At 47.6% G+C, this 144179-nt stretch overlaps 1 protein-coding gene across 1 annotated transcript; it reads right to left on the bottom strand.

Moving 5' to 3' along the window:
* Nucleotides 1–39687: 39687 nt before the first annotated feature.
* Nucleotides 39688–126413, bottom strand: LOC148507858 (actin-binding protein WASF3-like). The gene is made up of 8 exons (XM_088445569.1): nucleotides 126281–126413; nucleotides 124603–124737; nucleotides 105353–105506; nucleotides 95525–95642; nucleotides 60379–60554; nucleotides 59673–59933; nucleotides 41612–41997; nucleotides 39688–40090 (listed from the first exon to the last, which is right to left on the bottom strand). The coding sequence occupies exons 1-8, from the start codon at nucleotides 126411–126413 to the stop codon at nucleotides 39933–39935; spliced, it is 1521 nt and encodes a 506-aa protein (XP_088301695.1). The 3' UTR covers nucleotides 39688–39932.
* Nucleotides 126414–144179: the final 17766 nt, after the last annotated feature.

Raw genomic sequence — 144179 nt, 5'->3', positions numbered from 1 at the left:
GCCCGTGACTACATCTAACTCAGGGTCGGGGGCGAAGTGCTCCGCCCCACTTCACAGACCCCACCCTCTCCACAGGTCCACCCCAACTGGGGCTGTTTCCAGAGAGTTTCCAGGCTGGTTTTCTATCCCAAACCGTCCCTGGATTTCACAGACCAATCTGGACTGTAGATTGCTAGTGAATGGACATAGGGCCTGATTCAGAGCCGTTCGCTATTTGCGGTCGTTCGTTCAAAAACAAGGGGTGGCTATTCAAATGATCAGTTCGCAAATTGTAGTCTGTTCACACCTCTAAGTCTGAATGAGCGAGCAAAACATACGCTCGTTTATTTGTTAAAAACGCCCCCTGGCCGCACGCACCATACGTCATGTCCGCTATTTATTAGATTAATCGAGTACATCGACCAGCGTATGAACTGCTCGCTATTCTTGTGGTTGGTTTTTGCTACCACAATCTTGCGAGCAGTTCTGGCTATAAAATAACCCAGTGACGTGGTCAATGACGCTGCTGTATTAATTATGCACACCCATAAAACGCCCGTTTTGACCTTTAAGCACGCCTGCGTTCGGATCTCCACTCCCCATTTTCAAGCACCTTCCCCTGTTACCACCCACATACGCCTCATTCTGTCACTCAAAATAGCAGGCATTCGCTATATTGCGAGCACATGAATTTCGGCCGCACTGACTGGTTCGCGCATGCGTATAACGATCCGTACGCATGCGCAGATGTGCGAACATCGCTCGGAACGAGCGTACTGCCGCTAGCGAGTGGCTCTGAATGAGGGCCATAATCAGCAGATTTTCAGACCGTTACTAGTAAAATTATGGGCCTTTCAAGATTGACTGATCTGTCTTCCCTGAAAATGATTTGCAAATCACTGAAAAATATCTGTAATGTATGGGTGCAGATTGGAGGTTTGGGGTATCTTTAAATGTGGGCGGGGGGAGGGGGAATCACAGAACCTGTGTATAGTTTTTTTGTGTTTGCTGATGTATGGGCCCATGAGTTGGGAAACATTGGTACAGTACTGTATATTGTATGTATGGTATGAAAATATTAATTCTTATTATTGTTATGAATAGTAATATTATGGAACAGATATTAATAATAAGGGGACAATATGATTATTTTATTTTTAAAGAAAGCTATATTTGTATGTTTAAGCAGTATGTTATATAGAAGTTATATCAATAAATAAGGGAGCAATGTTATCTATTTATTTTTGGAACAAATAACAGTTTATTTAATCCTGGGGCTACATTAAACCTGGTTCTTATTGTCCAGGGGATCTCAGGGTTATCTTGGTGGCTTTCCTTATATCTCACGCTGTATGTTTTGCACAGCATGCAAATTAGGAATTTTTAATTGCTGCATATCAAGGCAAATTTGCAGTTTAACCCTCTAAATAGCAGTTTTAGGGCAGAATGCGGTGATTACATAACTGCTGGTACTGTAATACATCAATTCATAAATTACCACCTAAACTTCTGTTCTCTGGGATTGTAATTGGTTGAAATTAAAAAATTGAAAAGCCATCTCAGTCCCATACCGAGCTACTGTACGGGGACACTAAAAATGCAGAATATGAGGGGGCTCATGAGAAATCATTGATTTCTCTGCAGTAACTCTGTTTTTAAATCGCATGAAGCAGGGATAACACCTTTTTCCTGTGAAAATGCAGGAGAAACAAGTTATCACCTCTTCATAAATAGACCCAAATAGCATATTCTGACAGCTGAAACGTTTGGGTGTTCTGGGCCTGATTAGTCGATCGCAGCTGCGTAATCGCTTGCAGTTGTAATTAGGGGTGTGCACCGGCCACTTTTCGTGTTTTGTGTTTTGGTTTTGGATCTGGATCTTTCTTCGTGTTTTGGATCTGGATTGGTTTTGCCAAAACCACCCTTCCGTGTTTTGGGTTCTGGGTTTTGTGTTTTGGATCTGTATTTTTTTTTAAAAAAGCATAAAAACAGCTAAAATCACAGAATTTGTAGGTTTTTCTGCTCCTATGCTATTATTAACCTCAATAACCTTAATTTCCACTCATTTCCAGTCTATTCTGAACACCTCACACCTCACAATAGTGTTTTTATGTCCAAAACGTTGCACCGAGGTAGCTGGATGACTATGCTAAGCGACACGAGTGGGCGGCACAAACACGTGACCCATCTAGGCGTGAAACTGCAGTGGCAGACAGGATGGCAGTTTGAAAAACTAGGCCCCAAACTGTACATAATGCAAAGAAAAAAAAGAGGTGCAAGATGGAATTGTCCTTGGGCCCTCCCACCCACCCTTATGTTGTATAAACAGGACATGCACACTTTAACAAACCAATCATTTCAGCGCCAGGGTCTGCCACACAACTGTGGCTGAAATGATTGGTTCGTTTGGGCCCCCACAAAACAAGCTGGCAATTAATGTGTCCCTGCACAAACTGGCTCTATGGAGGCAAGATGTCATCCTCATCCTCCTCATCCACCGATTCCTCACCCTCTTCAGTGTGTACATCCTCATCCTCACAAAGTATTAACTCGTCCCCACTTGAATCCACCACCACAGGTCCCTCTGTACCTTCTGGAGGCTGGTCTCCCTGGAAGAGCTGATAATTCATTTTGATGAACATCATCTTCTCCACATTCTGTGGAAGCAACCTCCTACGCCTTTCGCTGACAAGGTTCCCGGCTGCACTAAACACTCTTTCGGAGTACACACTGGAGGGGGGGCAACTCAGGTAAAATAGAGCCAGTTTGTACAGGGGCCTCCAAATTGCCTCTTTTTCCTGCCAGTACAGGTATGGACTGTCTGCCATGCCTACTTGGATGCTGTCACCGATGTAATCCTCCACCATTCTGTCAATGGTGACAGTATCATATGCAGTGACAGTAGACATGTCAGAAATTGTTGCCAGGTCCTTCAGTCCGGACCAGATGTCCAAACTTGGTCCTGCCTGTCCTGCATCACCGCCAGCGGGTTGCTTAGGATACCTAAGTTTTTTCCTGGCAGCCCCAGTTGCAGGAGAAAATGAAGAAGGAGCTGTTGACGTGTCACGTTCCGCTTCAGCTGACAGTGTGTTCACCAGCAGGTCTTTGCACCTCTGCAGGCTTGTGTCGGCCGGAAAGAGAGACACCACATAGGCTTTAAACCTAGGATCGAGCACGGTGGCCAAAATGTAGTGGTCTGATTTCAACAGATTGACCACCCTGGAATCCTGGCAAAGCGAATGAAGGGCTTCATCCACAAGTCCCACATGCCGAGCGGAATCGCTCCGTCTTAGCTCCTCCTTCACTTTCTCCAGCTGCTTCTGCAAAAGCCTGATGAGGGGAATGACCTGACTCAAGCTGGCAGTGTCTGAACTGACTTCACGTGTGGCAAGTTCGAAGGGCTGGAGAACCTTGCACAACACGGAAATCATTCTCCACTGCGCTTGAGTCAGGTGCATACCCCCTCCTTTGCCTATGTCATAGGTGGATGTATAGGCTTGTATGGCCTTTTGCTGCTCCTCCATCCTCTGAAGCATATAGAGGGTTGAGTTCCACCGTGTCACAACCTCTTGCTTCAGGTGATGGCGGGGCAGGTTCAAGAGTGTTTGCTGGCGCTCCAGTCTTCGGCACGCAGTCGCTGAATGGCGAAAGTGGCCAGAAATTTTTCGGGCCACCCAAAGCGTCTCCTGCACGCCCCTGTCGCTTTTCAGAAAATTCTGCACCACCAAGTTTATTGTGTGAGCAAAACATGGGACGTGCTGGAATTTGCCCAGATGTAATGCCCGCACAATATTGGTGGCGTTGTCAGATATCACAAATCCCCAGGAGAGTCTAAGTGGGGTAAGCCACTGGGCGATGATTTCCCTCAGTTTCTCTAAGAGGTTGTCGGCGGTGTGCCTCTTACTGAAACCGGTGATACACAGCGTAGCCTGCCTTGTAACGAGCTGGCGTTTCTGAGATGCTGCTACTGGTGACGCTGCTGCTGTTGCTGCGTAAGGTGATACATCTACCCAGTGGGCTGTCACAGTCATATAGTCCTTAGTCTGCCCTGTTCCACTTGTCCACATGTCCGTGGTTAAGTGGACATTGTGTACAAAGGCATTTTTCAGGACACTGAGGACACTTTTTCTGACGTTTCTGTACAGTCTCGGTATCGCCTGCCTAGTGAAGTGGAATCTAGACGGGATTTGGAACCGGGGACACACTACCTCCATCAATTGTCTAAATCCCACTGCACTAATGGCGGATACCGGACGCACGTCTAACACCAACATAGCAGTCAAGGCCTCAGTTATACGTTTTGCTTCAGGATGACTGCTGTCGTACTTCATCCTCCTCGCTAAGGACTGTTGGAGGGTCAATTGTTTAGTAAAAGTAGTGGTGTTCCTACTTCCTCTCTGGGATGATGAACGACTCCCAGCAGCAGCAACAGCAGCAGCGGCAGCAGTAGGCGTAGCAATGCAGGATCCTCCAGAGGAATCCCGGATAGGAGAGTCAGTCATGCCAGTGACATGGCCTGCAGGACTACTTCCGATCCTGACTAAGGAGGAAATTGACGAGGAGGGAGTTGACGGTGTGGTTTGCAGGCGCTTGGATACAACAGGACAACGGGATTTAGGTGTCCCTGGACTGCTTACGGTCTTAGCCAAAGTTTCTGAACTTGACAGTAACTTTTTATGAACGCGCTGCAGGTGCCGTATAAGGGAGGATGTTCCTAGGTGGTTGACGTCCCTACCCCTACTTATTTCACCTTTACATATGGTACATATGGCAAGACAGTTGTTGTCCGGATTTGGATAGAAATATTGCCAGACCAAAGAGGTGGAATGTTTGGTCTTCTGCCCAGGCATGACCGTGATGGGCTTTTTCATCCCACGGACAACAACTGTCTCCCCCGGAGCCTGATTTAAACAAACCACATCACCATCAGAATCCTCCTCGCCAACTTCCTCCTCAGCGCCAGCTACACCAGTATCCTCATCCTGTTGTACTTCAACAGTGACATCTTCAATTTGCATATCAGCAAGTGGACTGTGGGTGCTCCTTTCAGCACTTGCAGGGGGCATGCAAATGGTGGAAAGAGCCACCTCTTCCCGTCCAGTGCTGGGAAGGTCAGGCATCGCAACCACCACCACACTTGGACTCTCCTTGGGGATTTGTGATATCTTCTTAGAAAGCACAGTTCTTCGCTGTGCTTTTGCCAGCTTAACTCTTTTGATTTTTTTAGTGGGAGGAGGGCTTCCATCGTCATGTGAAGCTGAACCACTAGTCATGAACATACTAGGGATCGACCTTAGCCGTTCCTTGCCACTCCGTGTCGTAAATGGCATATTGGCAAGTTTACATTTCTCTTCAGCTGATTTAAATGTCTTTTTCAAGGTCATTTTCCTGAACTTTGCCATTTGGGATTGTATGTGCCCTCTACTATGACATTGGGCATCGGCCTTGGCAGACGACGTTGATGGCATGTTATCGTCTATGTCATGACTAGTGGCAGCAGCTTCAGCACTAGGAGGAAGTGGTTCTTGATCTTTCTCTATTTTATTTTTATCGGAGAAAGTTTGGTCCTCCATTTATGTTATATCGATTTGATATATACGTGCGGCTAAACACAGAAAATAATTTTTTTTTTGGTTTGGACTGGAGTGTACTTTGTGGGTTACAGCACCCTTTAACGGTCAAGCCAGCCGGCCCTTTACTTATGACACAGGCGCACTCTTGGCACTACTTTGTTGATGCACGTGCGGCTACTGCGCACACAATTCACAAACACAGAAAATAATTTTTTTTTGGTTTGGCCTGGAGTGTACTTTCGGGGGTTACAGCACCCTTTAACGGTCAAGCCAGCCGGCCCTTTACTTATGACACAGGCGCACTCTTGGCACTACTTTGTTGATGCACGTGCGGCTACTGCGCACACAATTCACAAACACAGAAAATAATTTTTTTTTGGTTTGGACTGGAGTGTACTTTCGGGGGTTACAGCACCCTTTAACGGTCAAGCCAGCCGGCCCTTTACTTATGACACAGGCGCACGCTTGGCACTACTTTGTTGATGCACGTGTGGCTACTGCGCACACAATTCACAAACACAGAAAATAATATTTTTTTTGGTTTGGACTGGAGTGTACTTTCGGGGGTTACAGCACCCTTAACGGTCAAGCCAGCCGGCCCTTTACTTATGACACAGGCGCACGCTTGGCACTACTTTGTTGATGCACGTGCGGCTACTGCGCACACAATTCACAAACACAGAAAATAATTTTTTTTTTGGTTTGGACTGGAGTGTACTTTCGGGGGTTACAGCACCCTTAACGGTCAAGCCAGCCGGCCCTTTACTTATGACACAGGCGCACGCTTGGCACTACTTTGTTGATGCACGTGTGGCTACTGCGCACACAATTCACAAACACAGAAAATAATTTTTTTTTTGGTTTGGACTGGAGTGTACTTTCGGGGGTTACAGCACCCTTAACGGTCAAGCCAGCCGGCCCTTTACTTATGACACAGGCGCACGCTTGGCACTACTTTGTTGATGCACGTGCGGCTACTGCGCACACAATTCACAAACACAGAAAATAATTTTTTTTTTGGTTTGGACTGGAGTGTACTTTCGGGGGTTACAGCACCCTTAACGGTCAAGCCAGCCGGCCCTTTACTTATGACACAGGCGCACGCTTGGCACTACTTTGTTGATGCACGTGCGGCTACTGCGCACACAATTCACAAACACAGAAAATAATTTTTTTTTTGGTTTGGACTGGAGTGTACTTTCGGGGGTTACAGCACCCTTAACGGTCAAGCCAGCCGGCCCTTTACTTATGACACAGGCGCACGCTTGGCACTACTTTGTTGATGCACGTGCGGCTACTGCGCACACAATTCACAAACACAGAAAATAATTTTTTTTTTGGTTTGGACTGGAGTGTACTTTCGGGGGTTACAGCACCCTTAACGGTCAAGCCAGCCGGCCCTTTACTTATGACACAGGCGCACGCTTGGCACTACTTTGTTGATGCACGTGTGGCTACTGCGCACACAATTCACAAACACAGAAAATAATTTTTTTTTTGGTTTGGACTGGAGTGTACTTTCGGGGGTTACAGCACCCTTAACGGTCAAGCCAGCCGGCCCTTTACTTATGACACAGGCGCACGCTTGGCACTACTTTGTTGATGCACGTGCGGCTACTGCGCACACAATTCACAAACACAGAAAATAATTTTTTTTTTGGTTTGGACTGGAGTGTACTTTCGGGGGTTACAGCACCCTTAACGGTCAAGCCAGCCGGCCCTTTACTTATGACACAGGCGCACGCTTGGCACTACTTTGTTGATGCACGTGCGGCTACTGCGCACACAATTCACAAACACAGAAAATAATTTTTTTTTTGGTTTGGACTGGAGTGTACTTTCGGGGGTTACAGCACCCTTAACGGTCAAGCCAGCCGGCCCTTTACTTATGACACAGGCGCACGCTTGGCACTACTTTGTTGATGCACGTGCGGCTACTGCGCACACAATTCACAAACACAGAAAATAATTTTTTTTTTGGTTTGGACTGGAGTGTACTTTCGGGGGTTACAGCACCCTTAACGGTCAAGCCAGCCGGCCCTTTACTTATGACACAGGCGCACTCTTGGCACTACTTTGTTGATGCACGTGCGGCTACTGCGCACACAATTCACAAACACAGAAAATAATTTTTTTTTTGGTTTGGACTGGAGTGTACTTTGGGGGTTACAGCACCCTTTAACGGTCAAGCCAGCCGGCCCTTTACTTATGACACAGGCGCACGCTTGGCACTACTTTGTTGATGCACGTGCGACTACTGCGCACACAATTCACAAACACAGAAAATAATATTTTTTTTGGTTTGGACTGGAGTGTACTTTCGGGGGTTACAGCACCCTTAACGGTCAAGCCAGCCGGCCCTTTACTTATGACACAGGCGCACGCTTGGCACTACTTTGTTGATGCACGTGCGGCTACTGCGCACACAATTCACAAACACAGAAAATAATTTTTTTTTTGGTTTGGACTGGAGTGTACTTTCGGGGGTTACAGCACCCTTAACGGTCAAGCCAGCCGGCCCTTTACTTATGACACAGGCGCACGCTTGGCACTACTTTGTTGATGCACGTGCGGCTACTGCGCACACAATTCACAAACACAGAAAATAATTTTTTTTTTGGTTTGGACTGGAGTGTACTTTCGGGGGTTACAGCACCCTTAACGGTCAAGCCAGCCGGCCCTTTACTTATGACACAGGCGCACGCTTGGCACTACTTTGTTGATGCACGTGCGGCTACTGCGCACACAATTCACAAACACAGAAAATATATTATTTTTTTAGCACTTGGGGGGAGCACCCCTGATGGACAGAGCACCCCCTGGACAACACTACAGCACTCCTTTAGGACTGGGACACTGCACAGGACTTTGGAGTGGACACAGCCCCTATGGAGAACTGACTGCACAACACAGTCCAGCCAGCCCCTATGGACTTTGAAGTAGTGGACACAGCCCCTATTAACAACAGCAGCACAGCACAACACAGCCAGCCCCTATGGACTTTGAAGTAGTGGACAACAGCAGCACTACACTACACTACACTACACAGCCCTAACTCCCACCCTCCCTCTTCACTGTCCACAGCCGAGTGAGAAAATGGCGCCGACGTGTGTACCTTATATAGGATCCAAAACCCGCGAGACTCGGAAGGCGGGATGATGACGTTTTGCCTCGATTTCAGATCCGAGTCAGGCGGGAAAAGTCGAGCCTGACTCGGATCGGACTCGGATCGGGGGGGCTCGGGGGGGTTCGGATTTCAGAAATCCGAACCCGCTCACCCCTAGTTGTAATGCGTAAACATGTTAATGTCTGCAACCGCTCAGCCAGCATAGAGACGCCCACTGCCACTTTCTCACATCTGTAAGACCTTGTCGCACGCAGTGAGTACTCAAGCTGCATATGCCGTCGTAGTGGCTAATTTATGCACGCCCATGCAATAACATTCAAACAGACTGGCACGCCTGCATATCTTCGACCAGTCCCCCGTCACCACCCCCAAACGCTGACATCCCGTCACTCACTCTGAGATTCTATCTACGCGCGTGATCGCAGTGCTAACCTGCGCACTGCAGTGCATATGCATGCGCAGTACAAACCATCAGCTGATCTGTGTACGCGGTTGCAGTTGCGATCCATGCTGAATCAGTCCCCCTGTTAATGCCAAACTGTCCTTGTTATCTAGCGGTGTATAGCACTTAACATTTATCTAGCATCTTATAAAAGATAATAGCTAGAATTTGATTGGTTGCTTTGGGCAACATCTCCACTTCTAAAAACCTACACTTTAGTAATATACCCCCTATTCTTGAGGCCAGGAAGCAATTATTTTAGTTTCTGGCCCCATTATACATACCATATTCTTTCAAACTGAATTCTGTATATTAGAAATGCAGAATGGATGCCTTTCCTGCATTAGAAAGGGAAATCTTCACACATTCCTTTATGTCAGGGACTCTAATACCTGCTAGATTTTGTTTTTCTCCACCAAATGGCTGTACATCTTCATTTTTTACATATTGCAAAAATAAATGTATTGGGAGTTTTTGAAGTCCTATAGGGGTAGATTACTAAGCCTTAGGGCCAAATGTAAGAGGGTGTCAGTTTTGGTAAATTGCGAGTTTGGTGCTAAACTCGCAATTTTTCACAACTCTCCAATGTAATAGGGTGTCTGTTCACTAAAACTCACATTTTTCAGAGTTACTAAAACTCTCCATTCTCAAACCCGCATCCAGATGTTTTCACATTGAAAACAATCAACTTGCCCAATGTAATAGGGTGTCTGTTTCAGACTCGCAAAAAAAAGATTACCAAAAGTCCCCAAATATTAGACCTGCTTCAGGATAGCGAGTATATCTTGAGCAAGTCAGATTAACACAGATGAGATACGTGCATGTTTCTGTGTGTACTTATGTAAAAGGTTGCAAATGTAAAAAAAAAATGACGTGCACCCCCTCCCCAAAAGCATAACCAGCCCCGGGCTTTATAAAGCCTGTTCTGGTTTTAAAAATACAGGGGCCAAAATGCGTAGGGGGCCCCTGTATATTAAGAACCAGCACAGGGCTTTGTTGAGCTGGTCCTGGTTCTGGAAAGTCAGGGGACAAAACGAGAAGGGGGCCCCTGAAAATTCCAGAACCAGCACCGAACTCTTTCTAGCCAAAGCATTATCCCTGACCGCGGTGGGAGCCGGGTTGATAGTGTTAGTGTTGTGTGTTAAATTAAGGGTTAAATATTGTCTTTAGTTGTAGAACCACAAGTACCAGCAAGCCTTCTCCGCATGCTGGTATTTGGAGAACCACAAATACCAGCATGCGGGGCATTACGGGCCCGCTGGCACTTGTAGTTCCACAACTAAAGAAATACGTAAATAGAGAAACACACACCGTGATTGTAAAATTTTAATAAAACATACATGCACACTCACACATACTCACCTAGTATCCGAAGTAATCCATAGGGGTACGTGAAAAAAAAAGGGGGCGCCAGCCAATCAGGGAGCATCTCTGTCGGAGCAGCTCCCTGATTGGCTGAATGCGGTCAGCCTGTGTCTCCCATAGACTTCTATGGTGAAAATTCCCCATTGAAGTCTATGCAGGGAGCCGCTACATCGTAACTGCAAGCTTAATTGAGGTTAATCTTGTGGTTACATCAATGATACAATGTCGCGACATTGTATCAGTGATGTAACCGCAAGATTAACCTGAGTTAACCTTGCGGCTACGATGTAGCGGTTCCCACCACAGACTTCAATGGGGATTTCTCTCCATTGAAGTCTATGTGAGACACAGGCTGGCCGCATTCAGCTAATCAGGGAGCTACTCCGACAGAGATGCTCCCTGATTGGCTGGCGGCCCCTTCAATGACGGGGCACACGTGTGCCCCGGTCATTTACGCGGAGCAAAGGTATGTGTACACACATACCTTTGCTCGGTCCAGCATGGCTCATTTTTTTTTGCGTGGATTTTTTTTTTAACCCCTGGAATGCCTACTTGGATAAGTGGACGTGATCTACGCATAGGAGAGGTGAGTATGGATTTTTTTTTCAGGTACACCCCTATGGATTACTTTGGATACTAGGTGAGTATGTGTGAGTGTGCATGTATGCTTTATTAAAATTTTACATTCACGGTGTGTGTTTGTTTATTTACGTATTTCTTTAGTTGTGGAACTACAAGTGCCAGCGGGCCCGTAATGCCCCGCATGCTGGTATTTGTGGATCTCAAAATACCAGCATGCGCCTAAACTCGCAAATGCAGTAGCCTCCAGCAGAAAAGTTCGCAGGCTATTGAATTTGCGAGTTTCAGTACAAACTCGCACTTTTTAAGAGTGCGAGAAAGTGCGAGTTTGTACTGTTACTAAAACTGACACCCTATTACATTTGGCCCTTAGAGAGAGAGAAAGTGGAGAGAGGAGGGGGTGCACCGAATGCAGTAGATTCTGGCTTAGTGCCAGAATCTACTGTGCATCGCAAATCACCAGGAAAATGGCATCTGAAGATAGCGTTAGATGCTGTTGCCTATGGAACTCTGCCCCGGCAATGGCCGCCAGTCACCAGGACTGCGCATGCGCAGCAGCCCCTGCACTGGCCGGCAGCTCTCTGGAGCAATGTCAGGGACGGGCTCTGAAAGGATGTGATCATAAGCGCAACTGACATGCCCTGATCGCATTGCAAATGCTATTATTAATAAATGGGGGCCTTTGTATTACATGTATCACCTAGGAATGCATTTTCCTGTATAGTGTGCCTAAAATGTGCAAAAGGCATCCTGTGGGACTATATTTATAAGTATCTCCCTATTAACGCCACATCTTGAGAAGCCGTACAATTCAAGTCATTTTGTTGGGTCGGCCCCTTGCACAACAGGGCACACTGCTGATAAGCTTTTCCTCCACCCAGGTATCTCATTTGTTCAGTAAAACGGAACCTGTTTCTCTGTATCCTGCTCCCAGCAAGGAAAACTCCCAATCCATCCAGAGCTTGCCATCAGGAAAAGCAAAACAAGTTGCACCTTGGCAGACGGCACAGTCCTGTCCTGCAGACACATATGCTTTCAGGTAAGAAAAAATCAGTTCATCAAATATAGGGCATATGGTATGAATACTGTGGGAGATAGATTTTCATCAGCAACTATTATTGTCCTAAGGTATCAATAAAGATATATCATGTGACCCAGAAATATTCAGCTATATGCCAGCTACACTGCTGTGGTTGGTATATAGTTAATAAAGACTACCTGTGTATTTACCTTGAAAAGCAGAGTGTTGTGTCAGCTTGTGTCTAAATATAACTATACAATGCTTAGCGTGCACAAAAATTGTCCCACAGCTACAGAAACATCCACTGACTGTCACTGGGAGTGTATATCAGTCACTGCACACGTATGATGCTGTAATGCAGATATTTCAGGAGTCATTGTGGAATCTCTGGAGCAGGAGAACAGATAAAATAAAGGAATGGAATATTGTACAAATAAATACATGTATGTACTGAAAGAGGTTCAATGACAGAACAGGAAGGCTCCTAATATAATCACTGTGTTATTATTGCTAGTTATGTTTTTTTCTTAATAAAATCATGGATAAATCCATATAGAGATACAAAAATTGCCATCCTCATTGCACAAGGGGTTGTGACCAGTGGCGGCTCCAGAGGTAGAGGCTGCAGCACAGCCTAAAATTCAAATTGGGGAGCCACCCCAACTGCTGCCAAACATCACCGACCTGGACTCACTGGCAGTTGGTGCGGCTCCCCTATTTGAATTTTGGGCTGCCACTGGTTGTGACTGTCACTGATATCATGCAGATGTTGCAGGAGTATGGGTTGGGGGTAGCAATGGCTACATAGGACCCCCCTAACTTCCCCGAATGATAACGGAATAACACTGTGTTGTGAGAAGAAAATACCAGCAGCCTTTGCTGTGTAACATCTCCAATCACTGCCACAAGGTGCTGGGCGACATGCCCAAATTACATACCATAGATGCCAAGCCTAAGCCATGTACCACGCACTGTTGGGTCCCTGTGCTCACCAAAAGGGATTATATTCCACTATAAAGAGAACCCTTTAGGACTACTGTAAAGTTAGGTCATGCAGATCTCCTTCAATACCCACTGTATACATTCACAAATGAGGATTGCTGACATCATGTGTACAGGACACAACTACCAAGCCCCCTCATCCTTATACTGCCTAAACACTGGCTGTGGAAAAAAAAATGTGCATGCTGAACAAAACATAAATAATAAACATTTGCATAATACAATAACAACAAAAATATTGGGAGTTATGTTAGCACTAAAAATCACTAAGAGCATGCTCTATATAACAGAAGTGTAGGATTCCCTCCACAATGATGCACAGAAAGAGGAGAGGGGTCATGCGCATGCTACTTATGTAACACCGGAAGAAGGGTGTGACGCCACTCTCCTCCCTCACGATCACCACAAGTCAAATTTCCCTCTGGAAATCCCAATCTTGGCAGACAGCAAAGCAGCTATAAGTCCCCTGCTGTGATTGTGATAATAGTAGTTCCCTAAAAGCGGGACCACATTGCATATTAACTGTAAACCCAAGTAGCCAGTAGTTAAATATTAGTTAAACCAAGTGAACATGTAGCAGTGCCTACAGACGAACCAGAAAGAAAATCCTGGACTAGTCACGTTGGTTTCACATCAAATTACATTTCCCTTGGTCTTCAATAATGCCTGCGGTATTAGGGTTAACACCACTGAGCATGATACCTACAGAACAATGTGCTAATATCTATTAGTCACTATCTTTTTCTGACTCAAGATGGGCTAACAGTGCCAGTAAAGACTTAGAGATGGTCTGTCCCAAGCTGTGCAACCTAATACTGAGGGCAGCTGCCCACAAAGTAGCAACAGCATCACTCTCCTGGAATATGTCTTGGAAAATGGCCTCTGCGAATAAAACAGAGAAGGAAAGAAAGCCACAAGCCATGTGCCAATCATTTCACTGTCTGCTGCATTCACCAAATGTGTAGATGAACATATGTGACAGACCCACAAATTCATGGGGTAACTTCTAACTGCATTTGCATTGTTGTTGCCCCAAAATTATTTGAATGTACATAGGGCAAAAAACTTATGCCTGCAGTGCCATTAGCAACCACAGAGATGGGGAGACCTTATACCAATCCACCTGACCTATGAGGTTTGGCTGGTTTCAAGCCACTGAACCTAACCATTCCCTGTGTACAAGTGTCAACAGAGGGAAGCAGCCTGATAGGAGCCATTAAGGACCATTCTCTTAGATACTGACACTAATAACCTGCTTTCAGAGGCTTAAATGTTTGGTATGGTTCATAAATTAGTGGCTGGTCAATTGTGTAGCAAATCCTAAAGACAACTGGGATTTACATAGAACAGAGGGCATATAAACCTCTAGACAGGGATGGATGGGGTTAATAAAGTTAAAGGAGGGGTTATTTTGCATTGACAGTTGTTAAAGTTACAGGGATAGGTTGTTGTTATTAAGGGGGAGTGGTTACTGGGAGTATGGGTAATGTCTGTAAGGATATTCTACCTCTTTGATTCTGATCTGCTGAATGGTTGCAGGTTGAAGAGCTGATTTGTCACTTATAAAGCCTAAATTTCTATATGCTCTTTTCTTTCTAATTCTGTCCCTAACCTTCCTCTTTCTTCTTTCTGTATTCTAACTTCACTTCTTTCTCTCTCTGTGATCCCTTCCTCCCTTACCGCTTCCTCCTGTCTCTCATCTTACTCTCTTCCTATGTCTCACCCCCAGCGCCGACCCTGTACATCCGTCTGATGCAGCCAGGTTTGGGGTGGTGCCTGCCCAGGCCCCCTGCTCTCTTACCTACTATGGTTCCTTCTGGGCGGCTGCGCCTGTCCTCCCAGCGATTCGGTGAGGCAGGCGCGGCTTCTCCTATGTCCCCTGTTAGTGCACCGCTCTTGCGGGCACGCATGTTAGCCGCAGGTTCCAGTGGTGCCCGCTCCCCTTCCCCCGGCTGTGTCCCGCACTGGGGAGGAGCCAGGCTGCTGGTCAGAGCCAGCAATTTTATATACAGGATTTTATATAGCAAAGTGGAGCACTTAATATACACCAAGTGGTAATTAGTAATTCATTCATAACGAATGTAATTTTATTAGTACATGCACATTCAATAATAAAGTCTGAATATGATAAAAATTGTGGTAAAAAGCTCTAATTCATATAAACCTTTCTGGTATTAATTAGGTGTATATTAATAATGTCAGTCGTAAGTTATAGATAGTAAGCCAGCAGCATAAATATATTATTGATAACTGTAAAGAGAAGCAATCTAAAATTAGTTCTCAAGTGCTGCTGTCAGCCGCAACTCCCGGTGTGGAATGTGGGGAAATGTTATGTGCAGCGCTGATAGTCTTCCTTGCTGCTCTGTGACAGGAGAAGGTGGTCTTATGCTCGCTTGTTGTTCCTCTATAGTGCTGGCTCACTTGTTTCTTGGCTATGTGCCGTTTCCTCATAAGCATCCAGCCCTCCTCTCTTACAGCCTTTTATTGGACTATTAACCAATCGGCTAGTTCATTGTCCAAAACCTAGATTTATTAATCAGTACTATTGGTAGAGAACTTATTTCATAAATAAATTAATAAACTATGAATAATCAATAAATACATTTGTTGCACAAGTTATCTTAAGTCAGCATGTCAGAAACCATTGTGGCTTTGTTCTTATGTTCTTATGGCACATTCGCTTATTAAAATATTCTGTATATAAATATATGCATATTACATCCACAAAGTATATGTAGGAAAGTACAATAAAGATATATTGCTTCTATTATTAACATTTTTAATTCTAATGTTAAAAATCAATTCATTATTTAAATCTGAATAAAGACCGTATCGACCATCAAACTAATTTATTACAACAATACACTCATGTGTATAGTCATACTAGTGGTGTAACTTGGGCATGGCACTGGGGCTCGTGCCCTGGGCACCGTGAAACCTCACCCTCTTCTTCCCAAGTCTTACAGCCCTCAAGGCTGCTACACAGCACAGAGGCTGCTTCACAGCCCAAAGTCTGCTACTCCATTCAGTGACTGATAGTTTGGCTCAAAGGCCGCATCAAGCCAAGGTTTTTCCAGCCCTCAAGGCTACTACTCAGCCCATAGGCTACTACCGGCCCAAAGGCCGCATCTCATCTTACTGGTCCTCAGGTTGCAACCAGCCAGGGCTGCTACCTGCCCAAAGGCTGCATCTCATCTTACTGGCTCTCAGGCCACAACCAGCCAGGGCTGCTACTGGCCCAAAGGCCGCATCTCATTTTAGTGGCCCACAGGCCACAGCCAACCAAGTCACTTCCAGCCCTCAAGGTGGCTACACGGCCGCAACAAGCCAAGGTATACCAGCCCTCAAGGCTGTTGCGGGACTAAAACCCTATTGTCTGACCTGAGCCATAACATTATCACCACCGGCCACACATATATATTTATATTCCTTCAGGGTATTGTAATCCTCTCTCATGGACCCCAGTCAGAACCCGGCTCAGATACTGGCTGGCCAGATCCGAATACTGACACAAAAAGTGCAGGAACTTTGTCTCTATGTGGAGGAGACTCGTGGTGCCACTGCTCCCACTAATGTGGAACCAAAATTAAATTTGCCTGACCGGTTCTCCGGAAACTTTTTTTTAACTTTAGAGAGAGCTGTAAGCTCTGCTTCAGACTCCGGCCCAGGTCTTGGGGTCTCAGACCCAACAAGTAGGCATTATTATTTCCTTACTACAGGGCGAGCCACAAACCTGGGATTTGGGCTTCCTTCATCCAGTCCGGCCCTACAGACAGTTGAGGTATTCTTTATTGCTTTAGGGTTGCTCTATGATGAGCCGGATAAGGCGGCCATGGCAGAGGCAAGTCTTAGGTCACTGAAGCAGGAGAATAGAGCTGTGGAAGATTATTGTACGGAGTTCTGCAAGTGGGCTGTCGATGCAGGATGGAACGATCCAGCCTTGCGAAGTCAGTTTCGTTGGGGTTTATCGGACAAAATTAAGGATATCCTGGTCCAGTATCCTGCCCCAAGTTCCCTGGACAACCTCATGAGCTTGGCAATTCGTGTCGACCGACGGCTCCGGGAATGCCAAGTAGAGAAGAAGTTACCTTCTCAATCCCCTCAATGTCCATTGTGGATGGCTCCGTCCGACTCGGATGAACCTATGCAGCTGGGAGCATTTTGTCTTCCGCCCAAAGAGAAGCAAAGGAGATGCTCATTGGGTTTATGTCTCTACTGTGGTGGTAGAGATCATGTGGCCCAGCTTTGTCCTCTGAAGTCGGGAAAAGGCAAGGTCTAGGTGAACTGGGAAGGTACATCTAGGCCTTGCATCCATCTCCCCAGAAAATTCTGTTCTGATTACCGCAGTTATTCATCTTTCCAACACGCAGGTCTCCTTCCCTGCATTTGTCAACAGTGGTGCAGTGGATAATTTCATGGACTTGACCTTCTTCCAAACTTCATTATCCACTCCTGTGCCAGTGATTGGACTGGATGGGGCCAGTCTTTCCGAGGCCCCAGTGCTCTTCCAGACTCCTCCTTTGCAGCTGATGGTTGGTATCCTACATTGTGAGGAACTTTAGTTTCTTCACCTGCAGTGTCCTTTGGCTCCGGTGGTTTTGGGGTTACCCTGGTTGAAGAAGCATAATCCCGTGATCCAGTGGCAGGCCGTGAAATTCTGGAATGGGGTACATCATGCTTCTCTCAATGTCTGTCCTGACCTATTCGTCTGGCTACTGCTGTCACTTCATCTATTCCGGCTCCCATTTCGTGACCTTGCTGAAGTTTTCTCTAAGAAAAATGCTGATGTCCTGCTGCCTCAGCGTCCCTTTGACTGCGCCATCGATTTGTTACATGGTGCCAGGCTTCCCAACGGCCGATTATATGCCTTTTCCATTCCATAGGATAAAGCCATCCAGGATTATATTCAGAAGGCTCTGGATAAAGGTTTCATTCATCCGTCCAAATCCCCAGTGGGAGCGGGGTTCTTCTTCATCAAGAAGAAGGCCAGATCTCTCCGACCTTGCTTTTTGGTTTCTGTGGACTGAACAAAATCACAGTCAAGAATGCATATCCCTTGCCGCTCATCTCGGTGCTCTTTGACCAACTGCGTGAGGCGTCCATCTTCTCTAAGATTGATCTCAGAGGCACATACAACCTCATTCACATCAGAGAAGCGGATGAGTGGAAGACAGCCTTTAACACCCACTCTGGACATTTTGAACACCTGATCATGCCGTTCGGCCTCTCCAACACCCCAGCTGTGTTTCAAGATTTTATTAATGAGGTGTTAAGGGATTTCTTGGGAGTCTTTACAGTGGTGTATTTAGATGACATCCTCATCTATTTTAAGTCCATGGAGGAACATCGGAGACATGTCAGGCAGATCTTGCGAAGGTAACTGGATAATGACCTGTATGCCAAACTGGAGAAATGCGAGTTTGATGTTAAGGAGGTGTCGTTCTTGGGATACAGTATTTCTTTGCAGGGTTTCTCCATGGATATGGGAAAGGTGAAGGCTATTCTGGACTGGGAGCAACCTGCTACGGTGAAGGCCATTCAACAGTTTCTTGGCTTTGCAAATTATTACCGCAGGTTTATCAAGTCCTTTTCCGCCATTGTCTCCCCCATTGTGGAACTAACCAAAAAAGGAGCCTAGGTTGCGAATTGGCCACCTGGGGCCATTCAAGCCTTTGACACTTTGAAGGCGGCTTTTGTGTCTGCTCCTGTCCTCCGGCATCCGAATCCAGAGCTTCCGTTCATCGTAGAGGTCGACGCATCTGAGATTGGAGTGGGTGCTATCCTTTCTCAGAAAGATATCAAGGATGGTAAGCTGTACACGTGTGCTTTCTTCTCCAGGAAATTCAGTTCAGCAGAGAAGAACTATGATGTGGGCAACAAGGAACTGTTGGCCATTAAGTGGGCCTTTGAGGACTGGAGGCATTGATTGGAGGGGGCAAACCATGTCGTGACAGTTCTCACTGATCACAAAAATCTGGCCTACAGTACATTGAGATGGCGAAAAGGTTGAACGCGAGGTAGACATGATGGGCCCTTTTCTTCACCCGCTGGATCCAAGAATATTAAAGCAGAAGCCCTGTCTCGAAGCTTCTCTGTCTGTCAACCTCCCAGAGCTTCGGAAGAGTCCATCATTCCAGCTTCCAGGATCCATTGTGTGGTCACCAGGACCCTAGCAGATTCTCTCAGGGCTTGTGAAGCTGAAGCTCTTCTTAGTATGCCATCAGGTCTGCTGTTTGTCCCTGAGAGACTTCATAAAGTGGTGGTGAAAGACTTTAATTCCTCCAAGACACAGGGTCATCCTGGCATTTCTAGAACTATTGAACTTTCGTCTCGATCTGTGTGGTGGCAGCCCATGTCGAGAGACACTCATGAGTTTGTCCTGGCCTGGGATGTATGTTCTAAAAATAAGACCCTCAGGACTACTCCGTAAGGTCTGTTGTGTCCTCTTCCAACGTCCTCTAAACTATGGACCCACATTGCGATGGATTTTGTCGTTGACCTTCCTGTGTCTTCTCGTTGTACGGTCATCTGTATCACCATAGACTGCTTTTACAAAATTATGCATTCCTCTGGTCAAGTTACCATCTGCCAAGGAGTTGTCTGCACTGTTCTTACAGCATGTCTTCAGGCTCCACGGGCTTCCGGTTGATATTGTCTCAGATCAGGGGACCCAATTTGTTGCTCGGTTCTGGAGGTGCTTTTGTGTGGATCTCGGCATCAATGTCAGCCTGTCATTAGGTTCATTGGCCCATTTTGTATTATTGCTCAAGTGAATTTTGTGGCCTGTTGACTGAGATTACTGGGGAGTCTTAGGATCACTAATAACTTTCATTGCTCCCTCCTGAAACTGGTATTTCTTTATTCCAAGTTTTCTCCTAGATCAGACCTCCACCTGTGCTCATCCAAGGGTGCCAGGAATTTGTTGTGGAGAAGATCTTAGACTCCAGAATTTCCCGGGGATCTCTTCAGTTTCTGGTCCACTGGAAGGGGTATGGACCAGAGGAGCATTCTTGGATCCTGGAAAACTCTTTGCATGCTCCTGCCCTGAAGAGAAGATTCATCATGGACTTTCCAGACAAACTAGGGTTTAGAGGTTCCGTTACCCCTCGTCAAGGGGAGTACTGTCACAAGCCGCCTCACTGCTAATTCTGTGCGAGGTGAGTGCCGGGCCAGCATTCACTGAAGCTCCACCTACCTTCTGTCCATCATTCTGGGATCAGCCCAGATTGGCTCCTGTGTCTATGACCTTCTCCTGTGAACACTGCTTCAATGCCGGTGATAGCGTTTCACATGTTTCCGGTTCTAGCGTGGTCTCCTGTATTTAGTCAAGTTACCTGTATCCAGCCAGCTTCATTGTTCCTGTCGTTTGTGTCATCTAGGCAGCACGGTCTGCAGTTGTACTACCTGCTGCTTGTGTCATCTTGGCGTCACGGTCTGCATTCCTGCCTCCTGCCATTTGTGTCATCCAGGTGACATAGACTGCACTCAGTGTCCAGAGTGCGCAACCCAGTATCCTGTGGCTTGTGTCTACCCGGCGGCACAGGTCGCACGTCAGAGTATGCGATCTTGTGTACTGCCGCTAGTGTCATCCCGGTGGCACCAAGCGCACCTCAGCATCCTGTGTTCGCAATCTTGTGTACTACCACTGGTGTCATCCCGGCAGCACTAAGCATACCTCAGCGTCCTGTGTAGGCAATCTTGTATACAACTGCTAGTGTCATCCCGGTGGCACTAAGCGCACCTCAGCGTCCTGTGTATGCAATCTTGTGTACAACCACTAGTGTCATCCCGGCGGCACAAAGCGCACCTTAGCATCTTCTTCCCAAGTCTTTCAGCCCTCAAGGCTGCTAGACAGCCCAGAGGCTGCTTTACAGCCCAAAGTCTGCTACTCCACTCAGTGACTGATATTTCTGTCCAAAGGCCGCATCAAGCCAAGGTTTTCCAGCCCTCAAGGCTGCTACTCAGCGCAGAGGCTACTACTGGCCCAAAGGCCGCATCTCATCTTACTGGCCCACAGGCCACAACCAACCAAGTCTCTTCCAGCCCTCAAGGCTGTTACACGGCCGCATCAAGCCAAGGTATACCAGCCCTCATGGTTGTTGCGGGACTAATACCCTATTGTCTGACCTGAGCCATAACAGAAAGCTAGGCTACTGTTCCCTGTAATCTGTCCCCATGGATTGGTTTTCTTACTCAGGAGAGTGTGTCTTTCTATACCACAGACTTTTTTGAGAGCTTTGTCTAAAACATTATGGGGATATCAGTGTTCCACAAAGGACTGATACATCTGCTTGGATTGTTGTTCAAACATCTCCTCACTGAAACAGTTCCTCCTCAGACACAGGAACTGGCCTTTGGAAATATAATGACAGCTTTTATAGTTCAAATATGTGTTACAATCTACTTTTTTTTATATATGTGGTTGTCTGTAATTTATTGTCTATCACTGAGAGTTTACTTTCCAAGAAATTTATTCTTCGCTCATGAAAATCACTAGTGAACTTAAGGCCTAAATGCGCATATCCACTACAGTGGTCGTGCAGTGAATATGCCGGCAACGACCGCGATGCGCGCTCCCGCTGGTCGTTGTCGGCATCTGTCACCGCCTGAACATTCTGCCCAACCTGATGATATCGTCAGGTTGTACAGGTTTGGGGATGAGGGAGGGTGCCTGCACAGAATGACATATTGTTCACAGTGGCAAACGCAGGATTTCTAGAGGGGGGTTTCCAAATGCTTCATTTTAGAGCGAGTGTGGCCAGTCCATGAAGAGGGCAGAATTAGTACTTATCCAGCTTTAATACAATGTGTATTGTGTGTCATAAGTCCAGCATATACAGGATCACAGTAAGTGATTTGATGCGGCAGTAACCCATCCTATCTGAGCGGAATGTTTTTATTTTAGATGTGAGCACCATTCCAGAGCATTGCAGCAAGTCCGGGAGCCTGGAGGAGCACTTCCCTGGACATATATGTACATATTGGGCTCTATAGCAGTGAATCCCTAACAGTGCTTGTTTTCCAGATCTCCTAATTGGTGCACAGGTTATTTATTACTGGCTGATACATGTTAAAAGATCCACAGGTGGTACTAATTATTTTATTTGTGATACTGAGAACAACATGTAGCACTAGTAAATTTCTATTATATTACTATTTCTACTGTGGTCATGGTATATGCTGGGGAGGGGGGTTTCCAGGCAACGGAAACACCCCCTGCGTTTGCCTACGGTTCAGTGTGGGCACAACATCCACTGCACAGTATAATGAATGATTGAATGATAACAATGTCATTATCATTCAATCGTTCCTTCATCGTGTAGTGGATATGCACCATAAGTCATTAGAATTTAGGTTATCTACAAAATTTTAAATTTAAGTTTCACCCCGCCCCAAATAAAAAAACCAAATCCTCTATATATCTTGCATACAGAACCAGGTTTGACCCGAGTCCACCACCCCATATGAAACGCTCTTCAAAACACCCCATATCTTAAATACAGCCCTCTGTAATAGCGGGACTTAGCCCTGGCAATGTTTACCCCATGCCAGATGCTGTGGGCTCCTCCAGGCTTGGAGACAGCCTTTTGTAGCAGCTTTAATGCGGGGTTGCCAGTATCGGGGAACACTACGTCCCTGGATACTGGAGCCATAACAGCGCTGCTTGTGTCAGTAGTGGGTGCAGGGCTGACTCTAGGGGTGTTTGACCTGAGCGGTCAGGGGGCACTGTTGCGACAGGAGGTGACCTCATCTGCACCTCTGGCATCTGCCATGCAGATACACTTGGGTCCACTCATTCAGCAGTTAGGTAGGATTTGTGGTCTGTCTCTCTCTTCTTTGCCTGTTGCTCCCTCTGTCTCTTTTGCTCCTTCCACTGCTGTGCCTACACAGCTGGTTCATAGTCTGAATGCAGGGGACCCTGGGAGTTCAGAAGGTACTGCTTCTGTGTCCTTTTTTTTCAGAAATCAGTGTGGTTGAAGCCCCCGCAGTCGCTCCTACCACCACCCCAGGCATCTCTGGTGTTACTCCCATTGCCAGGCCTGGAGTCATCATCGCAGCTGGTACACCTTCCAATTATTGACCCGGCATGGAGAGTCTTGCATGTTGGTCCTTGGTCCCTTGGACCTTGATTGCCTATCAGGCTTCATGGCAGCAGTGGGAGACTTTCTTGCAGAGTCAAAGTCTGGCAGGAGATCCAGGCTCTGTGAAGATGGAAGTCCAACACCTATCGGAGATATATTCGTGTGGAATCATGATGTGTAGTGTTGTTTGTGGACTTGAGTGCTTCAGCCAACTTGCCACCATTCCGGTGGGAATCTCGAGAGATTTTGTCCTATTTTTTGCCCTGCTTAGGACAACGCTAATAAAAATAGCAAAAATTAATACAAAGCAAAGAATAAAATAATGGCTTTACTAACAAAATAAAAAGATCCAGCAGGATTTCTTGTAGGTTTTTACCTTCGGACAAGTCCTCTCCCCCCCCCCTCTCCTTCTGTGATGGTTTCCATAGTTACATGTTCCTCATATATTTGTTTGTGTGTATTGTAGGTGATTTCCTGGATTCTCTTTTATATTTTGGGCTGCACATTCCATTTTTATCCAATTCCCCTATTTTCCCATGGTAGGATAGGGTGCGCTGGTTAGGACATAGGGGTATGTTGTAGGATGCTTTGTTGCCCGGTCTACAGACAGCAGCAGATGGTGGCAGTTTCCTTTGGGTTCCCTTGTGTGTTAGTGATACATCTAGGGGGAATGATCTGTGCCACTGAATGTCTCTAGACTTGCGTCATGCTATCGTTCGTGACTTGGAGGAGGTAGCACGGCTGTGGTCTGATTGTGTGATAGTGTGGTCCAACATAATTGCCAGGCTTTCTTGGTGGTGCAGGTTCAGCGGGGCTGTGATTGACCTGGAAAATGGTGAACAAGTGGGTGGTCATACACGTTTTCGAGTTGGGCGGTATGGTTGTGCATCATCAACTACTCAAAGTCCAGGATGCCCATCTTTTTCGCAGGGATGCGGTTAACCTCATTGGGGAGGGGAATTTCTTGTTCCTTGAGAGCATTTTTTCAGTGTTAGGGGGTTTAGTGAGCTAGGTAGTATGGTGGCGGGCCTGGTTCCTTACTGAGAACCATGTGTGCCGGAAAGACCGTCAATCTGTAAAGCATCCATATTGCTGCAGTAGGAGCGGTGAACTTCCCTTCAATGCACTGGTTAGGCTAATTTCACCCTACTGGGGTCAGCAGCACCTCTCAACTGAATGGTCCGAAATGTTGCATTGGCATGGGTATTAGATACCGCCTCACTTGCTTAGAAAGGGTGAGTTGGCCCTTGTAAGTATGTTATATCTCACTTACCATTAAATTGGGATAATTGGCCTTGGTAAGTTTTGAACATCTATTGAGTCAAGTAGGTGCCGGTGGATTGCTGTTCTTTCCTCTGCCACCATACTCATTATTGTAAAATAAATAAAGCTGACCTATTATTTGAATGGCATAAACTTGGTTTGTGTCTTTATTTAAGCAAATGTGGTTTAAAAAATGTATGGTTATATCCATCATCTGACAATAGAGAGTTTAAGATAACCGAGGTTTGCATAGAACAGAGGGCATATAAACCTCTAGACAGGGATGGATGGGATTATTAAAGTTAAGGGAGAGGTAATTTAGGATTGACAATTGTTAAAGTTACAGGGATAGGTTGTTGTTGTTAAGGGGGAGTGGTTACTGGGAGTGTGGGAAATGTCTGTAAGGATATTCTGCCTCTTTGATTCTGATCTCCCACCCTCCCTTCCCTGTTGTGTCTTGTATCGGCTTTATTTCATAGCAGGGACAGACTGGCAATCTGTAAAGCATCCATCTTGCTGCAGTAGGAGCGGTACACTGGTTAGGCTGATTTCACCCTACTGGGGTTAGTGGCACCTCTCAACAGAGTGGGCCAAAATGGGGCATTGGCATGGGTGTTGGAGACTGCCTCATTTGCTTAGAAAGGGAGAGTTGGCCTTTGCAAGTTTTGGACATCTTTTACCTGAGTCAAGTGGGTGCAGGTGGTTTGCTGTTCTTTCGTCTGCCACCATACTCAATATTGTAAAATAAATAAAGCTGACCTATTATTTGAATGGCATAAACTTGGTCTGTGTCCTTATCTTAGCAAATATGGTTTGAAAAATCTATGGTTACATACATCATCTGACAATAGAGAGTTTATCAATATCATCTGACCACTGTACATCATAATACAACTGTTACTTCTATACAGACATAGAACTCTTCGCATATCCATTATGCCTTGAGCATATGACATGATCGTAGTACAGTTATACAGTATTACACTATATGTAAGTATAGAACCCTATACGTAGCCAAAATGGCATAACCAATGGAATATATCACAATACAATTTTATTGTATAAAACTGCGGCAGCATTTGGTCACAATGGGAATGGACAATGGGCCGGATACCACAAATAAGAGAAAAGTAAAACAACCTCACACGCTCCAACCGTTTTCAACTTCAATTATTAATGGCAGTTTTTCTTCAATGGTAGAACCGCTCACACATGTAAACAAAAACAACAAAAAATTTCACAATAGTGTAATATTGTAAACAATACAAAAGTCCAGTTCTTGTTGTGGTATTTAAATGGAAATGGGTGCATGAAAGGTCCTCTCCAAGAGAATCACACTTCTGAAAGGCTCCAAAAATATCTTCAAATCCCAATCAAATCACCAAACTCGTGAAGAATATAAAGCGTTGTGGATTCTCACATGAACGCTTCCTTCATATAAGTTGGTGCAAAGCACATAATGGTTTCTTTGATCCTCAAATATCCATCAATAAATGACAGGGACAAATGATTTCAAAATAATCTCTGATAAATCAGAAAAAATGCAATTGTAGTATATAATGTAGGAAAATGTATTAATAAAATGTAATAATAAAAACAAAGTTTGTAGGTAGCCGTACCATATAGATGGAATGACACTGCAGATGGAACCCGGGTATTTTTAGTATGATATATATGTACTGGCTATACACCAAACCAATGTGTGACACTCTTTTCTACGCGTTTTGACACACTGCGGCATCTTTTTCAAGTAGAGTGTCAATATAAATAGGCAAAAAAGTGAATAAAATTACATTAAGGAGGGTCAGAATACCCAAAATTCACAATGATATATATCTCAATATGCAATAAAAAGCTTTATAGTCAGGCTTGAGTGTGTTAAATAAAACAAGCTCATATTGAATAATATATTAAACAATAGACCAGAGTAACTTACCACTCCTTATATTGATATTCTTATATTGATATTGGAGAGAATAGGAAATATATAGAAATATAAGCAATACATAAAAGTTTATAGTAAAGTGTAAATATTGAGCAATATCTCATTTTACCAAGTGAAACATTGACATGAGACTTCCTGTGATTTATGGAGCTGTTTCTGTGTCTTGTGAAACATGTACCTAATTATTGTGATCAAAATGAAATAGGTGTCCACTTTGGGATATTCTGCCCCTTTACTTAGCACTCAACCCATGTGCAGCAGAACTGTTTTCCTCCTCCCCTGGCCCCCCCAGCAGTGATTAGCGCCTCTGACAACTGACATCTCTGACAATTTGTGCCCTAGACTGTCGTGCAATCAGTATGCTGGAGCCAGAAACCCCCCCTGCCCGCTAATCAGTGGCAGTTTCAGTAAGTATAATGCGGACCGCAATGAGTGCGGTCCGCACTACACAGTCACAAACACATCTTCGCCGGTAAAACACTCCTACTACCCGGCGGCGGTGTGTTTGTTTTAGTAGCTGCTGCATCCACGGTGGGAGCTCCGCCTTCCCGCTCCCGCAGTAGGTAATGGGAGAGACATCATGACGTCTCTCCCATAGTACTGAGCGCATAGCGGGCTGGGAGTATGGGGGAGCGGACAGCAGCAGGCGCGGCAGGAGCAGGGATTCAGGTATGTATATGTTTTTCTTTTTTTGTGTGTGTCTTTGTCCTATTTATGTAAAGGGCACTGCATGGGGGGGCACCACTGGGGGGACTACTACTGGGGGCTCTATAGGGATGTAGGGCTTCATTCAGAGGCGGCCGTATGGTCTACGACCGCACGGCCGCTTCGATGTTTGTCCAGTGCGCATGCGCACGAGGGAGCCGGCTCCTTCGTGTGCATGCGTGAGACCCGCTATGACCGACAGTGCCGGTCGTAGCGGGTCTCTTTCCAAAGGGGGCGAGCTGTCGATGTTGATTGACAGCTCGCCCCGTTTGGAAGGCGGGCCGGGGGGGTGGCAGCCCAAACGGAGGCGTTCCCATGGGAACGCCTGCCGTTTGGGTGATGTAAGTGGATAGCTTCCGGCTCTGACAGGGCCAGAAGCTCTCCGGGGCTTACGACAAGTGAGACCCTACCCTAGGGTCTCGTCGTAAGCCCCAATGGTCGAGATGGTCTATGACCATCGCGACCATCACCCTAGCAGTCGTTAGAGCTGTGGGTGTAAACCCACAGCCTAACGACTGAAACAGAGGCGGCCGGTCAGGATGCAAGCGGCCGCCCAGTTTCTGAGCGACCACTTGCATCCTCCGACCGCCTCTGAATGAGGGCCGTAGTCATGTGACCGGAACGCCGGCTAGGGAGTTATGATAGGTGTCAAAATACCGACGCCTATCATAATGCCGATGCCAGAATGCTGAGAACGACATCCCGAACGAAGGTAAGTTCGGGGCGCCCTTGGCGTTATCTTCGGGGGGGGATTAGGATTAGGGAGGTTAGCAGGGTTAGGGTTAATTTTTTGGGGGGAGATTAGGGTTAGGCACCCCAGGGAGAGGTTAGGGTTAGGCACCCCCCCAGGAGTGTTAGGTTTAGGGAGCAGTAAGAGGGGGTTAGGCACCCCCGGGGGTAGGTTAGGTTAGGGTTAGGCACTAGGGGGGAGGTTAGGGTTAGGCACCACTAAGGGAGGGTTAAGGGTTAGGGGGGGACAGGTGAGGTTAGGGTACTTACCTGCCTCTGTCGGGATCTTGATCCTGTCGGGCAGCCGCTGTCGGGATTTGAATCAGCATTCCAATCCCAATCAGGCACTATATAAGGGGCACTGCACAGGGGGGACCACTATTGGGGGCACTGCAAAGGAGGACTACTATGGGGGGCACTATATAAGGGGCACTACTGGAGGCACTCCATAGGGGGGACTACTACTGGGGGCATTATATAAGGGGCACTACTGGGGGCACTGTATAGCGGGGACCACTACTAGGGACACTGCATAGAGGGACCACTACTGGGGGCACTGTATAAGGGGCACTACAGGGGGCACTGCATAGGGGGGACCACTAACAGGGGGACTGTATAAGGGGTACTACTGAGGGCACTGTATAAGGGGCACTACTGGGGGCACTATATAAGGGGCACTGCTGGGGGAACTGTATAGGAGGACCACTACTGGGGGCACTGTATAACTACTGGGGGGCAGGGGGTCTTTAATAAATCATGCTGGCTGTATTTATTTGCCTGCTGCAGTCATGTTTTTTAGTGATAGAGGTGTGTGTGCGTTTCTGTGTCTGTCTGTGTCAGTCAGTGTGTGTGTACCCCGTCATAGGCTGAGTGGTATATTTTACTGTAGTGGTCCTAAATCCTATGTAAGCTGTCTTCCAGGGAACCACTGTCCGGCGGTTCAAATGCCGATGCCGCAAGCCCGGCACCAGTGAAGATCCCGACTGCGCTAAAGTTAAGTACTAACTAACCTAACCCCCCCTCTCCCTAACCCTCCTTTAGGGGTGCCTAACCCTAACCTCCCTCTCTAGTGCCTAACCCTAACACCCCTCTAAGTGCCTAAACCTAACCTTCCCTTCCCCTCTGCCTAAGCCTAACCCTCCCGGGGGGGTGCCTGATCCTAACCTCCGCCCCAGGGGTGCCTAATCCTAACCCTCCCGGGGGGGGGGTGCCTCACCCTAAGTCCCCCTGGGAGCCCCTAACCTAACCTGACTGCACCTGTCTTACCTTTGATCGGTATGCCGGGCGTTGGGCTCCTGGGGTAGGTAAAATGAAAGGCGTCAGGATTTCTACGCCTGTCATTAGACCCCTGCCGGGATTAGACAGTCGGGAAGCCAGCGGCATTTCGACCGTCGGCTTCCTGACTTTATCTGACTGAAAAGTCCTTGGTAGGGCTTTTTATAGGTCCTGGTCTGTGTGCATGCACGGACAGGAGAGCCTGCACATTCGCACTTAACTGATACACTTGTCTCCGCACTGGGCATGTGTGAGCCGATATCACGCATAACCTATCAAACCTTCAACTATCATCACTACTACGTGTGTGGGAAATGGAGATCGTGCATAAGCAGTACCACTTTTGCTCAGGATTGCAGACGGTTAAGTACAGCATAAGGCTATCCTCAGATGGCATTATGCTTTCATCTGAAACTGGGTTAAGTGAAGCTTACAGCAATATATTGAATTGTTAGCAGGTTGTTTTCCCCATACTTGTGTATGGTGAAGTGAACTTTGACATAAATCGGGAGACCGCAGAATAAATCTTTATTACTGCTAAAGGGATTTTCACAGTTTTTTATATAGACCGCATAGAGCCATACATGCCAACATTGTGGCTGCCTGCTCCAGGAGGAGCCAGCCAGGTCGGTAGAAGCGGGGAGGGGGGGCATGGTGCAGAAGCAGGGGGCATGGCAGTGGCATGATTCAGCATTGGGGGCAGAGCTGGGATGTGACCGCACAATCGTGGCCCCTCCCCTGCTACACAATGCTAATAGTCCCACCATTGTGGAGCAGGGGTGGGGCCACGATGATGCGATTCAGCACAAATGTATCACTACCCCTCCTGCTGCGGGGATGTGTGTATGGGGTCCGGAGGTATAAGGGCGGGTGGCGGATGGCCGGGAGTATTGACTACTTTTCCAGGCGGTCAGGAGTGCCACTCTATTTGCAAAACAGGATTCCCCATGACCTCATCTGGCTTGGAGATGGTATTTATTATATACTGCACCCTGTACTGTGGAAAACAACGTCAGTAGAAGCAGGACTGGTGGATTGTATTAGACACCCTCTTCTCAGGTTCTCCTGCACCTCAGGCATGATATCAATCATTCAGTGTTTTAAAATGAAATGTTGGCACTGTAGACATCCAAAGTTCATCTGATGGTAGCACCGGCCCTGATTAGAAGTTAGTGAGCTGTTTCGTGACCATATAACATCACCAGGCTGCAGCCCCAAGTGCTTTTATAAAAGTCCTAGAATTCCAAAGATGACTTTTATTATCCTCCTATTTAAGTAAGAAGGTGCTTTATTCCTAAATACACAAGTAGTAGTTATATGACACAGGGGTTGACACATTTTAGTATTTTAATTACCATTGTGTTAAAAGGAATTAAATATTTTTTATGTCTAAAACTTTTTTTTCAATGATAAACAAGAAAGCTGTCAGCCTGTCACGCAGTTGTCATGTATTATAGTGCACTCTTTGGGCCTGATATACAGATGGCCGCAGACTCGGATGGGGCCGTCATACAGTCACAGAAATCCCAGGTGGGCCCCACTGATTGGTAGCCACTCCCTCTATCATGGGAGACTGGGCCATACGGTGATGAGCACTATGGCAGGGTGTAGGCTGCAGTGCAGTTGCATGCCAGGCACTCATTAAGGCTGTTTTCACTGACCCAGCAGCAGCTGCAGTAGGTTGGCGGGTTAATAGGGCCGGCAGATACTAAATCCCATTAAAAACTGCAAAGGGGTCAGAGGAGCATGTGTTGAGCTGTGATTGGAAGAACCCAGGGGTTCAAGTGGGCTGGAACAGGTGGAACTGCGTTCCGTCAGTTCCATTTGGAGGCGGAACTCCGGCCCACCTTACCCGGCCAGTCAGCACTCAGCCTGGCTCCGCAGGGAGGCTCCATTTGCTGGGCGCCCGCTTAGATTTTGTTACTAGCGGGCGCCCAGCTCCTTCCCTGCAGCAGCAGCCAGAGGCTGGAGCTCACTCCTGAGCTCCAGCTCCCCCCACGGGCACTATGGGAGAGACATCATGATGTCTCTTCCATAGTTCCGAGGTGTGGTCGGACCAGACGGCAGCGGACGCAGGATCGTATTGTGTTTGTATTTTTAATTGTACTTTTTTGTGTAAGGGGAACTACCACTGGGGGTACTACTACTGGGGGCATTACTACTGGGGACACTACCACTGGGGTACTACTAATGGGGGCAATACATCTGGGGGCACTACTACTGGGGGCATTACTACAGGGGACATTACTACTGGGGGCACTACTGAAGGAGGCATTACTACTGGGGGCTCTACTAATAGGGGCATTGCATAGGGGGCACTGCATAAGGGTCTCACTACTGCAGCAACTGCATAAGGGGCACCACTACAGGTGGCATTGCATAAGGGACACTACTGCTGTGGGCATTATGTGTAAGGGGCACTACTGCTGTGGGCATTGTATAAGGGGCACTATTACTGTCGGTATAATGTGTATTAGGTTCATTACTACTGTGGGCATTGTGTAAAAGGGACACTACTGTGTGTCATAACATGAATAAGGGATACTACTATGTGGTGTAATGTAAATCAGGGGCATTATGTGCGGTGTAATGTAAATACGATTGTGCTACTGTGTGGCATAATTTGAATTGGGGATACCATTGTACAACCTTTTTTTTTGAGACCACGCTCCTTTTTTCAGTGCGTGCTGTCCTTTTGTTGAAAGAGCGCAGAGGAGGCGGGGTGGGGAGTTTCATCATGTCTCTAGGACCACATTAAGCAGTGGAGGAGCCCATCACATGCTCCTATGACCCGTAGAGATCAGCAGCAGTGCAGCCTCATGGCAGTGAGCAAAACCTGTCTGCAGTTTTGCACATTTATTCATAGCTACTATAGGAAGTTCTTAATTTATTATGTGTGCAGTTTCTTCAGTGCCTATTTATACTACTTCTCCTGTAACTTACCTGCCATAGTATTATGAACTAATCACAAGCCAAGGAAGATCATTTCAAAAAGTTTTCTGTAACCTTAGGAGTGAGTTCACCCAGGACATACACAGTGCAATTAATATGGCTGTGAATACATTTACAATAATATATAATAAAAGGTGGAATGGGGTAGAAAATATATATGAAGAAAGAGTGGAGGAGAGAAATATCACACAAAATCAATAGAAAAAATATGTGTACTGTATGTGGATCGGAGAATATGGGACATGAAAAGTTGAGGGCGGATACCGGTGGTCTCTCCTGCCAGGTTTTAAAATGTTTAGTTACAGCTCTGCTGGTACCGCCGGTGCAGGCATCAGCCAGGTGGGAGGAGGCAGAGCCTGAAGCAAGATAAGAGGTGTAAGGAAGGCAAAAGCCGCATCAAGGTTAGATCTGACCGAATATCTTAGTACATGTGCAGTGGTATAATTTACCCACAACTGGCCAGCATTGCTAGGGTTACTGGACGGCTCATCACTACGTCCCTGACCCCTCCATACTCCCCACTATCTAACTGAACTTCCCCCCTAACCCCTCTACCAAACACTATCTCTCTGTGCTACTTCCCTGACGGGACATAGTGCAGAATGCCAACGGTTGAAATACAGGCTCAGCAAGGTAAGTATCGAGGGTTAAGTTTAGGTACCGGGCAGGGGGAGGTTAGGGTTAGGCACTAAAGGGGGAGGTTAGGGTTAGGCACCGAATGGGGGGAGGTTAGGGTTAGGCACTAAGGGGGGAGGTTAGGGTTAGACTCCGGGGGGGGGGGGGAATTAGGGGTGAGGGTTAATGTTACCTAACTTACCTAAGAGTGTCAGGATTCTGACTGTCAGGATGCCACTGTTGGTATTCTGACCAGCGGCATCCCGACCGCCTGGATCCCATACCCATACCCCCGTTACCCTCCATACTCACCACTACCTATCTGTTCTACCCCTAACCCCTTTTTACTAAACCTAATATCTCTGCACTACCTCCCTGACCCCTCCATACTCACCATTACCTATCTGCACTACCCCCTGACCCCTCCTCAGCAAACACTATCTCTCTGCACTACCTCCCTGACCCCTCCATACTCACCACTACCATTCTGCACTATTCCAATGACCCCTCCTCACCAAACACTATCTCTCACCACTGTCTATCTGCATTACCCCCATGACCTCTCCTCAGCAAACACTAGCTCTCTGCACTACCTCCCTGACCCCTCCATACTCATCACTACCTATCTGCACTACCTCCTTGATCCTTCCATACCAAACACTACCTCTCTGCAGTCTGTACTATACCCATGGCCAGGCTTCCAAGATCCCTTTATGCCCACCACAACCTCCCTTAACTGCATAACTGACTGCCATGCACAGGAGTAGATCACGGACCTCTCCAACTATATATTAATTTGCAACTTGAGTGTTATAGTATCCTATTTTCATAGATTATACCAATACTTTTGCCCGTTTAGTTGGCCACACCTCCTCCAGTGACTGGCCACACCTCCTCCAGTGACTGGCCACACCACTTTGGGCCTTAAATATTGCATTATCCTGTGGGCCCTTCATGCTCCAGTCCGCCACTGTTTGTATGCAATAATATTTTGATTAATTGCAATTGGATGGATATATAAAAGCTTGCCTCCCATGCTAGACTATTATAATGCTTGAATGTATCTGCCCTAAATACATGGGACAGGAAACAGAGACAGTGCTGACCAGTAACATGAAACCGGTTACCACTAAATTCTACTTTCACTTGCATTTTATTTCTACCACAGAGCAAGAAGTCATTTTACCAAATTCTATATTGCACAAATTTCAGTTTGTGAATTATTTTGCTACTGTACTAAACAACAAATTGGAATTCACCACAAAATTGTTTTTTTGTGGTGAATTGTAATTTTTAACAACAAATTCTGTAATAAAAAAATAAATATACTGTAATAAGTTTATGTTGTATGTTGCTTTTTATACCCTTGAGATATTTTTTGTTATATCTTGTTTCATTCAGTAATAGGAAATGTGTTAACCAATATCAATAAAAATGGACAATATAAAATAATCATTACATGAACCGAACCACAGGATATTTGCTCATCTCTAAGATCCATAAATTTATAGTACAGACCATCAACCAATAATCTTTCATCAACCAAGACACAACACGGGTTTTCTTAATACCTTTATTGTCATTAAATACTACATGCATCAAGTGTCATTGGCTCTGTGTTTTAAAACAAATACATCAACCTCTTTAAATCATATAATAACAAGTAGCATGTGAATGTGGTCCTATGGACAACAGTACAGTAGTAAAGCTTATACTGATACCTTACGTGTCCTGGGCAAGTGTGCGCGTACACAAGTCCACTACACAGAGCACGTACTACAGTTAACAGCTGTGTACAGTCAGATATAAATACAGGCAGTAACATATATACCAAGATCACAGGTTAAAAGAGCCACCAGACAGTGAATATATTAACCCTCTCACTGGTGGAGGAGATGACTCCCACTTTGGCTTTATCCACTTGCGGTTTGAGGTAACTCTATTTCATAATCCAGCTATTGAAAAACTTCAGCTCCCATGATGCTTTGTCAAATACAGAAAAAGTTCAATGAGCATCCTGGGAAATGTAGGTCAACAAGAGCTGAGGGGCTCTATTTACAAAGCAGCGGCTTTTGTAAGCTGCTGCTGCTATTCGGCAGGTTGTAGGTGAAAATTTAAAAGGGCACTCGCAGTCAATGTGAAGCCCGGCGTGCTGTACACTGATTGCGAGTGGCGTTTTACATTTTCACCTACAAAAGCCGCTCCTTCGTAAATAAAGCTCAAAGTGTTGAAGATAACCCTTCTACAGTATACTCTGTTCACCTGTTTATGATTTTATAATGTCAGCAATTGTACTGGAACAGTGTTTTTGTTTTAAGCTTATTTTGCAAAAGGTTGCAATATTCTCTGATTCCCCACTTTCAATAGCATCCCTACAGTATTAAGAAACTGTAAATACAGAATTTTCTAACCCATATCTCATTGCTGTAAAAAAAAAAAAGACTCACTGTACTCCTGCAGCTTGATAGCTAAAAACACATTAATGGTTCAGAATTAACATTAGGGAAACTTTGGCCCTTACTAGGGCCACCAGTGTGTCAGCGATGCTTCATTCTTTCTAGTGTGTTAGTGACTCCATAGCTGTACCTCAAACAACTGAGTCAATAGCTGAACATATGTCCCCTTTATATACATATTCATTATTGTGCCCATCCACCGGGCATCAAAATGCTTTGCTAAGAGCTGCGGAAGAGATACAATTAACCATGTTCAGACGTGAAGTGGGCATACTCGCCCTATGTTGCTACTCTAGTATAAAACTGTTTTTATTATATTCCAATAATCTTTGCATTTGTATTAAAATCCCAATCACTAGACTTAAAACTTTCAAAATATTATTTTCACAAAATACATATATTATATCTATATATATCTGTATTGTTCACTTCAGTGCCAAAATGACAGAAACTGTAAATGTTATCACCTAAAAGTGCAGCAGTGTTGTGCAATATGATTTAAGAAACAAAAAGCCTACACTCAGTAGTTGTGGTTATATATGCCTTCTGTATACATGAGTCAGAACTCAGAAGGCCTAGGCCTATTCCAGGTTCATTGCAGAAATATTACACAAACTTCACAACCAAATGCTGATGTTTTCAAAGCATGCGTGGCTTACATTATAATAAAATGTAATGGATCAATGTGTATTTTTCACATCTCATAACAGTTCATGATATTTTCTCTCCATCCACAAGATGGCAGTATTTTGTCTAGGGAGTTATTGTCATCTTCCTACCCAAGATATTTGACTATACCTTACAAATTGACCATAGACAACATAGAAAACAAATAGGTCTAATTGATAAAGAAAACATTTGATAATTGATGCAGCTGATGCAGAATCTGGGGCATTTATTTTGTAGCGTAGGCCCACCTGAGCAGAGGCGCCTTACACAGCAGGTGGCTTATCATATATTTGCAAATGTGTGTGACTGAGGGCCTCATTCATTACCGATCGCAACTGCTATTACGTACGCAATCGGCCAATTGTTGAATTCTGCGAAAGTACCACAGTGCGTGTGCGTGAACCGGCCATTGCGATTGGGACTGCGATTGCAGTGACTACGCAGACCCATCACAGAGTGATTGACAGGAAGTGCCGTCTGTGGGAGGCGTCAGGGGGTAGCCGGCAAAACGCAGGCATGCCAGTGCCGTTGGAGGGGTGTGCATAAATTAGCCACTGCGATGCCATACGCAGCCTAATGCCTCATAGCGTGCGATGGAGTTAGCAATTTCTAAGTAAGGTCAGACCTTGTGCAAGTATGCGTTAGGCTGTGATGGTACTCGATTGTACTGATGGTTGCGCAGTCTTGCTAAACATTACAAATTTGTGTAAGTTAAAGCGGGCGTCCTTGTGTAGTGCTGCGGTGGCATAGCGATCACAATGATCGGAATGAATTAGCATTCTATCACAGTTGAACTGCGTACGTAATCGCTATTGCAATCGCATTTGCGATTGTTAGTGAATCAGGCCCTGTGTCCTTTGCATGTTATTATGTAGGATACATTTCTCTTTTGCTGACCCATTGCAGTGTGCTGGGGGAATCTGTGTATTTTTCCTTGTCTAGATTAACCTCCCTTACATGCACATGTCCAATAAATTGTTTATGAGCAACTTCCATTGTGTGTGGAAGCAGAATCTGCAGTTACCATTTTGTTTTTGTTTATGGGTCTATTTGGTAAACAAAATAAAGGCTTTCCTCCAGCATTTTTACAAGAGAAAGCCTTTGTTTGTCACTATTTACAAAAAATCATTGATTTCTCCGCCTTTTCCTTTCTCTAATAACAGTGCTGCAGTCCCCATAGGATTCAATGGGGACTGCACACAAGCTCTATTTAATAAATGCTCAGGATGGCATTATGTACATCCTCAGGGGAGATAAGCAGGAAGAGACTGTTCTCTTTCCTGCTCTCCCCCATACTGCTATGTTTTCCCTGGCCCCTTCGGCCAGGAGGTACTCGCGCACAGGGCACATGCTGTATTTCGCTAAGGCAAAAGACGGCATTGGGCTCTCTCCTTGCTGGGACAGACCTTTACCACTAGGTGTGTCCCGGCACCCATAAAAATATAAATATGGAGATAAAAGGAAAGTGAAAAACGGCAATGTTTTTGTTTTCCTTTTTAAATAGAGTTCCATATATTGTAAGATATAAAGTAATTTCAAACATTGGTAAAGTTGGAACAATCTTACAGGAGAGGTATTAATTCAGAGATTCCTGCTAGATACAAGCTCCGGCTCAGTACAGGAATTATACAATAAAGTTGGTGAGCTGAATTTTTTGATTACTAGCTCAACTGTAAGATAAACTACAATGTATTACAATCATATGTAATAATCTCTGTCTCACCAGCTACTGTAGTCTTAAAATTCACTTCCCAGATGGCCAGTTGAATATTTGGGAGAATTTCTTAGAAACTGTAGTTTAAAAACAGCTGAAGAACCCAACAACTTAAACCTAATGGACACCGAGTATATATAAAATTATCAGCCAAAAAAGTGCTCCAACAACTGCTAAAAGAAGATCAATTGTGCTTGTCTGTTTGAAAAACATATTAATGTTTTAAAGACACGGAATGAGAATTCAATGTGAAAGAGGAAAATAAAAATAACTAGCACAGCGCTTGCTATTTAAAGTTTCACTGTATGATTTGTCAACAAGATGCAAAGAGGGAAGCAGCGAGACGCTTTGATGCTGCTGCTCAAATATCGTTTCCTAGGAGACTGGATGAACTGTACTGTTTGAGGGAGTGGAGTTAGCCCTGCAGACTCTGAAGTGGGTGATACAGAAAAAAGAATTGTCTGATTAGCAACAGAGACTGTACTTACGTTGCACACAGGGATCTATTTCCCACTTATTTTGCGTGGTTGAGGCACAATGAGATAAGGTATTTCTTTGACCACATCATGAACTTGCCATTATTTTATGATTTACAACTGTTTTTCTTACTGGGCAAATTAAATTATAAATAATTCACTGGAACAGAAAAGAAGGATAGTATGCAGCCAAACACTGTATGCAGTGGGGATATACTGTAATTAGTATAGCAATGCATACATAAGATTCAAGTAACACCTGAAGCAAAAGGTAAAGAAGAGTCTGCTTTAGAGGGGGAAAGGGACCCAATTTATGGGTTCTGTGAGAGGCATTCTGGTGAAAGCATGTTCATTTAAAAAAACACTGGAGATTATGTAAGTACAAGGAGAAATTAAGGCTAATAGGAATTTGGAAAGGGTAAGTTTACAGTTGGTCATCAACCATCTATGATTAAGACCACTTGATTGTTTGATGGCGAAGGCAAATAGTTTTGCCATCAGTGGGGGATTGCCAATGGTGTACATCGGCAGCGGGAGGTCCACTGGTGGATGGTGGCTTCAGTCTTTGCAAGTGTGACCATGGTCTGATGCACATGCAAGAGTGAAGCATTGATGGTTCAACCATCAATGGTTTTTCATTGATGGTTATAAAACATTGATGGTAGAACCATTGACAGACAACCCCAGTTTATAGTGACTATTTCAAGCCGCATCACCAGCTACTACAGAAATGTATTATGAATGGAGCTGTGTGGTGACCAGGAGGTGTGTGGTGACCAGGAGGACCAATCAGAGGTTGCAATCAAGCGAATGCAGCTTATAATTGGTGAATTTGCTCCCCTGTGACACAATTTTAATTGGTGAGCAAAATAGATTTGCTGGTTCTTTATGAGAGAATTGATGGAGTCCCAGGAAAAACAGCTGTAATGAGCTATACCTGTGGCTCTTACTAAGGGATCACCAGGTTCCAACAACTGAAGCTGTAGGTGGTAGTGTTGGAAGAATGGCAAAATGGTTCATCATTAACATTGCAATTAGGTGAAACTTTAGCAACTAATCTGTTAAATATCTGTAATCTCTCTACTGCAAGTTAAGAAATTAAAGGTCTGATTTGATGCTAGGTTCAACCCTAGAGACACTTACAGATAATAAGAGAGGTGTTAAGTAACATTCCCATCACAAGTGTAGCATGTGTTTGGGAGAATACTTACATGTGTAATGTCGGATGGACATGTGAATTCTTTGAGAGGTTAAACAGTGTTTTGAATGTTTTCCTAAAAGGAAGGAGCTAATGCAAGGACTGGCATAGCACTTATAACCTACTGACGGAGGAACATGAGGAGATAGTATGCCAAGATTTTTGTGGCATTTTAGATGAGAAAAAAAAATTAGCTCAGACGTACGATTCTAGTGACAATTATAAGATTTGGTCAGTGACTAGACAGAAGTATTGGAAAAGAAATGAGAGAAAAAAATGAAATAAGATACTATAGACATTACTGTTTTCTTACATATATATTATTTTGTCCTTTCCCCTGTTAAATGCTACATTTATGGCACATGTGCTCTTCATACGCATAACATGTTTCTGTTGCTCATCACATTTTCCAGAGGTTTTTTTTTTACCACATACGGAAAAAGGAAACAAAGAAAGAAAGAAACAAAACTGCAGCTGAATTATCCTTAGTCCGGCTGCAATATATATATTTGCGTATATTTGAATGTGTTACTATGGCTCACAAGTAACGGGCACATTGATTGACCATATTCATACAAGATGATGAATTGAGTGGAGATTGTCAGCCAGATAAATATACACAAACATGAACAGACAGGGCTAAGTGATACCAGCAGCTCACCAGCAAGCTACAGTTAGTTATGAGTTATAATGTATGCATTGCAAAAGTCTAGTGAGAATCGGCAACAATGTGTTATAAGCTCTGTATATGGAGACTCCAATTGGTTAATCAGACCACTCATTCTCTTCCAGTTCTGAGTCATCATCCGACTCACTGTATTCCACAGCGATTCTACGCGACAAGATTGTGGCGACGTCATTCCCAACAGGTTCCTTCTTTGCTTCCTGTTCTCTCTGTTCTTGAACTTTTCGAAGCTGGATACCTGAATAACAACAATATGTCAGAATTGTTAATCTGATAGTAGTAGTGCTGTTGACAGTTTATATAATATCTCTCAAAGGCTGGAAGGGGCTGTAGTTACCAGAAGCCCAACATGGGAAATTCTGACGCCTACCTTAATCCTGTCACCGGAATACAGACAAGACGCCAGCCCGAACGAGTACAGCCAGCCGGAGGCACCTTAGCTGTTAGCCGCGCGGTGTGGGGGGGGGGGATTAGTGTTAGGTTTAGGCAGCATAGCGGGGTGAGAGGTTAGGCACCCCTAGGGGGGTGGGTTAGGGTTATGCATCACTGGGGGGGGTTAGGCACTAAGGGGAGAGGGTTGGGTTTAGGCATGACGGAGTGAAATTTAGGATTAGGTACTAACGGGGAGGGTTAGGCTACAAGAAGGGAGGGTTAGGGGGAGAAGGTGGGAGGGTAAGTATACTTACCCGACCCCTGTCGGTATACTAACCATCGAGATGCCGCTGTTGATATTTTTACAGGAGGCATCCCGACTGCCGGTATTACATACCGATTCCGCTGGAAGTGCACCTATAGTCTACATACAGAAGAGGAAGCCATTTTGTAGGCTGAGCCAATACTCAGGAAAACAGAGCACGTAAGTCCATAACTAAAGGGCCCTACACACGACATGATATCTTTAACGATTTAGCCGATTCCGACACATCGGAACGACAAACCATTTAAAATGTGTAGTGTGTATGCACTACATCGAGCAGTGTGTGCTCCCATGGGGTCGTCAGCCTCATTGCGTGATCTTATGTACTGCATTTAAGATCAGGCGATAAGGCTGACGATCCTTTGCAGCGTTATGCGGGGAGGGTGGCATATCGGGGACCAGATTGCCCAGTGTGCATGGACCGCCCGATATGTTGGCCCGTCGGTGCTGGGATTGTAGGCAACATCGCTGGGTACACACATCGTTTAGTGTGTACCCAGCTTAAGAGTAACTGAGTGATATCACTGGTTCCTAGTGAATTGATAGATTGCAATCTAATGAATGCACACACAGCGCCTGTCTGCACAAAGTGCATCAGTAATACCACTGGCTGTTACTAAATTGCCAGTTACCTTGCTTATGAATGCACACAAAGTACCTGTCTGCAAAAATGCCTCAGTTATACCTCTGACTGCTCCTGAATTGCCAGTTACCATTCTCGTGTGTGAAGGTGGCTCCAGAGGTGGGGCTGCAGTACAGTCCAACATTCAGAGCCACACCAACTGCCAGTGAGTCCCAGCCGGTGATGTTTGGCAGCGGTTGGAAGGACAGTTGGTGTGGCTTCATTATTTGAATTTTGGACTGCGCTGCAGCCTCACCTCTGGAGTCTCCATTACGTGTGATACAAAAGGTCAACAATAAAAAGGTTATCCACAGCATGACAAAAGTTAGACAGTACAGAAGGTCGACAGATTCAAAAGGTCCCTGCTGCTTATCTGCTATTCTATAATGAGGTTTAAATTTAAACAGCAAATTACGATTCAGAGTAGCGTCCTCACTTACCTCTACGGATTGCAGCTAGGAGATCGCTCCTGGCATCACTCATAGGGATGAGCGGGATCTGAGATTTCCTTGTTTCTACAGTGACAGTGGGAGGGGAAGCTGAGTGAGCAGGTGAAGCTTTGATAGTTGGAGGACCTGGTGGAGGTGGTGGTGGAGCGACTGGTGGTCCCAAAGGACCAGTTTGAGGAGGGGAACCAGAATATGGGCAGGGTGGTGCTGGAGGAGGGGCAGGGGTATAGGATGACATAGAGGCAGCTGCATTGGGAGCTGCAGGAGTGGGGGCTGAAATTGGGCTGCCAAAGGCTGTTTGTGCAGAAGGAATGACAGGTGGTGGTGGTGGAGGAGCGGGAGGCACATAATATTCAGTCATCGGCACTTGTTGACCACTGCAAGAAGAAACAAAATGAGTTAAAGTGGAAATTCAATCTCTGTGATGCAATTCATGAATGCAATGCTTCCTGCTAGTAATTGCTTGATGCACAAGGCACTGTTACTACGTGCTTGTGACAAAGCACGGTATGCCTCCATACACTATACACAATGGGCGTCCAGAGATGGACTCATGCTTGATGTCAGGCGCCTTCATCTTACAGCTGCTCTGTACTCCAAAGTCAGCAATAACAGGAACAACATCAAGGTCCTCTTTAACTTTCCAAGAAATCTAGCATTTAACTTTAAAATGTATTTTATTGGAGAAAAATGCACTATTTATTGTTCTAACATATTTTTAGTCACTAACAAAATTAATTGAAAAGTTTAATTTTTATAAATCTTAATGAAATTGGTCAAACTTAATTTTGTGCACATTGTAAGCTTTTTATTGGGGGCATTCTACATATTTGTGCTGCCCAAGACGTCAGCTAAAATAGAAGCCTCTGATGCTCCAGTCGCTGGCTGGCCACTTTATACAATAATGGTTGCAGGAGGAATCTCAGTGACACACGTCACCTGCTCTCCTTCCTGCAATCAGTGTACTGAGGGCCTGATTCACTATGGATCTCTATTCGGCTTATACGCACACAACACAGTTGCTAATATCAGCAGAGATATGTAAATGTTTGCAATCGCATTGCGATTTCAGCCTAACATTAGGACGCCCACTTCCCCTTACCCACATCCGTATGCTTTGTCAACATAGAGAAACCATTGGTACAATTGAGTACCATCGGACCCATACGCACACTTGCTCAACCCCTGACCTTACTCACGAATTGCTAACAGCCACGCATGCTATGAGGCCTCAGGTTGCACATGGTATTGCAGTGGATAATTTATGCACTCCCCTGCAACGCCGTTGAAACGCACTGGGATGCCTGCGTTCAGCCGACCACCCCCCCCTCACCACCGACAAACGGCACTTCCTGTCAATCACTATACTATGGATCTGTGTAGCATCTGCAATCGCAGTCCCAATCACAGTGGCTGGTTCGCGCACGCGCGTTGCCTTGCATACGCATGCGCAGTACGCAACAATCGGCCAATTGCGTGTGTATAAGCAACTGCGTTCCTTGTGGAATCAGGTCCTGAGAAAATGGTGACTAGTAGTCAGGAGATCTCTGGGTGGTAGTGAAGCATTAAGATGACATTGTATGGTGGTCAGCATTTTTGACTCACTTTGCTGGTACCTTGGGTTTAAATCTAGGGTTTATGGGCCGCATTCAATCGCTGGCGAAAAGCCATTTTTGACAAAAAAATGTTTCGCCGGTAACGTCAATTCACCAGGCGACAACTTATGCCCGTATTCAATTCCAAAGACTTTTTGCTGGTGTGAAAAGTCTGCGCCTTGTAACCAGCGGAAAAGATTCACCTATCAATGGAGGCAAAAAAAAGAGCAGAATTGGGTTTTTGGGGCGCAAAGTTGCGGGAACACCCCTGCAGCCATGGGACAGTTCCTCAAAGGTAAAGTGCGTCAAATTGTAAATTGTAAAAAAAAAAATACTTTAGATCCCCCCAAAAAAGTACTTTGTTTTGGGGGCGAAAAAGTTAAAAGTTGGGGGACAAACTTAAAAACTAGTGTAATAGACTCCAGGGGGTCCCCCAAGTATGCCGCAGGTGTTTTTTTTATTGCAGGTGTTTGGTGACGGTGCGTTTCTTAAGTTTTTTAATATATCACTTTAGCGAATTTTAACCATGCTTGCACCCATTTTCATGTACCCCAAATTTGCTGGGACTACTTATTTTAGCCCAAAAAACTGCTAAATGCTATTCTTCACCACTTGTGCAAATACGCTAAATAACAGCAATTGAGAGCATTTAAGCACCCCAAATACCTTCAGCAGGGCTATTCGGGGGTATCCATAGTGATCCCCAATGTCAGTGCATCTTTTGGGGGGTGTCAGGGTGATTTCTCCAAATCTGACAGCACTTTTCGCCTGTTTGAGTTTCGCCTTTGGAATTGAAAAGGGGAAAAGCGGTGACGAGCTTGATACTTTTCTGGAGGCAAAACCAGTGATGACGGCGGAAAGTGCACCATACGAATAGTCTCGGACTTTTCGCCGCCAATTGAATTCGGCCCTATGTGTTGGGGAATTAAATTGTAAGCTCTACTGATAAAGAGACTGCTATGAATAAATAAACATTCTCTATTTGGTAAGCACTGTATAGTATCTCGGAGCTATATAAATAAAAGTTAATTATAAAAACAATATATTAATATTCATTGCAGCACATTGCAGTACAACTTGAAGCATTAACACGTACAAAAATATATCTTTTTTTTCCCTTATTTAGATCTTCTATTTGTTATATTTCCAGTTTAAATATGAAACGTACTTACTGCAGTTACCAGTGTATAAAATAAATATAGTTCTGTTCCTGTAAAATTATAACAAGGAAGAGTCATTGGGCTCTAATTACTACAATCCGCATATTGAATGCAGATTGTAGTGTGATATTATCGACTGATTTCACATTGCGAATTCAGGCAATATCACAGGGATTGACTACAAATCCCTTGCAGGGACAGAGCTTGCGAGAAAGCTGTCCCTGCGAATCCCCTCCGCACACTAGTCACGATATTTTCGCAAGAAAAATACAGTGACCAGTGCCCCTCGCATGTGCTGACCGATAATTGCTGCTTCCCCCCCTGGGCGCTAAGCCGCGCTCCCCGTGATCACGGACCACTGCGATCCCCCTCCCCCCGCATTTCCCCCCTCCCTTAATAGCACTTACCTACATGATCCGGGCCTCCGGTGATGTACTCCATGCGTCCGGTCAGGTGATATCCCATACTGCACTGGGACCCGATCACCTGATGACTGGGCAGCAGTGCAGTATGGGAGACCAGCTGACCGGAGGGGAGACATCACCGGAGGCCCGATCACCGGTCCCTGGAGTCAGGTAAGTAAAAATATTTTTGAGACAATTTTTTTTTCTTTTTTTACAGTAATCAGCTTGCTGTCTGTTTAGACCACACAGCTGATTACTGGGACCGACTCCCGGCTCTGCTCTCCCCGTTAGAGCGGAGCAGGAGTCCGGAACCGGGGGAGACCCTGGATAACGCCACCTCCAGATGGTGTTATTATCACAGGGCCTCCCTAGGTATTTTCTTCACAATTAATTTTTAGTAACTTTGGCCAGATCACATTTCCTATTACAATTATGGGAAATGTGATCTGATTACTAAAAATAAGTGATACTTAGGGGTTGGAGTAGAATTTTACGAATTCTACTCCAATTGCCCTGTAATAACTATAGGTGATACTAAAATAAGGTGAAAAGGATGTGAAAACACCCTTTTTCACTTTATTTTAGTAAAAATAATGTTAATAAATAGAGCCCATTGTGTTTTACAAAATACAATTATTTAATTCATAAAGTGACTAACAAAATCTGACAGAAGTTAGAACACTAAGAGCGGGATTTAATGAGCCCCTTTAACTGAACGAATGAACATATCACGGATCCTCTGCATTTACGCCCGATAATCCGTGTAAACGTACATGTTTAACGTGTGTTAACGATGCTATTGGGCGAATACAGGAGGCTAATTAAATAGCCGTGGTCATTAAAGCCTGAGACTACCTCCTGGTATTACCCACAGTAATTAAATTTCCCCCTAAATATTATACAGAAACAGATAGAAAAAATACAGGGGTATTATAGCGCCCACTGGCACTGGATATTTTAATCACACTGTAAATTGTATTATTATCATGAATGTACACTAAGGGGCATATTCAATAAGATGCGAAAAGTCCTGTACTTTTCGCATGCCGGATTTTTCGCTGACATTGCTGGTTTTCCATGCAAAAAAGTATCGCGCTTGTCCCCGCTAATCCCCGTATTCAATTAGAAATCGACGAAAACGGATTAGAAATCGTCGAAAATGGTACCCGGCGAATTCAGACCTGGCAAAAAGTACTGTTAGATTTGGGGAAATCAGCCTGACAGCCCCCAAAAGATGCACTGACAATGGGGATCACTATAGATACCCCCGAATAGGTCTGTTGAAGGTATTTGGGGTACTTAAATGCTCTCAATAGCTGCTAATTAGCATCTTTGCAGAAGTGGTGAAGCAGTTTTTTTTTGCAGAAAATAAATAGTCCCAACAATTTGGGGTACATGAAAATGGGTGCTAGCATATTTTGAAGTTGCTAAAGTGAAATTTTAAAAAACTTTAAAAATCCACCTGCCGCAAACACCTGCAATAACACCTGGGGAATACTTAGGGACCCCCCTGGAGTCTATTTTGCTAGTTTTTAAGTTTGTCCCCCAACTTTGTACTTTTTTTCAAAGTAATTTTTTGGGGTGTTCTTAAGTATCAGTGAAACTTTTTTGACACAGTTTACCTTTGGGGTGAATCTGCCCCTGTGACAGCTGAGTGATACTTAGCTGCCACAAGGAAAATTATCCACAGCAATAGGATTTACTTATCTCTATGAAGCCTCCATTCTACTCAACTGAGCATGAGTGGAGAGCTGACACACACAGGGAACTGGAAGCCCTGTATGAGCTTCCAGATTTAGTGCTAAAAAAGGTAAAAAAGCAAAAAAAGAATTGTCCTATTTAGTGGCAGATATATAAGATATTATATATCTACAGTCCACTCCCATCCCAAAATAAAATAATAATAATAATAATAATAAAGACCCACTTAATTCAAATAGACCTGTGATAATTTAGTATTTTATTTTGTAGCCTTCTCTTACTGTTAGAACCACTGTGGGATAATTGATATGTATAATCTTCCATGCAAAATCTTTTAACACCCTTCATGCACACAGTAGGAAGCAGCATAATAATGACTGGCAAAAACACACAGGGGTTTATTTATCAAGCAGTGAAAAGTGTGGAGAAGTGGAGCAGTGGAGAAGTTGCCCACAGCAACCAATCAGCTCTCACCTATTATTTTATAGACTGTACTTGACAAATGCTACTTCAAAGCTGATTGGTTGCTATGGGCAACTTCTCCACTGGTTCACTTCTCCACACTTTTCACTGCTTGATAAATAGACCACACAATCTCCTCTGCAAAAGGGCTTTTTACCACCAACAAGTTGGCCCCTTAATTAGAAAGATGCTATGAACTCTCCAAGGTACTGAAGATTCCTTTCCAAATAACTCCAACAATTAAGATTTATTTGTTACGCAAAATATAGAGTCTGGAGTGTGCAGGTCATAGTGTGTTCCTTTAAATCACAGGTTCTCAAACTCGGTCCCAAGGACCCCAAACAGTGCATGTTTTCCAGGTCTCCTCACAAAATCACAAGTGAAATAATTAGCTCCACCTGTGGATCTCTTAAAATGTGTCAGTGAGTAATTAATACACCTGTGGACCTGCCAGGAGACCGTGAATTGTGTGGGGTCCTGAGGACCTAGGGCCTGATTCAGACGCATTCGCTATCTGCGTACGCTCGCTAGATGTGTATGCAAATTTTTCAATGTGACGCCATGGGAAGCAATCGCTCGCCAAGGCATAAGCACGCCCACCATGTCTTAGCGAGCGGACACTTTGTGTATGCGTACGCCCAGTCGCACAGTCAGAGCCACCCACCAGCATACGTCATCTCCAGGAAGTGTATTAAAACATTGGTACATCGAGCACCATCGTATGTGAACGCAGTGCTTGAGGTAGCTTTACCCTACCGCAAGCATTGCGAGGAAATCAGTGTAAAAAAATGGCTAGTGACGTGCACTATGCCGCTGTCTGTTAATTATGCACGCCTCTAATATGGCGTTAAAACACCCAGGCACGCCTGCGTTCGCATCTCCAACCCCACGTTATTAGTGTCCTGCCCCTGTTACCACCCACAAACGGCCTCTCCTGTCACTCATTACCCTGGGCTTCCTTTGCTGGGTGAGCGAGAGGGTTGCGATCGCAGTGTGTAGTTCGCACACACGCAGAATGAAGTGTGCGCATACGCAGAACATCGGGCCGCTTGCGAACGCACAGTGCGAGCGGCTCTGAATCAGGCCCCTAGTTTGAGAACCACTGCTCTACATACAGTAATAGAGGTTATTAAAAGTCACAATTTTTTGGTGATTCAGCCACGGTAAAAAAAAATCCCCACATAATTTGCACCCTATTACATTCTGCCTGTTGTGTCTTTAAAAAGTTAAAGTTTGTTGTCACATTTGACAGTGACTTTTTTTTTCAGAAGTTGTGATTTCTGCTATTGTGTGATTTCTAATTGCTTAATGATGTAAGTCTGCAACCTAAAGACACCTGCTTACTATAACCCCTACTGAGAGAGCTGTGACAGCAGACTGGAGAAGTTATCCATGAACGTCTTTGCAAGCAACTGAAATTAAATCTCTGTAGTTTAGTTCCCAAACCAAAATGCTCTGTTTTAGCTGCCAAATTCATTTCTAAAACACATTTTTGCTACAAAACATGAATTGGTAGAACATTATTTTCTCTATAGAGGGACAAATGAAATACTTAGGACCTGAGGGTAAGCAGTGAGGGTTCAAGGTGCGGCCTAATAGGGCTGTCGCCCGGAGCGCCGACACCTAGAGGGCGCCACTGAGTCCCCCCCCCCGAAAAAATAACCTAGAAGGAAGAAACCCCCCCCCCCGCTAGCCGCCGCAGGGAGGCTGCATTTGCCGGGCGCCCGCAGATATTTGTTATCAGCAGGCACCCGGCTCCCTCCCTGCAGCGGCAGCCGAAAGCCGGAGCTCACTCCTGAGCTTCAGCTTCCGGCAGAGAGAGCACTATGGGAGGGATGTCATGACGTATCTCCCATAGATCCGCTCCTGCTTCTGCTGCCGCTCCCGTGGTCGGACCGGACGGCAGCGGCAGCGGAAGCAGGAGCGGGGCTAAAGGTAAGTATTGTGTATTTTTTTTTCAGTCGGAAGCACCAGCACTGGGGGCACGATTATAGGGGCATTACTACTGGGGGCCGACTATAGGGGGCATTATACTAGTGGGCACAACTACAGGGGGCATTACTAATGGGGGCAGTACTACTCGGGAGCATTACGAATGGAGGCACTACAATAGGGGGGATTACCACTGGGGAGCATTACTAATGGGAGCTCTACTAATGGGGGCACTACTATAGGGGGCATTACTAATGGGGGGATTACTACTGGGGAGCATTATTAATGGGGGCATTACTAATGGGGGACATTACTACTGTGGGCACTACTAATGGGGGCATTACTACTGGGGAGCATTACTAGTGGGGGGCATTACTACTGGGGGAACTACTATAAGGGACATTACTACTGTGGGCATTACTACTGTGGGCACTACTAATGGGGGCATTACTACTGGGGAGCATTACAAATGGGGAGCATTACTAATTGGGGGATTACTACTGTGGAGCTTTACTACTGGGGGAACTACTATAGGTGGCATTACTACTGGGACCATTACCACTGGGGGTACTACTAATGCGGGCACTGCATGGGGGGCTCCACTAATGGGGCCATTGTGTAAGGGGCACCACTGCTGTGGGCATTGTATAAGGGGCACTACTACTGTGGGCAATGTATTAGGGGCACTACTACTGTGGGCCTTGTGTATAAGGGACACTAATTTTGGCATTATGTAAAAGGGGCACCACTGTGTGTCATAACATAAGGGACTACTGTGTGGTGTAATTTGAATTGGGGATAATGTATTATAAAGGTAATTACTGTGTGTGGCACAATGTATTATACAGGGCATTACTGCATGTGGCATAATGTGTTATAAAGGGCATTACTGCATGTGGCATAATGTGTTATTACTGCGTGTGGTATAATGTGTTATAAAGGGCATTACTGCATGTGGCATAGTGTGTTATAAAGGGCATTACTGCATGTGGCATAATGTGTTATACAGGGCATTACTGCATGTGGCATAATGTGTTATACAGGGCATTACCGCGTGTGGCATAATGTGTTATACAGGGCATTACTGTGTGTGGCATAATGTGTTAAACAGGGCATTACTGCATGTGGCATAATGTGTTATACAGGGCATTACTGCGTGTGGCATAATGTGTTATACAGGGCATTACTGCGTGTGGCATAATGTGTTATAAAGGGCATTACTGCATGTGGCATAATGTGTTATACAGGGCATTACTGCTTGTGGCATAATGTGTTATAAAGGGCATTACTGCATGTGGCATAATGTGTTATACAGGGCATTACTGCGTGTGGCATAATGTGTTATACAGGGCATTACTGCGTGTGGCATAATGTGTTATAAAGGGCATTACTGCATGTGGCATAATGTGTTATACAGGGCATTACTGCGTGTGGCATAATGTTATCTTATCTTAAAAAATTTTTTTTCTTGTTTTTTTTTGGGGGGGGGGGGAGGGGCGCAACTGGGAACTTTCGCCCTGAGCTCCACAATGTCTAGAACCGGCCCTGAGTGTAAGTCACACGCCGCAGTGTCTGTATCTTTTGCTGGTCACACATATGCAAGCACTTCCCTGGGATACAGCCATGCTTCTGAGTGTGCAAGGACTGAGACATCCACTCTGAGCCTCTCCAGATGCTGCAATCATGCTTGGTGCATATATAGACGCAGCCATTAGTGAAACCATTGAAAGTTGCACTTCCCCATGCTAGGTGCAGACTGTCCGTCAGAGTATGACCTCCAATGTAAGCAATTAAGTGTCTGAGTTCGCAACAACTTTAGTGACACGCCTGAGACACTCTCATAACACGCCCATAAGACGGACCTTCTCCATGTGGCCACATACAGTAGCCCCCTCCTGTCACCCCCCAGGAATGCCCAATACTATTTCAAGATATTTAAAGATATTTCTGAGACCGTGCTTCTTAATCACTACTGTGACTCTGTGTGCAGGGTCGGTGGACGCAGGGCAGTGCAACTGAGACGCATGTGCAGTAGAGGAAAATCGCTCAACTACGTTCAACATCGGCAGCACATCCAACTCTGAATCAGGCCCGGTGTGTGAGCCAATCACCCTGTAGGACACAGCAAAACAATTGTTTCATTTACTTTGCTAATGATGATTATCAGAATAAGGGATTTATTTATTAAATCATGTATGTGTCACAGTCACGCAATAAAAATGCTAACGCATACTGTGCGACTTTGTCCCAGTCCAATTGGGCCACAGTAGCTCCTGTTCAGAAATACTCATGGATGTGATTTTTCTCCTGCATCCTTGTGTTATATAATGCAGTAATACTACAGCACCAGTGCCTGATCTTTGTACTTGCACTCTGACTCTACACTAGATGCCCTTGGCTCAGCTGTTTGACCTTTTGGACTTTGACCCTAGACATTGTTTGGCTTTTACTGTGACTATGATTTCCTTGGCTTTGTTTTTGGCTTTGTTCTTAACCTTATCCATGAATCATCCATTGCCAACCTGCCAATGACTGCTTACTTGTATACCGAACTTCTGGCTTTGTTTGATTCTGGTTTTGTGTTACCCCTCAGCTACCAGCAACTGAGATCCAAGCTCTGAATTTACATCACTGCAAACACTGAGCAGTAGTTCATGTGACACATGTATATTGTGTATGAATTTTCAACCACTTTCTACCATTGTTGTCAAGGTCGTAGAGAGCCGGCCCGGGACATGACCTAATCGCTGGAGGTGTGGCCACACAACTATATGGAAAAAAAAACATTATTTGTGTGCTGGAGAGGGGGCGCTGTGAACTCCTCAGCCCGGTACAAATCCAGGGGTCAGAGGAGACTGCTGCTGCTGCTCAGTGGCAACAGTCTCCCTGATCTCCCACTGCAGCCCAGCACACAACACCGTGTGCTGGCCGGCTGTACCTGGTCCCCCCCTCTCGGCCCCCAATTGGATTTTTTACTACTTGTCTTTAACATGAACCAAAGTGTATTTTTATTTACTATCTAATTGTCTATATACAGATGTCCTCATATACCTAGCTTCAATATGCCATATGCAAGGCTAGCGCAATACAGTCAGCCGGCCCTGCGCAGCAGGGAGGCGTCAAGCTGGAGAGGCGCCGCTGCCACCTTCTCCATTTACCAGGTGCACGCTGAGATTTTTTTTTACCAGCGGGTGCTCGGCAAATCCTTCCTTGCAGCTGGAGCTCACTTCTTAGCTCCGCCTTCCGGCTCTCGCAGTGTGTGAATGGAGACATGACGTCTCTCCCAAAGTGCCGAGCGCAAGGAGTTGTCATAAGGCGGCAGGTAAGTACAACATTGTGTGTCTGTGTGTCATTATGTGTACGGGGCACTACTAGTGTGACCATTGTATAAGGGGCACTACTAGTGTGGCCATTGCATAAGGGGCACTACTAGTGTGGCCATTGTATAAGGGGAACTACTACTGTGGGCATTGCATAAGGGACACTATTACTGTGGGCATTGCATAAGGGACACTACTATTGTGGGCATTCTGTAAGGGACACTACTACTGTCAGTGGCGTAACTGTACATTTTGCCCCCCCCCCGCCCAAAAAACAAACACACCCAAAAACGATCTTTAAGGTGTGTGGTTTCATCATACAGTAATGTCCCTTACACATTATGACACACTAAGTAATGCCCCTTATAACACATTATGCCATACTGTAATGCCCTGATAACAAATTATGCCACATCTTAATGCCCCTATAACAAATAATGCCACACCGTTATGCCCCTTGCAACACATTATGCCACAAAGTAATATCCCTTACACATTATGCCCCTTATAACACACAATGCCATACAATAATGCCCTTTATAACACATTATGGCACACTAAGCACATTGTGCCACACAGTAATGTCCATTACATCCCACCCTAACAGATCGACTTCACCAACCCTGCTCTCCTCTCCTGCCAGTCTGTCACCTCAGATAATGACAGTTTTCACATTTTGTGAAGAACCAGAATATTGGGAACATAGGGCCTGATTCAGAGCCGCTCGCTGCTGGCGAGCGCTCGTTCTGAATCAGGGAGTGTTTTTTTTTTCTCCAGCCCTCTTGCAAAGCTGTGGGTGACCCACAGCTTGTGCGAGCGTCCTGGAGTCCGTCGCGATTATCGCGACCATTGGGCTTGCTATGAGTCCCTGTGGTAGGGTCTCGGCTCCCGCAAGCCCGAGTGGACTTCCTGCTCTAATAGAGCAGGATCTCCAATAATGACTTCACTAGTGATGTCAGTAGGGCCACCCACAAATGCCAGGTGTTCCTAAGGAAACGCCTGCATTTGTGTTGCCACTCCCACTCCCCGCCTACAAAACGGGGCGAGCTGTCACTCACCATCGACAGCCGCCCCGTCTTGTAGGGAGACCCATAGTGACTGAGCTGCAGTCGCAGGACGGGTCTCGCGCATGCACACGCGGAGGCGGCGCATGTGCAGTGGGGGACTATCGACCCGCTTGTGAGCGCTGTGCGCTTGCGAGCGGATCTGAATCAGGCCCATAGTTTATAACCTGTAAACTGTGTGTATCAAGTTAGTACCCCTTACACAGTGCCAAGTGTAGCTGTACCCCTTATGCAATGCCCCCAGAACTAGTGCCCCTTATACAATGCCCCCCGTTGTAGTGCCCCTTATGCATTGCCCCCTGTAGTAGTGTCCCTTATGCAGTGCCCCCTGTAGTATTGTCCCTTATGCAATGCCCCCTGTAGTAGTTCCCATTATGCAGCGCCCCCTGTAGCAGTGCCCTTATGAAATGCCCGCTGTAGCAGTGCCCCTTATACAATGCCCCCTGTAGCAGTGCCCCTTATGCAATGCCACCTGTAGCAGTGCCCCTTATGCAATACCCATTATACAATTCCCCCTTTAGCAGTGCCCCTTATGCAATGCCCCCTGTAGCAGTGCCCCTTATGCAATGCCCCCTGTAGTAGTGCCCCTTATGCAATGCCCCCTGTAGTGGTGCCCCTTAATCAGAGCCCTCTGTATTAGTGCCCCTGTAGTTGTGCCCATATGCAGTGTCCCCTGTAGTTGAGCCCATATGCAGTGTCCCCTGTAGTTGAGCCCATATGCAGTGTCCCCTGTAGTTGTGCCCATATACAGTGCCCCCTGTAGTTGAGCCCATATGCATTATCCCCTGTATTTGTGCCACATATGCAGTGCCCCCTGTAGCTGTGCCCATATGCAGTGCCCCCTGTAGCTGTGCCCATATGCAGTGCCACCTGTAGTTGTGCCCCTTAAATTAGTGCCCCTGTAGATGTGCCCCCCCAAAAAACTTACCTGACCCCAGTACTTACCTGACTCCACGCGGCCGTCATCCGGGCTGTCGCTCCCGCTGCCGTGCTGACTGGATCTAACTTTATCCAGCAGGGGCGGTCGCGCAGGTTTTTCACGTCGCGGGTGATGTCATGACGTCACCCGCACACTGCATCACTGGGAATGCTGGCCTCTGAAGCGATCGGAGGCTTCCTTAGCCTCTGATCACTTCAGAGGCCAGTGTTCACAGTTGCAGTGGTGAAGCAATGGCCCCCGGCGCCCCCAAGCCACCGCATGGGCTGCGGGGGCCATAGTTACGCCACTGACTACTGTGGGCATTATGTAAGGGGATCCACTACAGGTTGAGTCTACCATATCCAAAATGCTTGGGACCAGAAGTCTTTTGAATATTGGATTTTTCCGTATTTGGGAATATTTGCATACCACAGTGATACTGTATATCTTGGTAATGGGACCCAAATCTAAACACAGAATGTTTTTTTGTTTCATATACACCTTATACAGCTAGCCTGAAGATGATGTTATACGATATTTTTTATAATTTTGTGCATTAAACATAGTTTGTTTTTTATATTGCACTATCAAAAAGCAAAGGTGTCACTATCTCAGTCACGCTCCAAAAATTCTGTATTTCGTAATATTTGGATATGGGAGACTCAACCTGTACTGTGAGCATTTGTATAAGGGGCACTACTACAGTGGGCATTGTATAAGGGGCATTAGTACTGTGGGCATTGCATAAGGGGCACTACTACTGTGGGCATTGCATAAGGGGCACTACTACAGTGGGCATTATGTGTAAGGGGCACTACTACTGTGGGCATTATGTGTACGGGGAACAACACTGTTGGCATTGTTTGTAAGGGGTACTGCTTCTGTGGGCATTGTGTAGGCATTGTATATAAGGGGCACTACTGTGGGCATTGTGTATAAGGAGCTCTACTACTGTGGGCATGGAGTATAATGGACACTACTGTGTGTGGTAACGTGAATAAGGGACACTACTATGTAGTGTAATGTGAATCAGGGGCACTGTGTGGTGTAATGTGAATAAGATTGTGCTACTGTGCGGCATAATTTTAATTGGGAGGTACTATTTATGCCATGCCCCTTTCTTGTGAGACCACACCCCTTTTGTGGTAGGCACGGATGTACCTTTATAAAAAATGGGTGGGAGAGCACAAATGTATAGTTTGCAGGTGGGCGCAGAACACCCTAGCTCCAGCCCTGGCCATATGGTGCGAGATGCCTGGTGCAACTAAGCTGCTCTGAGAGGTGTAGTGTGCTGTGTTTTTCTTTACACTTTCAATTTGTTGCAGCAAAACACCACTCAAAGTGCATTACAGACGCTGGACTGTGACTTTACCCTCACAGGAATTCGTTTTAAACACGTACAAACACAAAATGGAACTTGGCCTAAGAAAAAGCCGTGGCTGCTGCTGCACTTCGTATACATATCCAGAGTCATGTACAGAAGTCGCACATCAGCTTGATCAGTGCAATCTAGCAAAGTAGTTTTTTTGCTTCCAGATGTTTTATTTATGTGACTAAGATACACATTTTGAGCAAAAAAGACGCTCACCGTGGCTGAGTCGCCCTGGACCCAACACACTGAGGACCTCATTCAGAGCCGCTCGCAAAATGCCAGCGCTCGCTCTGAATGAGGGTGGCTGCTTCACTGTAAAGAGCCGGCCTCCTGGCCGCTCGCTAAAGCTGTGGGTAACCACCCACAGCTTTAGTGAACGGCCAGTTTGATGGTCGCGATGGTCAAGACCATAGCGAACATCAGGGCTTGCAACGAGACCCTTGTGGTAGGATCTCGTCTGCAGCAAGCCCCAGTGAGCTTTCGGCTCTAACAGAGCCGGAAGCTAGCCACTGACATCACGAGTGATGTCAGTGGGGCCGCCCCCAAACGGCAGGCGTTCCTTCAGTAACGCCTCCGTTTGGCCAGCCACCCCGCCTACAAAACGGTGCGAGCTATCGATCACCATTGACAGCCACCCCTTTTGTAGTGAGCCCCGGAGCGAGAGAATTTCTTTCTTGCTCCAGGGCTTGCGCACACGCAGTGCGGCCTCTGCGCGTGCGCAGGGCCTCAAAATCGATCCGCTTGCGAGCGCTCTGCGCTTGCGAGCGGGTCTGAATGATACCCTGAGTTTGGCACATCTACAGCCACAGTGTATGAGGACACATCTGTATACAGGACATCCCTACTTGTGACTGGATATTTTACAGGGCCACCTTGCAAATCAACTTGATCAATGGAATCTGCCTGGATAAAATGTTAAAATAATAAAGAATGTGTGACTGATATTAAAGCTCATAAATAGTTAATAAAAAATAGTTTCTTTATCTGACATACACCAATCAGCCATAACATTAAACCACTGACAGGTGAAGTGAATAGCATTGATTATTTCATTACAATAGCACCTGTCAAGGGGTGGGATATATAAAGGTCCCCAAACACCTACCGACAGATTGCCGGATCCTGCGATTGGATCGGAAATTCCGATCCACCAGTCGGGCATGCCTTCTGGTGGCCATTGATGTTCCACGATCCGTCGGAGGATCAGTAAAATTCTCCATGTTAAATTTCACCAATGTGCCAATCACGATCATATTTTGTTTGTGAACGGCAAATCAGTGACATTCTTCATGTTGGATTTTACCGATCCTGCAACAATGCCGAGTTGCAGGATCTCAACATTGCGGCGATCGGTCGGTAGTAAACTCTCTGTTCTTGAAGTTAATGTGTTAGAAACAGGAAAAATGGGCAAGTGTAAAGGTAGGTACACAGCTGACCGATATTTTTATATATCCGATGTGTCGTGACTGACGAGCTAGAAGTCTCTAGTTGTGAGGTTGGAGTAAAGACAGACGTACTGTAACTGGCCGTTATAAGCAACAACAGCTCGCATGTAATTAAATCCGGCCCACAGTGTCAGATGAGAGCTGAGATATATTCAAAGTGGGACGAATAAAGGATAGTAATAATTCCTTCTCCCAGCTCCCTTACTCCAATGCCTGTTTCTGCAGGGGATCCCCCTATACAGACTCTGGGACCTGGCTAGCACAGTTACTCTCAAAGACAGCAGTTATGAAAGATCATAAGTAATAAGTGCCCCATTAAGTACAATTATTATTTTTGAATGTCAAACTTATGGTTTTTGCATGTCCCCTTTATCACTTTTACTGTAATTTATGTATATGAATTTCATTTAAACCCCACAAAAGGATCTATATATCGTAGACAAGAGCCTTAAAATATGGCTTTTCCCTACAGATGGGTCCTCATACATCTAGCCTCCTTGTGTGTTAAACAGTCCTTCTAGTCGTGCCATGCCGTGGCATGACTGTGTAGCGCCGAACGACTTTTGTGCGACTTTTTACCTTCAAATGCATCTTATTCGCACAGATGAAGAAAATGCTTTATTATTATTGGGTTTTTTTTTAATTGTAATAATTTTTAATGATCTTGACTATGGGCCTGAATCACTGAATCAGCAGTGGCTACTAATGTGTTATCGACCTCAATTGCCAATTATTCGTACCAATCGTAATGTGTTCGCACTGAGATCACGCACACATCGGGAACCATTCCCAACTTGACTGACAGCAAGCCAGAGTTTGGAGGAGGCGACGGGGAGGTGGCTGTGTGAACGCAGGTGTGGCGGGCCATTTAAACACCATTTCTAGGATGTGTATAATTGCCTTTACAAAGCTCAGTGTAGAAGGAGAGCCCTCTGTGTGACAAGAATCCACAGCATTTGAGACAGGTCAGACTCACTCAGAAGCTGCTGGGCTGGACAAACTGCGACGATGTTACCGATATTTACAGAGATTTCCGACGACGGACAGATATGTGTTTGTACCTGAGGGCGTTCCTATGCACGAGTGAGCCTGGTGGCAATTTGCATAAATTTGCAGCTGCGTTTCCTTGAAATAGTGCAATTGTGGTTGCATTAACAACCATTGATGAACCGGGCCCTATGTTCCCGAATTGCTGCTCTTCACTTACAGTATGTTGTGGGCGATATAAAAATTCAGACTCCTTAGACTCCCTTGGAAGCAATTCCTGAGCACAATCTCAGAGCGACTTGTACAAATGTGGGCATTGTGCTCTGAATATAAATACAAACTGCTGCGGGGGAGACCTGAGGGAGACCTGTATTTTCAACTCTCAGCAAAGTAAATAGTGAAATAAAATGGACAAGTAGGCAGATCAGGCTGCCATCCTTATCACTGTACATAGAGAGTGAATTAGTAGGAAGCATTACATTTGATGATGGTGTTGATAAATTTGCTACTAAAAAATCCCAACAAAAGCCTCTGTAGTTCTTCGTAAGTCGTAAATGATTTAATATGGGCTTACTAGGACTATGAAACGCTATACACAGTGTAATGGTGCATACACATGGTCAGATTTTTCTTCAGATCTGAATGATAACGATTTTAAAAATCGTTCAATCGTTCATCTGGAAAATCATATTACAGTAAGTAATATGTATTAGCCATAATAGCCATATGTACTGATTACTGTACGCTAAAATATTTTTCTACAAGGTTCAAAGCAACCAAAAAAGGTTTTTGCATTGGGCCCAGCAAAGAATAAAACTGGCCCTGGTCATTACCATCATCATGTACAGATGTGTCCTCATACATCTATGCTCAATATGCCATGCATCTAAGTCACAATGCAATGCAACTAGGACGCACCAGGAGACTGTGCAGATTAATTTGATATGTGTCACTTGTATGTCTGTGTGCGTCTGAGTCTGTATGAACCACAACGGAACTTGGCATGAAAAAAATCTGCGGATGCTACAGTATACTCCCTCCCCCGTCTCGCCTCTTCGGTCACCGGCACAAGCACGCATAAGTGCCAGAACCACGCAATTCCGTATATAGGCGCATATGCAAGCAGCAGCTTTTGTGAGCATTTGCATAGAGATTAAATGTAAATTACACAATATTCTAATTCTGCATCAGCCCGATTATGTGAGCCATAGAACCAGGACATGTATGTACAGTAACAGTGCTTCTTGTGACCAGAAAGGAATTGTTACCCTGTATTGAACTTCAGGGACCTGTATATTTTTCAGTCTTAATAATCTATCAATCAAAGAGCAGGAGTTGTCTTCTATAAGGTAAATGTCCTATGAATGCATACGTCTTCTTTTACATGTGACGAGGTAGGAAGGTGGCACTTGACCCTGTTCATGTATATTATGATATATAAGGGAGTGGGGCTTGATTATTTATGGATGAAGCACAAATGTATAGCCTAAAAGCATAGCATACATGATTTATTCCTTGGCCAACTCTCCCTGATCAGTTTCTGAATCTTCTTCCATTCAGACACAAGTTAAACAAACTGATTTCAAGTACTGTAGCACTACTACATGCAAACTCGTGTTCAGCACTGAGAGAGTTAATGAAAACAAGTTTTGTCAGTTCCATCCTGAAACATGATCAAATATGTCACTTACCCATAATCCTTCAGGACCTGGGGCCGTGGGCCATTGAGAATGGCCTCTGGTTGCTGTGGTACATGAGCCGGCTGTACTCTGTTTAGACTGTTCTGTCGGCTACCCGGAGCAGATGAGCGGTAGCCATGCTCTTGCGCCTGACTGGCCATTAGGATGATCTCTTTGTTCTCTGCGGTCAAGTGAGGGACAGCAGCCAGGATCTGCTGAGTAGGGTGATTGGGACTGGCAGGATACGAGTGATCAAGATCTGAAGCATATGACCTGCAGTTGTTGGTGAAAGAAAATCTTATTATGTAAAGATATAAATAAGAAAACACAGAATAATGAGGTTCTGATATCCCACCCAGATGAAAGGGGTTAAATCAATGTGCTAATTTCTGTAAATAGGAACAGCTTTACGAAAACCTAATTTAAAGTAATTTAAATAACCATGCTGTCCTAACTAATAAATAGACAGGCTGTACTAACTATTAAAAAGACGATATAAAGATTAAATTTGCACTGTACATTATAAAAAAACATACCATCTAAATACACTTATGAATAGTACATAAAAACTATAGAAAACTTCTTGCACTTAAGAAACTATCTGAAATATTTAAGAAGACTTTGGTTTTAATATAAAACCAACATGAAAATATCACACTGTAATCTATATCCCAGGCTGAAGTGATTATAATGCTGACATATTGTGCATGGAACCTGCCTATTATCAGGGGACAGTGATCCCTCGGATGAAGTCACATGATATGGAGATGGTGAGAACCTGTTATCTGGCCTGAACTCCTTATCATACGCCATCATATTCCATTCCAATCTCCGGTTCCGGGCCTTCCGCACCTTCTTCACTTCTCTGGTGGGATCTTCCACCTGTCTCTGCTCCTGAATACATAAATGAACAATTAGCCACATTCAGGGCTTTATTCTGTATGTTGATCTGTTAACAAAAAAGGTACAAAATCTATTTTTTCATAACAAATTCCTCAGGTTTTTCAGTTTATCTTTTGGAAGACAAGTAATTGGGAGGAAACATTAACTCAACTGTTTTAATAACTTATTTAAACTAACTTGTGAGATGACAATGACACTTGTTATTTGCTAAATACACATTTGTTGATACTGTTTATATTGGTACCTGTAGTAAATGTAGAACACTACCAAACACAGCAAAATGCACCAGATATCATGCAATGTCACTATAATAAGCAGAATTTCCTGTATAATCTGAAATACATTAAGTGAACAAAAGTGATGGACACCCATGACACCCATGTTTCCAGGGCGACGCTGGACTGGTATACAGAAAATTTGGTAACCCGGATGGACTGGCCGGCTCAGAGGGAATCAGTATGAATGACCGCTGGCCCTATGGGAAGATTGGCAGGAGTGAAGATCCCAACAGGGGATTAAGGTAAGTAAAACTAACCCTACTTCCCCCCCCCAACCCTCCCTTAGGGTTGCCTAACCCTAACCTCCCCCCAGGATTTCGATGCCAATCATTAGACCCCTGCTGGGATTTGACAGTCGGGAAGCCAGCGGTCAGCATTTCGACCATTGGCTTCCTGACTGCATCCCGCTCAGAGTCCAGATCTTAACCCCATTGAGAGCCACTGGGACAAACTAGAGCGACAGGTGGGTTCTAGGCCAAGAAGGGTGTCTGCAGTAATCACTGCACGTTGTGGACTATTACTAATGTCAATACAATCTTGTTTATCTATTTGTTTTATCCATTTTATCTACATAGTGTACATTAGCGGCAGAGCAGAACACCACAGCCCTCATTCAGAGGCGCTCGCAAAATGCAATTGAAGTGCGGCCTCCTGGTTGCTAGCTAAGCTGTGGGTTACCACCCACAGCTTTAGCGACCGACCAGGTTGATCGTCGCGATGGTCAAGACCATCGCAACCATCGGGGCTTGCGACTAGACCCTTGAGGTTGGCAACCGCAAGCCCCAGGGAGCTTCCTGCTCTGATCGAGCAGGAAGCTCCCCACTGACATCACTGCTGATGTCAGTGCGGCCACCCACAAAACGGCATGCGTTCCTTAAGGAACGCCTCCGTTTGTGAAACCACCCCCCATCCCTGCCTACTAAACGGGGCAAGCTGTCGATCAACATCGACAGCCGCCCCGCTGGTAGCGAGCCTCGGAGCGAGAGACTCTGAATGAGGTCCTGTGTTCTCACAGCAGAATAAAGTTTAGAAAAAAGTTTTAGTTTTTTTTCTAAACAGTACTGTGGTGTGCTGGGAGACCACGTGTCAAACCAGCAGGACGGTAACTTAAGAGTAGAGAGGGAAAAGTATCTATTTCCCGAAAAGCTGTCATCGCAAAAATGACAGCTTTTCAGGAAAAGATACCGATGGAGAGGAGGAATGATGGATTCCTCTGGTAATTAGGTAGAACTCCATGCGAGTTCTAAACCTAATTACCTCCATCGATTTATAAGGTATGATGAATAGGCCCTTCAATATGGAAGTTAAGTGCACTGCAGAGAGGGGAGCGGCGGCCTTCGGAGGAGGTGGGATTAGGTAATTTTATGCTGTGGTATTAGGAGGAGGGGAATGGGAACACAAGGGGAGCCCTGTGTAGGATGGGGGAATGGGAGCCGTATAGGATGTGGATAGGGGAAGAGGAGCCATGTGTAGGATGTGGATATGGGAAGGGGACCGTAGTGTTTGGGATGTGGACATGGTAAGGGGAGTGCAATGTGTGGGATGTGGATAGGGGAAGGGGTGCAGTATGTGGGATGTGGATAGGGGAAGGGGAGTGCAGTGTGTGGGATGTGGATAGAGGAAGGGGAGCGCAATATGTGGGATGTGGATAGGGGAAGGGGAGAGCAGTATGTGGGATGTGGATAGAGGAAGGGGAGCGCAGTGTGTGGGATGTGGATAGAGGAAGGGGAGCGCAGTGTGTGGGATGTGGATAGGGGAAGGAGAGAGCAATATGTGGGATGTGGATAGAGGAAGGGGAGCGCAGTGTGTGGGATGTGGATAGGGGAAGGGGAGAGCAGTATGTGGGATGTGGATAGGGGAAGGGGAGTGCAGTATATGGGATGTGGATAAGGGAAGGGGAGCACAGTGTGTGGGATGTGGATAGAGGAAGGGGAGCGCAGTGTGTGGGATGTGGATAGAGGAAGGGGAGCGCAGTGTGTGGGAAGTGGAAAGGGGAAGGGTAGAGCAGTATGTGGGATGTGGATAGAGGAAGGGGAGCGCAGTGTGTGGGATGTGGATAGGGGAAGGGGAGAGCAGTATGTGGGGAGTGGATAGAGGAAGGGGAGCGCAGTGTGTGGGATGTGGATAGAGGAAGGGGAGCGCAGTGTGTGGGATGTGGATAGAGGAAAGGGAGCGCAGTGTGTGGGATGAGGATAGAGGAAGGGGAGCGCAGTGTGTGGGATGTGGATAGGGGAAGGGGAGAGCAGTATGTGGGATGTGGATAGAGGAAGGGGAGCGCAGTGTGTGGGATGTGGATAAGGGAAGGGGAGCGCAGTGTGTGGGATGTGGACAGGGGAAGGGGAGCGCAGTATGTGGGATGTGGATAGAGGAAGAGGAGCGCAGTATGTGGGATGTGGACAGAGGAAGGGGAGTGCAGTGTGTGGGATGTCGATAGAGGAAGAGGAGCGCAGTATGTGGGATGTGGATAGGGGAAGGGGAGCGCAGTATGTGGGATGTGGATAGGGGGAAGGGGAGCGCAGTATGTGGAATGTGGATAGAGGAAGAGGAGCGCAGTATGTGGGATGTGGACAGGGGAAGGGGAGCACAGTATGTGGGATGTGGATAGGGGAAGGGGAGCGCTGTATGAGGGATGTGGATAGGGGAAGGGGAGCGCAGTATGTCGGATGTGGATAGGGGGAAGGGGAGCGCAGTATGTGGGATGTGGATAGAGGAAGAGGAGTGCAGTATGTGGGATGAGGACAGGGGAAGGGGAGCGCAGTATATGGGATGTGGATAGGGGAAGGGGAGCGCAGTATGTGGGATGTGGATAGGGGGAAGGGGAGCTCAGTATGTGGGATGTGGATAGAGGAAGAGGAGCGCAGTATGTGGGATGTGGACAGGGGAAGGGGAGTGCAGTGTGTGGGATGTGGATAGAGGAAGGGGAGCGCAGTGTGTGGGAAGTGGAAAGGGGAAGGGTAGAGCAGTATGTGGGATGTGGATAGGGGAAGGGGAGTGCAGTATATGGGATGTGGATAAGGGAAGGGGAGCACAGTGTGTGGGATGTGGATAGAGGAAGGGGAGCGCAGTGTGTGGGATGTGGATAGAGGAAGGGGAGCGCAGTGTGTGGGAAGTGGAAAGGGGAAGGGTAGAGCAGTATGTGGGATGTGGATAGAGGAAGGGGAGCGCAGTGTGTGGGATGTGGATAGGGGAAGGGGAGAGCAGTATGTGGGGAGTGGATAGAGGAAGGGGAGCGCAGTGTGTGGGATGTGGATAGAGGAAGGGGAGCGCAGTGTGTGGGATGTGGATAGAGGAAAGGGAGCGCAGTGTGTGGGATGAGGATAGAGGAAGGGGAGCGCAGTGTGTGGGATGTGGATAGGGGAAGGGGAGAGCAGTATGTGGGATGTGGATAGAGGAAGGGGAGCGCAGTGTGTGGGATGTGGATAAGGGAAGGGGAGCGCAGTGTGTGGGATGTGGACAGGGGAAGGGGAGCGCAGTATGTGGGATGTGGATAGAGGAAGAGGAGCGCAGTATGTGGGATGTGGACAGAGGAAGGGGAGTGCAGTGTGTGGGATGTCGATAGAGGAAGAGGAGCGCAGTATGTGGGATGTGGATAGGGGAAGGGGAGCGCAGTATGTGGGATGTGGATAGGGGGAAGGGGAGCGCAGTATGTGGAATGTGGATAGAGGAAGAGGAGCGCAGTATGTGGGATGTGGACAGGGGAAGGGGAGCACAGTATGTGGGATGTGGATAGGGGAAGGGGAGCGCTGTATGAGGGATGTGGATAGGGGAAGGGGAGCGCAGTATGTCGGATGTGGATAGGGGGAAGGGGAGCGCAGTATGTGGGATGTGGATAGAGGAAGAGGAGCGCAGTATGTGGGATGAGGACAGGGGAAGGGGAGCGCAGTATGTGGGATGTGGATAGGGGAAGGGGAGCGCAGTATGTGGGATGTGGATAGGGGGAAGGGGAGCTCAGTATGTGGGATGTGGATAGAGGAAGAGGAGCGCAGTATGTGGGATGTGGACAGGGGAAGGGGAGTGCAGTGTGTGGGATGTGGATAGAGGAAGGGGAGCGCAGTATGTGGGATGTGGATAGAGGAAGGGGAGCGCAGTGTGTGGGATGTGGATAGGGGAAGGGGAGAGCAGTATGTGGGATGTGGATAGAGGAAGGGGAGAGCAGTATGAGGGATGTGGACAGGGGAAGGGAGCGCAGTATGTGGGATGTGAATAGGGGAAGGGGAGTGCAGTGTGTGGGATGTTTTTTATAGAGGAAGGGGAGAGCAGTATGTGGGATGTGGATAGAGGAAGAGGAGCGCAGTGTGTGGGATGTGGATAGGGGAAGGGGAGTGCAGTGTGTGGGATGTGGATAGGGGAAGAGGAGCGCAGTGTGTGGGATGTGGATAGGGGAAGGGGAGTGCAGTGTGTGGGATGTGGATAGGGGAAGGGGAGTGCAGTGTGTGGGATGTGGATAGAGGAAGGGGAGAGCAGTATGTGGGATGTGGATAGGGGAAGGGGAGAGCAGTATGTGGGATGTGGATAAGGGAAGGGGAGCGCAGTGTGTGGGATGTGGATAGAGGAAGGGGAGAGCAGTGTGTCGGATGTGGATAGAGGAAGGGGAGCGCAGTGTGTGGGATGTGGATAGGGGAAGAGGAGAGCAGTATGTGGGATGTGGATAAGGGAAGGGGAGCGCAGTGTGTGGGATGTGGATAGAGGAATGGGAGTGCAGTATGAGGGATGTGGACAGGGGAAGGGAGCGCAGTATGTGGGATGTGGATAGGGGAAGGGGAGTGCAGTGTGTGGGATGTGGACAGGGGAAGGGGAGCGCAGTGTGTGGGATGTGGATAGGGGAAGGGGAGTGCAGTGTGTGGGATGTGGACAGGGGAAGGGGAGCTCAGTGTGTGGGATGTGGATAGGGGAAGGGGAGCGCAGTGTGTGGGATGTGGATAGAGGAAGGGGAATGCAGTATGTGGGATGTGGACAGGGGAAGGGGAGAGCAGTATGTGGGATGTGGATAGAGGAAGGGGAGCGCAGTGTGTGGGATGTGGATAGGGGAAAGGGAGCGCAGTATGTGGGATGTGGATAGGGGAATGGGAGCGCAGTGTGTGGGATGTGGATAGGGGGAAGGGGAGCGCAGTGTGTGGGATGTGGATAGGGGAAGGGGAGCGCAGTATGAGGGATGTGGACAGTGGAAGGGAGTGCAGTGTGTGGGATGTGGATAGAGGAAGGGGAGTGCAGTATGTGGGATGTGGACAGGGGAAGGGGAGCGCAGTATGTGGGATGTGGATAGGGGAATGGGAGCGCAGTGTGTGGGATGTGGATAGGGGGAAGGGGAGCGCAGTGTGTGGGATGTGGATAGGGGAAGGGGAGCGCAGTATGAGGGATGTGGACAGTGGAAGGGAGCGCAGTGTGTGGGATGTGGATAGAGGAAGGGGAGTGCAGTATGTGGGATGTGGACAGGGGAAGGGGAGCGCAGTATGTGGGATGTGGATAGGGGAAGGGAAGCGCAGTGTGTGGGATGTGGATAAAGGAAGAGGAGTGCAGTATGTGGGATGTGGACAGGGGAAGGGGAGTGCAGTATGTGGGATGTGGACAGGGGAAGGGGAGCGCAGTGTGTGGGATGTGGATAGAGGAAGGGGAGCGCAGTGTGTGGGATGAGGATAGAGGAAGGGTAGCGCAGTGTGTGGGATGTGGATAGGGGAAGGGGAGAGCAGTATGTGGGATGTGGATAGAGGAAGGGGAGCGCAGTGTGTGGGATGTGGATAAGGGAAGGGGAGCGCAGTGTGTGGGATGTGGACAGGGGAAGGGGAGCGCAGTATGTGGGATGTGGATAGAGGAAGAGGAGCGCAGTATGTGGGATGTGGACAGAGGAAGGGGAGTGCAGTGTGTGTGATGTCGATAGAGGAAGAGGAGCGCAGTATGTGGGATGTGGACAGGGGAAGGGGAGCACAGTATGTGGGATGTGGATAGGGGAAGGGGAGCGCAGTATGTGGGATGTGGATAGGGGAAGGGGAGCGCAGTATGTCGGATGTGGATAGGGGGAAGGGGAGCGCAGTATGTGGGATGTGGATAGAGGAAGAGGAGCGCAGTGTGTGGGATGTGGACAGGGGAAGGGGAGCGCAGTATGTGGGATGTGGATAGGGGAAGGGGAGCGCAGTATGTGGGATGTGGATAGGGGGAAGGGGAGCTCAGTATGTGGGATGTGGATAGAGGAAGAGGAGCGCAGTATGTGGGATGTGGACAGGGGAAGGGGAGTGCAGTGTGTGGGATGTGGATAGAGGAAGGGGAGCGCAGTATGTGGGATGTGGATAGATGAAGGGGAGCGCAGTGTGTGGGATGTGGATAGGGGAAGGGGAGAGCAGTATGTGGGATGTGGATAGAGGAAGGGGAGAGCAGTATGAGGGATGTGGACAGGGGAAGGGAGCGCAGTATGTGGGATGTGAATAGGGGAAGGGGAGTGCAGTGTGTGGGATGTTTTTTATAGAGCAAGGGGAGAGCAGTATGTGGGATGTGGATAGAGGAAGAGGAGCGCAGTGTGTGGGATGTGGATAGGGGAAGGGGAGTGCAGTGTGTGGGATGTGGATAGGGGAAGAGGAGCGCAGTGTGTGGGATGTGGATAGGGGAAGGGGAGTGCAGTGTGTGGGATGTGGATAGGGGAAGGGGAGTGCAGTATGTGGGATGGAAAGAGGAAGGGGAGAGCAGTATGTGGGATGTGGATAGGGGAAGGGGAGAGCAGTATGTGGGATGTGGATAAGGGAAGGGGAGCTCAGTGTGTGGGAAGTGGATAGAGGAAGGGGAGAGCAGTGTGTCGGATGTGGATAGAGGAAGGGGAGCGCAGTGTGTGGGATGTGGATAGGGGAAGAGGAGAGCAGTATGTGGGATGTGGATAAGGGAAGGGGAGCGCAGTGTGTGGGATGTGGATAGAGGAAGGGGAGTGCAGTATGAGGGATGTGGACAGGGGAAGGGAGCGCAGTATGTGGGATGTGGATAGGGGAAGGGGAGTGCAGTGTGTGGGATGTGGACAGGGGAAGGGGAGCGCAGTGTGTGGGATGTGGATAGTGGAAGGGGAGTGCAGTGTGTGGGATGTGGAGAGGGGAAGGGGAGCTCAGTGTGTGGGATGTGGATAGGGGAAGGGGAGCGCAGTGTGTGGGATGTGGATAGAGGAAGGGGAGTGCAGTATGTGGGATGTGGACAGGGGAAGGGGAGCGCAGTATGTGGGATGTGGATAGAGGAAGGGGAGCGCAGTGTGTGGGATGTGGATAGGGAAAGGGGAGCGCAGTATGTGGGATGTGGATAGGGGAATGGGAGCACAGTGTGTGGGATGTGGATAGGGGGAAGGGGAGCGCAGTGTGTGGGATGTGGTTAGGGGAAGGGGAGCGCAGTATGAGGGATGTGGACAGTGGAAGGGAGTTCAGTGTGTGGGATGTGGATAGAGGAAGGGGAGTGCAGTATGTGGGATGTGGACAGGGGAAGGGGAGCGCAGTATGTGGGATGTGGATAGGGGAATGGGAGCGCAGTGTGTGGGATGTGGATAGGGGGAAGGGGAGCGCAGTGTGTGGGATGTGGATAGGGGAAGGGGAGCGCAGTATGAGGGATGTGGACAGTGGAAGGGAGCGCAGTGTGTGGGATGTGGATAGAGGAAGGGGAGTGCAGTATGTGGGATGTGGACAGGGGAAGGGGAGCGCAGTATGTGGGATGTGGATAGGGGAAGGGAAGGGCAGTGTGTGGGATGTGGATAAAGGAAGAGGAGTGCAGTATGTGGGATGTGGACAGGGGAAGGGGAGCGCAGTATGTGGGATGTGGACAGGGGAAGGGGAGCGCAGTGTGTGGGATGTGGATAGGGGAAGGGGAGTGCAGTGTGTGGGATGTGGACAGGGGAAGGGGAGCGCAGAATGTGGGATGTGGATAGGGGAAGGGGAGCGCAGTATGTGGGATGTGGATAGGGGGAAGGGGAGCTCAGTATGTGGGATGTGGATAGAGGAAGAGGAGCGCAGTATGTGGGATGTGGACAGGGGAAGGGGAGTGCAGTGTGTGAGATTTGGATAGAGGAAGGGGAGCGCAGAATGTGGGATGTGGATAGAGGAAGGGGAGCGCAGTGTGTGGGATGTGGATAGGGGAAGGGGAGAGCAGTATGTGGGATGTGGATAGAGGAAGGGGAGAGCAGTATGAGGGATGTGGACAGGGGAAGGGAGCGCAGTATGTGGGATGTGAATAGGGGAAGGGGAGTGCAGTGTGTGGGATGTTTTTTATAGAGGAAGGGGAGAGCAGTATGTGGGATGTGGATAGAGGAAGAGGAGCGCAGTGTGTGGGATGTGGATAGGGGAAGGGGAGTGCAGTGTGTGGGATGTGGATAGGGGAAGAGGAGCGCAGTGTGTGGGATGTGGATAGGGGAAGGGGAGTGCAGTGTGTGGGATGTGGATAGGGGAAGGGGAGTGCAGTGTGTGGGATGTGGATAGAGGAAGGGGAGAGCAGTATGTGGGATGTGGATAGGGGAAGGGGAGAGCAGTATGTGGGATGTGGATAAGGGAAGGGGAGCGCAGTGTGTGGGATGTGGATAGAGGAAGGGGAGAGCAGTGTGTGGGATGTGGATAGAGGAAGGGGAGCGCAGTGTGTGGGATGTGGATAGGGGAAGAGGAGAGCAGTATGTGGGATGTGGATAAGGGAAGGGGAGCGCAGTGTGTGGGATGTGGATAGAGGAATGGGAGTGCAGTATGAGGGATGTGGACAGGGGAAGGGAGCGCAGTATGTGGGATGTGGATAGGGGAAGGGGAGTGCAGTGTGTGGGATGTGGACAGGGGAAGGGGAGCGCAGTGTGTGGGATGTGGATAGGGGAAGGGGAGTGCAGTGTGTGGGATGTGGATAGGGGAAGGGGAGTGCAGTGTGTGGGATGTGGATAGAGGAAGGGGAGAGCAGTATGTGGGATGTGGATAGGGGAAGGGGAGAGCAGTATGTGGGATGTGGATAAGGGAAGGGGAGCGCAGTGTGTGGGATGTGGATAGAGGAAGGGGAGAGCAGTGTGTGGGATGTGGATAGAGGAAGGGGAGCGCAGTGTGTGGGATGTGGATAGGGGAAGAGGAGAGCAGTATGTGGGATGTGGATAAGGGAAGGGGAGCGCAGTGTGTGGGATGTGGATAGAGGAATGGGAGTGCAGTATGAGGGATGTGGACAGGGGAAGGGAGCGCAGTATGTGGGATGTGGATAGGGGAAGGGGAGTGCAGTGTGTGGGATGTGGACAGGGGAAGGGGAGCGCAGTGTGTGGGATGTGGATAGGGGAAGGGGAGTGCAGTGTGTGGGATGTGGACAGGGGAAGGGGAGCTCAGTGTGTGGGATGTGGATAGGGGAAGGGGAGCGCAGTGTGTGGGATGTGGATAGAGGAAGGGGAGTGCAGTATGTGGGATGTGGACAGGGGAAGGGGAGAGCAGTATGTGGGATGTGGATAGAGGAAGGGGAGCGCAGTGTGTGGGATGTGGATAGGGGAAAGGGAGCGCAGTATGTGGGATGTGGATAGGGGAATGGGAGCGCAGTGTGTGGGATGTGGATAGGGGGAAGGGGAGCGCAGTGTGTGGGATGTGGATAGGGGAAGGGGAGCGCAGTACGAGGGATGTGGACAGTGGAAGGGAGTGCAGTGTGTGGGATGTGGATAGAGGAAGGGGAGTGCAGTATGTGGGATGTGGACAGGGGAAGGGGAGCGCAGTATGTGGGATGTGGATAGGGGAATGGGAGCGCAGTGTGTGGGATGTGGATAGGGGGAAGGGGAGCGCAGTGTGTGGGATGTGGATAGGGGAAGGGGAGCGCAGTATGAGGGATGTGGACAGTGGAAGGGAGCGCAGTGTGTGGGATGTGGATAGAGGAAGGGGAGTGCAGTATGTGGGATGTGGACAGGGGAAGGGGAGCGCAGTATGTGGGATGTGGATAGGGGAAGGGAAGCGCAGTGTGTGGGATGTGGATAAAGGAAGAGGAGTGCAGTATGTGGGATGTGGACAGGGGAAGGGGAGTGCAGTATGTGGGATGTGGACAGGGGAAGGGGAGCGCAGTGTGTGGGATGTGGATAGAGGAAGGGGAGCGCAGTGTGTGGGATGAGGATAGAGGCAGGGTAGCGCAGTGTGTGGGATGTGGATAGGGGAAGGGGAGAGCAGTATGTGGGATGTGGATAGAGGAAGGGGAGCGCAGTGTGTGGGATGTGGATAGGGGAAGGGGAGTGCAGTGTGTGGGATGTGGACAGGGGAAGGGGAGCGCAGTATGTGGGATGTGGATAGGGGAAGGGGAGCGCAGTATGTGGGATGTGGATAGGGGGAAGGGGAGCTCGGTATGTGGGATGTGGATAGAGGAAGAGGAGCGCAGTATGTGGGATGTGGACAGGGGAAGGGGAGTGCAGTGTGTGAGATTTGGATAGAGGAAGGGGAGCGCAGAATGTGGGATGTGGATAGAGGAAGGGGAGCGCAGTGTGTGGGATGTGGATAGGGGAAGGGGAGAGCAGTATGTGGGATGTGGATAGAGGAAGGGGAGAGCAGTATGAGGGATGTGGACAGGGGAAGGGAGCGCAGTATGTGGGATGTGAATAGGGGAAGGGGAGTGCAGTGTGTGGGATGTTTTTTATAGAGGAAGGGGAGAGCAGTATGTGGGATGTGGATAGAGGAAGAGGAGCGCAGTGTGTGGGATGTGGATAGGGGAAGGGGAGTGCAGTGTGTGGGATGTGGATAGGGGAAGAGGAGCGCAGTGTGTGGGATGTGGATAGGGGAAGGGGAGTGCAATGTGTGGGATGTGGATAGGGGAAGGGGAGTGCAGTGTGTGGGATGTGGATAGAGGAAGGGGAGAGCAGTATGTGGGATGTGGATAGGGGAAGGGGAGAGCAGTATGTGGGATGTGGATAAGGGAAGGGGAGCGCAGTGTGTGGGATGTGGAAAGAGGAAGGGGAGAGCAGTGTGTGGGATGTGGATAGAGGAAGGGGAGCGCAGTGTGTGGGATGTGGATAGGGGAAGGGGAGAGCAGTATGTGGGATGTGGATAAGGGAAGGGGAGCGCAGTGTGTGGGATGTGGATAGAGGAAGGGGAGTGCAGTATGAGGGATGTGGACAGGGGAAGGGAGCGCAGTATGTGGGATGTGGATAGGGGAAGGGGAGTGCAGTGTGTGGGATGTGGACAGGGGAAGGGGAGCGCAGTGTGTGGGATGTGGATAGGGGAAGGGGAGTGCAGTGTGTGGGATGTGGACAGGGGAAGGGGAGCTCAGTGTGTGGGATGTGGATAGGGGAAGGGGAGCGCAGTGTGTGGGATGTGGATAGAGGAAGGGGAGCGCAGTATGTGGGATGTGGAAAGGGGAAGGGGAGCGCAGTATGTGGGATGTGGATAGAGGAAGGGGAGCGCAGTGTGTGGGATGTGGATAGGGGAAGGGGAGCGCAGTATGTGGGATGTGGATAGGGGAATGGGAGCGCAGTGTGAGGGATGTGGATAGGGGGAAGGAGAGCGCAGTGTGTGGGATGTGGATAGGGGAAGGGGAGCGCAGTATGAGGGATGTGGACAGTGGAAGGGAGTGCAGTGTGTGGGATGTGGACAGGGGAAGGGGAGTGCAGTGTGTGGGATGTGGACAGGGGAAGGGGAGCTCAGTGTGTGGGATGTGGATAGGGGAAGGGAAGCGCAGTGTGTGGGATGTGGATAAAGGAAGAGGAGTGCAGTATGTGGGATGTGGACAGGGGAAGGGGAGTGCAGTATGTGGGATGTGGACAGGGGAAGGGGAGCGCAGTGTGTGGGATGTGGATAGGGGAAGGGGAGTGCAGTGTGTGGGATGTGGACAGGGGAAGGGGAGCTCAGTGTGTGGGATGTGGATAGGGGAAGGGGAGCGCAGTGTGTGGGATGTGGACAGAGGAAGGGGAGTGCAGTGTGTGGGATGTGGATAGAGGAAGAGGAGCGCAGTATGTGGGATGTGGATAGGGGAAGGGGAGCGCAGTATGTGGGATGTGGATAAGGGAAGGGGAGCGCAGTGTGTGGGATGTGGATAGGGGAAGGGGAGAGCAGTATGTGGGATGTGGATAGAGGAAGGGGAGCGCAGTGTGTGGGATGTGGATAGGGGAAGGGGAGAGCAGTATGTGGGATGTGGACAAGTGAAGGGGAGCGCAGTATATGGGATGTGGATAAGGGAAGGGGAGCACAGTGTGTGGGATGTGCATAGAGGAAGGGGAGCGCAGTGTGTGGGATGTGGATAGAGGAAGGGGAGCGCAGTGTGTGGTATGTGGATAGGGGAAGGGTAGAGCAGTATGTGGGATGTGGATAGAGGAAGGGGAGCACAGTGTGTGGGATGTGGATAGGGGAAGGGGAGAGCAGTATGTGGGAAGAGGATAGAGGAAGGGGAGCGCAGTGTGAGGGATGTGGATAGAGGAAGGGGAGCGCAGTGTGAGGGATGTGGATAGAGGAAGGGGAGCGCAGTGTGTGGGATGAGGATAGAGGAAGGGGAGCGCAGTGTGTGGGATGTGGATAGGGGAAGGGGAGAGCAGTGTGTGGGATGTGGATAGAGGAAGGGGAGCGCAGTGTGTTGGATGTGGATAAGGGAAGGGGAGTGCAGTGTGTGGGATGTGGACAGGGGAAGGGGAGCGCAGTATGTGGGATGTGGATAGAGGAAGAGGAGCGCAGTATGTGGGATGTGGACAGAGGAAGGGGAGTGCAGTGTGTGGGATGTCGATAGAGGAAGAGGAGCGCAGTATGTGGGATGTGGATAGGGGAAGGGGAGCGCAGTATGTGGGATGTGGATAAGTGGAAGGGGAGCGCAGTATGTGGAATGTGGAAAGAGGAAGAGGAGCGCAGTATGTGGGATGTGGACAGGGGAAGGGGAGCACAGTATGTGGGATGTGGATAAGGGAAGGGGAGCGCAGTATGTGGGATGTGGATAGGGGAAGGGGAGCGCAGTATGTCGGATGTGGATAGGGGGAATGGGAGCGCAGTATGTGGGATGTGGATAGAGGAAGAGGAGCGCAGTATGTGGGATGTGGACAGGGGAAAGGGAGCGCAGTATGTGGGATGTGGATAGGGGAAGGGGAGCGCAGTATGTGGGATGTGGATAGGGGGAAGGGGAGCTCAGTATGTGGGATGTGGATAGAGGAAGAGGAGCGCAGTATGTGGGATGTGGACAGGGGAAGGGGAGTGCAGTGTGTGGGATGTGGATAGAGGAAGGGGAGCGCAGTATGTGGGATGTGGATAGAGGAAGGGGAGCGCAGTGTGTGGGATGTGGATAGGGGAAGGGGAGAGCAGTATGTGGGATGTGGATAGAGGAAGGGCAGAGCAGTATGAGGGATGTGGACAGGGGATGGGAGCGCAGTATGTGGGATGTGAATAGGGGAAGGGGAGTGCAGTGTGTGGGATGTTTTTTATAGAGGAAGGGGAGAGCAGTATGTGGGATGTGGATAGAGGAAGAGGAGCGCAGTGTGTGGGATGTGGATAGGGGAAGGGGAGTGCAGTGTGTGGGATGTGGATAGGGGAAGAGGAGCGCAGTGTGTGGGATGTGGATAGGGGAAGGGGAGTGCAGTGTGTGGGATGTGGATAGGGGAAGGGGAGTGCAGTGTGTGGGATGTGGATAGAGGAAGGGGAGAGCAGTATGTGGGATGTGGATAGGGGAAGGGGAGAGTAGTATGTGGGATGTGGATAAGGGAAGGGGAGCGCAGTGTGTGGGATGTGGATAGAGGAAGGGGAGAGCAGTGTGTGGGATGTGGATAGAGGAAGGGGAGCGCAGTTTGTGGGATGTGGATAGGGGAAGGGGAGAGCAGTATGTGGGATGTGGATAAGGGAAGGGGAGCGCAGTGTGTGGGTTGTGGATAGAGGAAGGGGAGTGCAGTATGAGGGATGTGGACAGGGGAAGGGAGCGCAGTATGTGGGATGTGGATAGGGGAAGGGGAGTGCAGTGTGTGGGATGTGGACAGGGGAAGGGGAGCTCAGTGTGTGGGATGTGGATAGGGGAAGGGGAGCGCAGTGTGTGGGATGTGGATAGAGGAAGGGGAGTGCAGTATGTGGGATGTGGACAGGGGAAGGGGAGCGCAGTATGTGGGATGTGGATAGAGGAAGGGGAGCGCAGTGTGTGGGATGTGGATAGGGGAAGGGGAGCGCAGTATGTGGGATGTGAATAGGGGAATGGGAGCGCAGTGTGTGGGATGTGGATAGGGGGAAGGGGAGTGCAGCATGTGGGATGTGGACAGGGGAAGGGGAGCGCAGCATGTGGGATGTGGACAGGGGAAGGGGAGCGCAGTGTGTGGGATGTGGATAGGGGAAGGGGAGTGCAGTGTGTGGGATGTGGACAGGGGAAGGGGAGCGCAGTATGTGGGATGTGGATAGGGGAAGGGGAGCGCAATATGTGGGATGTGGATAGGGGGAAGGGGAGCTCAGTATGTGGGATGTGGATAGAGGAAGAGGAGCGCAGTATGTGGGATGTGGACAGGGGAAGGGGAGTGCAGTGTGTGGGATGTGGATAGAGGAAGGGGAGCGCAGTATGTGGGATGTGGATAGAGGAAGGGGAGCGCAGTGTGTGGGATGTGGATAGGGGAAGGGGAGAGCAGTATGTGGGATGTGGATAGAGGAAGGGAAGAGCAGTATGAGGGATGTGGACAGGGGAAGGGAGCGCAGTATGTGGGATGTGAATAGGGGAAGGGGAGTGCAGTGTGTGGGATGTTTTTTATAGAGGAAGGGGAGAGCAGTATGTGGGATGTGGATAGAGGAAGAGGAGCGCAGTGTGTGGGATGTGGATAGGGGAAGGGGAGTGCAGTGTGTGGGATGTGGATAGGGGAAGAGGAGCGCAGTGTGTGGGATGTGGATAGGGGAAGGGGAGTGCAGTGTGTGGGATGTGGATAGGGGAAGAGGAGTGCAGTGTGTGGGATGTGGATAGAGGAAGGGGAGAGCAGTATGTGGGATGTGGATAGGGGAAGGGGAGAGCAGTATGTGGGATGTGGATAAGGGAAGGGGAGCGCAGTGTGTGGGATGTGGATAGAGGAAGGGGAGAGCAGTGTGTGGGATGTGGATAGAGGAAGGGGAGCGCAGTGTGTGGGATGTGGATAGGGGAAGGGGAGAGCAGTATGTGGGATGTGGATAAGGGAAGCGGAGCGCAGTGTGTGGGATGTGGATAGAGGAAGGGGAGTGCAGTATGAGGGATGTGGACAGGGGAAGGGAGCGCAGTATGTGGGATGTGGATAGGGGAAGGGGAGTGCAGTGTGTGGGATGTGGACAGGGGAAGGGGAGCGCAGTGTGTGGGATGTGGATAGGGGAAGGGGAGAGCAGTGTGTGGGATGTGGACAGGGGAAGGGGAGCTCAGTGTGTGGGATGGGGATAGGGGAAGGGGAGCGCAGTGTGTGGGATGTGGATAGAGGAAGGGGAGTGCAGTATGTGGGATGTGGACAGGGGAAGGGGAGTGCAGTATGTGGGATGTGGATAGAGGAAGGGGAGCGCAGTGTGTGGGATGTGGATAGGGGAAGGGGAGCGCAGTATGTGGGATGTGGATAGGGGAATGGGAGCGCAGTGTGTGGGATGTGGATAGGGGGAAGGGGAGCGCAGTGTGTGGGATGTGGATAGGGGAAGGGGAGCGCAGTATGAGGGATGTGGACAGTGGAAGGGAGTGCAGTGTGTGGGATGTGGACAGGGGAAGGGGAGCTCAGTGTGTGGGATGTGGATAGGGGAAGGGAAGCGCAGTGTGTGGGATGTGGATAAAGGAAGAGGAGTGCAGTATGTGGGATGTGGACAGGGGAAGAGGAGCGCAGTATGTGGGATGTGGACAGGGGAAGGGGAGCGCAGTGTTTGGGATGTGGATAGGGGAAGGGGAGCGCAGTGTGTGGGATGTGGACAGGGGAAGGGGAGCGCAGTATGTGGGATGTGGATAGGGGAAGGGGAGCGCAGTATGTGGGATGTGGATAGGGGAAGGGGAGCGCAGTGTGTGGGATGTGGATAGGGGAAGAGGAGCTCAGTGTGCTGGATGTGGATAGGGGAAGGGGAGCGCAGTATGTGGAATGTGGATAGAGGAAGGGGAGCGCAGTATGTGGGATGTGGATAGAGGAAGGGGAGCGCAGTATGTGGGATGTGGATAAGGGAAGGGGAGCGCAGTGTGTGGGATGTGGATAGAGGAAGGGGAGCGCAGTATGTGGGATGTGGATAGAGGAAGAGGAGCGAAGTATGTGGGATGTGGATAGGGGAAGAGGAGTGCAGTGTGTGGGCTGTGGATAGAGGAAGGGGAGCGCAGTATATGGCATGTGGATAGAGGAAGGGGAGCGCAGTGTGTGGGATGTGGATAGAGGAAGGGGAGCGCAGTGTATGAGATGTGGATAGGGGAAGGGGAGCGCAGTGTGTGGGATGTGGATAGGGGAAGGGGAGAGCAGTGTGTGGGATGTGGATAGGGGAAGGGGAGCGCAGTGTGTGAGATGTGGATAGGGGAAGGGGAGCGCACTGTGTAGGATGTGGATAGGGGATGGGGAGAGCAGTGTGTGGGATGTGGATAGAGGAAGGGGAGCGCAGTGTGTGGGATGTGGATAGGGGAAGGGGAGAGCAGTATGTGTGATGTGCATAGAGGAAGGGGAGCGCAGTATGAGGGATGTGGACAGGGGAAGGGAGCGCAGTATGTGGGATGTGGATAGGTGAAGGGGAGTGCAGTGTGTGGGATGTGGATAGGGGAAGGGGAGAGCAGTATGTGGGATGTGGATAGAGGAAGAGGAGCACAGTGTGTGGGATGTGGATAGGGGAATGGGAGTTCAGTGTGTCGGATGTGGATAGGGGAAGGGGAGTGCAGTGTGTGGGATGTGGATAGGGGAAGAGGAGCGCAGTGTGTGGGATGTGGATAGGGGAAGGGGAGTGCAGTATGTGGGATGTGGATAGGGGAAGCGGAGAGCAGTATGTGGGATGTGGACAGGGGAAGGGGAGTGCAGTATGTGGGATGTGGATAGAGGAAGGGGAGCGCAGTGTGTGGGATGTGGATAGGGGGAAGGGGAGCGCAGTGTGTGGGATGTGGATAGGGGAAGGGGAGCGCAGTATGAGGGATGTGGACAGTGGAAGGGAGTGCAGTGTGTGGGATGTGGACAGGGGAAGGGGAGCTCAGTGTGTGGGATGTGGATAGGGGAAGGGAAGCGCAGTGTGTGGGATGTGGATAAAGGAAGAGGAGTGCAGTATGTGGGATGTGGACAGGGGAAGAGGAGCGCTGTATGTGGGATGTGGACAGGGGAAGGGGAGCGCAGTGTGTGGGATGTGGATAGGGGAAGGGGAGCTCAGTGTGTGGGATGTGGATAGGGGAAGGGGAGGCAGTGTGTGGGATGTGGACAGGGGAAGGGGAGCTCAGTGTGTGGGATGTGGATAGGGGAAGGGGAGTGCAGTGTGTGGGATGTGGACAGAGGAAGGGGAGCGCAGTGTGTGGGATGTGGACAGGGGAAGGGGAGCGCAGTATGTGGGATGTGGATAGGGGAAGGGGAGCGCAGTATGTGGGATGTGGATAGGGGAAGGGGAGCGCAGTGTGTGGGATGTGGATAGGGGAAGAGGAGCGCAGTGTGCTGGATGTGGATAGGGGAAGGGGAGCGCAGTATGTGGAATGTGGATAGAGGAAGGGGAGTGCAGTATGTGGGATGTGGATAGAGGAAGGGGAGCGCAGTATGTGGGATGTGGATAAGGGAAGGGGAGCGCAGTGTGTGGGATGTGGATAGAGGAAGGGGAGCGCAGTATGTGGGATGTGGATAGAGGAAGAGGAGCGAAGTATGTGGGATGTGGATAGGGGAAGAGGAGTGCAGTGTGTGGGCTGTGGATAGAGGAAGGGGAGCGCAGTATATGGCATGTGGATAGAGGAAGGGGAGCGCAGTGTGTGGGATGTGGATAGAGGAAGGGGAGCGCAGTGTATGAGATGTGGATAGGGGAAGGGGAGCGCAGTGTGTGGGATGTGGATAGGGGAAGGGGAGAGCAGTGTGTGGGATGTGGATAGGGGAAGGGGAGCGCAGTGTGTGAGATGTGGATAGGGGAAGGGGAGCGCACTGTGTAGGATGTGGATAGGGGATGGGGAGAGCAGTGTGTGGGATGTGGATAGAGGAAGGAGAGCGCAGTGTGTGGGATGTGGATAGGGGAAGGGGAGAGCAGTATGTGTGATGTGGATAGAGGAAGGGGAGCGCAGTATGAGGGATGTGGACAGGGGAAGGGAGCGCAGTATGTGGGATGTAGATAGGTGAAGGGGAGTGCAGTGTGTGGGATGTGGATAGAGGAAGGGGAGAGCAGTATGTGGGATGTGGATAGAGGAAGAGGAGCACAGTGTGTGGGATGTGGATAGGGGAATGGGAGTTCAGTGTGTCGGATGTGGATAGGGGAAGGGGAGTGCAGTGTGTGGGATGTGGATAGGGGAAGAGGAGCGCAGTGTGTGGGATGTGGATAGGGGAAGGGGAGTGCAGTATGTGGGATGTGGATAGGGGAAGCGGAGAGCAGTATGTGGGATGTGGATAGAGGAAGGGGAGAGCAGAATGTGGGATGTGGTTAGGGGAAGGGGAGAGCAGTATGTGGGATGTGGATAAGGGAAGGGGAGCGCATTGTGTGGGATGTGGATAGAGGAAGGGGAGTGCAGTATGAGGGTTATGGACAGGGGAAGGGAGCGCAGTATGTGGGATGTGGACAGGGGAAGGGGAGCGCAGTGTGTGGGATGTGGATAGGGGAAGGGGAGTGCATTGTGTGGGATGTGGACATGGGAAGGGGAGCTCAGTGTGTGGGATTTGGATAAGGGAAGGGGAGCGCAGTGTGTGGGATGTGGATAGAGGAAGGGGAGCGCAGTATGTGGGATGTGGACAGGGGAAGGGGAGCGCAGTATGTGGGATGTGGATAGAGGAAGGGGAGCGCAGTGTGTGGGATGTGGATTGGGGAAGGGGAGCGCAGTATGTGGGATGTGGATAGGGGAAGGGGAGCGCAGTATGTGGGATGTGGATAGGGGGAAGGGGAGCGCAGTGTGTGGGATGTGGATAGGGGAAGGGGAGCGCAGTGTGTGGGATGTGGACAGGGGAAGGGAGTGCAGTGTGTGGGATGTGGACAGGGGAAGGGGAGTGCAGTGTGTGGGATGTGGACAGGGGAAGGGGAGCTCAGTGTGTGGGATGTGGATAGGGGAAGGGGAGCACAGTATGTGGGATGTGGATAAAGGAAGAGGAGTGCAGTATGTGGGATGTGGATAGGGGAAGGGGAGCGCAGTATGTGGGATATGGATAGAGGAAGGGGAGTGCAGTTATGTGGGATGTGGATAGAGGAAGGGGAGCGCAGTAAGTGAGATGTGGATAGGGGAAGGGGAGCGCAGTATGTGGGATGTGGACAGGGGAAGGGGAGTGCAGTATGTGGGATGTAGATAGGGGAAGGGGAGTGTAGTATGTGGGATGTGGACAGAGGAAGGGGAGCACAGTGTGTGGGATGTTGATAGGGGAAGAGGAGTGCAGTGTGTGGGATGTGGACAGAGGAAGGAGAGCGCAGTGTGTGGGATGTGGATAGGGGAAGGAGAGCGCAGTATGTGGGATGTGGATAGGGGAAGGGGAGCGCAGTATGTGGGATGTGGATAGGGGGAAGGGGAGCGCAGTGTGTGGGATGTGGATAGGGGAAGAGGAGCGCAGTATGTGGAATGTGGATAGGGGAAGGGGAGTGCAGTATGTGGGATGTGGATAGGGGGAAGGGGAGCCCAGTGTGTGGGATGTGGATAGGGGAAGGGGAGCACAGTGTGTGGGATGTGGATAGAGGAAGGGGAGCTCAGTGTGTGAGATGTGGATAGGGGAAGAGGAGCACAGTGTGTGGAATGTGGATAGAGGAAGGGGAGTGCAGTATGTGGGATGTGGATAGGGGAAGAGGAGCGCAGTATGTGGAATGTGGATAGAGGAAGGGGAGTGCAGTATGTGGGATGTGGATAGAGGAAGGGGAGCGCAGTATGTGGGATGTGGATAAGGGAAGGGGAGCGCAGTGTGTGGGATGTGGATAGAGGAAGGGGAGCGCAGTATGTGGGATGTGGATAGAGGAAGGGGAGCGCAGTATGTGGTATGTGGATAGGGGAAGAGGAGTGCAGTGTGTGGGATGTGGATAGAGGAAGGGGAGCACAGTATATGGGATGTGGATAAAGGAAGGGGAGCGCAGTGTGTGGGATGTGGATAGGGGATGGGGAGCGCAGTATGTGGGATGTGGATAGGGGGAGGGGAGCGCAGTGTGTGGGATGTGGATAGGGGAAGGGGAGCGCAGTGTGTGGGATGTGGACAGGGGAAGGGAGTGCAGTGTGTGGGATGTGGACAGGGGAAGGGGAGCGCAGTGTGTGAGATGTGGACAGGGGAAGGGGAGCGCATTGTGTAGGATGTGGATTGGGGAAGGGGAGAGCAGTGTGTGGGATGTGGATAGAGGAAGGGGAGAGCAGTGTGTGGGATGTGAATAGGGGAAGGGGAGCGCAGTATGGGATGTGGATAGGGGAAGGGGCATTCTGGGAGCGGCCGCGGGGTAGAGTGGAGGGTCATGGAGGAGAAGCATTAGAAGCCTGCCTCCCTGACTGAGCGCCTGAGAAGAGGAGAGAAGACCCGGCTGCAGCTGCTGTGTGCCAGTCCGTGGGCTGCCTGTTGATCTTCTGTGCTGTGAGCCGGATCCTGCTGCCCGCTGAGACACCATGGAGAGCAAGGGGATTTGTGGTGGAGGGATATGTGTATGTGTGCTGTCAGTGTGTGTAGGAGAAATGTGTGTGAGAGAGTTGTCAGTGGTGGGAGGCTGTGTGTGTGAAGGAGTGTTAGAATTGTTAGTATGAGGGTAATATGTGTTTGACAGAGTTTTCAGTTGGGGGGCAATGTTTATATTTAAGTGTTTTAACATGGAGAACATTTCTTAGCATATACAGCGTTCTGGGGATGCCACAATCCACCGCCGCTACTGACCGTCTACCGCTCACTGCAATGTATAAAAGTAGCGGTGCGCCCGGCTCCTTCTCTGCCGGGTGGATTGCTGCTAATATACATTACAGTGGGCAGCGCTGCAGCTGCTGCCCTGAGCGCTCCGCCCCCTCCTCGTCTTATTCAGTCTCTCTACTATGGCATAATGTGTATAAGGGGCTGTACTGTGATGTAACATGTTTAAGTGGCTCTACTGTGGTGTAACGTGTATAAAATGTACTACTGTGTGCTATAATGTGTATAAGGAATACTAAAGTGTGCTATAATGTGTATAAGGAGTACTACTGTGTGGTGTAATGTGTATAAGGAATACTAAAGTGTGCTATAATGTGTATAAGGAGTACTACTGTGCGGTGTAATGTGTATAAGGAGTACTACTGTGTGGTGTAATGTGTATAAGGAGTACTACTATGTGGTGTAATGTGTATAAGGAGTACTACTGTGTGGTGTAATGTGTATAAGGAGTACTACTATGTGGTGTAATGTGTATAAGGAGTACTACTGTGTGCTATAATGTGTATAAGGAGTACTACTGTGTGCTATAATGTGTATACGGAATACTAAAGTGTGCTATAATGTGTATAAGGAGTACTACTGTGTGGTGTAATGTGTCTAAGGAATACTAAAGTGTGCTATAATGTGTATAAGGAGTACTACTGTGCGGTGTAATGTGTATAAGGAGTACTACTGTGTGGTGTAATGTGTATAAGGAGTACTACTATGTGGTGTAATGTGTATAAGGAGTACTACTGTGTGCTATAATGTGTATAAGGAGTACTACTGTGTGGTGTTATGCGTATAAGGAGCACTACTGTGTGGTGTAATGTGTATAAGGAGTACTACTGTGTGGTGTAATGTGTATAAGGAGTACTACTGTGTAGTGTAATGTGAATAACGGAAACTACTGTGTGGGGTAATGTGAATAACGGACACTACTGTGTGATGTAATGTGAATCTTTACTATTCTGTGTCCACGCCCTTTCCCATTAAGCCACGCCCCTGTATTTTTTGGCGGCGCCTTCGGCGTGCACTGTCCCTCTTTCAGGTATGGGTGCGCCAAAAGAGACTTTCGCCCTGAGCTCCACAAGGTCTAGAACCGCCCCTGCATGTACTCACACTGACTTGACATGCTTAACATCCAAACATTAAGCCTGCTGTACACAGGGTCATATGCTGTTCAAATCAGTACTCTAAGTATTGATAGTTCAGCTACCCCATAGTGATCATTAGATAAGTATTCAGTGTACTCTTCATGTAGTGATCACTAGGAAGCACACTGTACAATGCCCTGCTGACATTTATGTGTCCTAAGAAATTACATTTATATTCCATGATGTATATGCAGGATTTGTACCATATACATCATGGAATATAAATGTAAAGATTATGTTTAGGAGAGGCAGATATGTGAGACAAGAGTAATTAAGACTTCTGGGTAAAAAATGAAAATCGCTAATGGGGTATCTGGACTATAGATAGACAGTTAAAAGGTCGACAATGTCTAGATAGACACCAGATGTTAGACAGGTAATAGGTGGACAGGAACAAAGGTCAACACAGTAAAGTTCGACATGGAAGAAGGCCGACAGGTGCAAATCGTTAACAGGGTCAAAGGGTTGACACGAAAATTGTCTAAACACAAATGGTCAACATTTTTTTTTTAGGGTAAGGCACTTACCAGAGGTTTAGGCACTTACCCTTATGGTTAGGGTTAGGCACTTACCAGAGGGTTAGGCACTTACCCTTATGGTTAGGCACTTACCCCGACAGTTAGGGTTAGGCACTTACCAGAGGGTTAGGCATTTACCAGAGGGTTAGGCACTTACCCTTATGGTTAGGGTTAGGCACTTACCGATGGTTAGGGTTAGGCATTTACCCCAACGGTTAGGGTAAGGAATGAGGGTTAGTGTTAGGCACCAAGGAAAGGGTGAGGGTGAAGATTACGGTTAGAAAACAAAAAAAACATGAACCGACCATTTGCGTGTCTACCTTTTGACACTGTCGACCATTTGTAACGGCTGACCTTCTTCCATGTCGACCTTTTGTCCCTGTTGACCTTTTGTCCCTGTCAACCTATTACCTGTCTAACATCTGGAGTCTATCTAGGCATCTACCTTTTAATGGTCTATCTTTTATACCACATCCGGCTAATGGAAAGGACACATTTGATTATAAAGGGGGTGCAGAAACCATTTGAAATCCACATAAACATAACAGGACTCCCCACACTGTCTGATATCACTTGGCTGCTAGACAACATTATTCTCATTACAGAAAGCTTCGATAGAAAGACTATGGTCTCACTAGACTACAAGAAGAACACAGACAATGGCCCCTGGCTGAAACGTACACAATAGCATTGCGTGACATTTCTGGGGGATAAGACGTTAACATGTCACAACATATACGCATCAATAGAAGGCACAATAGCATTCCCACCATTCTGAGCTATTTACTGTGTGTGGTGATATTTAGTTTTATCCCACCACAAAATGTCATTGTTAATTTGCTATCAGAAAGAAATGTAGAATAAGACTGTTATCTATAGATCAGGTGTCAAGACATTCATTTCAATAGTACAAGTTTTGTACCATCCAGTCTATGTGTCCTAAGTAAAACCATTTATATATTCACAAATAATGATATAATAAATATGTTAAAATTTACAAATGTGACACAAGAAATAAAGACCGCCCAAGCATGACTTAGAACATGTAAATGAGACTCCAATTAGTATTAAAAGATGTAATTACTATGGGTGTGGTTCTTCGGAAATAATAGACAGGACTTTGAAGTAATGTTTTTACTTTATGCAGCACTATACACTGTCATACAAATGGTAACGTAAAGACTCTTCTCCAAACAGCGTACTGGGAGGAGCACTCATGTGGGTGTACAGCAGTCAGACAGGTACATGTGTGCTAAGATTATATAACCCCATTCTAAATACATCAGTGCATCTCTAAAGTCAGAGGGTCTGATTCAGACCCGCTCGCGAGCGCTGAACACTCACAAGTGGGTCGATGTTGCCCAAGTGCGCATACGCACGACGGAGGCGGCTCCGTCGTGTGCATGCGTGAGACCCAAATAACGACGGCCAAGTCGTTGTTATGGGTCTCGCACCAAAGGGGGCGTGCTGTCGATGGTGATTGACAGCACGCCCCCTTTGGTGGGCGTGCCGGGGGCGTGGCTGTCCAGACAGAGGCGTTCCCATGGGAACGCCTACCGTCTGGGGCCGGCCCCACTGACATCACTAGTGATGTCAGTGGGAGACTCCTGGGCTTGCGGCAGCGAGACCCTACTGCAAGGGTCTCGTCGCAAGCCCGATGGTCGCGATGGTCTTGACCATCGCGACCATCATTTTGGCCGCTCGCTATAGCTGTGGGTAGTCACCCACAGCTATGCAAGCGGCCAGGAGGCCGCTCCAAAAAGGAGGTGGGACGGCTCTGTTTCAGAGCGAGCGCTCTGTCAGAGCGTCCGGATCTGAATCAGGGCCAGAGTCCCAGCAAACATTTACTTTGTAATTATTTGCATAGTGACAAGGAAATATAAAAAGAGCAAGGATTCAGGTAACAGAAGTAATGAGCAATCAACAAGTATAAGATGAACACAGCACACCAGTGTCCCTAAGGTCTTTGATTGCACAAACACGCAGTCACACACAGTTACCCCCAGATTCACACACAGACATGCGCAGAGTCACTCACAGTTACTCTAAGAGTCACACACATACATGCGCAGTCACTCGCAGTTACCCCCAGAGTCACACACAGACATGCACAAAGAGTCACTCACAGTTACCCTCAGAGTCACACACAGACATGCGCAGAGTCACTCACAGTTACCCCCCAGAGTCACACACAGATATGCACAAAGAGTCACACACAGATACCCCCAGAGTCACACACAGACAAGCGCAAAGAGTCACTCTTAGTTACCCTTAGAGTCACGCACATTCATGTCCAGAGTTACTCACAGAAATGCCCACAGTAACACACAGAAATGCTTAAGAGTCACACAGAGACACGCTCAGAGACTCACTGAAATGCTCACAGTCATGCAGACACACAGACGTGCACAGAGCCATACAGACAGGCAGAATTACACAGACACAGAGAGTCATTGAGATATAGACACGCAGAGTAACACAAACATGCACAGGGTGACATGTATACAGGAGGGTCTGATCACCTACACAGGATCACATAGAGATACAGACAGGGACACACAATATAGTGTCCCTTGTCCCTTCCTCTCACCTTGCAGGCAAAGAAGTTGTCACTCTGGGAGAGAGATGTATCAAACCTTGGAGAGAGTTAAAGTACCAACCTATCAGCTTCTTTCATTTTATGAGCTGGGTACACACTAGGTTGACGGTTCGGCCAACCTGTCTGATGATTGGTAAGTGCATACACACTTACCAATCGTTTGCTTGATGTGCCGGGCTTGACGTCACAACTGGGCAGGCATTTAAATATGCCCACCCAGTGGAGCTGTCACTCATCGGCGGGTCCATGCAGCAAGTGTATGGGCGATCGGAGGGTTGCCTGTACACAACAGCAGATGACCGATACAGATGTATCCACCTACATCTCACTTCCTTGTGCATTGAACAGCTCTTCTAGTCTCGCCATGCCGTAGTTTGACTCGGCAGTGCTAGCGACTTTTCGCGCAACATTTCACTTCCAAATGCGTCTTATTCGCAAAGCATAGGAATGTGAGTTGGACACACAAGCAGCTTCTGCTAATTAAAATGATATGCAGCATGCCTATATTCTGGGTGCAACTGCGGGTGTATCTGCATGTGAAATGCAGCTGCTCACTCTGTAAAGTAGTATCACCCGCAGTCGCACACAAAATATAGGCATGCTGCATATAGAAGCTGCTTGTGCATCCTATTGCATCATTTTGCGAATTAGACGCATTTGAAGGTATAAAGTCGCATGAAATGATGCTCCGCTCTAACGAGTCACACAGAGCTCACGCGTTATGCGTATCGCAATTTATAGTGCACCAAGGTACATGTAAGATGTATGTGGATATAACTGTATATCTTTCAGTATATCATCCATCTGCTGTGCTGCAGGGCTGATCTGATAGGTCTATGAACAACGTAATTCACAGACATATTGGGTGTATACACCAGCCGATGTACTACAGATATATCGGCAGTTCAATGGAACGGACGATATATCTATCGGTTTGTAGCCAGCTTTACAGTTCAAAGTTGTATAATTGGTACTTTATCTTTCTCCACACTTTGGACCTCATTCAGAGTCGGTCGTTGCGGCCGCACGGTCGTACGCCACCGATGTTTGCTATACTGCGCATGCGTAAAGTTCGCAATGCGCGTGCGCAAACTAGCCGCTACGATCAGAAATTTCTCTCTCCTTTAACACAGCCAGGTCGGTAGTTTGAGTGACAGGATGAGGCGTTTGTGGGTGGTAACAGGGGAAGGTGCTTGAAAACTGGTGAGTGGAGATCCGAACGCAGGCGTGCCTAATTATGCGAACAGCGTTTTATGGGAGTGCATACGGTTTATGGGAGTGCATAATTAACAACGTAGCGTCATGGCACATGTGACATGTGAGGTTTTTACACTGACATGATCGTAGAGCTTAAGAGAGGGTATGGTCAACCTTAAGCTCTACGACCAGTTCCGATGGTTCCCGATGGTCTCGATTAATCCTTATATGCCCGGAGATGACGTGCAATGCGTACGAGAAGGGGGCGTATTTTTTTTAATTCCGACCGCTTCCTCCCCTTGGTCGGCCAGCTACCGATCCAAACTTAGGGACGCAACTTGCGAGGGAATCATTTGAATATCCGGCCCCTTCAAGTAGTGCCCACTGCCTCCTGTAGTTGTGCCCCTTCAATTAGTGCGCCCTGTAGATGTTTCCCCTCTACTAACCTGACTCCGTGCAGACTGCAGCTGTCATCTGGGCTGACTCCCACGCTGACTGGATCAATTGATCCAGCAGACGCGGCCGCTCAGGTTCCTCACTGCGCGGGTGACGTCATAACGTTACCCGCGCAATGCATTACCGGGAACGCTGGCCTCTGAAGTGATCGGAGGCTTCCTTAGCCTCCGTTCACTTCAGAGGCCAGCACTCACAGTTGCAGTGGTGTAACCACTGCCCCTGGCGTCTCCAAGCTACCCGGCGCCTCCAAGCCACCGCGGCGGCTGCGGGGGCAGTAGTTATGCCACTGCTATTAGGTACAAACTCTGGAAAATTTCGCTTTACGGGGCTTGCTTCATATGGGGATTGCGGCAAACTTCAGAAAATTTAACTTTTCTGAGGTTTGACTGCATCTTGAACATCCCATCTAGAAAGAGAGAGGGGGAGAAGCAGAGCAATGGAAAGTGACATATAACAGAATGTGTGTAGAATGTAAACTTGTGTAATGCACTTTAACCAAATCTGCTATGCAGTTGAGGTCTATATACCGTACTGTAGAAACTGATGTAAGAGGATGTAGTATATTTTTGTACATACTTTCTGTCGCCTCTTCTCCTTCCTTTTGTCCTCTGTAGCTTGTAGCATCTTCTCCTTCCATAGATTGAAGAAATATGAAGGATCTGTATAGAATCGGAGACCATCTTTCTTGTCATCCCTAAAAATATGAGATATGGTAAGAACTTACCCTTGTTATCTCTATTTCTACGAAGTCCATAGGGTTCCACAGGATACCTTGGGGTATAGGTGTGACGTCAGTCGCAGGGCACCAAAGAGTTAAGCTTTCAGCCTCCCAGGATGCACTAGGTCCCCCTCCTATACCCCGCCCCCGGGCCAAGGCACCTCAGTTAGTTACCAAGCCATAGGCCAGAGGAGGAGAAGGAAGAGAGAGAACAAAGATCTGGACACATACAAGAATCACATTCTCACCAGAGGGAGACGGAAAACCGGTGACCAGAGCAAAGCCCATCTGCAGCACAGGTGCGACAGGGCGGGAGTCCTGTGGAACCCTATGGACTTCGTAGAAATAGAGATAACAAGGGTAAGTTCTTACCATATCTCATATTTTCTACTTCAGGGTCCATAGGGTATCCACAGGATACCTTGGGGATGTCCCAAAGCAGTATCCTTTAAGGGTGGGGACGCTCCTGTGCAGAAAGGAGAATCCGCCGCCCGAAGGAAGCATCCTGAGAGGCGAAGGTGTCAAACCTGTAATACCTCACGAAGGTATGGACAGAAGACCACGTAGCAGCCTTGCAGATCTGAACTGCCGAGGCACCACGTCGAGCTGCCCACGAAGGACCCACAGACCTAGTGGAATGAGCCTTCAGAGAAGGAGGGACCGGTAGGCCTTCATGAAGATAAGCTTCAGAAATAGCCATACGGATCCAGGCTGCCAAAGTTTGCTTTGAAGCAGGCCAACCCTTTTTACGGAAGCCAAAGAGGACAAACAAAGCGTCCGACTTCCTAAACGAAGAAGTGCGGTCAACATAAGTCCTTAAGGCCCGCACAACATCCAAAGAGGCCTCACCCACGGAAAGACCCGGTGAGTTAAAGGCCGGAACAACTATTTCCTCGTTAATATGAAACTGGGAAACAACTTTGGGAAGAAACTCGGGCCGAGTGCGGAGCACTGCCCTGTTCCCATAAAAAACCAAGAAAGGGGGTCTACAAGAAAGAGCCCCTAACTCAGAAACACGTCTGGCCGAAGCAATGGCCAGAAGGAAAACAGTCTTAGCTGTTAGCCATTTAAGATCCACTGAGCCCAGTGGTTCAAACGGCGGTCCTTGGAGAGCCCTCAGGACCACAGCCAAATCCCAAGGCGCCACAGGTGGAACAAAGGGCGGCTGAATGCGGAGAACACCCTGCATAAAGGTGCGCACATCCGGGATTGTAGCAATCCTACGGTGAAACCAGACAGATAGGGCCGAAACCTGTACCTTCAAAGAAGCAAGGCGAAGCCCATGATATAGTCCCGCTTGCAGGAAGGCGAGAATCCGAGACAGACGAAACTCCCGCGGTGCATAACCTCTCGGTCGACACCACTGGAAGAACGTATGCCACACGCGATGGTATATCCTCGCGGAAGACGGTTTCCGAGCTCGTAACATGGTACGCACCACAGAGCTGGAAAACCCCCGGGACCTCAGCATGGCCGTCTCAACAGCCACGCCGTCAAAGACAGCCGAGTCAGGTCCGGGTGAAGGCAAGGACCCTGAGACAGAAGGTCCGGTCGTAGCGGCAACCGCAGAGGAATGTCCACGGACAGACCCTGAAGGTCTGAGAACCAGTGCCGTCTGGGCCACGCGGGAGCTATCAACAGGAGCGTCCCTCCTTCCTGTTTGAATTTCCGGATTACCCGTGGAAGAAGGGAGACCAGAGGGAACAGGTATGCGAACCGGAACGTCCACCGGACGGACAGAGCATCCACCAGAGACGCCCCTTCGTCTCTTGTGCGAGACCCGTACACCGGCAACTTGTTGTTGTGCCGGGACGCCATGAGGTCGATTTCTGGAAGACCCCACTTGTCCACCAGTAGTTGAAAAACGTCCGGGTGCAGGGACCATTCCCCCGGATGAACGTCCTGGCGACTTAGAAAGTCCGCCTCCCAATTGAGCACTCCCGGGATGAAGACCGCTGATATGGCCGGAAGATTGCGCTCCGCCCAAACCAGGATCCGAGAGACCTCTACGAGAGCTGCCCGACTGCGAGTTCCTCCTTGCCTGTTTATGTAGGCCACGGTGGTAGCGTTGTCCGACTGGACCTGCACCGGGTGACCCTGGAGAAACCGCTGTGCCTGCTGGAGAGCATTGAAGACCGCACGGAGTTCCAAGATATTTATTGGAAGCTCCGCTTCTGTCGGCGTCCACCTGCCCTGGAACAAGTGTGGACCCGAAACTGCTCCCCAGCCCCGAAGACTGGCGTCCGTTGTCAACAGGACCCAATTTGGAACCCAGAACGGACGTCCCTTGTTGAGGTGGGTCGTCTGTAACCACCACGTAAGGGACAGGCGAACCTCCTGGGTGAGCACAATCGTCTGGGACTTCAGAGACTGAGTCAGCCCGTTCCACTTGGACAGGATCAGGTGCTGCAGAGGTCTGGAGTGAAACTGGGCGTATTCCACCATGTCGAACACCGACACCATGGAGCCCAGTAACCTCATCGCCGAGTGTAAGGACACCCGGCGGCTGTGCAGACAACTGCGCACCCTTGACTGTAAAGCAGAGATCTTGTCCTCCGTCACGAAGATCCTTTGCTGTCCCGAGTCCAATAAGGCTCCAAGATGCAGAATCCTCCGAGACGGGATTAGAGTGGACTTCTGCCAGTTGATTAGCCAGCCGTGCCGTTGCAGCAGTGCAATGGTCAGGTCCAAGTGGCGTAACAGGAGCTCTGGAGATCCTGCCACCAATAACAGGTCGTCCAAATACGGCAACATGCGGACTCCCTGCAGCCGCAGAGAAGCCGCCATGACCGACATCACCTTGGTGAAAACACGTGGTGCTGTTGCCAGGCCAAAAGGTAACGCCCGAAACTGGAAGTGGTCGCTGCTGATTGCAAACCTGAGGAACTGTTGATGGCGCCAAAGAATAGGGACATGCAGGTAAGCGTCCTGTATGTCCAATGACACCAAGTAGTCCCCAGGTTCCAGCGCCAGAATGATGGACCGTAGGGTCTCCATCCGAAACTTCGGGACCCGCAAAGACTTGTTGAGTGCTTTGAGGTTGAGAATCGGACGATATGACCCATTGGGTTTCTGTACCAAAAATAGATTTGAATAGAAACCCTGGCCCCTCTGGGAGAATGGAACCGCCACTATAACTCCAGCCTGGAGCATAGTGTGCTATTTACTGTGTGTGGTGATATTTAGTTTTATCCCACCACAAAATGTCATTGTTAATTTGCTATCAGAAAGAAATGTAGAATAAGACTGTTATCTATAGATCAGGTGTCAAGACATTCATTTCAATAGTACAAGTTTTGTACCATCCAGTCTATGTGTCCTAAGTAAAACCATTTATATATTCACAAATAATGATATAATAAATATGTTAAAATTTTCAAATGTGACACAAGAAATAAAGACCGCCCAAGCATGACTTAGAACATGTAAATGAGACTCCAATTAGTATTAAAAGATGTAATTACTATGGGTGTGGTTCTTCGGAAATAATAGACAGGACTTTGAAGTAATGTTTTTACTTTATGCAGCACTATACACTGTCATACAAATGGTAACGTAAAGACTCTTCTCCAAACAGCGTACTGGGAGGAGCACTCATGTGGGTGTACAGCAGTCAGACAGGTACATGTGTGCTAAGATTATATAACCCCATTCTAAATACATCAGTGCATCTCTAAAGTCAGAGGGTCTGATTCAGACCCGCTCGCGAGCGCTGAACACTCACAAGTGGGTCGATGTTGCCCAAGTGCGCATACGCACGACGGAGGCGGCTCCGTCGTGTGCATGCGTGAGACCCGAATAACGACGGCCAAGTCGTTGTTATGGGTCTCGCACCAAAGGGGGCGTGCTGTCGATGGTGATTGACAGCACGCCCCCTTTGGTGGGCGTGCCGGGGGCGTGGCTGTCCAGACAGAGGCGTTCCCATGGGAACGCCTACCGTCTGGGGCCGGCCCCACTGACATCACTAGTGATGTCAGTGGGAGACTCCTGGGCTTGCGGCAGCGAGACCCTACTGCAAGGGTCTCGTCGCAAGCCCGATGGTCGCGATGGTCTTGACCATCGCGACCATCATTTTGGCCGCTCGCTATAGCTGTGGGTAGTCACCCACAGCTATGCAAGCGGCCAGGAGGCCGCTCCAAAAAGGAGGTGGGACGGCTCTGTTTCAGAGCGAGCGCTCTGTCAGAGCGTCCGGATCTGAATCAGGGCCAGAGTCCCAGCAAACATTTACTTTGTAATTATTTGCATAGTGACAAGGAAATATAAAAAGAGCAAGGATTCAGGTAACAGAAGTAATGAGCAATCAACAAGTATAAGATGAACACAGCACACCAGTGTCCCTAAGGTCTTTGATTGCACAAACACGCAGTCACACACAGTTACCCCCAGATTCACACACAGACATGCGCAGAGTCACTCACAGTTACTCTAAGAGTCACACACATACATGCGCAGTCACTCGCAGTTACCCCCAGAGTCACACACAGACATGCACAAAGAGTCACTCACAGTTACCCTCAGAGTCACACACAGACATGCGCAGAGTCACTCACAGTTACCCCCCAGAGTCACACACAGATATGCACAAAGAGTCACACACAGATACCCCCAGAGTCACACACAGACAAGCGCAAAGAGTCACTCTTAGTTACCCTTAGAGTCACGCACATTCATGTCCAGAGTTACTCACAGAAATGCCCACAGTAACACACAGAAATGCTTAAGAGTCACACAGAGACACGCTCAGAGACACACTGAAATGCTCACAGTCATGCAGACACACAGACGTGCACAGAGCCATACAGACAGGCAGAATTACACAGACACAGAGAGTCATTGAGATATAGACACGCAGAGTAACACAAACATGCACAGGGTGACATGTATACAGGAGGGTCTGATCACCTACACAGGATCACATAGAGATACAGACAGGGACACACAATATAGTGTCCCTTGTCCCTTCCTCTCACCTTGCAGGCAAAGAAGTTGTCACTCTGGGAGAGAGATGTATCAAACCTTGGAGAGAGTTAAAGTACCAACCTATCAGCTTCTTTCATTTTATGAGCTGGGTACACACTAGGTTGACGGTTCGGCCAACCTGTCTGATGATTGGTAAGTGCATACACACTTACCAATCGTTTGCTTGATGTGCCGGGCTTGACGTCACAACTGGGCAGGCATTTAAATATGCCCACCCAGTGGAGCTGTCACTCATCGGCGGGTCCATGCAGCAAGTGTATGGGCGATCGGAGGGTTGCCTGTACACAACAGCAGATGACCGATACAGATGTATCCACCTACATCTCACTTCCTTGTGCATTGAACAGCTCTTCTAGTCTCGCCATGCCGTAGTTTGACTCGGCAGTGCTAGCGACTTTTCGCGCAACATTTCACTTCCAAATGCGTCTTATTCGCAAAGCATAGGAATGTGAGTTGGACACACAAGCAGCTTCTGCTAATTAAAATGATATGCAGCATGCCTATATTCTGGGTGCAACTGCGGGTGTATCTGCATGTGAAATGCAGCTGCTCACTCTGTAAAGTAGTATCACCCGCAGTCGCACACAAAATATAGGCATGCTGCATATAGAAGCTGCTTGTGCATCCTATTGCATCATTTTGCGAATTAGACGCATTTGAAGGTATAAAGTCGCATGAAATGATGCTCCGCTCTAACGAGTCACACAGAGCTCACGCGTTATGCGTATCGCAATTTATAGTGCACCAAGGTACATGTAAGATGTATGTGGATATAACTGTATATCTTTCAGTATATCATCCATCTGCTGTGCTGCAGGGCTGATCTGATAGGTCTATGAACAACGTAATTCACAGACATATTGGGTGTATACACCAGCCGATGTACTACAGATATATCGGCAGTTCAATGGAACGGACGATATATCTATCGGTTTGTAGCCAGCTTTACAGTTCAAAGTTGTATAATTGGTACTTTATCTTTCTCCACACTTTGGACCTCATTCAGAGTCGGTCGTTGCGGCCGCACGGTCGTACGCCACCGATGTTTGCTATACTGCGCATGCGTAAAGTTCGCAATGCGCGTGCGCAAACTAGCCGCTACGATCAGAAATTTCTCTCTCCTTTAACACAGCCAGGTCGGTAGTTTGAGTGACAGGATGAGGCGTTTGTGGGTGGTAACAGGGGAAGGTGCTTGAAAACTGGTGAGTGGAGATCCGAACGCAGGCGTGCCTAATTATGCGAACAGCGTTTTATGGGAGTGCATACGGTTTATGGGAGTGCATAATTAACAACGTAGCGTCATGGCACATGTGACATGTGAGGTTTTTACACTGACATGATCGTAGAGCTTAAGAGAGGGTATGGTCAACCTTAAGCTCTACGACCAGTTCCGATGGTTCCCGATGGTCTCGATTAATCCTTATATGCCCGGAGATGACGTGCAATGCGTACGAGAAGGGGGCGTATTTTTTTTAATTCCGACCGCTTCCTCCCCTTGGTCGGCCAGCTACCGATCCAAACTTAGGGACGCAACTTGCGAGGGAATCATTTGAATATCCGGCCCCTTCAAGTAGTGCCCACTGCCTCCTGTAGTTGTGCCCCTTCAATTAGTGCGCCCTGTAGATGTTTCCCCTCTACTAACCTGACTCCGTGCAGACTGCAGCTGTCATCTGGGCTGACTCCCACGCTGACTGGATCAATTGATCCAGCAGACGCGGCCGCTCAGGTTCCTCACTGCGCGGGTGACGTCATAACGTTACCCGCGCAATGCATTACCGGGAACGCTGGCCTCTGAAGTGATCGGAGGCTTCCTTAGCCTCCGTTCACTTCAGAGGCCAGCACTCACAGTTGCAGTGGTGTAACCACTGCCCCTGGCGTCTCCAAGCTACCCGGCGCCTCCAAGCCACCGCGGCGGCTGCGGGGGCAGTAGTTATGCCACTGCTATTAGGTACAAACTCTGGAAAATTTCGCTTTACGGGGCTTGCTTCATATGGGGATTGCGGCAAACTTCAGAAAATTTAACTTTTCTGAGGTTTGACTGCATCTTGAACATCCCATCTAGAAAGAGAGAGGGGGAGAAGCAGAGCAATGGAAAGTGACATATAACAGAATGTGTGTAGAATGTAAACTTGTGTAATGCACTTTAACCAAATCTGCTATGCAGTTGAGGTCTATATACCGTACTGTAGAAACTGATGTAAGAGGATGTAGTATATTTTTGTACATACTTTCTGTCGCCTCTTCTCCTTCCTTTTGTCCTCTGTAGCTTGTAGCATCTTCTCCTTCCATAGATTGAAGAAATATGAAGGATCTGTATAGAATCGGAGACCATCTTTCTTGTCATCCCTAAAAATATGAGATATGGTAAGAACTTACCCTTGTTATCTCTATTTCTACGAAGTCCATAGGGTTCCACAGGATACCTTGGGGTATAGGTGTGACGTCAGTCGCAGGGCACCAAAGAGTTAAGCTTTCAGCCTCCCAGGATGCACTAGGTCCCCCTCCTATACCCCGCCCCCGGGCCAAGGCACCTCAGTTAGTTACCAAGCCATAGGCCAGAGGAGGAGAAGGAAGAGAGAGAACAAAGATCTGGACACATACAAGAATCACATTCTCACCAGAGGGAGACGGAAAACCGGTGACCAGAGCAAAGCCCATCTGCAGCACAGGTGCGACAGGGCGGGAGTCCTGTGGAACCCTATGGACTTCGTAGAAATAGAGATAACAAGGGTAAGTTCTTACCATATCTCATATTTTCTACTTCAGGGTCCATAGGGTATCCACAGGATACCTTGGGGATGTCCCAAAGCAGTATCCTTTAAGGGTGGGGACGCTCCTGTGCAGAAAGGAGAATCCGCCGCCCGAAGGAAGCATCCTGAGAGGCGAAGGTGTCAAACCTGTAATACCTCACGAAGGTATGGACAGAAGACCACGTAGCAGCCTTGCAGATCTGAACTGCCGAGGCACCACGTCGAGCTGCCCACGAAGGACCCACAGACCTAGTGGAATGAGCCTTCAGAGAAGGAGGGACCGGTAGGCCTTCATGAAGATAAGCTTCAGAAATAGCCATACGGATCCAGGCTGCCAAAGTTTGCTTTGAAGCAGGCCAACCCTTTTTACGGAAGCCAAAGAGGACAAACAAAGCGTCCGACTTCCTAAACGAAGAAGTGCGGTCAACATAAGTCCTTAAGGCCCGCACAACATCCAAAGAGGCCTCACCCACGGAAAGACCCGGTGAGTTAAAGGCCGGAACAACTATTTCCTCGTTAATATGAAACTGGGAAACAACTTTGGGAAGAAACTCGGGCCGAGTGCGGAGCACTGCCCTGTTCCCATAAAAAACCAAGAAAGGGGGTCTACAAGAAAGAGCCCCTAACTCAGAAACACGTCTGGCCGAAGCAATGGCCAGAAGGAAAACAGTCTTAGCTGTTAGCCATTTAAGATCCACTGAGCCCAGTGGTTCAAACGGCGGTCCTTGGAGAGCCCTCAGGACCACAGCCAAATCCCAAGGCGCCACAGGTGGAACAAAGGGCGGCTGAATGCGGAGAACACCCTGCATAAAGGTGCGCACATCCGGGATTGTAGCAATCCTACGGTGAAACCAGACAGATAGGGCCGAAACCTGTACCTTCAAAGAAGCAAGGCGAAGCCCATGATATAGTCCCGCTTGCAGGAAGGCGAGAATCCGAGACAGACGAAACTCCCGCGGTGCATAACCTCTCGGTCGACACCACTGGAAGAACGTATGCCACACGCGATGGTATATCCTCGCGGAAGACGGTTTCCGAGCTCGTAACATGGTACGCACCACAGAGCTGGAAAACCCCCGGGACCTCAGCATGGCCGTCTCAACAGCCACGCCGTCAAAGACAGCCGAGTCAGGTCCGGGTGAAGGCAAGGACCCTGAGACAGAAGGTCCGGTCGTAGCGGCAACCGCAGAGGAATGTCCACGGACAGACCCTGAAGGTCTGAGAACCAGTGCCGTCTGGGCCACGCGGGAGCTATCAACAGGAGCGTCCCTCCTTCCTGTTTGAATTTCCGGATTACCCGTGGAAGAAGGGAGACCAGAGGGAACAGGTATGCGAACCGGAACGTCCACCGGACGGACAGAGCATCCACCAGAGACGCCCCTTCGTCTCTTGTGCGAGACCCGTACACCGGCAACTTGTTGTTGTGCCGGGACGCCATGAGGTCGATTTCTGGAAGACCCCACCTGTCCACCAGTAGTTGAAAAACGTCCGGGTGCAGGGACCATTCCCCCGGATGAACGTCCTGGCGACTTAGAAAGTCCGCCTCCCAATTGAGCACTCCCGGGATGAAGACCGCTGATATGGCCGGAAGATTGCGCTCCGCCCAAACCAGGATCCGAGAGACCTCTACGAGAGCTGCCCGACTGCGAGTTCCTCCTTGCCTGTTTATGTAGGCCACGGTGGTAGCGTTGTCCGACTGGACCTGCACCGGGTGACCCTGGAGAAACCGCTGTGCCTGCTGGAGAGCATTGAAGACCGCACGGAGTTCCAAGATATTTATTGGAAGCTCCGCTTCTGTCGGCGTCCACCTGCCCTGGAACAAGTGTGGACCCGAAACTGCTCCCCAGCCCCGAAGACTGGCGTCCGTTGTCAACAGGACCCAATTTGGAACCCAGAACGGACGTCCCTTGTTGAGGTGGGTCGTCTGTAACCACCACGTAAGGGACAGGCGAACCTCCTGGGTGAGCACAATCGTCTGGGACTTCAGAGACTGAGTCAGCCCGTTCCACTTGGACAGGATCAGGTGCTGCAGAGGTCTGGAGTGAAACTGGGCGTATTCCACCATGTCGAACACCGACACCATGGAGCCCAGTAACCTCATCGCCGAGTGTAAGGACACCCGGCGGCTGTGCAGACAACTGCGCACCCTTGACTGTAAAGCAGAGATCTTGTCCTCCGTCACGAAGATCCTTTGCTGTCCCGAGTCCAATAAGGCTCCAAGATGCAGAATCCTCCGAGACGGGATTAGAGTGGACTTCTGCCAGTTGATTAGCCAGCCGTGCCGTTGCAGCAGTGCAATGGTCAGGTCCAAGTGGCGTAACAGGAGCTCTGGAGATCCTGCCACCAATAACAGGTCGTCCAAATACGGCAACATGCGGACTCCCTGCAGCCGCAGAGAAGCCGCCATGACCGCCATCACCTTGGTGAAAACACGTGGTGCTGTTGCCAGGCCAAAAGGTAACGCCTGAAACTGGAAGTGGTCGCTGCTGATTGCAAACCTGAGGAACTGTTGATGGCGCCAAAGAATAGGGACATGCAGGTAAGCGTCCTGTATGTCCAATGACACCAAGTAGTCCCCAGGTTCCAGCGCCAGAATGATGGACCGTAGGGTCTCCATCCGAAACTTCGGGACCCGCAAAGACTTGTTGAGTGCTTTGAGGTTGAGAATCGGACGATATGACCCATTGGGTTTCTGTACCAAAAATAGATTTGAATAGAAACCCTGGCCCCTCTGGGAGAATGGAACCGCCACTATAACTCCAGCCTGGAGCATAGTGTGCAATACCTTCCGCAGCTCCGTAGCCTTGTTCCGGTCTGATGGGAGACCCGTGGTGAAGAAGCGAGCCGGGGGTCTGTGCCGGAAGGAGAGGGCGTATCCGTGGGAAACCACCTCCAGAACCCAAGTGTCTGTCGTAGTGGTCGACCAACACTGGGCGAACTGTAGCAGGCGGCCTCCCACCCTGGGATCCCCCAAAGGGAGGCCCGGACCGTCAGGCCGCAGGCTTGTCATCTGGCTTGGGGGCCGGACGTCTGGTACTCCATGCCTGCTTCCGGGGCTTGACCGATTTCTTAGGGCCAGCCTGTCGAGGAAACGACTGTGGTTTGGGCCTGCCCTGGGCCCTAGATGACCGAAAGGACGATGGTCCCGAACCAGAAGGAGCAGCGGCCGACGGGAGACAGGCAGATTTGGCTGCCGCCAGCGTGGCCACAATCTTATCCAGATCCGGACCGAAGAGAACTTCTCCGGTAAACGGCAACGCTTCCAGACCTTTCTTGGAATCTGCGTCCGCCTTCCAGGATCGCAGCCACAAGGTGCGACGAGCGGCTACCGCTGCTGAAGAAATTCTAGACACCAGAGTACTAATGTCTAGAGCCGCCTCGTTGATGTAGGTGGCCGAATCACGGAGATTGCCAATCAACTCCGCCTGATCGGCCGGACAGTCGGATTCAAAAGAAGCCTCTAATGAATCCGCCCAGCGCTCCATCGCTCTGGCAACCCAGCAAATGGCCATAGCCGGCCGTGCTGCCCCCCCTGCAAGGGAATAAGCGGACTTCAGGCAGATTTCTACCTTGCGGTCCGTAGCATCCTTAAGGGAGGACATGGATGGCATCGGCAATGTGGCACTACGGACAAGACGGGTCACGTGAGAATCCACCTGTGGAGGGGATTCCCACTTAGCAAAATAATTATCCGCGAACGGATAAGCCACCGCCAGGCGTCTCTGCGGCTGGTATCTTTTGCCAGGTTGTTTCCACGCCTCCTCTAAATGGTCCACCAACTGACCCGAAAGAGGAAAGACTGTGGCATCGCCCTTCACATCTTTGAAAAAGGCATACTTAGATTTAGCCGCTGGGGGAACTTCGTCCTCAATCACCAAGGCTGTGCGGACCGCCCGAATAAGTCCAGGAATATATACTTTGGACTTAGCATCAGCGTCCTTAGTATGGAGAGGTTCCTGATCGTAAGGATCCAGAATCTCCCCATCATCAGACGTCCCTTCGTCATCCTCATAAGGAGCGGACAGAGACGCCACCGGCCTTTTATGAGGCCGCATCACAGACTCCCCTTGCAACACATCCGACAAGTGCTGTACAGAACTCGTCAGGGAGTTAACCCACGCTGGCTCCTGAGAACCCGGGAGCGGGGAAATAGGGAGACTGTGGGGTACCACCAATTGTCGTGGGAACCCCTGCATGGGTGACGACACCACAGACTGCTGGGACAAACCCATCGGAGTAAACGCGGGCTGCGGAGCTAACTGGCCCACTAAAGCTGTTAATGCCTGAGCGAAACAAGCCCAGGGTGGCTCCTGTACCGGTGCTGTAACCGTAATAGGCCGCGCCATGGACAAACACTGCCGGCAAAGGCCCTCCGCGCTACCCTCCCCCTCCGCTAACGGTACTTTGCACATGGTACACTGTAGCCGGAGGGGAAAATCACTTTCAGACATGATGGCACCACGTATGTGACCTCTCTCACCAATTAAGTATTAAATAGGCGAGAGACCACCCTGCAGCACCGCACCGCAAGGGCTTTAGCAGAAAGAACAGGGACAGTAATAAAGCTGACAGTTTAGAGAAGAAAAGTTACAGGCAGCAGCGCTAGCACAGTCACATACAATGCAGAGAAATAACAATTCCTGCACTAACAGCGCTGATCACTCAACTACACAGACACAGGGCCTGGTAGGACACAGCGCTGCATACACAGACCTGACCACAGCGGAGGAGAGGTATGCGGGGGGACCCAGACCACGATGCTTCCGTCCAGCGCTTCCAGCAGCGTTCACCATGCGTTCTGGAGAAGATGGCCGCCGAGGAGCAGAGAGGAGGCTGGCCTGGGGGAGGAGCGCTGCCACAGGACCAGTCGGCAGCATGCAGAGAGGGCTGTGTGCAGCGGGGGAGGCGCCGGCTGTGAGACAGGGAAGGCGCGCTCCCCTGGCATGCATTTAACCCCTGGGACGCCGCAGCGCTACCGCTCTGCTGCGGTCCGCTGTCCCAGGGGGTAGTGGAAGCGCAGGTTGGTCGCCTGGCTCCACGCTGCAGCCAGTCCCCAGGGAGCCCCCTGCCTGGGGACTTAGGACCATGTGATCAGCGGGGACCCACCGCGGGACCCCGCTGCTTACCTCTGTCCCCCTTGAATCCGGCCATGGTCCGGAGCATCTGGGGTCACCGCTAGCTGTGACCCCAGACGCCCACCAGCATCCCCGGATCAGTACCGGCGTTCTGGTACCGGCGGGGTGTAGGGAAGACAGCATGGACGTCAGGACTGACTGTCCATGCTGTTCATCCAGATGTGCAGCCACAGCTGCATGAAGAATAAGCTTCAGGGGCTCTTCTAGCCCCCACTCCAACAGGTGCACCCGACTCCGGCCGGGCACCAAACTAAACTGAGGTGCCTTGGCCCGGGGGCGGGGTATAGGAGGGGGACCTAGTGCATCCTGGGAGGCTGAAAGCTTAACTCTTTGGTGCCCTGCGACTGACGTCACACCTATACCCCAAGGTATCCTGTGGATACCCTATGGACCCTGAAGTAGAAAGGGTGGATTAGAATTATACAATGAGGGACATACTGGGCAACACTAGCATTGTACTTTTAAATAAAATACCACATGCTCCTATATAAAATACATAAAATAGATAAATATCTCCTGTAATATAAGAACATCTGGAGTGGCATACTTAAAATATATAATTACTGATCACGGATTCCTTTACAGGCCCTTGCATACACATGTACTTGCCATTATGGAGTATATTCATGACCCATCTGTGTTAATATAAATATAAATGCTCCCACTAAGTATGTACTTCTATCACATTGTACCCTCCCCACTCACTAGTTTAAGTGTTTCCCCCAATATACTGCTCTACTGAACCTCATTTATGTTCAGTACATCTCCTGCAAATTCCTTTCCTAAAATACTGTGTTAATGTACAGTATTTAGTTTGAGATGTATTTGTTCTACACTTAGCTGAAATTACTGAACATTTATTGATTTTGGCTTAATTTATTGATTCTAGGTGGTTTCAGTTACACTTAGCCTGGCTAATAAACAGCATAATTAGGGGTGCCCTTTCTGAATTTATTCAGTATGTCTAGATGAAACCCTTACACTTTGTACACACTATGGTTCGATGGAACAATATTTCGATGGAAGCCAGTGTAGTGCCGACCGCATGGTGTGTGCGGTCAGCACTACACATTTACACAGAACCGGCACTATGCTTCCCAGCGCCGGTCCTGTGCTGCACAGCTGAGCCTCTTCCCTCCCCCTGAGCGCTTGCCCAATAGCGCCAGAAGGAGGGTCGCTGGCGGGCAGGCTCAGACTGTGCTGACACACACATCACCCCCAGCGCTGGCGGCGATGTGTGTGTTAAACAGTAGTCAATAAGCGTCAGATAGACGCTCATTGACTGCTGCAGCTGCAGCGCCCACTGCAAGAGCCGGCTCCCTTCCGGCTCCTGTAGTGGGTAATGGGAGAGACGTCATGACATCATGATGTCTCTCCCATAATGCAGAGTGCGCCAGCCCGGAAGGACTGAAGTGCAGACGGCAGCGTAGATTCAGGTAAGAATTTTTACTTTATTTATTGTTTCATTACAGTGTGTATTTATCGGGGGGAGGCTAAGGAGGGGACTACTACTGGGGGCACTGCTTCGTGGGGGGGCGGGTTCCACTGGTGACTACTACTGGGGGGGGATACTACCGGGGGCACTGCTTCGGGGGGGGGGACCACTACTGGGGTCTCCTAAAGGGGTGGGGACTATTACTAAAGAGGGGACTACTACTGGGGCACTGCTTCGAGTGGGGGCATGGGACCACTAAAGGGGGCTACTACTGGAGGGGGATACTACTGGGGGCACAGCAATGGAGGGACCCCTACTGGGGTTTACTACATGGAGCCATGCATTAAGGGAGACTCCTACTGGGGCCACTATAAAGGGCACTGCATTGGGGGGACCACTACTGGGGACTACTACTGGGGGGGACCACTACTATTGGGTGCACTGCATCAAGGGGGACTCCTACTGGGGCACTATATAAGGGGCTTACTACTGGGGGGACCACTACAGGGGGCACTGAAAAGGGAGAACCACTACAGGGGGCACTGCAGAGGGGGGACAACTACTGGGGGCCTGCATAAGGGGGACAACTACTGGGGACACTGTATAAGGGGCACTACTGGGGGGCTGCATATGGGGGATCACTACTGGGGGCACTGTATAAGGGGAACTAATGGCTGCTGCATAAGGGGGACTACTACAGGGGGAACTGTGTAAGGGGCACTGCATACGGGGGATCACTACTGGGGGCCTGTATAAAGTGAACTAATCGGGGGCTGCACAAGGGGGACCAATACCGGGGGAACTGTATAAGGGGCACTACTGGGGGCCTGCATAAGAGGGACCACTACTGGGGTCATTGTATAGTGGGTTTACTATATAAGGGGGTCCACTACTAGGAGCACTGCATAGGGGGGACTGTATAAGGGGCACTGCATTAAGGTGCAAATGGAAAAATGTTCCCAGTGACAAGAAAGGGGTGTGTGTCATGTTGACACGCCCCTTGTGACCACACCCATTTTAGCCACGCGTGCTGCACACAGTGGTGAGGGGGGTGGGGGGGCTCCATTTTCAAATTTGCCCTGGGCTCCAAATACTGTAGTTACGCCACTGCACATAAAGAGTATGCAGCTTGAGACGGTGCTTTGCGGCTCGGTTCGTGACGAACGTCTTTTCGCGTGAATGTGCACCGTAGTTGCAATGCAATGCAAAAAACTGCTTCATGAGACTGTACTGATTAATTTGATATATGACACTTGTATATCTGTGTGCAACTGAGTCTGAATCTGTACACGAAGTACGGAACTTGGTGTGAATAAAAGCCGCGGGAGCTGTATTGTAGCATTTCCTATACAGATTCAGACTCCGTCGCACATAGGGCCTGATTCAGACCCCAGCGCTCGCAAGCGGGTCGATGGTGCCCAAGTGCACATGCGCACGACGGAGGCGCCTCCGTCGTGCGCATGCGCGAGACCTTGAATAACGACGGCCAAGCCGTCATTAAGGGTCTCGCACCAAAGGGGGCGTGCTGTCGATGGTGATTGACAGCACGCCCCCTTTGGTGGGCGTGCCGGGGGCGTGGCTGCCCAGACGGAGGCGTTCCCATGGGAATGCCTACCGTCTGGGTCCGGCCCCACTGACATCACTAGTGATGTCAGTGGGAGTGCTTTTGGCTCTGATAGAGCCAAAAGCACTCCTGGGCTTGCGGCAGCGAGACCCCACCGCAGGGTCTCGTCGCAAGCCTGATGGCCATCATTTTGGCCGCTCGCTATAGCTGTGGGTGGTCACCCACAGCTATGCAAGCGGCCAGGAGGCCGCACCAAAGAGGAGCAGGGACGGCCCTGATTCAGAGCGAGCACTCTGTCAGAGCGTCCGGCTCTGAATCAGGGCCATAGATCTATAAGTGTTGCATATGAAATTAGTCAGTGCAGTCTAGTGGAGTGGTTTTGTCGTATCGCATTGCAATTAAGATGCACATTTGCATGAAAAAGACGCTCGGCGCAAGCCGAGATGCACAAGACCTGGCATGCCTAGATATGCTCTTTGGCGCAACTGCAGCAATAGTGTATAAGGAAACATCTGTGTAGCTAAGAAATGGAAATGAACCATAGGCTAGGTGACTACAGACTCCACGGGTGCCATGCTGAATGAGCCAAGTGAACTTCACAGCAACTAAAAGTAATGGAAGCTCAATAGAACAAGCTTTCACTTGCTGAAAATAGGTTGGGTATGAAATCTCGGGTGTCGGGATGCCGCTGGTCAGAATACCGACAGCGGCCACCCGACAGTTAGAATCCCGACACCCATAGGGCAGACAGGTAAGTGTTTTTCTAACCCCTACCCTAACCCCTCCCTTCCTGTTGCCTAACCCTAACCTCCACCCCTAGTGCCTAAACCTAACCTCCCCCTCCCCGGTGCCTAAACCTAACCTCCCCTCCTAGTGCCTAAACCTATCCTTCCCCTCCCCGCACCTTAAACCTAACACCCCCTCCCTGGTGCCTAACCCTAACCCTCCCCCTAGTGCCTAACCCTAACCTCCCCCTAACACCCCGATACTTATCTTCAGGATGCCAGCGGTCGGGATACTGGTGCCAGGATCCCGACCTATCGGGATTTCGGCACTGGTATTCAGACCGTCGGCATCCAGCACGCCGGGATGCCAACTACTGTACATCCCGTTGAAAATAACTGGATGATAAATGCCACATGGAAGCACATGATCTGCATGCCCTTTATCACCTGTAAGGGGTCAGGATATTGAGCGGTGGAGGTTTGTCACAGCGTTGGTACATCTCCATAACCGGATTAGGGATGGAATTCCGAGACACCACCTGTTGATTCTGCACTGTGGAGCTCTTAAATGCTTTTCTCATATTAATGTCCTGCAGTGATACTGAAAACACAAACACACAAAGAGTTATGCAGACGTTTTTAAAGCTGTGAAGACAAACAGATTATATAAAAAAAAAATTATTCAAATGTGTACATGTGAATATAATTAAGAATTTAATTGCACACAGTGTACTCACATTGTCTACCTGGTGGTTACTGTGTGTGTCTTCTCACCAGTAGAGATTGGTCAATTGATTGAGTCATGTTAAATTAATTTGTGAATTGCTTTCAATTTGCCCACGGTTCTGCACATTAGCACTAACTGACTAATCAAACAAATCTCAGTGTATGGAACACAAGGGATATGGAGGAGATAATCAGCAAGCATCAACAACTGTCACCGGTCTTTGGCCTTATAAAAAGGAGCTTACAGCCCCTCAGAGACTTATCCTTCCCAGACGCTAATAGGGGAAAATGTCACTTATAAGCCTTCTGTGACAATTACTATTAGTAGCTCAGACTACTGCCATACTAATTTGGTTTGGTCACTTTCACTTAAAAATGTTCACACTGCTAGGTCCCAGCAGCGCTGTCTGCAACTCCTATTTCTACTGCCATACCTGTCTACTCTCCTGGAATGTCTGAATTTCATGGAGTCTTCCTGCACTCCCGGCAGAATAGGCCACTGTCCCAGATTCTGCTTCTCTTTCTTGTGAAGTTGGCAAGGCCTTGATGATGGAATTCCACTGTGCCCTCTACAAATGAGAATGTGACCTATTTCATGAGCAGGGCCCTCCATGCCATTAAGTTGTATCTGCATGTAATTTGTTTGCCTTGCATATCCCTGTTTTATGTGTGCCCTGTGGAACACTTTAGTGCAAGGATGGGAAACCTCCTGCCCGGGGGGCCTTATAAGGCCCTTGGTATCATTTGGTCTGGCCCTCAGAGCTTTTTTCTGCTAGCCTCATTTGGCTAGCAGGGTGCCTAAAATGTCACACTGCAGCCAGAATCTATGCAGCAGTGCCGCCTGGAGCATCCTTAGGATGCTTCAGACTGTAACACCGCTGTCCTTACAGCTCCCCGGAACATCCTCAGGATGCTCCAGGCATTGCTGTAATCACCGGCGATTGTAGCCCCGTCCCCGTGTGACATCACACGGTGGGGGCATGGCCTAAACCAGGCCCGCAAATAATGTTATATATATCAAAATGGCCCTTACAAGTCCACAATATCCAGAGAGGAGAGTTTAAACTTAAATTCCTCCAAAACAAATACTTTGTGACAGGCTGATTGGCCCAACTCTATCACTCTCACCAAGGCCTGGAGGACATCAAGTGTAGTATTGGCTGTATTCATGTAAGGGAAGAGAATCTTGGCAATATAAAAATGTATGTATATAACTGGTCTATGTGCAAACAGGTAAAAACATATATGTTTTAATTGCACCAATTGGCAAGCCTACAAGACATACAGAAAACAAGTAGCAAACTAGTTTTACTGAACTATTACAAAATCTCATGTTCTCATCTTTTTAATTCTGGTACCTAGGATGTATGTAATTAATGTTCTAAATATTAGTATGGGCGTTATTTCTGTATCTTCTCTGCTATATATTCAACATCAAGAAGATTTATGTAGGAAATGTGAATATGAGCTGTAATGTGCAGATAATTAGTATGAGCTGAATTATGATGTGACATTTTATTAGTACAGCATATAACTTATCTTCAGATTACTTATTTCCTAATGAACACATGGCCTGATTAATGAATAATAGACTGCTAGCACTTGGGGAACAAATGCTCCATACACGTAGGTTGTCTGGGCATGGGCACTGTATCAGTGGAGAAAGGACACAAATGCTTCAACTGATTGAACTACAGATCTCCCCAATTACTGCCAGCGCTGTGGAGATACTTGGGATTTTTTTCATATGGTATTTTTAGCAGTCTTTTAAAGTACTTCTGTCAGAGAGAGTTTTACTAAATAGTGCTAAGTTAGAACACACTTATTTTATGTATAAAAATATATTCCAAAAATATACTGGTAGGTTAATTGGCTCCCAAGGAAAATTAACCCTAGTCAGTGGCGTATCTATAATGGGTGCAGTGTGTGCAGGGCACACGAGCCCTCGGGTCCAGGGGGGCCCCGCAATGCACACCCTGTTGTTACAAGTCGCGGTCACGACTTGACACTTTCTGACAGTATGCCCAGACAGGACGGGGTTACTCCAGTTCTTCCTGTTGCTAGGAGATCGGCACGCCTCAGGAAGTGATGTGTTTTCCACAAGTGCAAATCTAATTGGGACTTCAGCCTATTTATACTCACTGATATATTGCACCTGTGCCGACTATAGAGTGTCTGTGAGTTCCCTCAACCTGGCTGCAGAGTCAGGTTGTTCCTGTTCTCCTGTTCACTGAACTCCAAGTAGCTTCCATGCTGCCGCCAATCTCCGAACGGCTGCATGGCCGCATCCACCAGCTCCTGTGCTGCTAACGTTCACCATACGGCTCCCTAGCCGCTCCAAGTAGTTTCCGTGCTACCACCAATCTCCAAACGGCTTCCTAGCCATATCCAGCAGCTCCCGTGCTGCCAACGTTCACCATACGGCTTCCTAGCCGCTCCAAGTAGCTTCCGCGCTACCACCAATCTCTAAACAGCTTCCTAGCCGCATGGAATAGCTCCCGCGCTGCCAACGTTCACCATACGGCTTCCTAGCCGCTCCAAGTAGCGTCCGTGCTACCACCAATCTCCAAACAGCTTCCTAGCTGCATTAAGCAGCTCCCGTGCTGCCAACGTTCATCCTACGGCAATTACCCCAACATCGGCACCATCGCTGCAACATCGGTGCACTTTCCGCACCATTGGCTCTCAAAGCCATTATCAAACCAACTGTGTCAGTCCTAACTGTACATTCTTTACCTAGTGAATTTCCCTGTATCTCCATGTGAGCCGCTACTACCTCGAGCATAAGTCCAGGCGGCCACCTAAGTACCGGTGAACGTATCCTAGTTCTAAGGGTACAACGGGCGGTTGTCATTGGCAGAAGATCTCGCTAGCTGTGTTCTTGTGGTGTCACATGGGGTAGGCATCGGAATTCATAACATTATAGTCGGCCCAAATAATAATAGTTGATACACTAGGATATAGTTACAGAAAGTGTTGTGTCAGACTTATACTTCTGCTGTCATGGAGCAGGGACAGAGTCTCAGATGTTTGCAGCCCAGATCCAAACTCTTACCCAGAAAGTCCAGGAACTCACTATATAAGTTGAAGAGAACCGTTCTCCTGTGCATGCAGCTCCTCATCTAGAACCTAAGATGAATTTGCCAGATCGGTTTTCTGGGGATCGCCGATAGTTTTTAAACTTTCGTGAAAGTTGCAAGCTCTATTTCCTGCTTCGTCCGGCCTCTTCAGGGACACCATTGCAACAAGTTGGACTTGTAATCTCTCTCCTTCAGGGGGACCCACACACTTGGGCCTTCGGACTGCCTTCTACTCACGCGGCATTACAGTCAGTGAAGGCTTTCTTTACGGCCTTGGGCCTATTGTATGACGACCCAGACCGTGCTGCTTTGGATGAGCCCAAGTTGCGTGCTCTCAGACAGGATCAGAAGGCAGTAGAGGATTACTCATCAGAGTTCCGCAGATGGGCTACTGACTCCGGTTGGAACGACCTGGCTTTACGTAGCCAATATCGTCTTGGTCTTTCTGAGGCCATCAAGGATATCCTTGTGCAACATTCACCTTCTGAGTCCTTGGATGAGCTCATGCAACAAGCCATAAGGATTGACCAGCGGTTACGGGAACGCAAACGTAAACAAGATCTTCCCGTCAGATCGCCTCATGCTCCTGCTTGGGTTCCATCCTCGGTCACAGAGGAACCTATGCAGATTGGCGCCTCTCGCCTATCATCAGTAGAGAGACGCAGAAGACTGTTTCTTGGCCTCTGTATGTACTGCGGTGACAAGGGGCACACGGTGAATAACTGTCCACTCGGACCAGTAAAAGACAAGGCCTAAGTGTTCGGGAGGATTTGCACTTAGGCCTGGCATCCATTTCCTCCCAAAATTCTATTTTAGTCCCAGCAGTCATCCAGCTCGCCAATTCCACTTTGTCTAATTCAGCCTTCCTGGATAGCGGGACAGCAGGCAATTTTATGGATTTTCTTTTCTTTCGCACTCTGGGAGTACCCGCTGTCCCTTTGGAACAAGAAATTCCTATCTGTGATCTAGACGGAGGTTTGATTTCATCAGGTCATGTGAAGTTTAAGACACCTCTTCTCCGTTTATCGGTGGGTTCCTTACACTCGGAGAGTTTGTCTTTTTATCTCCTCCATTGTCCCTTGGCTCCAGTCGTTCTTGGTTTTCCATGGCTTAAGGAACACAGGACCTCATTCAGAGTCGGTCGTTGCGGCCGCATGGTCGTAAGGGAAAAGGGGCCGGATATGCAAATGATGCACTCGCAAGTTGCGTCCTTAAGATCGGATCGTTAGCTGGCCGACCAAGGGGAGGATGCGGCCGTAAAACAAAAAATACGCCCCATTCTCGTACACATTACACGTCATCTCCGGCCATATAAGGATTAATCGAGACCATCGGTAATCATCGGAACTGGTCGTAGAGCTTAAGGTTGACCATACCCTCTCTTAAGCACTACGATCAGGTCAGTGTACAAACCACCCATATCATGTGTGCCATGACACTACTTTGTTAATTATGCACTCCCATAAAACGCCATTCGCATAATTAGGCACGCCTGTGTTCGGATCGCCACTCCCCCGTTTTCAAGCACCTTCCCCTGTTACCACCCACAAACGCCTCATTCTGTCACTCAAACTACCGACCTGGCTGTGTTCAAGAGAGAAATTTCTGATCGTAGCAGCTAGTTTGCGCACGCGCATTGCGAACTTTACGCATGCGCAGTTTAATGAACATCGGTGGCGTACGACCGTGCTGCCGCAACGACCGACTCTGAATGAGGTCCACAATCCCGTGATTGATTGGCAATCCGGTGAGATAATCAGATGTCAGACTTGTCAGAATCGTTGTTTGACCGTGCCTATTCGGTCCGTACTTGCTACCGTTGCTGAGACATCTCTAGCGATTCTGCTTCAGTACCGGGATTACGCTGATGTTTTCTCCAAAAAACTTGCGGATGTTCTTGCTCCACATAGATCTTACGATTGTGCCATCAACTTGATTCCAGATGCCAAGTTACCCAAAGGCCAGTTGTATTCCCTTTCTATACCGGAGGACAAAGCTATGAGAGAGTACATTGAGGATGCCTTGGCTAAAGGATTCATCCGTCCCTCAAAATCACCATTGGGAGCTGTTTTTTTCTTCGTGGGTAAGAAGGATGGATCTCTTCATCCCTGTATTGACTACAGAGGACTCAACAACATTACAGTAAAAAATTAATATCCGTTACCTCTCATTCCGGTACTGTTTGATCAACTGCGTCAGACTAATGTCTTCTCCAAGATTGACCTCCAAGGGGCATACAACCTGATTCGAATCAAGAGTGGAGACGAGTGGAAAACGGCCTTCAGTACTCATTCCGGACACTACAAGTATCTAGTCATGCCGTTTGGCTTATTCAATGCCCCAGCTGTGTTTCAGGACCTGATCAATGACATTCTTCGTGAGTTTTTGGGGGTGTTCGTGGTCATATATCTGGACGACATCCTAATTTTTTCTCATTCACTGGATCAACATCATCACCACGTGTGACAGGTTCTCCAAAAGTTGCGGGAGAACCATCTGCACGCCAAGTTGGAGAAATGTGAATTTGACGTCTCTTTTCTGGGGTATAAAATCTCGTCCCAGGGATTTTCAATGGATCATGGAAAAGTCGAGGCCATACTTAAGTGGGACCAACCAACTTCCCTTAAGGCCATCCAGCGGTTCCTCAGCTTTTCTAACTATTACCGCCGATTTATTAAATCCTTTTCCAGCATTGTGGCACCCATTGTTAATCTGACTAAAAAAGGAGTGGATACTTTAAACTGGCCAATTGAGGCAATCCAGTCTTTCAAAACTCTCAAGGTTGCTTTCACTCAGGCACCTGTTCTTCGACATCCTGATCCTGACCTCCCTTTTATCTTAGAGGTAGATGCCTCTGAAGTAGGAGCTGGAGCCGTTTTGTCACAGAAAGACCCTGCAGATTGTAAGTTGTACCCATGTGCATTCTTTTCTCGCGAATTTTCCTCTGCCGAATGCAATTATGATGTAGGAAATCGGGAATTACTAGCCATTAAATGGGCTTTCGAGGACTGGAGACACTGGCTGGAGGGGGCCAAACACCAAATTTTGGTTCTTACTGACCAAACATTCAGTCCGCTAAAAGGTTGAATTCCCAGCAAGCACGTTGGGCTTTATTTTTTATGCGGTTCAACTTCCTTATTTCCTTCCATCCTGGTTCCAAGAACATCAAGGTTGACGCCCTTTCCAGGAGTTTTGGACCTAGTCAACAGATATCCAGGTCAGATGAAGCTATCATTCCTGACTCTTTATTCCACTGTGCACTCACCCGAAATCTGGCAGATCTCATTCAGGCATGTCAATCGGAAGCACCTCCGGAGAAGCCTTCTGGTCGATTGTTTGTCCCAGAGAAGTCCCGCTCTGTTTGGTGGCAGTCTTTGAACAAAGATGTGCATGAATTTGTCTTGGCATGTGAGGTATGTGCCCGTAATAAAACACCTCGGATGGCTCCTTCTGGTCTGTTACTTCCACTTTCCACACCTAGGAGACCCTGGTCTCACATTGCCATGGATTCATCATTGACCTCCCACTATCTGCTCGATGTTCGGTTATCTGGACGGTGGTGGACCAGTTTAGCAAAATGGCACACTACATACCATTGCAAAAACTTCCTTCCACTAAGGAACTCTCCGGCCTGTTTCTTCAACACATATTTTGGGTACATGGCTTACCGATGGATATCGTGTCAGATCGAAGATCACAATTTGTGGCACAGTTCTGGAGAGTGTTCTGTTCCTCTCTGGGCATTGAGCTTAGTCTTTCTTCAGGTCACCATCCTCAGTCGAATGGACAGACTGAGCGCATTAATCAGTGTCTGGAACAATATCTACACTGCTATGTTTCCAAGTGTCATAATGACTGGGTATTTCATCTACCGCTTGCTGAGTTTGCTTTTAAGAATTCATGCCATTCTGCATCTTCTGTATGACCATTCTTCTGTGTTACAGGACAACATCCGAGGTCAAATGCCTTCGACTCCGGATCACCAGCTTCTTCTTCTGTCTCTCGGCTCCGACATATTTGGGGCAAGGTTCATCAAAGACTTCAGAAGGTATCTCTCCGCTCCAAAGAATCTGTTGACAAGCATCGGAGGTTGTGTTGTTTTAAGAAAGGTGATTTGGTTTGGCTTTCCACCAAAAACATCAAGCTCCATCAGCCTACACAGAAGTTGGGTCCCAGATTTATTGGTCCATTCCGAATTATTTCACAGGTGAACCCAGTAGCCTTCAAACTTCAATTGCCCAACTCTCTCTGTATTAATAATACTTTCTATTGTTCCTTGCTCAAACCGGTCTTCTCTTCAGCCAAATTCAAACTCAGGTCCTCTTCCAGGCCTGCTTCAGTGATGGTCCATGGTCAACACAAGTTCATAATGGAGAAGATCTTGGACTCTAGAATTTCCAGGGGTCGTCTACAATTTTTAGTCCACTGGAAGGGCTATGGTCCGGAGGAACGTTCCTGGGTTCCTGATTTTGCACTACATGCTCCCAGGTTGAGAAGATGCTTATTTCAGGAGTTTCCAGACAAACCAGGTTCTGGGGTTTTTTCAAACTCGCGTCAAGGGTGGGGTACTGTTACAAGTCGCGGTCACGACTTGACACTTTCTGACAGTATGCCCAGACAGGATGGGGTTACTCCAGTTCTTCCTGTTGCTAGGAGATAGGCATGCCTCAGGAAGTGATGTGTTTTCCACAAGTGCAAACCTTATTGGGACTTCAGCCTATTTATACTCACTGATCTATTGCACCTGTACCGACTATAGAGTGTCTGTGAGTTCCCTCAGCCTGGCTGCAGAGTCAGGTTGTTCCTGTTCTCCTGTTCACTGAACTCCAAGTAGCTACCACGCTACCACCAATCTCCATACGGCTTCCTAGCTGTATCCAGCAGCTACCGTACTGCCAATGTTCACTATACGGCTTCCTTGCCGCCCCAAGTAGCTTCCGCGCTACCACCAATCTCCAAAGTGCTTCCTAGCCGTATCCAGCAGCTCCCATGCTGCCAACGTTCACCATACGGCTTCCTAGCCGCTCCAAATAGCGGCCGTGCTTCCACCAATCTCCAAACGGTTTCCTAGCCGCATCCAGCAGCTCCCGTGCTACCAACATTCATCATACGGCTATTACCCCAACATCGGCACCATCAGTGCACTTGCCGCACCATCGGCTCTCAAAGCCATTATCAAACCAACTGTGTCAGTCCTAACTGTACATTCTTTACCTATTGAATTCCCTTGTATCTCCATGTGAGCCGCTACTACCTCGAGCATAAGTCCAGGCGGCCGCCTAAGTACCGGTGAACGTATCCTAGTTCTAAGGGAACAACGGGCGGTTGTTATTGGCAGAAGATCTCGCTAGCTGGGTTCTTGTGGGGTCACATGGGGAAGGCATCGGAATTCGTAACACCTGCACCCATATTTTTTTTAACTTACCTGTCTGTGGTCCCGCGTCGGTAGTCGGCGCTGCTCAGAACATGGGAAAATGGCCACCACCATTTTCCGGTGTTCTACGCATGCGCAGTAGACTCCGGGCACACTCTAGTGCCCAGAGTCAACAGAACGCCGGAAAACGGCCATGTTGCCTGCGTTGTGCGCATGCGCAGTAGACTCTGGGCACACTCTAGTGCCCGGAGTCTACTAATGCTGTGGTGGCTGGCCAGCCGCATCAGTCGGCTGCCGGCCACTGGGGGGAGAGGAGGGGGCCCCCGCACAGGGAGTGCACACAGGCCCCTCCTCTGTTAAGATGCCCCTGACCCTAGTGTGTATGTGCATAGGGAATATAGATTGTAAGCACTACTGGGGCAGGGACTGATGTTAATGGACAAATATTCTCTGTAAAGCACTGCGGAATATGTGTGTGCTATATAAATAACTGGTAATATAGAAATAAACATAATTAAATAACATACAACCTGTTCTCATAGCAATATCTAGGGGTATATTTATCAAAGATGGATTTTTCAAAGATGCCGATTCTCAGCAGTTTTCAGGGCTAGATTTAAAATGCCAGGGCCTATAAACTGACAGTTAGGAGCTGACTGGTTGGTATTTTGTCACTCTCCACGGCTTTGTACATCTCCCCCCAGAAGTAATTCATGCAAAACAAGACTAATTTTGTTTTTTGGTTTTTTATATTGCTTTTAAAACCAGTCCTCAAAGCTACCGAGGTTCAACGGCTTTGAAAAACCTATCTTTAGCAAATTTAACCCCAAGACAGGCAAGTCTCTATGGTCAAGCTTCTGGATTAATTATTAATTTTAATATATACAGGTAGTGGTTGTAACATTTGAAATGATGCTATGACTTGCAGTCGCCATGGATTGTGCAGTTTAAACGAACATTGGTCCTCCCCTGTTAATAAAGGGACTTCTTTACTAAGCACAAAATATCTGATGTGCTTCTTGAATTGTGCAGATTAACCAAGATTTCTGGTAAACTCCCTAGTTTGTGGAGCAAGATTGTGGTGTGTACACACATGTGCACCAGCCAGGCGGTAGTAGCTGGGCGGAGTGACGGCTTCCATGTTAAAAGGAACATTGAGTTATCTAGTTTTTCAGACCTATACAACCACAAGAGTCCATTATGAAATGAGATTAAAGGATGTAGAGCTGCATTTTTAGGGCTGTTCCTTAACTACTACCTAATTTATGGGACACACATCTCAAGCGCTACCTTGGTGAGAAACGTGACTTATTAATATATTTGAGGATTATTTTCTATACGCCCGTTGTTCCACTTTCTTTTCACATTATTATCACGGAGAGAACTGATACTAGTATCACATGTATCTGTGATCATTGTTATGTTGTGATTTTATGCATTGTCCCACTCCCGGGAGGTATTGTCTATATTATGTACTTTTTATTAAATGATTTATGTATTTGCACTTTGGTCATGTATTAGTCTATCACTAAGTGCCACCTGGTTTCATTGTTTTCTGTTCCTTGCCGTCCAAAAGGCCGCACCACTATTTCCATTCTGTAAAAGTTCACACCAGCTAATTTATGGCAGATATCTGGTATCACTATCAACCTATACATCTAATACTTTTATGTAACTTTCCTGAACGTTAATATGAGTTTCATATGAATAAGAAAGTCCTGCTATCACCCTATTCTGATTATTAAGACATTAAAGAAGCCAAACTGATCAGTACATTAGGATAAGAGTAGGTACATTTTAGTTAACCCCTTTGCTGCTGAGGGTTTTTCAGCCTTGTGCTGAAGTCATTCTTTCAAATTTGTGCTTGTCACATTCCAATATCAATACTTTTTTTTTATGCCATACCCACACAAATTATACCTTGTTTTTTATGTCTTTGTATTTTCAGAAAATACCATTAGTCTTTTTACTCATTCTAATGGTGCATACACACGGTCAGACTTGCTAGATCAACGATGAACGATTTGAACGATTTTACCAACGATTTCATGAACGGTGAACGATTTCTGACAGTATTTAAATTAATGGAATCGTCCAAATCTGACTGCAAACACAGCCGATTTCAGATATCGTTATCTGACACGGGGGCACGCGCATCGTTCGTCGATGCATGTCAAACATGTCAACGATATGAACGATGTAACGATTTTTACAATCGTTATCGTTCATATCTTCTAGAAAATCTGACCGTGTGTACCCTCCATAACACGTCAAAATACTGTTAACTGAAATGGCCAAAAGCAAATTAGCTTTGTTTTCCATCTTATAAACACCATATAGAAATAATTTAGTTCTTGATTCACCATTAATAGTAATAGTAAAAAAGCAGCGTTCTATGTGTAGGTTTTGACAAAAACAAAATCTGCACTCAAATGCCTTTTTAAAATATTTTTTTCATTTTTTTTTTATATTTTTGCTGTTTCCTCTCGATATAAATGCTTACTGTGTGTAGGAAGAATACGGTAGCCCAGCATTTTAAAAACTAAACAACTTACAGTATTAAATGAGGTATTAAATTTTTTTGTTTGACACAGGATGGGGGAGATCTGGTGTTAAGATCCCCCCATCTGCGAGAAAGTATTGCGGATTACATAATTTTGCCAGGCGGAAAAGTATCATCATATTCAATTGCACAGAGTTTTTGCGTACGCGTAAAGTCAATGCAATGTAATAGGTGAAAAAGTTTCGCCTATGATTACCTGGCGGAAAAAAGAGCAGAATTGCAATGTTGGGGTGCAAAGGTGCGGAATCCACTCTGCACCCTTTGGACAGCCCCTCAAAGGATAACTGCGCCAAAATTTTTTTTTAAAAAGAGGAACACCCCAAAAAAGCACTTTGAAAATGGGGGCAAAAAAGTACAAAGTGGGGGTACAAACGCAAAAACTAGCTAAATAGACTTTTGGGGGGCCTGCAAGTATGTGGGAGGTATTTTTTTTTAATTACAGGTGTTTGCTGAAGGTGCGTTTTTTGCACTTTTTAACACTTCACTTTAGCAATTTTTAACTATGCTTGCACCAATTTTGTAGTACCCCAAATTTGACAGGAATACTTCTTTTCACCCAATAAAACTGCTTAATGCTATTCCTCACCACTTGTGCAAAGATGCTATTTTGGAGCAATTGACAGCACTTAAATAGCTTCAGTAGGGCTAATCGGGGCCATCTATATTGATCCCCAATGTTAGTGCATCTTTGTGGGGAGTCAGGCTGATTTTCCAAATTTTGCCAACACCATTCGCCTGTTACAGTTTCGCCGGGACGTGTTTTCGCATCCTTTGGAATTGAATATGGCAAATAGCGGGAGCACGCGTGAAAAATTTCCACGGCTAAAACACGCGAAGTCGTCAAAAAGTGCTGCATGCGGAAAAGTATCGCGGGTGCAAACTAATTGAATACGGGCCATTGTCTGGTGATCACTAGACAATAACTACTAAGGGGACACATCATTTGAAAGAGACTCCCTCTTTCAAGACAGAGTGCCCCCATGTGTATGCGGGCTAGTATGGGAGAGATAAGGCACAATGATCCCTTCCGCCACAGCGCTGGCCGATATTATCTAGTAATCACAGTTGATCACCAGACATTAGCTGCTAAATGGGTGACATAATTTGAAAGAGGGGACTCCCCTCTTTCATATGTGGGTGATATGGTGAAGTTATAGGGCATGTAGTGCTCTTCCACCCATATAAGGAAAACGTCTGTTTTCTGTAGCGCAGGGTAGATCACTAGACAGTAGCTACTACAGTGCCACATAATATGTAAAAGGGTGCCCACTCAATTGACGGCAAGTATTGGGGTAAGGGAGAGGGTTAGGGCTTAGGGTTATATCACTAGGGGGAGAGTAAGGCTCCAGGGGGGAGTTATGTTTAGGGGTAAGTTTAGGGTTAGGCTGCAGGGGGAGGGTTAGGGGCAGGGTACTTACAGGCAGATGTCGGTACCTTAACCCTGTCCGGATGTCGTCATTGGGATTCTAACCGCAGGGATCCTGAGTGCCAGCATCATGTACCAAAACCGGCAAGTAGCCCCACGCCATATACTGTACACTTGATCACCAGACAATAAGTATTAAGGGGTCCCAACATTTGAAATAGGAGACCCCTCTTTCTACAATATGTGCCTCTAAACTATTTGTTTCCTGGTCGGGGGATATCTTCACCCATGCCTAAACTAAATTATTTTTCTGTAGTGCATGGGGTTAATGTCGTGATCAGTGTGATCACCAGACATGAACTTTTATTTGGATACACTGTTTGAAATATGGGATTATCCTCTTTCAAATGAGGGTACCCCATCTTTCTAGTTAGTAGGGTTGGGAACTTAGAAGGATTAAAAGTCCCTCCCCCCACCATTTTCATGGATTTTCCTTCTTTTCTTTTTAAAGAATGACGTCGGAGCGCATCTGTGTGACGATAACACTCACCAATTGGCTACAGAAGTACCCCACTGATCATTAGGGCTGGCTGGGCACAGGTAAGTAAGTTAGTTTTTGTGTACTCTCTTTCATTGGAGAGGATGAGTGGGGCTCATCCCCTGCAGGCTTACTGTATATCCGGAGGATGAATCCCACTTGTACTCTGCAGTGAAGGGGTTAAGGAAAGAGATGGTTCTGATGTGGTAGGACGCTGTACTTTTTATACGAGGGATTCATTTTTCCACATCGCATCTCTTGAAATTTTTTCACCAATGCTATTTTTACCAGGAACTCAGGACCTGTTTCAGACCTGCTCGCTAAGAAGCTTCCGTTTGTAGCTGCCAAAGGTTTGCATTGTGCACATGCGTACGCATCACAGTGCTCGTGCACAAACCACTGTGAGAGTTCGGGAAGCTTTCGCTCGCTGCACATAGACTGCCCAGCAGAGTGAGTGACAGGAGAAGCCGTTTGTGTGTGGTGTCTGGGGCTCGCCAATAGAAATGGGGGAGTGCAAATGCGAACGAGGGCATGCCTGAGTGTCTCAACACCGTTACAGACGCATGCATAAATCACAGGCAGCGTCATAGTACTCGTCACCTGGCTGTTTTTTGCACTGAAGTGCTCGCAGTGCTTGCGGTAGGGCATAGTCAGCCACAAGCGCTGCGATCGCATCCGATGGTACCCGATGGTACCAATGGTTGTATACACTTCCTGACGTGCGCAAGTAGGCGTCTGAAGACTGGCTGGTGGGCATCTGCAAACGCAAAGCGATCGCATACCAAGACATAGTGGGCATGCTAAAGCCTTGCCGTGCGATCGCCTGCCTTGCTGAATTTGCATACGCATCGAGCGAGCGAACACATCTAATGAGCGGGTCTGAATCTGGTCCTCAGATTCTGAACCTCTCATTAACTACGACGTAATGTCCTGGGCCAAAATGTATTTTCCATATGATAAGTTTAATTTTAAAGTCCCTTTTTTGAGTGCCTTCTTTTCTAAATACTATATATATGTATATGTAATATATATACATATATATATATATATACAGTCAGGTGCATAAATATTGGGACATTGACAGAATTTTCATATTTTGGCCTCTATTCACCACAATGGCTTTGAAATGAAACAAACAAGATGTGCTTTAACTGCAGACTTTCAGATTTAATTTGAGGGTAATTACATCCAAATCAGGTTAACGGTGTAGGAATTACAACGGTTTCTATATGTGCCTCCCACTTTTTAAGGGGCCAAAAGTAATGGGACAAACTAAACAATCTTAAATCTAAGTTTCACTTTTTAATACTTTGTTGCAAATCCTTTGCAGGCAATTACAGCCTGAAGTCTGGAACGCATAGACATCACCAGACGCTGGGTTTCATCTCTGGTGATGCTCTGCCAGGACTCTACTGCAAATGTCTTCAGTTCCTACTTGTTCTTGGGGCATTTTCCCTTCAGTTTTGTCTACATCAAGTGAAATGCATGCTCAATCGGATTCAGGTCAGGGGATTGACTTGGCCATTGCATAACATTCCACTTTTTAGCCTTAAAAACTCTTTGGTTGCTTTTGCAGTATGCTTCGGGTCATTGTCCATCTGCACTGTGAAGCGCCGTCCAATGAGTTCTGAAGCATTTGACTGAATATGAGCATATAATATTGCCCGAAACACGTCAGAATTCATTCTGCTTCTTTTGTCAGCAGTCATATCATCAATAAATACAGGGAACCAGTTCCATTGGCAGCCATACATGCCCACGCCATGACACTACCACCACCATGCTTCACTGATGAGGTGGTATGTTTTGGATCATGAGCAGTTCCTTTCCTTCTCCATACTCTTCTCTTCCCATCACTCTGGTACAAGTTGATCTTTGTCTCATCTGTCCATAGGATGTTGTTCCAGAACTGTAATTGCGTTTTTAGATGTTGTTTGGCAAACTCTAATCTGGTCTTTCTGTTTTTGAGGCTCAACAATGGTTTACATCTTGTGGTGAACCCTCTATATTCACTCTTGTGAAGTCTTCTCTTGATTGTTGACTTTGACACTTATACACCTACCTCCTGGAGAGTGTTCTTGATTTGGCCAACTATTGTGAAGGGGTTTTTCTTCACCAGGGAAATAATTCTTCTGTCATCCACCACAGTTGTTTTCTGTGGTCTTCCGGGTCTTTTGGTGTTGCTGAGCTCTCTGGCGCGTTCTTTCTTTTTAAGAATGTCCCAAACAGTTGATTTGGCCACACCTAATGTATTTGCTATCTCTCTGATGGGTTTGTTTTGATTTTTCAGCCTAATGATGGCTTGCTTCACTGATAGTGACAGCTCTTTGGATCTCATATTGAGAGTTGACAGCAACTAATTATAAATGCAAATGTCACACCTAGAATCAACTCCAGACCTTTTACCTGCTTAATTGATAATGAAATAACGAGGGAATAGCCCACACCTGTCCATGAAATAGCTTTTGAGTTGATAGTCCCATTACTTTTGGCCCCTTAAAAAGTGGGAGGCACATATAGAAATCGTTGTAATTCCTACACCGTTCACCTGATTTGGATGTAATTACCCTCAAATTAAATCTGAAAGTCTGCAGTTAAAGCACATCTTGTTTGTTTCATTTCAATGCCATTGTGGTGGTGAATAGAGGCCAAAATATGAAAATTCTGTCACTGTACCAAATATTTATGCACCTGACTGTATATATAGTGTACAATACTGTGCAAAAGTGTTAGCAGGTGTGGAAAAAAAATGCTGCAAAGTAAGAATGCTATCAAAAATAGAAGTGTTAATAGTTTATTTTTATCAATTAACAAAATACAAAGTGGATGAACAGAAGAGAAATCTAAGTCAAATCAATATTTGGTGCGACCACCCTTTGCCTTCAAAACAGCATCAATTCTCCTAGGTATACTTGCACACAGTTTTTGAAGGACCTCGGCAGAGAGGTTGTTCCAAACATCTTGGCGAACTAACCACATATCTTCTGTCTCTTCATGTAATCCCAGACAGATTCAATGATATTGAGATCAGGACTCTGTAGGTGCCATATCGTCACTTCCAGGACTCCTTGTTCTTCTTTACGCTGAAGATAGTTCTTAATTATATTTTGGTATGTTTGGGGTCGCTGTCCTGCTGCAGAATAAATTTGGAGCCAACCAGACGCCTCCCTGATGGTATTGCATGATGGATAAGTACTTGCCTGAATTTCTCAGCATTGAGGACACCATTAATCCTGAACAAATCCCCAACTCCATTTGCTGAAATGCAGCCCCAAACTTGCAAGGAACCTCCAACATGCTGCATTCTTACTTTCTACACCTGCCTAAAACTTTTGCACAGTACTGTATGCATAATTGTTTATCCATAGCTCCACCCCCAGTAGCTCCACCCCCAGTTCCTGAACCTATTTTTCCAGAAAAATAGCCATGGTTTTCACCTTTATATACCTTGTCATATGCTTTGCAGCCTTTATGTACATAAGTACTTAAATTGTTGCATTTAGGATGTGTTTTAAGCACACATAAAGGTTTATAAAAGGAAAAAGTATTGTATCAAATTTAGCCATAAATATTTGTGAGTTTAACTGGTGTTGAACTGTAGTGCTTTATTTTAAATGTTTCTTATTTTATTTAAGTGCATCTGATGCCAATGCAATAGAAAACTCAAATTATTTCAAAAGGAGCATATTGTAGTAGCGGTAGAGTGGTAGAATATGATGTGATACAATTAACATGAAGTTACTGATGTATTTCCTCATGGATTGGACATGAATGAGATAAAAACTGTCTATTTTATTACAGATGCATGTTTACAAAACCAGAAATTGATTAAAGTAGTGAACACATCTAAATGCACATCGAGGAGCTGAGGGCCTGATTCATTACGGATCGCTATTCTGCTTATGCGCGCGTGATTGCAATGTTTGCAATCACATTGCAATCGCATCCTTACATAAGGACGCCCACTTCCCCTTACTCACATCCATATACTAGTGCAACATAGCAAAACAATCAGTAACATCGAGTAACATCGGACCCATATGCACACTGCTGATAAAGTTTTATTTACAGTGAAACGCGCGTGTTTGCGTTTCAGCTGGTCCACTACATGTGCTCATGAGTTTAAATGTATTACTGCCTGGACTAGTTCAGTATTGAGACTGTGACATTTATACATACGGGAGGTTTGAGCCGCTAAGAAGATAGCAGGCTGGGAGTCCTTTACTCTTATTGTGACCATACTCTCAGATTCTAGTATGTGAGAAAGTCTGAACTGCCAGAAAAACAACTGACAGTTTCAGGACATTATGACAACAGACATGTGGATAATTGAATCTTAGTTAGACAATGTAGTATTATCTATATAAAAAATATTTATGTGGCAAATGATATTCCATATCTAAGTCTGTCTACCTCATACACATAAGTACAACTGATAATCTAGATCACTGGGAGTGTGAATTAAAGATTACCCGCAGTAATAACATAAGTAACATTGTAGCTTCCTGCCAATAGCAGCCACTTTAGGCGTATCATTCCCTATACAACTACTAACAGCCTCAGATATAATTTAGTGACACTGTATGAATACATAGGTGGATATTTTAATCCAGAATTAATAAATATTATAGGGGTCTATTTACTAAGCAGTGTTAGGAGACAGATTGAAAAGTGTTAAGGTGCCAGCCAATCAGCTCCCAACTGTCATTTTTTAAACACAGCCTGTGAGGTGGCAGTTGGGAGCTGATTGGCTGGTACCTTATCACTTTTCACTCTGTCTCCTAAGACTGCTTAGGAAATAGACCCCACAGTGTCACTTACTCTTGATGTGTTTATAGAAGATTACATCTCGTACTTAAGAGTATTTGTATCACGTATATTTACAGATATTACTGAGACTAAATGCACAACTTATATATGCATTGTCATCCAAGATTTACTCCAAGATATTTATGTGTAGGAGCTCTAACTTCATATTGGGCAGTCTAGATCATAAACTGCCAGTAACAAAAACAAAAGAAACACTGTTGCCATCTATTATAGATACCCAATACTGTACATATGTGTCATACATTTGGAATGGCTACAAATGTAACAAGGAGACACCATTTCTAAAGGGAATTAATGTCATAAGAGGAACCAACTTAATAACTCTGATTAGAGGTGGTAAAGCAAGCATTATAATATATATTGCAACCTATACATTATTGCTAAGCGCACAATATTATTTTTCTCACATATACAACCACCCTATTTGTCATGTATGAATATAAGTATGTGCTGATTAAAGTATTAAATCTTACCTATATCACTAATATTCACATCATCTAGTTTCAGTGCAACATTAAATAGCACAAGAGACCGATTAGTGGGCTCAGCTTTTTAAATACTACTTGTTCACGTTTTCTGATCTATTTTTACAAGTTATGTTTGTTTATTAGTCAGTCCAATATTTTAATCTCTATATTTCAGTGCATGTATCAGAATGGGACAATTTTAGACCACTAGGAATAAAAGTTATGTTTTATTATTAGTAAAATTATTTTTGTGCGCCCATTGAATATAACCCATAACTTTCCTTTTTACGCTACTGATACTAATGATGGCGGCTGAGAATGGAAAACTGTGGGCGCTGCGACCATGCGCATGAAGATGGACAGATACTTACATAGACACATGGATACACACATCAGCATAAGGTATAATCTGGCTGCCCCAGACTTCCAAACCTGCAGCCGCTTTATCTCAACTCAGAATCGGGCCCCCTAAATGATCACATGATATGTATATTACAGTACTGTACCTTGCTAAGCATGCATTTCACACGCCAGTGTGTACAAAGCCTAATGCCTCTCAGGTGTCTACCTTCTGTGCTTCTGCAAATAAGAAGCTGGTGATAGTTAGTGACATAAACTGCAACAGTAAAACTTTGTGACATTTATAAATCAATGTAAAAGTCCATTTTATGTGTACAGTAGATGACTCAAACTGAAAGATGACACACGTAAGTACATAACAATCTGTGATAAGGTTAAAGTATGAATGATTACCTTCCTCCACAGTGGAGTCCAACTGAGTGACTTTGATGACAAGTAAGTCCACTCTTTCCTGTAGGGAATTCATCCGCATGTAGAAACTGTTGGCTTCATTAAACAGCTCTCCAAAGATGTCCTCTGCATGTCGGCCTGTGCAAATATCAATAATTTCCCTGTCAGTGAGCAATACAGCTACCCTGTCGCTATGTACTGCACATGCTACCCCCCTTCTGGGCAAGTCACATATTTATAAAACAGTATTAGGCTCAACGCTTATTCGCAAACACTCATTCCTAATATGAATATAGTGTATTATAAGTCCATTAATTAGCCAGCGTAGATCAATGACCTTGGTTTGTTTGTCTTATGCAAATCTTGTTACTAAATGACAAATAATGAATAATCTGAATGTCCTTAAACTAGTTGTGTAGATATTTGCAGGCACTGACAGTAATTGGGTCAGAGAGCTTTGAAGAAGTGGTAGCGTTTAGTGGCGCTGATCAGAACTAATACTATTATTCTCTACCCCTGGCCAATTGCTGTAAAAAACAAGCAGGGGATTTACTTATTAAGCAAGCCCCCACTTCCTGGAGAATCTAAGCCTGAAATTTAAAAGGGAAATGCATTTAATAGTAACCTAATAGTAACCTTCAGGGTTAAACACCCCCGGGAAGCAGCAGCTTTTGGAAACCGCTAGTTTTTACCTGTTGAGAAATTGAGAAAAGTTGAGAAAAGCTCCATCTCCTGTGTACACTCAGGAGAAAGGGGTTTTCTCAAGTTAATAAACAGACGCCAAGGTATGTGTACAATCCCTTTAGTAAATTGCCATAACAAGTTATTTTGGTGTCCAAGAAAAGCATGCATGCCACAAAACATACAACGCTTGGAATAATCAATTCCATAAGCACGAAAATGACTGATTATATGCCAACAGACTCTGTGTTACTCAAGCACATCCTAGGCATTTCCTCAGTTCTTCCATTTTTAAATTGTGAGTCCTTGTGCTTTAAGTCCCCGTCTATAAGAACACAACCATACAATCCATTGCAATGGACACACAGCTGATATTCTTGCATGCGATGTCATCAGACCACAAGGATCATGTGGGGTGAGTACCTCTAAAGCTGGGCATCAATTTTCTGTCAGATATCTGTCCAATCTGTCTGGTTGGGATGAAAACCTGGTAATGTATGGGAGCAAATGACAGTCGATCATATGGTTTTAAACACTGAAAAAAAAAGACAAAAAATTGTTCAAATTGGTTAAATTTGAGTGTTTTAACCAATTTGTCTGAACGACCATTTTTGGCTATTTTCCAGTGTTTGTGAGCAAATGGACGATTGTCATTTGCTCCCATACATTACCAGGTTTTCATTCCAACCAGACAGATGTCTGACAGAAAATTGTATAGTGGATGCCCTGCTTAAGATCGAATGTGCTCTGGACATGTAACACCCATGGGCTTTGCTAGTTGGGAGAAGATATGTTTGGGTGGAGCTCTTCTTTAATAAGTCTAACCTATATTCATATGACTATATACCTGTATATAACAATACCTAGCCTATTAGCATCATTGTTATTGAATGCAAATGGTCTCATTATAAGTATATATAACTATTGGAAATAAATGCTAAAGGCTTCTCAAGGTCCTCACCTCTGTACTGGCATTTGAATGGGAAATGAATGCACTTACTTAGGCTGCCCAGCTGTTTGATGATTGCTGCCAGGGTGCTGTTGGTGACACACTCCAGCTCGCTGGTGACTGCATCTGGCACTATTCCTCGGCATAAATGCCGTGGTTCTATATTTCGCTTAACCAAAGGCATTTTTTCTGTTAGGCTCAATTGTGATAAACATCAAAGGGCAACTGAAAAGACAATAAAAAGATAACTGAGATTTTCCACCACCTGTAATGGAAATATATACAGTAAATAAATAGCAATGTCAATGGTTATTGCAATCTAACATAGAGCTGTGTAATAAATGATTAACAGCATACTAAATAATGCTAAGAAACTCAAAACAGCATTACCTTATACTCCACATTAGTCATGGCCAATTGGAGGTTCCATGTCAATCTTTCTGATTGATACGGGATCACTATATCTGTATTAAATTTGACACAAACGATAATCTGTATCTTCTCTGAGATCAATATTTTATTTTCTCATGCGCGGTTAGCGGGGTTAGTAAAATTGTGCATGAGCAGTTAATATACATAAACCAGGTAAGTAAGTAAGCTGCTGCATCAATACATTATGGGGTATATTTACTAATATGTGGGTTTTTAGAAATGGAGTTGTTGCCCATAGCAACTAATCAGATTCTACTTATCATTTATCTAGCACCTTCTAGAAGATAATAGCTAGAATCTGATTGGTTGCTATGGGCAACAACTCCACTTCTAAAAACTCTCTCACTTTAGTAAATATACCCCTATGTTTCCAGAATCGATCCAAAATGCTGTGATGTATCGGACATGACCATCAATCTTTTAGAAAGGTCAGAGGTCAATGCCCATTTTTACTGCACATGTTGAGCTGTGATGAATGTCTGCTGTAACACGGGGTACAGAAATGAGGACTCCAGACAGGCAGGTACTTGGTGAAGCAGTGTCATTTTATTGGCAGCAAACACTGCACCTTAGAGTACGTGAGCATAGGCCTGGATACACACAGGCACATAACAGAAAATAAGCAAACAAACATAAAAGTAAATGTTCCAGTACTCCTTGTGCTTAACAGTCAGCAATTACAAAATCTGTGGACACTCCAGGCCCTGGCACCCTAATGCTAACCACCACCCCGGCCTATCGCCTGGCCAGTTTGTCTGGCATCAGGAGCAAGGAGCATCAGGTGTGTGAGAGTTTTAAGCCCTATCTGTGCCCCAGTGATTATTCCAGCCAGGGCTATCTCTTCCATTGGGCTTGTTGGGCAGTTGCCCAAGGGCCCGAAGCTTGTAGGGGCCCATAAATCAACCCCCTGCAGCTGCGAGCAGTTGGTAAATTTGTGACATTTTTATAAGCCGGCCACCGCTGCACTGTATTCTGATCTAACCTCCCCCAGTGATGAGTACTCACCTCAGTCCCAGTTTCACTTCATCCGCTGGCTTCAGACTAGTCAGACAGAGCCTCTCTGCAGGTGTGGGAGGCCTGATGGGCATGCAGGAGGGTATAAGTTTATTGACCATTTAAATTTTTTTCCCGTGAATGGGTGGGTAGGGGCCCCAGTCCATTGCTTTGCTCAGGGCCCGCACTGCTGTTAAGACAACCCTGATTCCAGCTGGGTCTGTGTAAATGTGAAAACCTGGAATTCCACACCTCCACTGCTAATGCAGAACACACAGGCTTCACTCCAGCCTCCCTTGGAGGGCGCTGATCCCACAGGAATGAGGGCAATTCAGGTGAGAGACAACCCCTCTCACCACACCGCATACAATTTCACTTGGAGATTCTGTCTGCCTTTAGGGACTGCGTAAAACTCCCTCTCTTTTGACATTGTTATGTTCTGTTTTCTCCTTCCCGCTATCTTCCCTTAAAAAAATAATAATAAAACAGTAAACCTAAAATATGTTACAGTATATAATAATAACCTAGTAATAGCATTCAGAAAAATGAATTTAAAGATTACAGGAGCTTATCAGCACTTAGGGTGAGTCATCGTATTGGTGAAAGCATTTTTCGTATGTACCCAAAAACAGTAACATGATGTATGAATTGCCTTGTTGTAGTACACTCTATAGCAGGGGTTCCCAACCACGGTCCTCAAGGCACACTAACAGTCCAGGTTTTAAGGATAGCCATACTTGAGCACAGGTGACTTAATTAGTACCTCAGTTATTTTGAATTAACCATCCATGCTCAACCATGGATATCACTAAAACCAGGACTGTTACTGTGCCTTGAGGACCGAGGTTGGGAATCACTGCTCTACAGGAAGCTTCTGGGGACTTAAATGTCTAGTAACAGAGGGCCTGATTCAGCAAGGATCGCTATTGCTAATGTGTACGCAGTTTGGCGATTGTTGCGTCCTGCGCATGTGTATGCATCGCAGTGCGCATGCGTGAAGGCAACACTGCGATTGCACTGAGATCACAGAGACCACACAGAGTGATTGACAGACAGTGAGAACTTGAGGATGGTGATGGGGAGTGGTCGGAGAAACGCAGGCATGCCTGACCGTTTGAACGCCGTTGCATGGGCGTGCATAAATTAGCCATTGCGATTGTGTACGCATCTTGGAGCTCATTCAGAGCCGCTCGCAATTTCTAAGTAAGGTCAGGGCTGCTGTAATTCTGCGTGAGGGACCAATGGTACTCGACGTTTGTGAAGGTTTGCAAAGCATTACGGATGTGAGATAGCAGTAGTGGGAGGCAGTGGGCGTCTCTATGCTGGCAGTGCAACGGCATTGCGATTGCAATCATTAGCATATTTTCGTGGCATACCTGCGTGCAATTACGGAGCTGCGATCGTAATGGCAATCGTTACTGAATCAGGCCCAGAGATCACTAGCTTACACTCAGCTGCACCCCATTGTATAGTGTATAGGAAAGATTATAATGATGGAGTCTAAAGCCGCGTATCCACTAGCCGATATTTTGTACAATAACGATATCGTTCAATCGCTTATTATATCGGCCAGTGGATATGCCGTCAACGATGTCGCACATTGCCCGAACCTGCTGTCCAACCTGACAACCTATCATCAGGTTGGGCAGGTTTGGGGATGTGGGGATTCAGGGATATCGTTCAGTGTGTGTGCTCAGGGTCGTTAAAGACATTGAGCACACCACCGCCGGGGACACACTACACGATATCGCTCATGGAGCGATATCGTGTAGTGGACATGCAGCCTTAGGGGTCAATCCAATTAGCCCTTTTACATTTGCGGGTGTGAGTCAGCGCAGCATCAGCCGCGCTTTACGGGAGCCTGAATTTGCTCAAAATCACTTGCAGTCCCATAGGGATGAAAGCACAACTGAGCGAAGTCGGGCTGGGAGAGGGCCGGCAAGGGTTGCGAGATGCGGTGCCGTTGCCTGCATTTTAACGCCGTGGCAATAGCAACTCGCACTCTTCGCGGATATTAGGAATGACCCCTTAAAGTATGATAATGAGACAAAGAACAATATTTCATTTTGGTTATACAGGGGCTCATGCAAAATTGGGTTTTAAGGGCCTGATTCAGACCCGGTCGCAAGCGCTGAGCGCTCGCAACCGAGTCGATGGTGGCCCACAGCGCATGCATACGAAGGAGCTGGCTCCATTGTGCGCATGCGCGAGACCCGGCTAGCGACGGGCAATCCGTTGTTCCGGGTCTCGCACCAAAGGGGGCGAGCTGTCGATGTTGAGTGACAGCTCGCCCCCTTTGGTGGACGGGCCGTGGGGGTGGCTGCCCAAACGGAGGCGTTCCCATGAGAACGCCTGCCGTTTGGGGGCGGCCCCATCAAGTGATGTCAGTGGAGAGATTCCGGCTCTGTTAGAGCCGAAATCTCTCTTGGGCTTGCAGCCACGAGACCCTTCCACAAGGGTCTCATCACAAGCCCTATGGTCACGATGGTCTTGACCATCGCGACCATCATCATGGCCGCTCGCAATAGCTGTGGGTGGTCACCCACAGCTATGCGAGCGGCCAAGAGGCCGACCCAAATTAAAAAAAACCCGGCCCTGATTCAGAGCGAGTGCTCTGTCAGAGTGAGCGGCTCTGAATCAGGCCCTAAATGCATTTTGCATTCTATCTTCCAGCAAAATGCAACTTTCCACCCTACATACCAAATAGCCAGGCAAATTTTGCACTTATGACTGGGAGCAGAAGTGTAGATGCTGCCAAAACACAATACAAGCATCTCAAACTGCGCCAAACAGATGTCTATGTACCTGTTTGGACTGCTCGACCCCTGGTACAAGTTGCAAGTCGCAAACTGATGATGATGACAATGACAATAATGACCGATGGATGCATCTGATTGGCTGAATGCATCTAAATTCCCTCCCAGTTATGCAACTATTCTCAGAATGAGCAATCACTTTGCTGTAATAAAACATGTTTCCTAGTCAGTTTGTATAGGGGAAGGTTAGTATTATGGAGAATGAGGTCTGCCAGCAGCTAACCAATACAGAGCAGCTTTACTTCACAGCAAAATCTCCTCAAATAGGAACTACTGTAGCTGAAATGATCCAGGCTCACTGTATAAATGAGGCTGCTATTATTATACTGTATAGCATTAGTATGTATGAACTAAACAAACTGTCCACTTAATTCAAATGGTAATCTAGTCACATTCTAGAACAATACTCTATATAAACTCCGGCAGGCTGATTTGTGCCCTTAAATTTACCTCTGCCAGTTTCACAACAGTTTCTCTATGTGCCAACAACACCACTTTTTCTGCACCAATTTACCATTTTAGTTTCTATGGTCATTGTATAGTCTCATGCTTTCATATGTCTGAGTGTCCACTAGATGGCACCATGACCTCAGAAATCCATTGGTAATAGAAATCCATTGGTAATGCAGTTCAGTATGTCTAATAAAATATGAAGGACAATTTATCTAAAAGAGTATACGGGTCTGATGGTGTCTGTGTAAAAGTACAGTACTTTTGGTAAGTAGCCAGTACTTGCACAGAAATTCGGTATTGTTATACAATGCTAAATAAAGGTCTCGTAATACAAATTGGAACAAGCAAATATTTAAAAGTTTATATTTCTTTTTTTTATCAGCGTATGAGAAATGCAATATCAGGATAATGGCATTATTTACCACAAATTTAAAGCAAATTTTTTGGTTTGGCCAATGATAATTATCAGTAACATGTTGCAACATATTATAAGGAAATATACTGTAACCTGCACAAACACATTGGGCCTGATTCAGACTCAATCGCAAGTGCTATGCGCTCGCAAGCGGGTCGATGGTGGGCCATTGCACACGCATGGCATGCGCAGTGCGCGTGCGCAAGCCCCGGAGCGAGAGAGAAATTCTCTCGCTCCGGGGCTCGCTCCAAACGGGGCGGCTGTCGATGTTGATCGAGAGCTCGCCCCGTTTTGCAGGCGGTGTTGGGGGGTGGCTGGACAAAAGGAGGCATTCCTGAAGGAACGCCTGCCTTTTGTGGGTGGCCCTACTGACATCAGAAGTGATGACAGTAGTGAGCTTCCGGCTCTATTAGAGCCGGAAGCTCACTGGGGCTTGCGGCAGACGAGACCCTACCACAAGGGTCTCGTCGCAAGCCCAATGGTCTCGATGGTCGCGACCATCACCTGGCCACTCGCTAAAGCTGTGGGTGGTCACCCACAGCTTAGCGAGCGGCCTGGAGGCCAGGTTATTTAAAACAAAGCTTTTTGCGAGCGGCTCTGAATCAGGCCCATTATCTCTACTGTAGGTGTCAACCCTCCATGTATCTAATATGAGTAGATTGCACCTTTGCAGTGTATATCCCTTTGGAACATGTTTCCAACCCGGAACAGACCCAGGACAGACCCCATTTTACACTGATTTAGTCATCTTTTATTTCAAGGGTAGGGTAGGGATTGAGTCTACTCAATTACTAGGGGCATATTTACCAAACATTGGGCCTGATTCAGACCCACTCGCGAGCGGCTGTCCGCTCGCAAGTGGGTCGATGGTCTGCACTGCGCATGCGCACGATGGAGGGAGCTCCGTCGTGCGCATGCGCGAGACGCGACGAGCGAAGGACTTTCCTTCGCTCGTAGTGTCTGATCAAAGGGGGCGTGCTGTCGATGTTGATTGACAGCACGCCCCCTTTGGTGGGCGTGCTGGGGGCGTGACTGCCAGACGGAGGCGTTCCCAAGGGAACGCCTACCGTCAGAAGCCGGCCCCACTGACATCACTAGTGATGTCAGTGGGAGTGATATTGGCTCTGATAGAGCCAAAATCACTCCTGGCCTTGCGGTTGAGAAACTCAACCGCAGGCTTCTGCTCGCAGTGGCGATGGTCGCGATGGTCAAGACCATCGCGACCATCATCCTGCACGCTCGTATATGCAGTGGGTGGTGACCCACAGCTATACGAGCGTCCATGAGGACGCTCCATATTTATGGAGGTGGGCCCTGATTCAGAGCGAGCGCTCTGGTCAGAGCGTCCGGCTCTGAATCAGGGACATTGTTTTAATAAAATAATGGGAAAATGATGGTTTTCACACTCTTTTCACATTATTTTAGTTTAACCTAAATGTATGAAAGAACTTTTGGAGGTGACAAAATTTGCATATTCCCTTAAATTCACATATTTTTAAGCAGATCGCATTTCCCATACTTGTAATGAGAAATGTGATCTGCTCCAGTGATCTCTTCCCTGTGACCCGATAAGCTGATGTGTGCAGTCAGCTGAGATGTGGGAAAGTGCCAGCCGGAATAGGAGGCAGGGAGCCGGGCTGCGGCAGGGGGCTGGGGAAGACAGGCAGGAGCAGGGGGGCGCAGGCACAGACGCATTCTCACTGTGTTTTTTCAGAAAAATACAGTGAAAATTGTACCAAGGAAATTCACAGGGACAGAGCCGAGACTGGTATTCTGGGTATAGTTTAAAACCAGGTAAGTAATAATTTGTATGTGCAGTTTACAGAAGGTATAGGGATTAGAAGATGTAGTTCTAGTCACCCTGGGTTATCTTGGATACAGATGCCAACATTGTAAAGTCTGAAATGTATGTATAGTGAGGGAAAACCCCATTTGTAGTCACATTACATTAATGAGCCAGGAGATGCTGCATTTTTGTGTGTGGCACTTGGGCATCAACACTTTCCAATGGAGCATGCAGGCTAAACTGTCTCAAAATTCAATGGCTACGTATTGCTTCCTGTACTACACTACAACACCCATCACAGAGCATTGCAGTCAGTCTCTGCCATACTTTACAGAGAGCATCGCAGTGACCGCCATATACTGCAAGAAGATCAGAGTCTGTCATATAATGCAAAGTATACTAGGGTGACCGCCATATAATGCAGAGAACATTACAACAACCACCATATAATGCAGAGAGCTTCGCAGTGGCCCTTATATAATGCAGAGAACATCGCAGTGACCCCTATATAATACAGAAAACATTGCAGTGGGCAGCATATAAAGCAGAGACCTTCACAGTGACCACCATATAATGCAGAGAATCAGTGTTCACTCTAGAGCAAGGGCACTTGTGCGCACGCGTGCCCTAAGAGGGGACATGGCCAATGAAAGGGCGGCGTGCCTTTATGGCGCATCCTTTTCGTAACTATTGGGGGCGTGCCCGGCACTTCCGGACATGCCGGGTAGCCCCCAAGCGCCATGGTCACTGTTAATGGATTCCCTGGTGGACCAGTCCAAACCTGCAGACACATCTCTCGAGCTAAATCAGCAGTAGTGTGTATACATAGTTTACATGAGCCCCAAAACAGTATAGACAATATAAAGAATATGTCTAGAGAACTGTTTTCACAGTGTAAGTAATACATACTAAAGTCACATTGCCCTATGTGAAATATAATATGATAGGGCAATGAATGCCATATACACAACAGACTTAGCACTTTTGTTAATAAGCGGCTGATCCTGATCCACAAAAAGCGGCTGTAGGTGGGGGCAGCGGCGGAAACCTGATTTACTACCTTCTGCTACTGTGAGATTACGTTCAACTACTATAATGCGAAAATCTATTCGTTTGCAAGTGGAGAGCCGCACCACCCAATGACTGTACGCCAGTTACCGCTACCATCATCAGTAGTGTCATCACTCGCACCAGCCCCATTATGGAGGCAAGAGATCCGTAAGTAACTGGCTTCTCTTCCCCGTACACACAACCACAGCTCTCCCGTTACACTCCCACGAGACATGGCTATTCCGCAAATTCGCAATGGTTGCCACCCTCAAACGCCTAATTTTATGGAAAGACGGATCAGAATGAGTTACAGGCGACTCAGAATATGATTGGGATATGCAAAAATCAGTAAATTAGTATCTGCACATGTGCTGCATGCAGAATCTCACTGTTTGCACCCGTGCACAGAGAACCGCCTGACTCAGAGGTCTATTTACTAAGCCTTGGATGGAGATAAAGTGAAAGGAGATAAAGTCGCAACCAATCAGCTCCTAACTGTCATTTTTCAAACACAGCCTGTGACATGGCAGTTAGGAGCTGATTGGTTGGGATTTTGGCCCTCATTCAGACCCGCTCGCAAGCGGGTCGATGGTGGGGCACTGGACAGCTCTGGGGCTCGCTCCAAACGTGGCGGCTGTCGATGTTGATCGACAGCTCACCCCGTTTTGTAGGCGGCTAGGGGGGCTGGCTGGACAAACGGAGGCGTTCCTGAAGGAACGCCTGCCATTTGAGGGCGGCCCTACTGACATCACTCGTGATGTCAGTAGCGAGCTTCCTGCTCTATTAGAGCAGGAAGCTCACTGGAGCTTGCGGCAGACGAGACACTACCACAAGGGTCTCGTCGCAAAGACGATGATCGCGACCATCGCGACCATCACCTGGCTGCTCGCAAAAGCTTTGGGAGGTCACCTACAGCTTAGCGAGCAGCAAGGCCGGCTAAAAAAAAAAGCGGCCACCCCCATTCAGAGCGAGCGCTCGCTTTTTGCGAGCGCCTCAGAATGAGGTCCTTTATCTCCATCCAAGGCTTAGTAAGTAGATCCCTTGGGCACTAAGGGCCTGATTCAGAGTTGGGAATAGAGAGAGATATCTCTCTCAAATGATCATCTTGGTGAAACCATGCTGCACTGCAGGTGGAGCAGATTTAAAATGTGCAGAGAGATTTAGGTTTGGGAGGAGTGTTTCCAAACTGACATCTCAATTGTAGAGTAATAATTAAGCTGTGCAGTATTTGTGGGCTACATGTAAAAGCAGCCAGTATTTACCCTACATGCAAAAACAAAATATATGTATTTACACCCCTTGCATTGCAACATGGTTTGTCCAGGTACACAGTTAAGTGCTATCTCTCTCTCTATTCCCAACTCTGAATCAGGCCCTAAATGCGCATAAGTAGTATGTATCATTTAAAATTTCACTTTTTTAAATTAATTGGAATCTTCTTTCCTGCAATAGTCCAAATGAGAATATCAATGACGTAATGCAAATATTTGGTAGTGACTTCATCTAATATAGCAGCAACACTACTAAGTAATATCAGTGGGAGAAGTCAAAACGCAGTCAGTTAATCAGAAGCATATACTGTTAAATTATCTAGGCTAACCTGGGAAAGCCCATACTATGTAATGACAGTATTATACTGGGGGTGTATAGTGTTAGTGTATATTGTATTAGGATACAATTTCAATACATTACATACCCAATCACTTATCTTTTCTTTCAGGTTCTGGCTCCTCAACACTCCTTCAGGTAAGTAAATCATGCAATATATATATATTTTAGTTTTTACTTTTATCAAAGAAAATCACATATAGTTGCAAAAGTAACCTATGCTATTAAGTTTCAATTATAACACTCCTACCAATATAATTATACTATTATAACATCAAGCAGTATTTTGACAATATAACAATACACATATAAATATACAATGGATTGGATAAACTCTCGGGATTCCCTATAACTTAAAATGTCCTTCCCACAGTTCTGGTTTCTTTTTGTTATAGTCACTTACTATAAGTCAAAGTCTTGAATACAGCCTCCTGGCAGCATAGATAGTTTCCGTCGGTCCTCTTTTATGGACCAAATAATATCTCTGCTTAAAGGTGAACCCTGTTCTCAGCTTACGGTATCAGTTACACTCTTATTAAACAGCATAAATATACAGGCTCTGATAGAGGGGCAAAAGTCAAAGTGAGAGTTTATAGGTGAAATATTTACAATATCCCCAGATTTCTTTAAAACTAATTCCTTACTAGATGTTCCTCTCTCTGGGTCTGAAATCCATGAAAGATGCAATTGTTACAATGTTGCAGCCTTGAATCCTCTGTAGACTGAATAAGTGACTCTGTAACAAGTTATATTCAGCTGCATCAGATAGTCTTATTTCATTAGGAGCCTTAACTCACCCTACTTTCCGCTGGTGTACTTCTGCTCCACTTTCTCTTTCACTATTATTGCTCCTCAGTGATAGCTAAACACACATATATATATATATATATATATATATATATATACTGTATCAGTTTACATATGTTGGCAATAGGTGGTATATAAATGCTCAAAGAGAGTGGGCAACAATACTGTTTGAAGTATAAGTCACTATCACTATCCTAGCTGAGACAAATGAGGACTTCCCCTATATCGCTATATATTCTGGGTTGTTAACTTGCTTCTCTTTAATGGTCCTGGCATTTGGCTGATCCCTCTGTTCTGTATTAGTGAAGCTTACTGGGCTTCTGTATAAGCAAAGTGGTTTTTTTATGTTGGTACCCTCCATTGGTAAAGCAAGGTTGCTATACCTATCCAGGTCCCATGCAGCCTTTACGGCTCCTACGGCTCCTACATTAAACTGACTGCTGCGGCTTGCACTTCACCGGCTTAATTAACTGTCTGGCCAGCCGTCCGTCTACTTCATTCACTCCCCCGGCCTGGAGTCTTCTCTGACGCGGCTGCCTGCCCTGGAAACCACGCCCCCTGGAGATCTCAGGCTACCTTAACAACTACAGGCCCCCACCATCAAGTGCCTGCTGGGAGCCTCTTACTTCTCCTCCGCCGCAAAGTCCAGTGACTGCAGTTCGGCAGCTGCTGCTGAAGGTACCAGAAGTACCAGAAAGCCCCACACTGGCCTGTCACTATCCGACTACTGGCTGCCGCTAGGTTTTTCTCTCATCGCAGCGCTGGTAAGTCTGTTGTACAGCTCTGGAGGGGGGAACCACCAACTGACCCAACCGCCGCTGTACTTCCTGTATCCATCTGGTCATCACATGACCAGCTCCTTTCCTATGGCACTAACCTCTACTCTGAGTGTTTGTGCTCCAACAATGACTTTTACCACCCTGTACAAAATATACACATTTCCTATAACATCCTGTTATCTATATATACATTAACATAAATATAAAATATTCTCTGTATTCAAAAGGGTTATTCTGCTTACCAATGACTGGTGCGGGTCCCTACTATAGGGGTAGTGTTGCTACCACCCAGCCCTTTTAGACTAAATACCCCGACGCTGGCTACACTGTAGCTAATGTTGCTGATCATCACCACCAATACATCTGTTTGCACCAGCCTGACGTAAGCCTATGCATTTTGTGCCCATGTGCACTACTGAAAAGCGTATTTTATGTAAAACAAGAACCCTTTAAACATACACCCAACTTCCATTATAACATTCCTGACTTTCAATATTCAGAGAAATGTGTCTAGGTTTGATAACTTTTAGTTGAATCTGATGAGAATTCAATGTTTTTTGCTGACTTGGGGCCTGATCCAGCATGGATCGCAACTGCAACACGTACGCAGATGGCCAATTGTTGCGTATGCATCGCAGTGCGCGTGTGCGAATGCCTTACTGCGGTCGGGACTGCGATCACAGTGATTACGCAGACCCATCGCAGAGTGTGATTTACAGGAAGAACCATTTGGGGGTGGTGATGGGGGGGGTGATCGGCAGTCTTGCTAAGCATTACGGATGTGTGTAAGGTAAGGTGGGCGTCCTTATGTTGTGCTGCGGCGGCATAGCGTTCGCAGAGGATTAGCATATCTTCGCAGTGAGACTGCGCGTGTAATCACACTTGCGATCCGTACTGAATCAGGCTGTTGGTCAAATAATGGAACAAAAACAAAACCAGAGACACATCCAAATACACAATGAATATACAAAAAGACATGAGGCAGTATATATAAAGAATTGACCAGTTCATTGAAAAACATTCAAAGAAAGATGAGAAAGATGTCAGTCTGGTTGTAGGTCTGGCGCCTGACTGACAGCACAAGCTGGACCTTGCTGCTTAACAACAGCTGGAAGGCCACTATTATCCTGCCTCTGGTGCAGTCTACATTCTGTGGACTTAACAAGGATCAGCAATGGTGTGAATATCTATGACTCCCATCTTATCAGCGTGATGTTATTACTGCGATTGCAACAGATGGGCACAATGTCTGCTGCTACATAAACCCTGATTAATCACTATGAGCTCCGAACTCCAGACAGTGAGAATAAAAATGTTTATACAGCTTTTTCTCAATGTGATTTTTGACATTCTGTCGATCTGGGAAGCCCAACCTGCTCGAGCAGCCATGCCGCACAGGAAGAGTGTGAGTCTTATGTATTACAAGCAGCTCCATTAATGGCCACTAATGCTAACACTTTATGTACCTTATCTCAATCTTTTATATATTTTGACTGGTGCTATACCCCTAGGGACTTGATTTTGATACAAGTCATCCATGGTACAGTGTTTTTTTATAGAATAATAAGTCTGTCTATGCCATTAAGAACAATGGAAAGAGTGTGATGGGCTTTATCTCACTGATGTTTTCACATGTTTTATTTATATATATATTTCAACTGTATCAAAACAGCAAGGACACCAAGCATGAATGTGGTTAAAAAAATATTATAGGCATCACCAGTTTCGAAGAACCAAATGTAGCAGGTGCTGAAAGCCTCCCTGAATGTTGTTCAAGCAATGTTGTAGACATTACATAGGATATTCTGGCTTTGCAGAGAAAACATCAACACAAATGTGTTCAAGCAACAGATAGAAATTTCAACAGAATTTAGTTGTTAGACTTTAAAAATAAATACTTTTATAGATAACCCAATAAGGAATATTACATACTATAATACAGGTACACAATTTATTATACGGTAATAATGAAGTTATTTGGTGCTATGTTATTCTATTCATGAGCTGTGTACTGGAGTAGCTACTGCAGCTCTTGCTAACAGGATTTGTTTCTAAAGTTATTATATTATTATTATTATTATTATTATTATTATTATTATTATCAACAACAAAAGACCCATAGGTGAACGAGTCCCGTATACATGTAACAGTAATGTCCACATGTTTTACGTAATGGACCAATTTGCCATCCCTGTCCTGATGTAGCCACTGTCCATTCATCACATTCCATAAAATGAATGTTTTCAGAGCTTGATTACGGGAGCTGATGGTGTTAGCCTGCTGAGCCCTGCTAGTCCCTACTGGAAGGAGGTCTGACAAGAGGGGATGCGGTTAAAATGCTAACAGCGGGGATACCAGTGGTCTGAATACCAACACCTTTCAGAATCCCAGCGCTGGGATCCTGACCGCCAGAATCACGATGGTAAGCAGCGGGGTTGGGGGGAGGGTTAAGGATAGGGATTAGGGTTAAGCACTAGGGCGAGGGTTAGGTACTAAGGTGGGAGGGTTAGGTTTAGGATGCGAGGAAGGGGGGTTAGGTTTAGGCACTAGGGGTTAGGTTAGGTTAGGGTCAGGCACAGGGGTGGGAGGGTTAGGGTATGGAGAGAGGGGAGATACTGACTTAACAAAGTGTCAGTATTCTAACCCTGTTGGGATGCCAGCGTCGGGAATCTGACCGCTGGGATCCCAAACGACAGCATCCCATAAAGAGGGATCCATTTGCGTCCCCCGCCTCTTCCAGCTCAAACATGCACAGTTCAGTAGGGAATCAGCAGTGTAGACTTTAGCTGCTACTAATTAGTGGTGAAACTACTGTAGTATTAGTAGGGCTTGCGGTTTAGCTGCTATTCAGAGCTGCTGACCCACCATTGGAGCAATACTGATTCTCTGGTGCATAGGAACCTGCTACAGCTAATCGTGGCAATTTAGAAACCTAATTTCCACAAAGCCAATGTTAATTATAATGAATTGGCTCCATAGTGAGTAAAGCACATTCCCAACATAATAGGAGTGATTGATATGATTTTTGCCAGGCAGTGCACACTTCATTTATCCAACATTGATATACAGTATGTGGACAACTGTATCATAGGTAAACACGTGGTCGGTCTCCGGTTGCCTGGAAACCCCCCTTTCCAGCCCACACCATGGCCACAATAGATATAGTAATATAATAGAATTTTACTAGTGCTGCATGTTCTTCTCATTATCATAAATTAAATAATTAGCACCACCTGTGGATCTTTTAACATGTGTCTGCTAGTAATAAATACTCCTGTGCACCAACTAGGAGATCTGGAAAACATGCACTGTTAGGGGTGCACTGCTGTAGACCACCAATAGGGTTAATTATTAATACTGTATAATAATACACTATCCAGTGCATAAGAAGACCAATATGTACATATATGTACAGGGCTATGTACAGGGCAGTCTATGTTCTTCTGCTGCTCCCCCGTACTTGCTCCAATGCAGGGCCGGACTGGCCATCGGGCAGTTCTGGCAAATGCCAGAAGGGCCGATGGCCAAATGGGCCGGTCCGGTCAGTGACGCCGAGCAGCCTTCCCCTCCAGCTCAATCACTGTTCCTCCTCCTCCTCGTTCACTAGCGGCCCGCCCCTCCTCTCACTCACAGTGGTGCGGCCTGCATGACGTCCCGGCGGCTCCTTTTGCGGAATGACGTTTGAAACGTCATGCTGTTGCCGCCGCTGAGGAGCCACGAACGGCGCGAAGAGAAGCTGGGGCCAGGAGTGGACAGGATGCGAGAAGACATAGAAGGTGAGTGGGGCTGGCAGAGACTGGGCGATCAGGCACCAGTGGGAGTTGCTACCATACATACAGGGGAGGGGGGGGGGAACGAGTGAGGTTGACACAGGACAGGCAGCTGGTACTATAGGGAAGGGGGGGAATCATCTGCTGAGAGAGGAGACAGGACGGGAAGCTGCTGCTATAGGGAGGGGGAATCATCTGCTGGGAGAGGAGACAGGATGGGGAGCTGCTGCTATAGGGGGGGAATCATCTGCTGGGAGAGGAGACAGGACGGGGAGCTGCTGCTATAGGGGGGATCTGCTGGGAGGAGACAGGACAGGGAGCTGCTGCTATAGGAAAGGGGGGATCATCTGCTGGGAGAGGAGACACAGGACAGGGAGCTGCTGCTACAGGAAAGGGGGGATCATCTGCTGGGAGAGGAGACAGGACGGGGAGCTGCTGCTATAGGGGGGGGTCATCTGCTGGGAGAGGAGACAGGACAGGGAGCTGCTGCTATAGGAAAGGGGGGATCATCTTCTGGGAGAGGAGACACAGGACAGGGAGCTGCTGCTATAGGAAAGGGGGGATCATCTACTGGGAGAGGAGACACAGGACAGGGAGCTGCTGCTATAGGGGGGGGGAATCATCTGCTGGGAGAGGAGACAGGACATGGAGCTGCTGCTATGGGGGGGATCATCTGCTGGGAGAGGAGACAGGACAGGGAGCTGCTGCTATAGGGGGGGGATCATCTGCTGGGAGAGGAGACAGGACAGGGAGCTGCTGCTATAGGGGGGGAAATCATCTGCTGGGAGAGGAGACAGGACGGGGAGCTGCTGCTATAGGGGGGGGAATCATCTGCTGGGAGAGGAGACAGAACAAGGAGCTGCTGCTATAGGGGGGGGGAATCATCTACTGGGAGAGGAGACAGGACAGGGAGCTGCTGCTATAGGGGGGGGAAATCATCTGCAGGGAGAGGAGACACAGGACAGGGAGCTGCTGCTATAGGAAAGGGGGGATCATCTGCTGGGAGAGGAGACAGGACAGGGAGCTGCTGCTATGGGGGGGATCATCTGCTGGGAGAGGAGACAGGACAGGGAGCTGCTGCTATAGGGGGGGATCATCTGCTGGGAGAGGAGACAGGACAGGGAGCTGCTGCTATAGGAAAGGGGGGATCATCTGCTGGGAGAGGAGACAGGACAGGGAGCTGCTGCTATAGAGGGAGGAATCATCTGCTGGGAGAGGAGACAGGACAGGGAGCTGCTGCTATAGGGGGGGGATCATCTGCTGGGAGAGGAGACAGGGCAGGGAGCTGCTGCTATAGGGGGGAAATCATCTGCTGGGAGAAGAGACAGGACGGGGAGCTGCTGCTATAGGGGGGGAATCATCTGCTGGGAGAGGAGACAGGACGGGGAGCTGCTGCTATGGGGGGAATCATCTGCTGGGAGAGGAGATAGGACAGGGAGCTGCTGCTATGGGGGGGGATCATCTGCTGGGAGAGGAGACAGGACAGGGAGCTGCTGCTATAGGGGGGGAATCATCTGCTGGGAGAGGAGACAGGATGGGGAGCTGCTGCTATAGGGGGGGAATCATCTGCTGGGAGAGGAGACACAGGACAGGGAGCTGCTGCTATAGGAAAGGGGGGATCATCTGCTGGGAGAGGAGACACAAGACAGGGAGCTGCTGCTATAGGGATGGGGGTGTATCTTGTGGGAGAGGAGATGCAGGACAGGGAGCTGCTGCTATAGGATGGGGGTCATCTGGTGCAAGAGGAGACACAGGACGGAGCTGCTGTTATAAGGATGGGGTTAGGTCTAGATGAGATACTTCACAGGACCTTTGACGTCACAACAATGTGATCGGTGACCAAAGGGGGAGGGGCAAGGTTTAGAACAGGGGCCTAAAGTGTTTGCTCGTCATACTTTGGGCACGGTTTATATTTCCTCTCTATGCACATGTGTCTAGTAACACTGGTAGCGGTCCGGCCCTGTCATAACAGTCACGTGGTTGTGACATCAGAGGTCCTTTCTTCAAGTTGGATCTAGCAACAACCGACGAGGGAGGGGGTATAATATGGTGGGAGAGGAGACACAGGGCAGGGAGCTGCTGCTATAGGGATGGGGTGGTTGGATTCTGGTGGGAGAGGAGACAGGGACAGGGAGCTGCTGCTAGAGGGATGCAGGGGTTTACTCTGGTGGGAATGGAGAGACACAGGGAGATGCTGCTAGAAGGACACATTGGGGGGGGTCGAAGCTGCTGGTCAGAGAAGAGTCATATACACACTTCATGTGTTTTAAAGGGGCATTACTGTGTGTGGCATAATGTGTGTTAAGGGGCATTACTGTGTGGCATAATGTGTTTCAAGGGGCATTACTGTGTGGCATAATGTGTTTTGAAATGCATAATGTTTGGAGACCTGACCATCGAAACCCCTTCCCAGGCAGAGGACCCAGAGCTGGTATCCCGTGGACAGTGAGGGGTGTTTCAACCAGGCGCAGCTCCAGTCCGCACCGTCAGCATCTGTGTCCTTGTCTGGAGTCCCTGCTTCTCGACCCCCCCGGTCAACCTCGTATTCCACCTTGATCACCCCGGGCAACGGATGCTTCACTGTGGCATCACAAGGACTAATAGCAGCTAGAGGGGTGAGTAGCGGGACACCGCTCCGGCTCCACACCGAAGTTCTCCAAGTACTGACTCATACTATTCTGCGCATCACCGTTCTATTTACATTAAACATACTGGGGTGGACTATAATCTACAGCGACTCCAGTGCTATATTTAAATTTTAATTTGTTTTTGTTTCCTACTCTGAACATGTATCCTACAGTTTATTGTTTTTAGTCACGACCATTGAACACTCCCTATTTACCCCTGACCTGATCTGATATGTAGTTTCAGTTTATCAGGTCAGGTTTGTAACTGTGTCTTGAGATTTGATTGCATAAAAGTTTCATCATTATACAATTTTGTAATAACCCTTTTTTTTGGTCAATTACGGAGCTGACACGACAGGCCATCTAGCTGCATAGCATACTTATTGTACATATACAGTAGGGAGGGAACCCTTC

This window comes from Taudactylus pleione, unplaced genomic scaffold, assembly GCF_031769625.1.
Source record: "Taudactylus pleione unplaced genomic scaffold, aTauple2 ptg000381l, whole genome shotgun sequence".
NCBI lineage: Eukaryota > Metazoa > Chordata > Amphibia > Anura > Myobatrachidae > Taudactylus > Taudactylus pleione.
Note: the sequence above shows the minus strand (reverse complement) of the source record. Positions and strands in the feature narration are given on the sequence as shown.

Excerpts from the sequence above, each read along its gene's own strand:
- LOC148507858 (XM_088445569.1), bottom strand. The coding sequence starts at position 126,413 with ATGCCTTTGGTTAAGCGAAATATAGAACCACGGCATTTATGCCGAGGA. Across the intron at positions 124,738-126,280 it reads CAAACAGCTGGGCAGCCTAA|GCCGACATGCAGAGGACATC; the intron begins GTAAGTGCATTC and ends ATATTTGCACAG. Across the intron at positions 60,555-95,524 it reads AGGAGAAGAGGCGACAGAAA|GAGCAGAGACAGGTGGAAGA; the intron begins GTATGTACAAAA and ends TTATGTATTCAG.